The sequence below is a fragment of the Emys orbicularis genome, chromosome 2 (assembly GCF_028017835.1).
Source record: "Emys orbicularis isolate rEmyOrb1 chromosome 2, rEmyOrb1.hap1, whole genome shotgun sequence".
NCBI lineage: Eukaryota > Metazoa > Chordata > Testudines > Emydidae > Emys > Emys orbicularis.
The window spans coordinates 295,790,218-295,902,016 of NC_088684.1; the positions used below are offsets into that span (position 1 = coordinate 295,790,218).

Here is a 111,799-nt window from a genome sequence, read left to right on the forward strand (position 1 = left end):
TAGGCCCCGCCCGCAGCCTCCTCCCCAGCTGTAGCAGGAGTTCCCCTGTCTACCGTCACAGCCCCATGGGCACTGGGCCCCCATGCTCCCCAAGCCCACGGCATTGCACGGCCCAGGCTCTGTTAAGCCCCATCCCACTGACTGTTCCTCGGTCTTCTGGCCACCTGCTGTGCAGCCCAGCCAGGGATGTGCCGGGGCCGCTGGTAGCTTCCCCAGGGCATCCCCCAGCTGGTGACAGCACCGGCTTCCTGCCCCACGGTCCCATCCCCACTGAGCTCAGCTGCAGTCCCAAGGGAGGAACTGACCTGCGGAGCAAGAGCAGGGCGGGGGGATGCCTGGGGTGGGGGAGCCACAGGCAGAGCAGGGCTCAGCCCCACCCAAGCAGCTGCAGGGGGAGCGCCTGGGATCCAAGGAGCTGGGGAAGGGGAGGAAGGGAGGGAGAAGCAGGCTCTCTCCTGGGAACCCCCCTGGAGCTCCTGCCCTGTCCTCCCACCCCAGGCGCTGTCCAATCAGAACTCAGATACGGTGGCCCGCAGGGCCCAGCTCCGCCCCCTCAGTCCAGTTTCTCCAGCACCGAGGGCACGTAGACCAGGCTGAGCTCGCTGCCGAAGTTGCAGACGATGGCGGCGTTCTCCAGCACCAGGATCTGCCGGGCCGGCTGCGACTCGTTGCTCTTCCCCAAGTAGACGGTCTGCAGCAGGTCGCCGTAGCCGATGTCCCAGAAGGAGACGCAGCCCTGGCCTCCCGTCACCAGCAGGTTATCGGAGATCACCCCCAGGCTGGCCCCGCACCCCAGGTCCTGCGCCAGGAACAGAGAGGAGAGCATCAGAGATGGCGCCTGCCAGTCAGGCACCTCGCGGCCCTGCAATATGGCCCCCAGCAGTGTCACAGCAGGCAGGGAAAGGTGCTGGACTGAGCCCTGGGGCCATGGCTACAGGACAGGCCCAGCCGTCCCCATCAGTGCATCTCCCTGCACCGGAGGGGCCACTTTGTCAGGCCCAGGGCAGAGACCAGCTGTCCCGTCCTGCAGGCTCAGCGCAGGAGCAGCAGGGGGCGCTGCAGGCAGTGGGGGAGCTGGGGGAGCCTGGTCTGGGATCCAGCGACTGGCCTGAGACCCGGGCTCAGCTTTCTGCTCTGCCGGCCTCCCCGGGGGGCCTCGAGCAAGTCCCTCGGTCCATCTCCACAAGGTTGATCCTAGTCTGCGCTCAGCTCCCCTCTGCCCGATGGGGGGAACTGCCCGGCCCTGCCTCAGGGGGAGGGGCTCCGACATGACAGTAATGGGGGCCCAGGGAGGTGTCTGGGATCAGGGGCCCCCAAACCTTTCCATGCCGGGCCCCCTTTGGGCGCAGCCTTGGGGCAGCGACACCAACTCAGATCGTTCTTGGGGGGAGAGATTCTTCAGCCCTGCCCCCCCATCCCACATCTGGCCCTGCTTCTCCCCTGTCCACATCCATCCCTGCCCCCCCCATCCCACATCCGGCCCTGCTTCTCCCCTGTCCACATCCATCCCTGTCCCCCCCATCCCACATCCGGCCCTGCTTCTCCCCTGTCCACATCCATCCCTGCCCCCCGCATCCCACATCTGGCCCTGCTTCTCCCCGTCAACATCCATCCCTGCCCCCCCACCCCACATCTGGCCCTGCTTCCCATCCCCCCGTCCCACATCTGGCCCTGCTCCACCCCCATCCCTGCTCCCCGCCCTGTCCACATCCAGCCCTGCTCCCCTCCTCCTCCTCCCTTCCCCCCATCCAGCCTTGCTCCCCTCCTCCTCCTCCCTTCCCTGCCCCCCATCCCACATCCAGCCCTGCTCCCCTCCTCCTCCTCCCCCCTTCCCTGCCCCCATCCCACATCCGGCCCTGCTCCCCTCCTCCCCCTCCCTTCCCTGCCCCCCCATCCCACATCCGGCCCTGCTCCCCTCCCCCTCCCTTCCCTGCCCCCCCATCCCACATCCGGCCCTGCACCCCCATCCCCCGTCCCATATCCCCCTGCATTCCTGCTCCCCACCCAGTCCCACATCTGGCCCTGCTTCCCATCCCCCCGTCCCACATCCGGCCCTGCTCCACCCGCATCCCTGCTCCCCGCCCTGTCCACATCCAGCCCTGCTCCCCTCCTCCTCCTCCCTTCCCTGCCCCCCATCCCACATCCAGCCCTGCTCCCCTCTTCCCCCTCCCCCTCCCTTCCCTGCCCCCCATCCAGCCCTGCTCCCCTCCACCCCCTCCCTTCCCTGCCCCCCCATCCCACATCCAGCCCTGCTCCCCCATATCCCCCCGCATTCCTGCTCCCCACCCAGTCCCACATCCGGCCCTGCTCCCCCATCTCCCATATCCCCCCGCATTCCTGCTCCCCACCCAGTCCCACATCCGGCCCTGCTCCACCCCCCCCCCCCCCAGGGGTCCCTGCAAGGAGTTGCTGTGGCAGCCCAGAGCTCACAGATGCTCCGACAGTGGTGCAGACTCCATGCCCCCGCACCGCAGCTCCTTGCCAGGCGGGGAGCGGGGGGGGGAGAGAGAGACACACACAACTCATTTCAGCACCACGAGCCCTGGGATTCTGCTGCCAGCGGCAGGGTCCAGGCTCTCCGCAGCCGACTCCATGCAGCTCCACTCCCCGCCTCGGGGCAGGTCCATAAACAGCCTCCTGCCCATCCCACACGGCTCCCCGCCTCCCCCCCCCACCTCCCGGCTGGCAAACGCGGTCTGAGCTGGGGCAGTGAGGGGCCTGAGCTGAGCTAGGCAGGCGCGGCTGGCCTGGACAGAGCTTGCGCAGCATCTGCCCTTGGAACAAGGAAGCCCCCCCAGCGATCTGACCACGGAACTAACCCCCCCCCCCCCCCAGCAGACACACGCCCCACAAAGCTCCCCACGGATCAGGGGCGTCGGCAGCTCCCGGCCCCCCACCTGGGCCCTGCACCTGCCTGCTGGATGGAATAGAGTTTGATCCCGGAGCTTCGGTCCCAGATGCTGATCACGTCATCCAAGCCACTGCTGATCACGCAGGAGGTGGTGCAGGTCAGCGAGGTGACGTCCCCGCGGTGGGCGTACATGTGACTGACCCTGCTTCCTGTCAGCACGTCCCAAAGGCAGATGGCGCCATCCTGGCCCCCGCTCGCTAGCCCCATCGTCTGCAAGGACACGGGCCAAGAGTCTGAGCAGTGACCCCTGGGGCGGACCTCCCCGGCGTCCGTCCCCTGGCACTGCAGGGGGCGCTGCAGCACGGCTCACTCACTCCTACCCGGGACAATGGGGCGTCTCCCAGTGCTCAGAGCAACACCCCCCCCGTAGGCTTTAAAGAGCCATGGTCTCTGTGGCTAGGCCTGTAACCGGCAAGGCTGGCGTCTGGCACATTCCCCTTACTGCCTACGGTCAGAGAGGAGGCCCAGGCCAGCAGAGGGGGGCAGAGGGCCCCAGGTTGTTACTGGGGGGTTGCAAAGCACACCGTCTGTTGTTAAACAAAGCCAGGTTTGCAGCAAGTCACAGTGCCAGGCCTCCAGCAGACAGCTCCTGCCCAGACGGGCTGCAGAGGGCCTGGTGCGGTGCCCAGCCTGTGCCCATCCCCACACACGGCAGCCCGGGGGGTGCTCCCAGGGAGATGAGCCCAGCTAAGGCCAGCTCCCGTCGGGGCAGTGCTTCTCACAGCGGGGTAGAAAAGACACCACTGGGCCAAGCTCTTCCCTGATGTGACTCTGCTGATATCAGAGCTGCTGCCTTCGTTAGCGTCATGCCAGGGATTCGGTCCCCCGGCCAGGACCCCCTCAGAGCTGCGCCTCCATCACACCTGCCAGCCTGGGCACTCGGGGCCACGCCAGCTCCCAACCCAGAAAGTGCCACCTGTAGGAACAGGGATCCCCTGCCTGAAGCAAGCAGTGCTCTGGCTGGGAGGGTGAGCCCGACCCTCCTCATCTCCTAGCGGACCGGCTGGCTGCCTGCCGTAACGTAGCCCACTGAGGGGAGGCCCCGAACCCCGCCCATGCCCCGAGCTCTCCGGCTAGGCACACAGCACTGGTCTCCGCGTTCAGGGCCGTACCTGGTCTATGTACACAGCTGTGATTGCTCCTGAGTGACCCTGCAGTGTAAACAAGCAGCACGAATCTTCCAGCCGATATACCTGCAGGGGAGCGAGAACACAGCCTGAGGCAGCGAGCTCTGAACCGCCCACCCCGCTAGAGCAGCAGGGCTCTCGTCTGTAACCCCCATGGGACCCCTTCCTCACCACCGGGTCCCTGCCCCACCTCCCCGTTTGCACCGGCAGCTTGGCATTAACACGCCGGTTTGGCTTACTCCCTTGGTGCACTAGTGTCTTCATGGAGATGGCCCAGCAGAGGGCGCTCCAGAGCCCAGGGCCTGGCAGTGATGTCATCCCGGAGTCCCCCCCTCACCCTCAGTGACCCCCCAGGGCAGAGCGTTCTGCAGGCAGCACCTGGGCGCCCGGGGAGGCCAGAGGCAGTGCCGCGGCTGGCAGCTCTCATGGCCCAGGCCACATTTCTAGATAGATGCAGCAGGAGCCGTGACCCAGGGGCTCAGCGAGGCGCTCTGGCTTGCAAACCCCCAACGGACTGGGGCCATGTGCAGAAGGGCAACGCCAGCATCCACCCGCAGAATCTGGAGGGCAATGGATTGACCTCATTCTGCCAAGCCAACCTCATCGGTGCCCTGCCCGCACCCGGACACGCCCCGTACACGAGTACTCCGCTCTGCACCCGGACATGCCCCGTACACGGGTACTCCTCTCCGCACACGGACATGCTCCGTACACGAGTACTCCGCTCCGCACACGGACACGCCCCATACACGAGTACTCCGCTCCGCACATGGACACGCCCTGAACACGAGTACTCCTCTCTGCACACGGACACGCCCCGTACACGTGTACTCCGCTCCGCACACGGACACGCCCCGTACACATGTACTCTGCTCCGCACACGGACACGCCCCGAACACGAGTACCCCGCTATGCACATGGACACGCCCCATACATGAGTACTCCGCTCCGCACACGGGCACGCCCCATACACGGGTACTCCGCTCCGCACACGGACACGCCCCGTACACAGGTACTCCGCTCCGCACACGGACACGCCCCGTACACGAGTACTCTGCTCCACACACAGACATGCCCCATACACGTGTACTCCGCTCCGCACACGGACACGCCCCGTACACGAGTACTCTGCTCCACACACAGACATGCCCCATACACGTGTACTCTGCTCCGCACACGGACACGCCCCAAACACGAGTACCCCGCTATGCACATGGACATGCCCCATACACAAGTACTCCTCTCCGCACACGGACACGCCCCGTACACGAGTACTCTGCTATGCACATGGACACGCCCCATACACGAGTACTCCTCTCCGCACACGGACACGCCCCGTACACGAGTACTCCACTCCGCACACGGACACGCCCCATACACGAGTACTCCGCTCCGCACATGGACACGCCCTGAACACGAGTACTCCTCTCTGCACACGGACACGCCCCGTACACGTGTACTCCGCTCCGCACACGGACACGCCCCGTACACGAGTACTCTGCTCTGCACACGGACACGCCCCGTACACGAGTACTCTGCTATGCACACTGACACACCCCCACGTGTACTCCTCTTCACACACGCGTGCCTACCAACCCATCAGCCCCATGACAGATGCTCATGTGCTAAGAGCCCCGCCCCGTACTAACAGCCTGCCCACACCCGCCCCGCCAGCCCATGGCCCTACTGGGGAGACTCATGGCAGGGGAGCACTTACTTTCAGAGTGTGGTCCTGGCTGCCTGTCACCAGCCGCCCAGCCGCAGCCTTCAGTGCCGTGATTGGCTTCTGATGGGCGCAGGGCACCGTGTGGGTCAGCTGGCACATGATGAGGTCATTGCTGCTGCACATGGGGGAGGATGGGATGCTGCTCCTGCTAGGGGTTCCTGGGGGAGCACACACATAGCGGGGGTGGTGGGCACTGCAGCCTTCCACACATGGGCCAGCACGCCCAAGAGTGGCCGCGGAGGGTGGGTGCCCCAGTTTTGGAGGCCCAGCCTGAGTCGCCTGGGGTCTGATTTTCAGCACAGCTGGGCACCCATTGTTCCAGCGGAGGCCATCGGAAGCTGCAGTGCTCAGCACCTCGGAAAAGTAGGCCTGGGGGTCTCCAGGTGGCCCCCAAATCGGTGGCCACTTCTGAGTAAATCTGCTGCTGGAGACCAGTGCCCTGGCATTACCCAGCAGGCAGGCCCAGTGCAGGCAGCACCGCCAGCTTCTCTGCCCCTGCCCCTGCGGGAAGGAAGGGCTGTGCCCACGGCCCGTTCAGATCTTCACCTCTCTGCTTGGGCTGTGCTACAGGTCAGAGTCCATCCCCCCCCCCCCCCCCACAGCTCCCCTCCCCACCAGCCCACTCCCAAGTGGAGGGAACCATCGTGCACTGGCAAGGAGCTGGGCTGGCTCATCATCCCAGAGCAGTGGCACCTCCAGGCTCCAGCTGAGATCAGGGCCCCTGAACAAACTCCCAGGGACAGACAGGCCCTGGCCCGAAAAGCTCACAGTCTAACTGGACAAGACAGACAAAGGGGTCGGAAGGGAAACAGAGGCACACAGCGGAGCTGGGAACAGAACTCAGGTCTCCCGAATCCCGCTCCAGTGCTCTGTCTGTTGGATCAGTGCCACAGACCCAGATCCTCAAAGGTACTGAGGTATCTCAGTGCTATTGAAATCAATAGGAGTCTGGCACCTGAACTGGTTTACAGATCTGGGCCGTTTTCCCTCCCAGGCGCTCGCTTACCTCGGAACTGCAGGTGGTTGTAGGATGAGTGGGTTTCTAAAGAGAAGAAATCCAAGGAGCCGTTCAGCCTGGCAGCCACAATCCTGGGAGAGAGAAATAGACAAAGGTGAGGAGAGGCCTCTTCTCCATCCCCACAAGAGCCCTGGAGGCTGGACGACTCCAGCTGCAGAATAAGGACAACACCCAGATTTCCCTGGCTCCTGGCGCCCATGTGACCCAGCCACCACCTGGAGAGGGGCAGTGGGAGGGTCAGTCTCCAGGCCCCAGTCTGCCAGCAAGGGGACACAGTCCTGGGGGGTGGCTTTTGTGATGAGGTTTCCCTTGGAAACCAGACTGAGACCAGGCCACCGAACAGCTGACAAATGGGAACAGCTCGACTGGCACCCAGCTGGGCTGGATGGGAGCTGGGGACCTAGGGAAAGGCCCTGTATACCAGTCTCCTGAACCACCCAGCACCCGGTGGAGAGGTTAAATACGCGGAGGAGAAGAGGCTACTGGGCACATGGGTACCAAGAACTCCAGGACTGCCAACCCTGCATTTCAAAAAGAAGGGAGTGTTTTCTTAGCACCCCACCCCACCCCTCCTCCCGCTATTGTTAACAACACTAAGCAGGACTCAGCTGCATTCGCCAGGGGTATTTCTTGCTGCTTTTTGTAGCACTCAGCTGCTCCCGATCTTGTTGTACGGAGATGAAGAAATAAGGGACGCCCCTTGTAATGAGAGACTGTTGGCAACCCACTGCTCTCAGCCAGAGCCCCAGGGCTGCGGGCGAGAAAGGGGAGCTCACAGCTCTGTCTGCCACAACCCGGAGCTGCCTGCATCACCTCCCCTGGACCCAGACAGCTGGGCTCCTGCCTTCACAGCCTCCTCCCTGGCGAGATCCCTGGGGAAGGGCGCGTCAGAGGCTCTGTCCGTTACCTGTTGTTCAGGAAGACGAGTGCTGTGATTCCGGACTGACCCTCCTCGTTACAGCACCGTAAGGTCCCCTCGATGGCATCCCACACCTGGAAGAGAGGCGGAGTTACAGGGAGCCGGGGGAGGAGTCCCTGCCTCGCAGAGCGGCTGGCCAGGGGGAATTCAAGTGGTTTGGAATTTAAAATGATTGTAACAATAATGCTGGCTGTGGCCAGGTCCCCTGAGAGCTGGGCCCTTGAAATAACTATATATGGATCCCCCAATCCATCTCAGTCCTGCCCTGCAGCACCCCCCGCTAGCCCAGTCCTGGGGCCCCCCACTGCTGTTCCTGTTCGCAGTAGAGACGGATTTGCACCAGATTTTGAAGCAATCTTGTGATGCCTGGAGACAAGGTTTAGAAGCGAGTTCAGGGCATGGCTACGCTACGCAGACTACACCAGCACAACTACAGAGCCGCAGCCGTGCCGCCGTCACGCCGGAGTGTAGTTGCAGCCACGCCGATGAAGGGGTTCTTCCATTGCTGCGGGAACACCACCTCCCTGAGCATCGGCAACTGCATGGATGGACGCGTTCTGGCGACCGAGCTGCGGCTCCACGGGGGCCAGGGCAGCGCAGCTCTGTCAGTCCACGGTGGGGATTTTTCACACCCCGAGCGATGTAGCTTTTCGACCTAACTTTTAAGGGGAGCCCCGGCCGCAGTCAGTCCTTCCCGGCTCCAGCGTGGCAGAGCAGGACGGCAAATGGAAACTCATGTAATGAGCTGTCTAGTGTGTCTGTCACCAGCCCCGCCCTGCTGCCCTCGGCTGCCAGGGTGTGTCCTAGGCCCTGTGCGGGTGACAGCAGTCCCTTCAGGAGCTCCGTAGCTGGGGCCCCAGCATTGGGGGCAGGAGGAGTTGGGCCATGGCGTGCAGGTGGCGTACCTGGCTGCAGATCTGTTACCACCTGGCTCTGCAGGAGTTCTGGAAACACCCTAGTACAGCTGCCTTGTGCCCTCACTCACAGGGGCGCCACAGAGGGACCAGTGCTCCGGGACCATGGATGGGTGAGTGTGGAGTGCAGCCTGTTATGACTTTCTCAGTGCCCATTCAGGGGCAGGGAGCCCCTCCACCCTTACCTCCAGCTTCCCGTTGCTCCGGCCAGCCACAATGAGGTTGCCCCGCAGGTCCAGGCTCCAGACAGAGCTTTCCAAGTCACCGGCCCACGCAGCGACGGGGGAGGACTTTTCAAATCCGGCCAAAGGCTCGTCCCCTAGGCTCTTCCTGCGAGCACTGCACCCTCCTTCCCCCGTCCCGCAGCTCAGGGCCCTCGTGCTGCCCGTCCTCGCGCAGGAAACGGCCTGCCCGTGCGTGGCCGGGAAGCCGGCGAAGTTCATGCAGTTCGAAGCGCTCTGCTCCTCGTAGACCTTCTCTACCAGTCTGCCGAAGTTGTAGCCAGTGTCCTTGTGCCGGCTGCAGACTGCGCGGTGCCTGGGCTCCGGCTCCACCGCCTTGGCCTGCTCCGAGAAGTTGGTGTCGATGAGAGAGGTGAGGTCCGGCTGGTCGCAGAACAGAGGGGGCTGCGGGGGGCTCAGCATCCTCTTGAGCGGATGGCTGTTGTCGAAGGGATCCTCCAGCCCGTTCTTGAGGTCTGGGCTCTGATCCCAGCTCTCCTGGTAATCAAAGATGCCGCTGCTGTCTCTGCGCAACCTGAAATGCAGCAGCTGCAGGTTAGCGCTCCCTTCCGTACAGGCTGGGAGAGGGTGAGGGACTGGCTGGGAACGACAGGCAACAGGTGAACTGTGACTCTATGGAGGGGTGAAAATCACCCCTTTCCTAACAGCTGGGGCAGTGGGGTGTCCTACCAAAAACCGTGAGTTAATTTCTTCCAGCATGCGTTTACGTGGGTTAGTGAGCAGTGATCGTGTAAGGATGGGGGAGTGTTTACATGAGTTAATGAGCACTGATTGTGTAAATAAGGTGTGTTTTTCCACAGGTTAGTGAACACTGATCTGTAAGTACAGGGGTATGTTTGCACAGGTTAGTGAGCAGTGACTGTGTAAGGACAGGGGTGTGCTTGCATGGGTTAGTGAGCAGCGACTGTGTAAGACAGGGGTGTTTGCACAGGTTAGTGAGCAGTGCCTGTATAAGGACAGGGATATGCTTGCACGGGTTAGTGAGCAGTGACTATAAAGGATAGGGGTGTTTGCACAGGTTAGCGAGCAGCGATTGTATAAGGACAGGGGTGTGTTTGCACGGGTTAGCAAGCAGTGACTGTATAAGGACAGGGGCATGTTTGCACGGGTTAGCGAGCAGCGATTGTATAAGGACAGGGGCGTGTTTGCACGGGTTAGCAAGCAGCAATTGTATAAGGACAGGGGCGTGTTTGCACGGGTTAGCGAGCAGCGATTGTATAAGGACAGGGACGTGTTTGCACGGGTTAGCAAGCAGGAATTGTATAAAGACGGGGCATGTTTGCACGGGTTAGCGAGCAGCGATTGTATAAGGACGGGCGTGTTTGCACGGGTTAGCGAGCAGTGATTGTATAAGGACGGGCGTGTTTGCACGGGTTAGCGAGCAGTGATTGTATAAGGACAGGGGCGTGTTTGCACGGGTTAGCAAGCAGGAATTGTATAAAGACGGGGCATGTTTGCACGGGTTAGCGAGCAGCGATTGTATAAGGACGGGCGTGTTTGCACGGGTTAGCGAGCAGCGATTGTATAAGGACGGGCGTGTTTGCACGGGTTAGCGAGCAGTGATTGTATAAGGACAGGGGCGTGTTTGCACGGGTTAGCAAGCAGCAATTTTATAAAGATAGGGGTGTTCGCACTGGTTAGCGAGCAGCGATTGTATAAGGACAGGGCGTGTTTGCGCTATTCACACAGTACTGAACGTACCCTTGTTTGGGGATGACAGTGAGGCAGTCTCCAGTCTGAGCATCCCACACTCGGATCTGACCCACCAGACAGCAGCTGACGAGCAGCATCCCGTCACTGGCCAGGCACTCGATATCCTGAGGGGGAAGAGCAGCCTAGGCTGAGTCCGTGGAACCAGCAAACCCCACCATTCCTGGGAGTGCCCTGCACTCTCCCCCCGCCTGGCAGAAGCCCCTAGCCAGTGAAGCTCAGGTAGAAACGATTCGCTGGCTCGGGATCACCAGAGCAATGGGCTCAGAGCCCAAGGACTGCATACACTGGCACCAGCGGGCAGACTCCAGCTGCCTTCACTTTCAATGCAGAGGTGTGGCCTGAGGGGAGACAACAGGCCCCAGCATGCAATGCGGGCTGGCTGCTTGGCTCAAGACAGAGCACTGCATGCTGGGACTTGTAGTCTCAGCTCCATACTCAAGATGAAGGCGGCTGCAGGCTGCAGTGTAAAACTAGAGTTACCATATTTTGAGTGTCCAAAAAGAGGACACTCCATGGGGCCCCGGCCCCGCCCCCAGCCCCGCCCACGCCCCCGCCCCAACTCCACCCCTTCCCCAAAGTCCCCGCCCCAACTCCGCCCCCTCCCCTGCTTCCCGCGAACATCTGATTCGCGGGAAGCCTGAAGCAGGAAGCAGGCAGCAGGTAAGCTGGGGGGGTGGGGGGAGGAGGCGCGGCCCAGTCTGGCCTCCTCCGGCGGCCAGCCCCGGCCCCAGCCTGGCTCGGCTAGGGCCCTGGGGTGCCGGCCCCGGGCCAGCCCCCGGCCGAGCACCCCCGGGCCAGCACCGCCAGCCCCCAGCACAGCACTGCCGGCCCCGGCCGCCCGGCACCGCCGGCCCCGGCCCCAGCCCGGCCCGGCCCCTGGATGCCCGACACCGCCGGCCCCCGGCTGCCCGGCACCGCCGGCCCCGGCCCCGGCCCCGGCCCGGCCCCCCGGCACCGCCGGCCCTGGCCCAGCCCCCGGCCCCGCCCCCGGCCGCCCGGCACCGCCGGCCCCGGCCCGCCCGGCACCGCCGGCCCCGGCCCCGCCCCCGGCCGCCCGACACCGCCGGCCCCGGCCCCGGCCCGGCCCCCAGCCGCCTGGCACCGCCGGCCCCGGCCCCTGGCCGCCCAGCACCGCCGGCCCCCGGCCCAGCACCCAGCGGTGCCGGATTTTCCCGGACATGTTCGGCTTTTTGGGATTTCCCCCCGGACGGGGATTTGAGTCCCAAAAAGCCGGACATGTCCGGGAAAATCCGGACGTATGGTAACCCTAGTAAAACTCTCGAGTCTGCGTGTAGAGTGGGGTGCTGTAGTCTCCATGGGCCCCATCTGGCACCCAAGCCACATGCTGGCTGGCTGCGCTCTACGGGGCATGACTTCCCGCGGGAAAGGTATGGAGGAAGGAGCCCTGCAGGGCCGTCCCGGCATGGTAGTCAGTGTGCTGGGAATCTAGCACATTTCTATGAAGCCCATCTGGAACATACCCCTCATACTACTGAGAACAAACCAGGACGCACTCTGCAAGCTACTGCCAGGGGAGAGGGGCTGAACAGCCCGGCTAGTGAAGGGCGCCAGCTGGGCCAGCAGCCGAGGGCCCAGAGCACATCACAGACTGTGAGGGCCAAAGACATGGGGGCACGTCCTGCTCCATCACCCCATGGGCTGCCTGCGCAGTGCCCCTGGCCCCCGCTAGCCCCAGTGAGTCACATGGCTCTGTGCTACATTACATGCCCACCAGTTCTGATGTCTGCGACTTCAAGGTGGCAAAGGGGGTAAGAGGTGGGTTGTGTGGGCCCCCTGCAGTGAGGCGCACTGGACACTGCGTATGCCCCAGGCCAACCTACCATGAGGTGACCCCTGAGGACCAGGGGGGTGATCTCGGTCTCGGGTGGGGAATAGCCGTAGTCGTCGCAGGGCAGGTCCCCTCTCTTCCTCCGGCTGTGCGAGAGCCCGTTCTGCCCATAGTTTTTGGGGCAGAACACTCTGTACAGGCAGAAGAGCAGAAGAACCAGGAGGATGCCAGAGGCCAGGCCCAGAGCAGCTACCCTGATGGGAGAGAAGGATGTTAGCTGTGCCACGCCACCACCTCTGGCACACAATGCTCCCAACACAGCGCTTCCGAGGAAGCAGCTGCTCTGATCTGGACTGTTGCTTACACAGGGGGCTGGTTTAGGGCTCCCAATTTAGCTTCTTCACAAAGAGGAGAACTTCAGAGAGTCCAACCGCCTGCAGGTAGTCAGCTGGGACAGCCGAGGGCAAAAAGCACGTGCAGGTTTTAGGAGCCGCTGCACATGCAGCCTGGGAGGCATTTAAAACACCGGTTTACAATGTTAAAAAGGCAGAGGGAATGGGGGGTTAAAAAAACCTTTCTCCATTGATCAAATTGTTTTAAATCCCATCAAGTGACATCACTGAGCCTGAAAGCGTCATGCAAATGGCTGGTATCAGTTTGTGGACTGAAATTTCCCCAAGACAAAACACCAGGTTTGGCTGAAATTGACATTTTTCCTGGGGAAAAAGTCAGTGTTGGCAGCATTTTCCAGTAGGAAAATTCAGAGTGAAAAGTTTCAATTGAACACATTAAAAAACACGTCCTTTCAACATTTCTGAATGGAAATTTTCCAGAAACATTCCACAAAAATGTTTGCTATTCTGACCTTTTCTCTCATTTTGGAATGAAAACAAATGTCGACGTGTAAGAATTTCCTGCAGGATGGAAATTCCGATTTCCAAACAGACACGTTCTGGCCCGGCCGCCCGAGAGGCTGCACCGTATTGGTCCTTGTTGCTCCATCATTCTGACAGCTATTAGTTACCTTATGGGAGAGCCCTAAGGACCCCAGACTAGGATCGGGGCCCTGTCGGTCAAGGCTCTGAACAGAAAAACAACACAAAGCTTGTCCCTGCCCTAGAGATTTGATTCCTCCAGGCCGACCTCTTTGCTTGCAGCAGGATTTGAGAGTGTGCTCAGAACCAGGCAGAGCTGATGGTAGTGGATGTGAATGCTGAAAAGGATTTGGATCCAGATTTTCAGTAGTGACTAGTGACTTTGGGTTCCTCCAGTTCGGACTGCCCAGCCAGAGACGCCTTAAAGAGGCCTGATTTTCAGACAGCAGGTGTTCAGCACTTTCTGGAAATGACACCCCTGTAAGGGCGTCTCATGTTGGACACCCAAAAATTGAGGTCCCCAAAATCACTAGTCAATTTAGAAAATCCAGACCTAGTTCTCTGCCAGTTTTTCACAAGGAGAGAGCTAAAATCATGCAGGAATGCAAGGTGGGGAATAAAAGGCAAGATGGGAATCAGCATGACGTGATTTCCAGGTATTTCACGCATGCCCTGCTGATTAAGAACGCTGACGCTAGTGGAAAGCGGGCTCTCCACCTTCTCAACGGTACAGTGGTTTCCTTTCTAGCCTTGAGAGTGTTGTCTGACAACTCATGAAGGGTCACCCACCCCAAAGTTGCTTAACTCCCTTCCCCCCCCCCCCCATTGGCCTCACCTCCTGACACCTCTCTCTTTTTGTTGCTGCGCTGCACATCATGACCGGCTGGATACTGCGGTCTGGTAAAACAGCAGCAAGGCTGCCCCGCTAGCCATAGGTCTGAACGAGCAAAGCTGGCTCTTCAAAGTGCCTGGCTAACTGTGCGTGATTATCCCACGCACATGCAATGAACACTTACGCACACATGGAGTTTTACCATCAGCCCCCTCGTGTCCAGTACATTGTGACAAGCAGCCCCACTTTTTCTGGGGCTCAGCGCACTGGCTAACAGCTTAGGCTGCTCACTGACTCGCCCGCTAGGAAGCGCTCAGCCTCTGAAGACCACAATAAGGGGAAAGATTAATGTAACACTGCCCTAGCAGAACGGAAGCACCCGGGACTTGGCAGGGCTCCTTTCAGCCCTGACCGTATTCTCTCCCCAAGGAGACTCTGAGCCGCCAGGCAACCAAGCTGCCCATTCCGGGTGACAGAGGCAGGGCCAAAGGGGTGGATCACGGGGGACAGTCGGCTCTCTTACTTGTAGAGCGTGACGTCCCGGTGCCCCTGCAGTTTGGGCAAGGCCTCACCAGGCCGATCCACCGCCTCCAATTTCCCGAGGCTCGAAGGGAAGAAAGAGTGGTAGCGATTAGCCTCCTGAGGGTGGCGCACTTCTAAGGCTTCTCGTGGATTCAGGTACAAGGTGACAGGGATGGCTGGGAGGATGCTGATGTACCTGGGGAGAGGAAGGAAAGACGAGGGACCGGCTTAGGAACGGCAGGATGCAGAGATGGCAAAATCCCATAAGATCATCTAGCTCATCCCTCCCTTGGGGCCACGCCAGGGCAGGGCCACTCCGGGGATTCTCTAGGGCTTCGTCCAGGCCAGGTTTAGCTATCCCAACCCCTGGGGCTTCGCTACGTGCCTGGAAGAGCATTCCGAAGTCTACTGGGGCTCAGCTTCCTCCCTGAGCTCCCCGAACAGCCAGCACTGGAGCAGCTCACCGGGGGGCCGTCTGGATTTCAGGGATTTGAAGGCCAGAAGGGACCAATGTGATGATCTAGTGACTGTCTGTATGGCTCAGGTCAGAGAACCTCGCCCCGGGAGCCCTGCATTGAGCTGGCTGCACTGCACCATGTCTGTCACTCACCCTTAGTTTTATATTGGCCTTTAATTCCAGGTGGCCACTAGCGCTCTCCGAACGTGTGCATATGGCCCCACTGCAGTGCAGCCACCTCTGGGGTGGAGGGAAGTCACCAGGCACACAACACGCCAAACACCAGTGGGAAGGGAAGGGCATGTTTTGGCCCAAGACAAAGCCCCACGCCACGTGCTCAGTGATGTACAGTGTCCATGCAAGGCAGACTTGGCCTGTTTGAAAGGGCTGCCCAGAAGACCCACCCGCAGTGAGCTGCATGGAATTCAGTTTATCTGCTCCAAGGCTGAAGGGCTGAGCCAAACCTGATGGGATTCAATTCTGTGCGGACTCCAAGGGCTCTGGGCACCTGGTCTGCGACCCACTTGCCTTTTGGCCAGGGTGATGTTGTAGTAGCTGAAGAGGGATGGCCAGTGTCGGAAGGAGAGCTTCCTCCAGATCTCCTCATCCTCCACGCCCCACGTGACCTCTGCCTTGGTGCCAGGCTCCGGCTGCCCACTGCCGTGGCTCTCCGGTCCCTGGGCCCACGGCTGCTGATTTGCCTCCAGCCCATTCCGGGACTCTAGCCCTTCCTTCTGCTCGCGCTGCTGCTGCTGCGTCTGGTTCTCTGACAGCTGCACGGGCTCCGAGGGGAAGACCGAGAGGGCGAGCTTGACATCCCCAGCCGGAAGGACACCTCCAGGAACTGGCATGGGAGGCAGTCCCGCTTCTCCCAGCGGGCTCTGCTCTGTGACCTGCGACGTGAGGTAGGTGCGGAGGCCAGCGGGATCTGTGTACACCAGGATTCCAATCCAAATCACCGTTCCAGCCTGCACCGTACAAGTGAAGAGACAAGGCTGTTTAGTACACGGCACCCTCACCTCAGCACCATAACTGCACAGACACCAGAGCGTCGGTGTAGCCAAACCTCAGCCACAGCCCCCAGAAGGTGCACCCCGCCCCGACATACAGCCCTGCTTCCGGGGACTGCGGCCGGTTTTGTTCAATATCTTCATTAATGGTCTGCAGGACGGCGTGGACTGCACTCTCAGCAAGTTTGCAGATGACACTAAACTGGGAGGAGTGGTAGATACGCTGGAGGGTAGGGATCGGATACAGAGGGACCTAGACAAATTAGAGGATTGGGCCAAAAGAAACCTGATGAGGTTCAACAAGGACAAGTGCAGAGTCCTGCACTTAGGACGGAAGAATCCCATGCACAGCTACAGACTAGGGACCGAATGGCTAGGTAGCAGTTCTGCAGAAAAGGACCTAGGGGTCACAGTGGACGAGAAGCTGGATATGAGTCAACAGTGTGCCCTTGTTGCCAAGAAGGCTAACGGCATTTGGGGCTGTATAAGTAGGGGCATTGCCAGCAGATCGAGGGACGTGATCGTTCCCCTCTATTCAACATTGGTGAGGCCTTATCTGGAGTACTGTGTCCAGTTTTGGGCCCCACACTACAAGAAGGATGTGGAAAAATTGGAAAGAGTCCAGCGGAGGGCAACAAAAATGATTAGGGGGCTGGAGCACATGACTTATGAGGAGAGGCTGAGGGAACTGGGATTATTTAGTCTGCAGAAGAGAAGAATGAGGGGGGATTTGATAGCTGCTTTTAACTACCTGAAAGGGGGTTCCAAAGAGGATGAATCTAGACTGTTCTCAGTGGTACCAGATGATAGAACAAGAAGTAATGGTCTCAAGTTGCAGTGGGGGAGGTTTAAGTTGGGTATTAGGAAAAACTTTTTCACTAGGAGGGTGGTGAAGCACTGGAATGGGTTACCTAGGGAGGTGGTGGAATCTCCTTCCTTAGAGGTTTTTAAGGTCAGGCTTGACAAAGCCCTGGCTGGGATGATTTAGTTGGGGATTGGTCCTGCTTTGAGCAGGGGGTTGGACTAGATGACCTCCTGAGGTCCCTTCCAACACTGATGTTCTATGATTCGTGACTGACGCCCACAGACCTGGGCAGAGACTCACCCTTCAAAGAGGAACTGCAAATATCTGCAAACCACCCACAAAAACGCGACACTTGGGCTCCACCTGACACCCCCGCTCTTCACGTGCACAAGTGCATCCTGGGAAACTGGCTCTATGTTGACAGGGCCCCCACGACGTGCTGCAGAAAATGCTTTAACTGCTTATGTAGTAAAATGCTGCTGTGCCTGCTTCCCCGCTGCCCCCAGGACCTGAACTCTCCTTGGTCGGTCTGCAAGGGTCTCCACCCTCCCCTCGCCCAACCACGCCTGAAGAGCCACCTCTGCAGAGCGCCCTTCATGTTGCAGGGTAAGTGGGAATTGTTAATCACTATCCATGTGCGATATAGACAAAAAGCGACCACACGGCAGCACTGTCTGCTGGTCTGCAGCGCCCTGGAGCAGACACGTGCAGGTAGAACATTTTCCTGGAGAATCAATTCTCCGACAGCAGCCGCGCCTCTCAGGGGAGTGCCAGGACTGCTGAGAAACGAGGAGGCATAAGCATCTTTTGGGTGTCTGCTCCGTGGACGTACAGCCAGGGCAGGGGCGCGTATGGCCAGAGGGGAGGTGAATCAGACAACAAACAGCACAGGGTGTACCATGATGAGCCGCTGGGCCAGCCGGGTCCTGGCAAAAAAGTAGATGACCCGCAGCCTCTTGGGCAGGCGCAGATTCCTGAAGGATGACGGCTGCAGGGTGATGGTGTGCGGGGTGGCTGGCCGCATGGCTGGCTGGCGCTCGTACCTCTGGGAGCGGCTCACTGGCTTTGCCGGGGGCATGCAGGCTTCTGACGGCAGACGTTTGTTCAGGTCAGCGAGCTGCCAACAGGAGAGCACGTGGGTTAGAGCAGCAGAGACTAGGTCCTTCCTCGAGAGAAACTAACACACAATTAGCCGCGCACACATCCGAGCCCAGGCACCGGCTGTTCTCACACACAGCAGTGCGGTCCTACATCTGAGCGCACAGTCTCACAGATACACTCATGACCACGCCTGTCCTCGGTCTCTGGAGCTGCTCACTTTCACGCCCAACCGCCCTTGCTCCTATTCCCCTGCCCTCCCCACTCACCCCCACATCCGGACGCCTGGCACGCACTCCTGTCCATCCAAACCAGCCTGCTCACGCTCAGTCACGCAATGAAAAGAACAGGTGTAAGCTGTCCTGGTCTCACTGCATGGCACAGCCGCTGAAAGGTCAAGCGTGAAAACCTGCCTCCCCTGCCCGTCCCTTACCTCCATCCGGCGAATGTCAATGGACAGCACGGTGGTGAAGAAAAACATCTGTAGGAAGAAGTCGGACACCAGGCCAACCACAGCAAAGAGGCAAAACTCCTGCAGGACACAACACGTCCACGGGTCAGCAAAGGGCTCTCTGAGCTCACGGCAAGTCTTCTAACCCCAGAGTAAGCAGCACAGCAAAGGCCTGTCTATGGCACGGCCATGAGTGTAGTCTACTGGCAATCCCTGTTATCAGTACTCTGGTTACCTTTGTGTGTGTGATGTTCGTTCTGGCGGAAGGTGCCTAGCTGATAACTCTGGAGACTGTTTAGTCATAGGACAGGCCTAACATTCTTTGCACTGCTCATCCAAAAGTCTCAAAATACTTTGGGGAAACTGAGGCAGAATTAGTTGAGTCCACAGAGCAAGGCAGTGGCAGAGCTGGGACCTAAACTCATGACCCCCGATTCCCAATCAGGTGAGCTAGCCACTAGATCACACTGCCCCCAATCAGCAGCTGTGCCAGCTTTCTTGGCACCGCTCCATCAATTAGACTCATGCCTGACCTGAAGGGACCTCCTAGAGCAGTGATACTGAGACCTCAGTGCTTCAGGAGCCAAATTAGCAATCAACATTACCCCAAAGAGCCACCAGAGTGTGACGCCATTGTTTCATTTACTCTAGCGCTCTGTATTCAGTCACACCGCGTTTTCATCTCACGTGCTGCAAAGAGCTGCAGGAGACACATTAAAGAGCCGCTTTGCAGCTCCCGAGCCTCAGGCTGCAGATTGCTGACCTACAGGGATGCAGGGAGTTCAGGCTCTGAGGCTAGTAAATTACTGCTACAACCAGGCCAGTTTATGCCAGCTGTGCTGGTGGTTTTGTGATGTGATCTGGCCTTAGACCCCCAACATTCATTTCACACTGTTCACCAAACAGACAATTTGCAGTCCCCAGACCCTTTCCATGGAGGTGGATGGATTCCATGAACTAACAAGTCTTTTCAATTTCTAACCACTAGGAACCTGGAATAGTGATGAGGCTGGTTTCTCAGCCTCCGTGCAATGCTCAGCTCTCACCAGCAGGTGTCCCTGCAGGAACAAGGATTACACAAAAATTCCAACCTCTCTGGGAAATTAACTGAGCTCTAAACCACAACAAAAACAAATGTAACTACAGTCACCCCAGACCCAGCACCAAGTGTCCTGCAAAGGGCTCCAAGCCAAACTTTCTCTTGGGTTGTAGCCCACGAAAGCTTATGCTCTAATAAATTTGTTAGTCTCTAAGGTGCCACAAGTACTCCTGTTCTTTTTCCCCAGGGGAAGGCATTTCAGAGGGTGACTCTTCTACCATCTGAGGACCAGATTCCTGTCAGCGTTTTCTACCACTGACAAGGGCCAGGGGACAAGGCGAGAGCATGAGTGATAGATAAAAGCCCCTGGAGTTACAGCAGATTCAGGACTCTGGAAATCCCTTGTAGAGCCTGCTGGCTGGAGCCCCTGGGAACTGCAATCTCACCCTTTTTGAAGCCAGCCAGGCTGCAGTCACTCAAATGGGGGTCACTAGGGTTACCATATTTCAACAATCAAAAAAGAGGACAGTGGGAGCCCCGCCCTAGCCCCGCCCCTCCCACTTCCCATCCCCTGACTGCCCCCCTCAGAACCCCCAACCCCCCCCTGCTCCTTGTCCCCTGACTGCCCCCTCCTGAGACCCCCCCCATCCTAACTGTCCCCCTAGGACCCTACCCCCTACCTGTCCCCTGACTGCCCAAAACCTTATCCACACCCCCGCCCCCTGACAGAACCCCGGGACTCCCACACCCTATCCAACCACTCCCCGCCCCCTGACAACCCTCCCCAGAACTCCTGACCCATCCAACCCTCCCCCTGCTCCCTGTCTCTTGACTGCCCCCTCCAGAACCCCCCTGCCCCTTCTCCGACCCCCTGGCCTCCTTACCGTGCCGCTCAGAACAGCGTGTCGGGCTCCACGCGGAGCCCGACACGCTGCCGCGCTCCCCCACGGAGCGCATAGCCCGGTTCCCGCCCTCGCAGAGTGCTGCTGAGCGGCGCGCTGGGCAGCAGGGGAGGGGGAGCAGGGGGAGGAGCTCCAGACTGCTGGAGGCCCGATGCGAATGGCCGGCGATCTGCGAATGCAGGGAGGGGGAGTGGGGGAGAGAGAGGAGGGGAGTAATCTGAAGCTGCAGGGGAGAGGAGGGGGGAAGCGGAGGAGGGGCTCTGGCTGCTGGAGTCACGTGCGAGTGGCTCGATCCGGCTGGCTGCCCTGTCAGCCGTGCCGCGCTCTGCATGGAGGGGGGGCGGGGGGCGGAATCCGGACATTTACAAATTCCCCCCGGATGCTATTTTTAAACTCAAAAAGCCAGACATGTCCGGGAGAATCCGGACGAATGGTAACCCTAGGGGTCACCATAGAATATCAAGTTTGGAAGGGACCTCAGGAGGTCATCTAGTCCAACCCCCTGCTCAAAGCGGGAACAATCCCCAGACAGATTTTTGCCCCAGATTCCTAAACAGCCCCCTCAAGGATTGAACTTTTAACCCTGGGTTTAGCAGGCCAATGCTCAAACCACTGAGCTATCCCTCCCACACCAAGAGCCACTTGTTTTGAGTCCTCGGCCTGCTTGGCCAGCCTCCCTGCCTCCCATGCAGTGCTGGTCCCAATCCAGGCACACTGGGACAGAAAGCGCCTGGCGGTAACAGGGAGAGACCGGCTCCTCCAGGCCTTCCAATCTAACTGAGAGGCTTCCCCAGCCTGCCAGGGCTGTTCTCAAACCCAAGCAACATAAACAATGGCTTGGAGCCGCAGGTGGAATTGGCAATTTACAGGCCTAGCAGGCCAGGTGGGGGGGATAATTCATCACTGGATCAGCTGTCCCCTCTGACAAGGCCACAAGGAAAGGCAGCTCCTGGCTAGATATTCCCTCCTGCGCCTTCCCCAGCAGCTGGGCTGATTTTGGGAGGGGTGGGACATAGGAGCACAAGGCCAAAACCGCCCTCTAGACATAGGTCCAGAGGGGAACAAAAACCCACTGGACTTCATCTCTGCTCCCCGCAACCAGGGACTCCACAAAGACTGGGCCAGCTCTGCTCTCTACAGAATTCCGCATGGTGCTTGGGAGCCAAGACACACCTGATCCCAGGAATGACGGTAGTGAAAGGCTACGAACCAGGCAGACCCTGATCCTGTTCGGTCTGCAGCAAAGCTCTCATGGATTTCAGGGCCCTCAGTCTGTGACTGTCAGATGTTTCACATGAGCAAGGTAGGCAGGGCAATGGCACGAGCAGGAGGACATGGGGCTACTCCCCAAAGCACCAAGGTGCATGCAATGTCTCAGGGCCTGGGGTTTCTCCGCAAGGCTTTCATTGGGCCACCAGCCCCGGAGAATGGGGCGTCCTGCACGTCGGCAATTCCTGGGAAGAGTGTACCTTGTACCAGAGTGCTGCTGGCAAAATGGCTCCCATCAAACCAAACGCTGCTTTAGGCATGGGGGAGAGCAGCAGCTGGGGGGGCAAATTCTCCTCCCCCAACTCAGATGGGCTGTCTGGGCGTGACTGAGAGGAGGCGGCCGCCTGTCCAAATGCTTGGAGCTGATCCCAGGCCTTGGGCAGAGGGAATTCCTCTTCCCTCTGCTGCTCCTCTCTGTGCCATGCGGTGCCTAGATGACTTCAGCACTGCACTGCTCCCTTTGGCAACCACGAGCGAAGGTCCCTGCCAGATTTATGCAGCCCAGCTCCCTATCGCCAGGGGTCCTTGGACTCTGTGACGCGAGGGCAGCATGTTATCTTTGCTGTGTCCTTCGCTCCCAGAGACAAAGATAAGGGAGACACACACACCAGACTCCCGCAGAGCAGCCGCCACTCTTAAACAGACAGCATCGCTGTGGGGCTCTGCCTAGGGGAGCCAGAGCATACAAGTCTGCACCCAAGAAAGACGAATCCATGTACAAAGCACAGAATGGGTGTGACCACATACCTCGCGCCCCAACCTGGCACAAGCAAAAGCCATGCTTGCAACCTGCTGGCCAAGGACACACATGGGCGTGGGGCATAGTGGTACCTTCTTCCACAACCCCACTGACATGCCCTATCTCCCATTCTTCTCTTCTCTCCTTCTGTAAGAGGAGAGAAGAACGGGACGAGTGGGAGTCTAAGTGAGTCACTGGATGCTGCTAGATGGGCATGATGGGAAGAGATGACTTGGAATCTAGACATCATTCGCTCAAGCCAGAAATGTTGGAATTCGATTCACTGTCTCGCTGCAGCTCAGCAACCCCCAGCCCTAAGCGGACTACCTGTCACGTCAAACCAAGCAGACAGCGTCTGCTGACTGTGTCAAGGGCCCCAAATGAGAAGCAGGTCAGACAACAAGTCCATGACTAATGGCATCAGTTCTATCGGAGGAAGGCCACTCGGTAACACAGAGAGCCGTTCACAGCCACGGCATTAGACAAAATTCTGAGCGATACTAGGATTGGCATTGCTGCTGGCTATGACAACATATCGCCAGTTTCTGAAGCACCTCAGGACTTGTGCTCATCAGTGGCTAGCGCAGTTCTTCATGCAAGTAGTCAAAAAAGAGTGAGTTCAGAAGACTTGGCAAATGTCAAACGTCATTGCTCTACTGAAACTGGGGAAAGAGCCACATAATGTTGCAAGTATCAGAGGGGTAGCCGTGTTAGTCTGAATCTGTAAAAAGCAACAGAGGGTCCTGTGGCACTTTTAAGACTAACAGAAGTATTGGGAGCATAAGCTTTCGTGGGTAAGAACCTCACTTCTTCAGATGCATCTGAAGTGAGGTTCTTACCCACGAAAGCTTATGCTCCCAATACTTCTGTTAGTCTTAAAGGTGCCACAGGACCCTCTGTTGCTTTTTACATAATGTTGCAAGCTACCCACTGATATCCCTGTTGGTCTGTGCCTTTCAAGGTGCTGGGGCGTCTCGTTCTCCTGTGCATCTCCCCAGAAGTGGAGTCAATACTCAGCATCGAGCAAGCAGGCCTTTCAGAGAGGTCGAAGCACCTGTCATCAAGTGCTAGCTTTGAAAACATTAATCAAAGACAGTTTTCAGAAGAACCTGAAGACAGGAGCCATATTTCTGGATGTGACAGCAGCATATATTATATCATTTGGCACACGGGGCTCTTAGTGAATTTGTTGAGAGCTCTCCCAGCATGGATAATCAATGCCGTTGACCTCTTCCTCCACAACAAACATTTCCAAGTACACATGGGAGACGGCGTTAGCACGTGAAAAAGACAAACCAATGGTCTACCCCGAGGCTCTGTGCTGGCATTGACACTTTTCAATCTGTACACAAATGACCTCCTTCTTGCCCAGTTCCGATAATTCTCGTACGCAGATGACATTTGCCCAGGCGTCCAAGCATGGTCATTCCCAGTACTCGAAAGCACCCAAAACGCTGACTAAGATGGCTGAATACTGTAATCAGTGGCATTTACAACCATTTGTGACCAGGACAGTTAAAAGTGTGTTCAATCTTCACAACACCAGAGCACTCAAGAACTGAATATCTTTCTCAATGGTCATCACTTGAACTATGAATGTCACCCACTCTACCTGGAGTAAACCTGGATAGATCTCTCATGTTTCAACCACCTGAGGAAAACTGCAGCTACAGTGAGGGTACATAACAATCTTCTAAGCAAACTGGCTGGGACTTCGTGGAGAGCAAATGCTCAAACTCTGCGCTCATCCGGTCTAGCCCTCTGTTACTCTGCAGCAGAATACTGTGCTCCGGTCTGGCTCCATCTGTCTCATGTCAAGTTAGTAGACACACAACAACACTCAATCATGTGCATCGTCACTCGGACGATTCGATTCACACCAGCACTGTGCTCCCCGTGTTAAGCCACATCACTCCTCCACATGTCCATTGGGAGGAAGCTACAGCCAGACTGGGTTGAGAAGATCCAGGCAAACCTGAGCCTACCACGACACACAGACCTCTTCAACCACCCAAGAATGTGCTTGTTGTTGAGGTGCCTGTTGTGCACCCATATTTCTCTGCAACGTCAATATGGAGTGAAGAATCGTCTGTAGCTGATGTCAGAAACCAGTCTCATAACTGACCCCACCATGCGTGCACCCAGCTTTGCTTTGCCACACCACTCATGAGCCCTTCCGATTTCAAATGGGCCAGGGTCAATGAGCAACCAGCCTTCACAGCTGGGGCCAATGAGAGGATCCCACGTGCGGCTGGGGCCAAAGACCGCCAGCGCCACGCATCCCTGACGACTGCCTTCTGCCCAGACTGGATGGTGGTCAGAGGGCTCTGCATTTCACTGATGAGGCTGCTGCAAATTGGTTTGGCAAGCTCCATATCCAGTAATAACTAGAACACCAGAGAAACAAAGGCAGGATGAATGGAACTCCATTCGTCCCGCTGGGTTCTGTTTCCATCACTTAATCATAGTCATGTGATGTTTTCATACCCTGATCATGAGGGACCAGGTTCTGAGTACGGACATGTTGCCAGGCCTCACTGCTTATGCTGTGCTGCGATCTGGTCAGCTCTCTTTGAGATATGCTGGGTAAGACTCGCTCTGGGCTTGCATGACAGGGCTGGTGCATGGCCAGGACCCTGCAAGACCCCCTCCCTCTTGAAAAAGGTGATACGGGGACTTAAATGACTATGAATGCTCTACACCAGTGGTTCTCAAACTTAGTTCATCAGGCCCCCCTTTTTTGTGTCTGCAGTCATTTATGGCCCCTCCACCCCCACACAAGTACATATACAACTACCTAGATCTGAAGGCAGAGCGGAGAGCAGCGGCTGGTGGCCGGGCACCCAGCTCTGACGGCAGAGCGGAGAGCAGCGGCTGGTGGCCGGGCACCCAGCTCTGACGGCAGAGCGGAGAGCAGCGGCTGGTGGCCGGGCACCCAGCTCTGACGGCAGAGCGGAGAGCGGCGGCTGGTGGCCGGGCACCCAGCTCTGACGGCAGAGCGGAGAGCGGCGGCTGGTGGCCGGGCACCCAGCTCTGACGGCAGAGCGGACAGCGGCGGCTGGTGGCCGGGCACCCAGCTCTGACGGCAGAGCGGACAGCGGCGGCTGGTGGCCGGGCACCCAGCTCTGACGGCAGAGCGGACAGCGGCGGCTGGTGGCCGGGCACCCAGCTCTGACGGCAGAGCGGAGAGCGGCGGCTGGTGGCCGGGCACCCAGCTCTGACGGCAGAGCGGAGAGCAGCAGCTGGTGGCCGGGCACCCAGTTCTGACAGCGGAGCAGAGAGCAGTGGTTTCCGGCCAGGCACCCAGCTCTGACGGCAGAGCGGAGAGCAGCGGCTGGTGGCCGGGCACCCAGTTCTGACAGCGGAGCAGAGAGCAGTGGTTTCCGGCCAGGCACCCAGCTCTGACGGCAGAGCGGAGAGCAGCGGCTGGTGGCCGGGCACCCAGCTCTGACGGCAGAGCGGAGAGCAGCGGCTGGTGGCCGGGCACCCAGTTCTGACGGCAGAGCGGAGAGCAGCGGCTGCTGGCCAGGCACCTAGTGCTGAAGACAGCACCGTGCCAGCAGCAGCACAGAAGTAAGGGTGGCAATGTGAAAAGTGGTATTTGTCAGTATCTCTCTTCTCAGCAGACTTAGTGCCCCACTGCCACCCTTACTTCCGTACTGCTGCCTCCCGGGGCTGACAGCTGCCTCCGGTGAGGGACTGAGGGCAGGGGAAGGAGAGCCCATGCCCAGGCTGCCTCCCAGTGAGGGACTGTGGAGGGGGAGAAGAGCCTGAGCCCGGGTTGCCTCCTGGTGAGAGATTGGGTGGGGGGAGGAGAGCCCGAGCCCGGGTTGCCTCCCGGTGAGAGATTTGGGGGGGGGGGGGGGAGAAGAAGACAGCCCGAGCCCGGGTGGCAGGATTCCAGCTGTCCCCTTTATCCCTCCCTCCTGGGTGGGCACGGTCTTCTGCATGAGCCCCAGCCACCCAGGGCTGACAGCCAGAGCTCTTAAATAAAAGAACAAAACCACACAGCTTGCGCCTCCCTTGACACATTCCTGTGCCTCCCTTGTGAGGCCCACCTCATAGTCTGAGAACTGCTGCTCTAGATCTTTGTTTGACATCTCATCTGAAAGACAGCTCCATCCACCAGTGCAGAGCCCCCTACCATCGTACTGCGGCACTGGTTCAATACTGATTTCAATATCCTAGGGAAGAGTCTTACTGCTTCACTCTGGTAATACAATTCTGCCTCCTCAAAAGGGAGGCAGTACTACCTAGGGGTTAGAACAAACAACCTGCGTTCTATGCCTAGTGCTGTCACTACATTGTTGTGTGACATCAGGCATGTCACGCCGCCATTCCCTGCCTCAGTTTTCCCAACAGTTAAATTAGGAGGTTACACACCCCAAAGTGGCACTGTGAGATTTGATGTTTGTAAAGTGCTTTGAGAAGGCACTGGAGAAGGGCAAAACACTATAAATTCTCCTGTAGTTCCAATTGGAGACAGGACTCTTCACTTCCTGTCCTAAAGTGTGGTGTGGTGCAGCTGTATACTGTAAAGCTGCGGTTGGGTTTTACCCCAGAGGTGGCTGCATTTCAATGTGGAGTGCAGTGATCCTTGTGTATAGAATGCATAAAGCCCCTTGAGATTCTCTGGGAGGTGCCAAGCCTGTTACTGCAAATCAGCTACTGGCATTGTGCTTGTAGCTGAGGTTACACACCTCTTCTCCACAAAATCCTTAACCGTTCATATTGACCAACCACACACACCTGGATGGCCGGGACGAGCGTGAAATAACCAATCAGGATGATCCCAAGCTCTGTGGCCATGTTCTTCATAATAGACCAGCTCTCATTGCTCAAGCCTAGAAAACAAAACATGCTAGTGATTAGAACAGGGGACTGGTGCTCAGGCCTCCTGAGTTCTAGTCCTGCCTCTCTGTGTGTGACCGTAGAAAAGGCTTTGTCCCTCAGCTTCCCTACCTGTAAAAGGGGGATAACACTCTGAGATCCAGAGAGAAGGTACAGAGCCTCATTATGTATTATTATTACTGGAGACAGGAAGTTTCTGAGGTTAGAAAAAATTAATTTCCTTTACTTAGCTACCCAGAGAGACCAACCCTTGTAGACTAGGGAGCTCTGGGCCACAGCCAATCCACCAAAATATGGGCGAGCCCCTCATTTTTGTCCATCCCTCTATAAAGGGAGCACAACGCTTTGAATAATGTGCAAGGGATCAAGCTAAATTCTTCACATGGTTTTTGGCTGATAACGTGCTCAAGTGCGAGCCATTCTGACTGCTTGCCAGGAGCCCCAGCAACCTGCCCTCGCTTTCCTACTTAATACAGAGCACCAGTCGGCACAGACTATCTCAGCATGCAATGCTCCACCTTGAGCTAAGCAGCCTGAGTGCATTGCATGCTGAGCTCTGTAGCCCCCACGGGGCGTAGTGCCATAGTAAAGACATGAACCTGTCGTAGAATCCCATGGGGCTGCATGCGGCCTGCAGGCAGCACTTTGGCCATTCATGCTCTGAGAAGACGTGGCACGGCCATCCCGTGCCAGTGATTCTTTCACAGCAGCTTACGTAGCACGGAGGAACCATGTCTGTGTTCCAGGCTCCCAGTGACTAGGGCACCCCTGGATGGGCTTACAGGAACTCCTGGGCTTGACAAGCAACAAGCTGAAGTGGCCATTAGACCCAGAGTGCAGAACACACAGCTCCCACATAACAGCATCTCAGTCCAGGGCTGCTTCACGCCCTCTTGCGGGCTAAGAATTACAATCACTCCCCTTTGGGGCCAGAGCGAATGGGAATTTCCCCCCTTGCCAGAGCCAGACGGGTACCTTGTGCGATCCTCAGTTTCACTTCCAGGTCGACGGGCGTGGAGACGACCGATTTGGTAAGAACCAGCACATTCTCTAGGCCAATCACCACCACCAGGTACGGAAAAATCTCCCTAGGAAAACAAAGCCAAGTGTGAGAAACAAGGGAGCGCCCAGGCGCCCTTCAGCCTAGGGCAGGGCAGGGCAGGTTCCGGGCTCTCATTCGATACACCAGCGAGCTGCAGTAAGGGGCCCTCTCACACCCTGCTCTTCTGGGACCAGGCGAGAGGTTGTGCAGTGTCTGGTTCAGACAGACGGTAACGTTTCGGCAGTGCTGACTGTGTTGCTACAGACTGGCCATTACGTGCCATTCTAACGTTAGATTTAAGCTCACCGGGGCAGGGACAGCGCCCTTCTGGGTGTCTGTACGGCGCTAGCACAGGGGGCCCTCAGCCAGGGTCAGAGCTTTGAGCACTATGGCAAGTAAACGAAAACGAGCAAGTTGGGGAGGAGTCAGACCCAGCCGCCAACACAAACCCCACTGACGAACCTCAGGCAATCCTTGCACTAATCAAACCAAACCACTGCAGAGAGAGTCAGGGGATGGAAGGGAGGGCAGATGCCCATGGGGAGCAGGTTCCTCACCCTACAGCTGCTACTACACAGATTCAGCTCTGCTCACTGTGGGGGAACTCCCTGGAGCGAGCCTGTGCTGAGAGCGCAGGGGGAAGCTGTGCAGGACAGCGCAAGGCAGATGGAGGCCGACAGAAGAGGACAGCCTGGCCTATCCTACAGGAGGGGGGGGTCAAAGGAGGGGAGTGCCAGCTGGACGGGCACTGAAGGCCCAGCAGTGGGGTTTCCTAACACCGACCTTCCCGCCGCTGAACGAAATCCCTTCAGCCTGTCTGATGTCACTCTGCAGTGATCAGCGAGTGCTGCTGAGCTCCTGTGGCCCTGGAGACTGAAGCCCTCTGATCACAGACCAGCTGGAGCCCGCGCTGCACCGACTCGCTCTGCCCTGCCCGAGTCTCCCGGCTGCACTGGAGGGGTCATGTCATACCCGGGCCTCCCTGCTCAGCCTATCAGCTAGCCCTCTGGGGGGATAGGTGTGCAGCGACATGGACCTCCAGAACTCACCACTCCTTTCCCACAGTGAGTGCTGGCCTTTGGTCACCGGCCAGGCGTGGAACTAGTGACCTAGAATGAAAGGCTCCGTGGCCCATGAGCCCACCGGTCCCCCTTGCGGCCTTTCTAAAGGCCGGTAACATCATGAAACTCCAGTGCCCTGACCCAGCTCCAGCATGAGCAATTACAATCTGCCTGTCTAGTGAGGAAAGAGATCAGCTTCTGGGAAGATTTCTCTCTTCCCCTCCGCACTAGGGTGCCTAGACAGCTACCACGGTGGGCTGGGAACAGGTGGGGCAGCGCAAGGAACCAATGACACAATACTGATCACCACGAGTGTCGCTGCACGACAGCAGGCAGTAGCATCCTGGCAGAGGAGCGTTTTGAGGCCGGGTTTGAGGGAGGACAATGAGTTCATTTTTCCAACACAACAAGACTTTCCCTGGCCCCTGCTGGGGCTCCCATCGCCCCTCCCTCCTACCGCCACTATTCTCTGGGCTCCTCACAGCGGCCGGGCTGGCTCTGTTCAGGGGAAGCAAACAGCTGCTCCAAGCATAGGGCCAGTACCCAGGATTTGCTGAGCATGGCAGGTTCCAGGTACCTCTCCGCCATCACCAGCCAGACTCATTTACAGACATCGATCTCTCTCGTGGGGGCTCAGAAGTCCGTGCCCCAGAGGCGACCGCTGCATTACGAACACTGGGCTTGTGTGGCACGGAAAGGGGTGGGCAGGACGGCGAAGCAGCAGCAGGCAGGATGGCTAAGCGACGGGGCTGGAGGCAAAGCAATCTGGGGAGGAATAGCTCAGTGGTTTGAGCATTGGCCTGCTAAACCCAGGGTTGTGAGTTCAATCCTTGAGGGGGCCATTTAGGGATCTGGGGCAAAAATCTGTCAGGGGATTGGTCCTGCTTTGAGCAGGGGGTTGGACTAGATGACCTCCTGAGGTCCCTTACAACTCTGATATTCTATGTGTGGAGCCCAAAGGACCAAGTGCTGCCCTCAGTTACCCATAAGAAGCTGCCACTGGCTTCAGCGGGAGCCACACACGTGTAACTGAGGGCAGAACAGCTTCCTCCTGTCGTCCTCCTCCCCCCTGCAAGGTCAAACGCTGCATTTAGGGAACCGAGGAGTCTGGCACGGACGGCAGCTCTGCTATCTCACTCAAACTGATCCATTAAACAAACACGGCAAGAGGAAGCCGCACCGGCTCCTTTTCCAAACAAGAGCAAAGCCACAACCTCTCCCTGGGCTGCCCGGCGGCGCTGGCTGCTCTCACCCAAGCTGCCAGCGAATGGAAGTGAGGCAAGCGTGGCGACTGAGCTCCCAAGTAGCAGTGGCGTGATCCAAAGGGCCCCGGCCCACTGACCAATGAGTTGTGCCAGGAGAGGAGGACGCTGCACTCATACCAGATCAGCTGAGCGAGCCGCAGGGGCGCGTCCGTAGCGTGAAGGTCACGGTGCGGGAATCACACAGGCACTGGCTAATGCCCTCTCAATGGTTGCATAAGAAAGTGATGCAAGTATTAAACGGGGGGGGGGGGGAGAGGGAGAAAGGTGCAGGGTCTCCATAACCCTCTATCTATCATGACATAGCTACCCAGTGCGTGGGGGGAGGGAGTTGTATAACACATTTCCTCTAGTGCATTCTCCCCTCCCCCTTTGTCCACACCCCCAATGCAGAACCACAGCTCCCACTACAAGCTGCACCTCCATTCTGCAGCCAGGCCCCCTGGATTCTGTGGCACCCCAGACTGGAAATTGGGGGGCAGCTCCATTGTAAAGTGCAGGTTTTATTGCATTCGTTAGGAAAGCGGAGGAGGCACTCAGCTCCTGCGTTATTGAGCTCCCCAGTGAATCCCATTTACTCTATGCTGGCCCCACTTTCACCGTTTCTCAACGTGCTGCCGAGTTTTGCATCAACACCACATAACTCCGTCACAGAAGCTGCCAAGGGGAAGCAGAAGGTTGTAGCAGTTGAGTAGGGATAGCTGGGACTTCGCCCATCTGGAAAGCCTTGGGAAGCAGTGTAGGACGATGGGAGAAGCACATGAGCTGTGTTTCTGCTAGAAGGATCAGCAGTTAAACAGCAAACACTGGCAATTTTAACAGTTACCATCTTCAGCACGTCAGAGTCAACAACAAATTGAAATGAACTGGGCACTTCACAGCTCTCAGAGCCTTGTTCCAGGTTGCCTGCAGATTTCCCTGCTCAGTTCAATTCAGGTCACGCTTTTCTGGTTATCTTCACACCATAAGGGCTAGAACTATCTTTTGTTTAATTAAAGCTCTGATTCTAGAGCAGACACTGTGGCTGGAGGTGGATTCTGTGGCAAATTCCATGTCTGAAGAATCACAAACTACAAGCAGCCTTGCAGATAATGGAGAGGGAAAAGGGCTGGAAAACAGCTGTGTTATCACTTTCTCTCTTAACGTTTGTAACATGACCAGGGGAAAAGTTAATCTGAATTGTCACAGATCCCTAAAACATCCCCTCAAGCCTGCCTTATAGCCTCCTCTGGATGCCCTACGCGGCTAGAGACGGCTGTCTCTTTAGAAGTCTGCAGTCACACCACCTCGGGCTGTGGTCTTGACAGATCTCACAAGCTAAGCTGGGCCAGTACTGGGACAGGAGACTTCCCAGGAGGAAACCTACCGGAAACGCTATTGGGGATTCAGTCGGAGGCGCTCATTCCTCGGACTCTGGACTAGACAGTTACCCCAGCATGTTGTTACAGATGCTGTCTTCAGAGAAGTCCCAGACCCTAGCCATTCATGGTTTGTCTTAAAGATCTCACAGCATTTTTTTCACCAACAAAGGTGTTAGCCCTGGTATCCTGGCCTAATTCAAACTCAAACAATTATATTTTGCCTGCCTACAGTCCCTTTGTAGTTTCAGCTGGATATAGTACTCTCTTCACTTCCTGGCCAAAGCTGCCATGTAGGAACTGCATTTCACTGGTGAAACAAATACACATACCCAGAGATCACTTCTGGGCAACTTCCTGTCGAAAGAGACCACCTCAAGAATCCTCCAGTCCAGCAAGTACAGCTCGGCTCATCTTTATTAGAAGACCCTGCCATTAACCAGCCAAATTCTGACAGTCCCCTGAGTGGTCATTTAAGACCCAGGGCCGTGGGTGAAAAAAGCACTATGGGATGGAAAGTGCTGGAGAAAGACAGAGAGAGTGACAGACAAGAGACGTCTGCTGTGCGGCAGCCCTGCACAGAATGTAACTAGCGAATGTTTGTTGTGTGGATTCTACGATAAACCTTCAAGGTCATTGGTAGGTAGTGGAGACAAGAGACAAAACTCAAACCCTCTCATCAGCCATGTCCTTGTTAGCCAGCCGCCCCCACTGCTTCAGAAGGTACAAACTGATCACCACGCTGCAGGCTCGCAGATGAAACAGATCACTGAGCTATAGAGCTGTCAGGACGTTTAATACTGTACATGAGTAAGAATTTCAAATCCAAGGAGATACCAGCTTCTCTTGAAACGAGGGCTGGGCGTGTGCTGCACAAACACAAGCTGTTTGCCTCCTACAACCAAACCATACAAATACAAGTTCAACAGTCCCCAGCCATGCTGAGACACTGCGAAGGATACTGCTGTTACTGTCTGCCACAATGAGGCAATCACCGAGAAAGGGAGTGAAACAGGAACAGGGCTGGGGGGGGGGGGGGGGGGGGGGGGAAGGGGTGCCATGATTATGCATCTATCGAGGCATTTATCCTGAGCTCAGCACCTTGATGTCAGAAGGTGTTGCATTAGGGTCTGCTCCATCACCCAAAGAAGCCAACGGAAACACTCCCATTGCTTCCTGGTTTCTGGAAAACATTCAGGGAGATGCCCAGTGATTAGAGCAAGGGGGCTGCCAGACTCTCCTCCCGGCTTTGCCAGTGACTCTTTCGGACCCCTGGGGCATGTCAGTTCACTCCCTGTGCTTTGGTTTTCTGATCTGTAAAGCAGGGATTATGCCTCCCTCCTATTATTATTCTAGCTCATTAATATTTGCACAATGTGCCTTGAGATCCTCAGATGAAAGCTGCCCTAGCAGGGCAAAGAGTGCTGATAATCTATGGCTGGTATATAGAATGGCTATTAGCCAGGGTGGCCAGGGATGGTGTCCTTAGCCTCTGTTTGCCAGAAGCTAGGAACGGGCAACAGGGGATGGATCACTTGATGATTACCTGTTCTGTTCGTTCCCTCTAGGGCACCTGGCATTGGCCACTGTCGGCAGACAGGATACTGGGCTAGATGGACCTTTGGTCTGACCCAGTGTGGCCATTCTTATGTAATCCTAGGATCTGTGTACTGCCCTCCAAACAGCATGCTTCATGATAGTACTGTACAAAACCAAAGCGCTAGAGACCTGAAATAAGTAAAGGCTCTACTAAAACTCTCCCCTCCAGTAACCCTGCTGCAGAAACAGGTCAAGTGAAAGCTTGACCAAACAAACAGGGCTGACATGGCATCCTGAAGCTGGCCAAACACAAGCTCCAGCACACTGCCAGAGGGTGCAGGTTCCCCCGAGGACACCTCGCCACCAGGCCTGGAAAGCTACCCCTCATGATCAGCAGGAAGAGAACCCCAGCAGATGGTAAGAGTCCAAAGGGACACAGGGAGAGAGGTGATCTCTCAGGTAGCTGGCTCTCAACCCACCCCTGCCTATCCGCACCACTTCCATCTCATCCAGACCAAGCCAGCTGGCTCCCATCACGTCCCCACCTCTGACAGGTGCTGGGAAAGGAGAGACCAGAGCATCAGCGCTTGATGAAAGGAAGAGAGATCCTACTGCCTTTCAAATACTGAAGGGTCCAAGTGCCTCCCTATCTCCCCTTGCAGCCCTATGCACATGGGAGACAAGATGGATCCCTGTGGGACCCCTCCCTGTGAGAGCCCTTGCAGAGAGAGGAGTCTATGCCCATAACCTCCATCTGGCATCTGTCCAAGGAGGAGTTAACCTGTGGAAGGACCTCACCTAGCCACTCCCACAAGAGGCCAACAAAACCACCCTGCTCAGAGAGATCGGGGGCTGCCACCAGACCTAACAAAATGGGTTACATGTGTCCCCCGCAGGAGGACCCCATCCTCCGTCCCTCACAGTCAGGTCTCTGTGGTAAGCCTACCTTTGAAACCAGACTGTGGGGGTCAGGAGTAGGCAGGGAGTCAAGAGGTGCCGGCGGCTGCTCCAGCATGAAGAGCGGGTTCGAGAATGGACCACAACGTACCAGGCTGTTATCATCATGAGCGAAGCAGAAGAAATGAGTTCTGAGTGCAGTGAGGCCCGTGAGCCTTCTTAGCTCTTGTGGGAGGAAGTTCCTCAGGCGAGAGCTGGCTCCTGAGAGTTCTGTCTCCTGCGCTCCCCAGCCTCCCCCGTTGGCTGGCAGCGTCACTGGCCCAGGGGAACGCAGCTGGCAAGGGGGGTGGCTGTGCTGGAGGGAGAGGCAATCTCTCAAGTGGCCTTCGACAGAGATCTTGACCTGGGTGCTGTGTTCAGTGGGAAGCCTACGGCGAGCGAGCACCTGGGTGATGCGCTCACAGGGCCCTGTGTTACTTAGCAGGAAGGCTGCTGAGCTTTGTGCCTGGTGGAACCTTTCCAGAGCATGCAGCTTCCCACCTCGGTACAGCCAAGTGCAGTACCCCAACCTGGAGGTCACCCAACGCCTGGAGCGAAACACACATGGACACCTCCCCACCCAAGGGAAGAGTCAATAATCCCCACCAGTAACGGCCCCAAAGCCTCCCTGCTAGTCCCCATCAGCCACGAGTGCCGGGTTCCTCCAACCTCACTGAGCAAAACGCAGAGAACCTCGGCCAGGGAAGGCAAAGACACACAACCTCCTGCCCTGGGCATCGGTCTGATTCAGAGCAGGCTTCCTCCCATCGGCATGCCAGCCATGGTGACTGGAGCAGGAAGGGGCTGCCTAGGTGCCAAGCTGCTGATGTTTAGGGAGAAAAGACGGCTACTAATTCATCAGCAGTGAGGTGTGACGGATGTGCAGCAAAATGTCCCCAGGAGGCCAGGAGCCATCCGGTCCATCAGTGTCCTGGGGAAGCAGGGCCAAGCAATGTGGAAAGTGATCAGTCAACGAAAGTGGGCATGGTTAGAAAATCCTCGATCCTGGACACAAAGGGCTAAGTAGCTGGCATCAGACAGGTTAGCACCCACCCTCCCTTTGCCCCTTCTTTTAGCAGGAGGCTCTTATTTCTGGATACCTACCCTCCGTTGAGAGTAGGCGTCAGGCCAAACAGCGTGCACAGACCCACCGACATGAGCAGAGAACTGAGCACCGTCACAACCGCGGCCAGGGCCAAGCCCCATTTCGACTTCACCATGTCAATCTTCCCTGCGAGAGAGAACACGAGGCTCACATCACTGGGGGAAAGCCAATGCCAACCCACCCGTCATGGGGAGCGGATCCGCGGGCTCATTCACTTCAACAAGCAGCACGCTAGCCAGGGATGGTAGTGGTGGGTTCAAGGCCTTGGGCGCCTGGCTGGTGCTGATCTAGCAACACAGAACTAGAGAGGCACGCTCCAGCCAAAGGACACAGCAGAGAGCAACGCAGTGGTGGGCCACAGACTCTCATTCCAGCTACAGGACGGCCCAGGGATGTGTGAAAGGAGCAAACGTAACCTCACATCAGTGGCAGGTCCTGACGGCACAACCGCAGACTGTATGTGGGATCTTTCTAGCCGTGGGCTGGTCCCCCAGGAGAAGCGGGACATGTGCCATCACATGGGGCATTTAGAACTGAACAGGTCAGAGCCCTGTAGGATACGCCACAGGGAACAACCCTGCACTGGCTCAGGGAATGGAATAGCTGAAACCTAATAGGGCCTCGTCCCTCCACGTCCTAGTTCTATGTCCCAGTGGGATTTCAGCTTCACCTGGCTGCAGGAGTGATAGGAGACTGCAGCACTGAAGATAGGTGCTTTGCCCTCCCTACACGTGGGGCAGGGTGTACTGTGCCATCGGGGCCCCCTCTGCTGTGAAGCCCATGGACGGGGCGCTCGCTCTCCCTGCTCCCCACAAACCTACGTGTGGAGAAGTAGATGTAAGCGAAGAGGATGATGTAGGTGGTGACAAGGGGGATCAGCTCAGCGATGCCGATCTCCTCTTTGAAGTGGACGTGGACAACGTGCTCCTCCCGCAGGGTGCAGTTGGGGCTAGGGTGCAGCAGCTTCAGCCGGGAGCGGAGGCTGGTGAGGAACCTGGCACGGGAGAAAGGCAGAAGGACGTGACCCTGGTGCTGTGCTGTGCACCTAACACACCCCTCAGAGGAGGGCCCGGGGGCTGCAGCCAGCTGGGAACATGGCTCTATAGATTTATGCAATGCTCGGCAACCAAGAGCAAGGCCAGCTCTGCCTGTCTAGGTTTTGCACCTCATTCCTCGCCGGTGTATCACCAAGTTCCCCTGAGATCTACAGCGTTCCTGCGGAGGATTCAGAGAGGGGAGCTGCAAGACCTCATTCGCTCTCTAGTCCCATTCAGTCCGTGCCTTCTCTGATGAGACGGCCAACAAGGGAGCCAGTTACTGCCAACCAGGATGGTGCTCACTGGGATGCAGAAGCCCATCCATCAGGAGCTGGACTGAAGCAAACTCCCCAGGCCAACCAGCTGCCACCAGGAAGGCAACGACTCCACTTACTACAAATATGTGTTGAAAAGACGACTGTGATTGTGGGCAGGGGCAGCCATCAGCAGAGGAATGCTGGGGTGTACTGGGTTTTTTTAAAGCGACAGTGCTGTGTGTCTAGTGGAGACAGACAGCTTTATACTGATGATGATAATACTCTGTGCTTCTATAGTGCCTTCCCTCTGAGGATCTGACCCTGCTCTGCACAGCTCTATACAGAACAGTGAAAGGACAAATAAGGAGAACCAACCAGCTTCCCAGGAGATGAAGACGGGAGCCCAACAGGCAGGTGACCTGACATGGGAGTAGCAGAGGCAAAGCGCCTTACCTGGAATCATATCGCTGGAGAGCTAGAGTGACAGTGTAGGACACCACCCGCTTCCTGTTGTACAGGTTCACGCCGCTGTACTTCCCCGGGACTCCGAACAAGAGATCTGCAAACGCAATGGGAGCAAAACACCATGAGCCTGGACAAAGGTCACTGAGGGACGATGCATGAGTGTTCATCACCAGATAGGCAAGGATGCTGGAGAACCACGGCCCACATTATTACAGGGGCTGCCAGGTCCCCACAGAGCAGGCAGGGCCTTTGCCTTCCAGGGCTCCCCCAACCCCATGTCCCTACCACCACACACAGTAAAATGGAACTTCAGTCACCTGCCTTGGGAGAGAGCAAAGACTGAGTGAGGTTTGCAGCTGTGGTGTTTTGAAGTTGTGCTCAGACTGTTAAGCCTGGCCTCCTCTACTCAATCTAACTAGTACAATGCTGACCCCATGCCATTGCTGTGCACACTTACACATCCACGCGCTACAGCAGCACATTCTCTGGGAGTGTGTGTTTGTGTGTATGTTCGTTTTCTGCTTGGGAGAAGGTAAGGTCCCTGGGGACGGAGTCCTGTCTTCCTTTGGGGTGTTATAGTGCTGAACACATTCTGGGTACTGAACTGGGAAATCAACAAGTCTTAAGGCTCCAATGCTCCTCGTTAGGCAGGAGGATCCTGACCTCAACTGAATCCCCTTATACAGAAAGGAGTGAACAATCCTCTAACTCTGTGGAACCAGGGAGCAGCATGACTTCAGACATGGCCAGATTCCTTATTCTAATTAAAGCAAGAGACTTTCATTGGCACCAGATGCCCACTTGAGGATGAGCCCCGTGGGTCACTCCAGGCAACGACCAATGAAAGGACAAGAGGGAGCACTATGAACATTCACTCCTCACCTATGACAATCCCCCCACCCCCCGCCTTTAGGCAGCGCAGCCAGTGCTGTTCTCAGAGCAACCAGAAAGAGACAGGGTGGGAGAAAGCAGCATGGTTAGATCAAAGGGTGTGGGGGGGTTGTTGGCTATACACAGATGTTCTCTCTCTACCCACAGGCAGCAGGCTGATGGGGTTAGAACACCCACTTTTCACCTCTGGAGGGCTGGGTCCAAATCCAACTTAAAACCCTGGGTGGAATGAGTCCGGTGGCCTCATCCCAGACTCTGTGTGAGGTAAAAACCACTGCTCGATTTGGCATTGCTGGCAATCGGCTCAGGAGAGACCTGGGACTGGAACAGCAGAGCAGGGATAAGGCACTTCTCCCAGCATCTGCACCACTCAGCCGCCTACCTTTGAGGGTAGCTGATGTCTGCAGTGTCTTTGGTTCGTGCTGGTGGATAGTTTTGATGATATCAGGGTCGGAGTTAAAGCGCTCTCGGTCATTCTGCCAGAAGTTCCCTGGAGACAGCAGGAGGCAGCCATGTTCAGGTAGCAGGTCTCGCAGCTTCTTTAAGCTGGGCAGGAGGTCTGTCACCTGAAGGCAGACTTCCTCCAAACTTCTGATCCCAGAACTGAAAGACAGGTAGAGACCAGAAGCTGCAGCGTGTGTTATGATATTCACAGGCAGCTCATCTCAGAAAGGCAACGCACCCATGCACTCCTGAGCTCTAATTCTCACTCACTACGCGGCTTGTGAACGCACGATTTCAAAAGCCTTCACTGATTCTGGGGGCCTCAGTTCTCAGCACCCAACTTAAGACTCTCAGGGCCTCAGTGTCAGAAGTGCTGGGCACCTGCAGGTAACTAGCTTTAGCTGGAGGTATGCATGTTCAGCGCTTCTAAAATCAAACCCAAGGAGTGGAAACTCTTGAAAACTTGGGCCTCAACCTCTCTGCCTCCTTCTTTCCCCATTTGCTAATGGGGGATGATAATACAAACCTCCCTCAGTATTTCCCGCATGGATTAGTTAGGGGTCACACAGGCTCTGAAGTGTGTGAAGGACACAGCAGGAGTAAAACTGTTCAGCACAAACAACTCAGCAAAATCTTCTCCGAGCTCCTCTGCGGTGCACAGCGAAGGGAATGCCCCCAGCCGTGTGAACTTGTGGGGCAGCAGCGCCGCCCTGCAAGTGATACATGGCTTGGATGGGTTGGCGTTTCCAAACTGCAGGCACAAGCCTGCAGCCCTTGCTTACGGGACTCTCCTCACAGGAGTACAGGCTGCAAGACCAGGCCTCAATTTCAGAGCACCTGTCCCAGCATTGCAAAGTGCTGCTCTCCCCGTGGGTAAAGCTGTGTGAACTCATGTTAACGTCCGGCTTACACTAACATTCACAATAAAGTGATGCTTGTTATAGAAGTTCAAGCCTTGCTTTCTATGCTTACACAATCCTTTGATACCCACTAACAAATCAGATACGCATCCGACTTGACCCAGCCTGGGCCTCACTGGCACTTGTCCGAGTGTGCAAGGCCCAGTGGCAGACTGGCTGCCAGGGCCAGGGTTGGCTAGCATTGCCCAAAAAGAGAGCACTACTTCCTTGTGAGTGAGCACAGACAAGGCAACTGGCAGGATCTAGCATAAAATCCATGTCCAGCCGCAGAGCCACACAGCAAAATCGAGGCTTTCACTTCAGAAAAAATGACATTTCTAGTCCTCCTGGAGGCAAAGACAACCTTCTGCATGGGCACTGACGTAGTGAGGCCTGCCTGAGTCTGCAGAGAGTTTGGAACAGCTTTGGAAGATGTCAGAACTCTGCTCTGTCCCCTCAGTCAGGCATTGACTCTGAAACCTAATGGTGACAAAGTTCTTGTCAACAGTATTCACTATGTCATCCCGGATCAGTTTAGCAGGTATATATGGCTCACATGCTTCTCTCTAATGCCGGATGCAGTGATAGAGATTGGGACAGGGAGCAATGGAATGGCTAGCTGCCCTCAAAGCTGCTGGAGTCTGGAATTAGGTGTTCAAACCACTACAAAAATTTCAAGTCATCCCCGTCCCTGCCCAGAAGGGACAACTGCCCAAAGCCTTAACTGTCTCCAGGGCAAAAAATGCAAACTGCCTCCTATATCTTCTGGATGGAAAAAGCCCTGGCTGTCCCATACCGAGATGCCCAACCCTCCACTGACAACTTCAACATGCAGATACGCTTTTTCCTATACCGTTTTTTTGCAGCACTTTAACAATTGTGGAGCAGACTAAAATAAACGGATTTTGATGTCAAAATGAGCCACGAGCCCCAGGAATATGGCACTGACTGTGTTATTAATTTCAGATTTAATTCAAGAACATCCGGTTTGGAAAATATTTCTCTGCCACAGAAATGGGGGGCTTGTCCCAGAGCTGAGGTCTAGCTGGGCACGGAGCACATGGAGCCTTGTTTCATTTCCATGCAGTGTGGCTACCCATCAAGGACGTTGTCACAGTAATCAGAGATACCGTGCACACCAGGAGGAGACGGTTTATAACTTGCCACTGACAAATGTGCGGCATCACCAGATAGTGATCCACACATATGTGATAAAAGGGCAGCTGAACTGAAGACAAACACTGTGTAGCAAGGACATCAGCCCAAGGTTGTGACTGGAAGGCTATCGAAAGCTCTTTCTGAACACAGCACAGGCAGCTTCTCTGGCACATAAAAATGTAAGAATATAAGAACGGCCAGACTGGGTCAGATCAAAGATCCATCTAGCCCAGTATCCTGTCTTCTGACAGTAGCTAATGCCTGATGCCCCAGAGGGAATAAACAGAACAGGTAATCATCAAGTGATCCATCCCCTGTCGCCCATTCCCAGCTTCTGGCAAACAGAGGCTAGGGACACCATCCCTGCCCATCCCAGCTAATAGCCATTGATGGACCTATCCTCCATGAACGTATCTAGTTCTTTTTTGAACCCTGTTTTAGTCTTGGCCGTCACAACATCCTCTGGCAAGGAGTTCCACAGGCTGACTGTGCGTTGTATGAAGAAATACTTCCTTTTGTTTGTTTTAAACCTGCTGCTTATTAATTTCATTTGGTGGCCCCTAGTTCATGTGTTATGAGAAGGAGTAAATAACACTCCTTATTTACTTTCTCCACACCAGTCATGATTTTATAGACCTCTATCATATCTCCCCTTAGTCGTCTCTTTTCCAAGCTGGAAAGTCCTAGTCTTCTTAATCTCTCCTCGTATGGATGCTGTTCCATACCCCTAATCATTTTTGTTGCCCTTTTCCAATTCCAATATATCTTTTTTGAGATGGGGTGACCACATCTGCACACAGTATTCAAGATGTGGGCATACCGTGGATTTATATAAAAGCAATATGATATTTTATGTCTAATTATTTATCCCTTTCTTAATGATTCCCAACATTTTGTTTGCTTTTTTGACTGCTGCTTCACATTGAGTGGATGTTTTCAGAGAACTATCCACAATGACTCCAAGAGCTCTTTCTTGAGTGGTAACTGCTAATTTAGACCCTGTCATTTTATGTGTATAGTTGGGATTATGTTTTCCAATGTACATTACTTTGCATTTATCAACACTGAATTTCATCTGCCATTGTGTTGCCCAGTCACCCAGTTTTGTGAGATCCCTTTGTAACTCTTTGCAGTCTGCTTTGGAATTAACTATCTTGAGTAGTTTCCTATTGTCTGCAAATTTTGCCACCTCACTGTTTATCCCTTTTTCCAGATCACTTATGAATATGTTGAACAGCACTGGTCCCAGCACAGACTCCTGGGGGACACCTCTCTCCATTCTGGAAACTGACCATTTATTCCTATCATTTGTTTTCTGTCATTTAACCAGTTACTGATCCATGAGAGCATTGTTCCCTCCTATCCCATGACTGCTTGCTTTGCTTAAAAGCCTTTGGTGAGGGACCTTGTCAAAGGCGTTCTGAACATCCAAGTACACTATATCCACTGGATCACTCATGTCCACATGTTTGTTGACCCCCCTCAAAGAATTCCAATACATTGGTGAAAACAACAAGGAGTCCGGTGGCACCTTAAAGACTAACAGATTTATTTGGGCATAAGCTTTCATGGGTAAAAAACCTCACTTCTTCATATGCCGATACATTGGTGAGGCATGATTTCCCTTTACAAAGAACATGTTGACTCTTCCCCAACAAATCAAGTTCATCTATGTGTCTGATAATTCTGTTCTTTACTATAGTTTCAACCAGTTTGCCTGGTACTGAAATTAGGCTTACCAGCCTGTAATTGCCAGGATTGCCTCTGGAGCCTTTTTAAAAACTTGGCATTACATTAGCTACCCTCCAGTCATCTGGTACAGAAGCGGATTTAAATGATAGGTTACATAGCACAGTTAGTAGTTCTGCAATTTCACATTTGAGTTCCTTTAGAACTCTTGGGTAAGTACCATTTGGTTCTGGTGACTTATTAGTGTTTAGTGTATCAACTTGTTCCAAAACCTTCTCTAATGACACCTCAATCTGGGACAGTCCTCAGATTTGTCACCTAAAAAGAATGGCTCAGGTTTTGGAGTCTCCCTCCCATCCTCAGCTGTGAGGACCAATGTAAAAAATTCATTTAGCTTCCCTGCAATGGCCTTATTGTCTTTGAGTGCTCCTTTAGCATCTCGATCGTCCAATGGCCCCACTGGTTGTTTAGCAGGCTTCCTGCTTCTGATGTACTTAAACATTTTTTTGCTATTACTTTTTGGGTAATATGAGCTTGTCTACACCAGGGTGTGGAAAGGATGTGACATCATTTGCCATGAAGCCCACCTAGTTTCTTGCTTTCCTTATTTCCAGGAGTCTAAGGATTTCAATCCTGATGGCTAGACGCACAGAGCACTAGGTCAGAAGGGGGGTCAGTGTGACACTGGCAGGCCCAGTTCGGTATCCAGACTCTCTAGAGACTCTAATCAATGGGCGTTTACCTGTCTCTCAGGGCGTGGTTTCTGATCTCCTCCACTAGCTGGAAGACGCGGGAGAGCGGCGAGCGGAACACGTCCACAGCGAGGAAGTTCTTGTGCCATGGCGAGACCGTGGCTTTCACCAAGATCTGCTGGATGTAGGCCACGGGAGGGCCCAGGTACTGTGGGGAAAGCGGGGTAGAGAGAGAGGTGACCTTCTGGAGACAGCAGAGTCTGCAAGCCTGCGGAATGAGCGGGGATCTCTCCTGCAAACCCTACCGCATCAATCCCTAAGCCTTCCTTCTTGCAGTCCCCTCTTTTGTGATGGATGGAGGACGGGTGCCCCACACATGTCCTCTTGTGCTACACCCAACCATGGCCTGTTTTCCTCCTCTCATTTTCTGGTTTCTTTCTAGCTTCATATTTTTTATTCCCTCGCGTTCCCCCCTCACCTGGTAGCGTTCCCATTCCTTCCCGGCAGGCTGCATGCCGTTTTGGAGTGGGTGTGGCCTCTGGTGGCCACACCCTTTGTGCTCTAGCAGCTGACCTGAGTGCCATGGCTGAGGAGAAGCTTTCCTCAGCCAGCTGCAGCCTGTGCCTATAGCCCTGTACACGCGAGCTGCTTCTGGGGCTGGCTGCACTGGAGCCACTGCAGGAGCCTGGAGGAAGGCAGGTGGCTTCAGCCACAGCCAGAAGAGCGGGGAGACCTTGATCTACCAAAAATGTTCATGCACTTGGCAGCCTCTGCTGCAGAGAGGCCTTGGAGTGTAAAAGCAGGGTCTGCAGGTCAGGCTTGAGATGCCCTGACAGAGCTGTGATGCGCCAAGGACTAGGATACCCAGGGGTCCTGCAGGTCAGGAGGGAAGGGCATTGCAGAGCTATGCTGAGCGGGGGGAGGTTTTAGAACTGTCCCCAGCCTCCAAGAGAAGGGCTGTGGATACAGGCTGCTCATGCCAAAGAAAAGTCAAACTCTTACCCGGTACATTCGGACACCAGTAGCATTGATTTGCACGATCCTGGCCGATACAAGAAACCCTTGGCTTCTACCCAAGTCAGTGTTAACCCTTTGTTCATGCCTCCACTGCCAGAGCACAATGGGCTCATCACGCTGGGACAGTCACCCAGCTCCGAGTGTGGCTGCTTAACCTCAAATGGAAAACACTTGGTTTTGCCCTTAAGAAGTAGGCGTAAATGTTGGAGATGAGACCCGAACTGGCAGCAAATGGCTCCTAGTTACCGCGGACACTCCAGGCAGCTAGCCGAGCCAAAGGAGGGAACACACAGGATGTACTGAAGCGCTCAAGGCACAGGAACCGGGATCCACAGCCTTTCACCTCCAGGCCAGCAGTCTGATCCCAGCTCAGCTTGGCAGTGATGGGCCAGTCATTCCGTTATGGTGGCTGGTCAGTGGAGTAGGAGTTGTGAACTGGTTGGTAGGTCAGAGACCAAATCCCCACAGACAGGGGTACAGCAGTAAGTGACCCCGATTGGTAGCATCTCCATGGATGACAGCAGCAATATGGACTGGCTGAGCTCTATTCTCATCCTTATGGGGGTGGGGGGGTCCCATGGCAGAGTTGAGGCATGCTAGCAGAGTGGGGGGGGGAGAGCTTGCCCTGTCACTGCCCGCGTTGTCCCTGTTGGAGGGGAAGAACTGAGACCTTTTGTCTCCTGGGCTGTCAATCCAGCCCCGGGGGCAAGGATCAGCGTTCATGTCGCGCTCCCCGTCAGTCCCTGGCCCAGGCTGGGGAAGCTAAGGATGCAACCAGTGAACCAAATTCGGTGCTGAATCCTGGTCACGTGCCACCGGCGACACATTGCACATACGCTACGAAGAATCCAGCACCTACCACTAGCACTAAATTGACTTAAAACAACTGAATAATAGTTGTGAAAAAATGCAGCAAACAAAATGCAACACTTGACTCAGGATACAGTTCTCTGTCTCCCCTTGGACAGCAGGCTCCCGCTGAACAGCGTTTGAAAGCTTTTACCCACCCCCTCTGAAGGCCCAGAATTGGGTTTCCTGACAGCACTCGAGTCTAACAACAGGAGCACATTAGCCCTGAATTTAACAGCCAGGCGAGGTGCAGAAATTACAAGGCACTTCTTCAGTTCACTATATTAAGGTGCAAATAACACCAGAGTGAACTCCCCACTGCCCCCCTGCTCTCTCTCTCTCAGGTGCGCGCGCGCGCGCACACACGCAAAAGACCTACCCAATCCGGTCTCTCACTAGGATCTCCTTGCTGGTGGCCTGGCTCTGAAGAAGGTGGCGAGTAATCCTTCACCGGAGTGCTGTACTCCACAGGTCCTGTTCCAGGTAAGGGGAGCTTAAGCAGCGGGTAGCTAAGATTAAGACACAAGCAGGAAGAATTATACATTTAAGCAAGCCCCCATTTTACTGCATGTCACACACTGAAATGCACTGGACCCATCAGCCAACCTTGCCAAGGACAAGGAGATGCATGGGGAACTTTTTCCAGGTTACCAGTCTGAATCTGACCCAGCACAGTAATATCCAAAAGCTGATGCCCTCTGCTGGCCTCTCTCTCTGTGTCTACACGGGGATAACAAATGTGCAGCTGGCTCACAGGTCTTGGACTCCGGGGCTGAAAAATTACTGTGTAGACACTTGGGCAAGGTCCCAGAGGTTGGGCTCCAGCCCAAGCCTGAACAGCCATTTTTAGCCCCACAAGCCTGAGGCAGCTGACATGGGTCGGCCATGCCGTGGGGCTTTTATCCCCATGTAGACATACCCTCTGAGTTGGTGGCTTCAGTACAGTTCCTGTTAGATGGATTTGTGCATCCCTGCCAGCCCTTTAGTTGGCAGTCTTGGGGAGAACTCAAAGAATGAATGGGCCATGCAGCTGAACCACCCTCTGAACCATCAAGCCATCTCCCCTGGGCGGGTGGGACAGCTGAAACATAGTGAGGATGTGGAGCTAGTGGAAGCAGATTTGTGTTTTTCCTTGAGGGGGGAGTTACAGTCACGAGTGCTGTAGTTTTGCAGTTAGTGAGAGGACAGTTGAGCAGCTCGGCAGAGAGACAGCAGAAAAACTGAACTGCTTTTAAAGTCCTGAAAGTTAGCAGTGTCAGAGACAGATTAAGGTGCTCAGGCAGCCAGCTCTGGCTGGCTACTCCACAGTCTGTGAACCCTGAAAGCAGACACCTCTCACAGAGTAAGGATCCACCAAATGCACTTTGCATGGGCCACACTCCTGAATAACCAAGAGATGGTAACTACTTTTGATCACTCCTGATCCAAGCTGGATTCAAAAGGCCCCAGGTCTTTCCAAATAATTGACATCCAGCACCATCCCTGTAATTTTCCAGGGCTGGCACTCAAAGGCCTGTCTCCAGTGTGGTTGGAACCATATCTGACACTTGCCACAAACGTCACTGGTCTCGAAGGCACTGTTAATGGTGGATTCTGAGACACCAGACCATGAAGTCATGTCATTCTTATTACCTTCTTGCCCCCTTGAAGCTGCAATTTTGGTGTGATTGTAGCAGCTGGTAACCTATTAACCCTTCATATTCGAGATGAATGCTTTAGAACACTTGAAAGCTGAGAGGCCCAGCTTTCAGCCAGTAGAGACCATTTTCTTTTTAGCTCTAGATGTTCTTTAGGTTCTAAAATAATGTTAGAATCGAACTGGGGGGAAACACTTGAGCCAAAGGGTTGGGCCCCACCAATGCTAGAAGCTATTAAGACAGGATTCCTGGTTTTCCAGTGGCATACAGCCTGGCTCTGTAGCCTTGTTGGTTCACAATATATCAGATCTTGAATTTGTCACTGGTCCTTCAAACTAGCAAAGCGTTTTATGGCAGTGATCCCAAGCGAACTATAAAGGTCCTGGACCAATGCCATTTTCAATCCCTGTAACGATTAGTGACACAGTAATCAATGCAATACCCACTTGGTTTATCCGTGGGTCTGTTAAGAGTCTGGCAACACTGGAGGTTACTAAGGCTCGAAGTTTCAGAGGGCAGGGCGAAGACAAGTGACAGATAGAAGATGAGGTTTGAAAAAAACCAGCAAATTGAAAGAGGACAAAGAGTGATGTGACTGGTTAAAGTGGGTCAGCTTTTCTGTTTTAATATTCCATACATTGTTAATCACTTGACAAAACACAATGGCAAGGACACAAAAAGGTCTGACCCAGACTATGACAAGTGGATCAGGGGAGGAAGAAGTAAATACATGCTACAATGCATCGGGATGAGAACCTACAGTACAGGCCACAATTTTGGAGACATAGTTGCAGCAACTCTTTTTTTCTGGGATGTGATTACCTGCTTTTGTCCCTTTTCTACATAAGTCAGTGGTCCCCGAACTTTACCTCGCACCTCCCTTACCAGAACCTCCCATCGCCCCCCACCCGAGCCGGGGTCGGGAGCAAGACCGCGACTCCGGGAGTGGGGGACGCGCGCAGGGTAAGGGGGCTGAGGCTGGGGCCACAGCTGAAGGTGGGGGTGGAGCTGGAAGCGGAGCCCTGGGCGTGGGGCCGGCAGCCAAGCTGAGTGGCACTCCCTCCTCACCTCCTGTGGGGCTGGCCTGGGCCCCAGCAACGCCCCCCCCCCAACGTTCCTCTGCACCCCCCAAGGGGGCACGCCCCACAGTTTGGGGTCCTCTGACATAACGTCTAATAACTTGGAACATTCAAGCACCTGCACAGAACACGAGATCTAGTGAGATCACGGCCAAGGGGGTATGGTTTCATTTCACAGAGTAAACTGGTTGGCTCTGAGATGGGCATTACTCAAAGGAAGGCAAGGGGCTGACTGACAAAGCAGGATGGGCCAAGAGGAGGACTGTTCTATTAAGAAGTGATTACTGATGCCTGAATAGCATCTACGAGTCCAGAGGTCTGACGATGATCCAGCGTAGCCACAAACGCTTCTGATTCACACCAGTAGCCCACCTACAGGGGCACCTCCCCACGTAGCCACCTGGGAGATTTAAAAGCCCAATATATGTTCATTCATGTATCTTAGCTCATTTAAAATTAGGTGCACTGAACGCAGAAAGCGAGCGTGTTAATGAGAAGGACGTTGCTTATGACTAATGAACAGCTGTTCAGCAGTGCACACTTTGAAGCCCGTCTCATCCCTTCCCAGGTTAAAACTCTACTGCTCAGGACTGTGATCTTAACAGATAAAACTTCGCAAGGTCCAGACTGGCCAGTGCTTGGATGGGAGACACAAGTGCTGCAGGAAATGACAATGGTGATTCACGGGGTGACCTTCCTAAAGAGTCCATAGCACTATGCCCCGACTCAGGGTGTTTTCCCCTGCTGTCTCGGACAAACGCCTGGTTGGGGCATTATATTCCATAGATAAATCTTAACCCCCTGCTGCTTCCGCTGGTCAGAGAATTCTTCCTCACTTCCTGTCCTACAGCACTGTGGGCAGTTCCCTGGGCAGCGAGAGAAGTTCCTGCATTCCAAGTTGTGGGGTGAATCCTATACAGTGTGTAAAGCACTTTGGGAGCTGTAGGCCATGAGAAGTAGCGCTATCATTATAAATATACAAATAAGGACATGTACCGTCCACACAGGCTGATTGGTCTCATCCTCTCCCCTCCAGTACCGCAAGATGCAGCTACTCCTCCACCCCCTGCACGTGACCCCATCTCCCAGATTCCTTTGAGCTACTGCTTCTAGTCCTTCCAGGGATTCCTAGTGGAGCTCTTGATCCCGGCATATGTGGAGGGGTGCTCCATTCTCCCTGCTTCCTTAGGGCCTGTTCGGAAGGAGACCTTCTCCTTCCCTCATTGCTGGGGAGGGGCAGGCTCCGCTCTTTCTCACCAGAGGAGAGTTTTGCTCTGTCTCTCCCTCTTGCCCCTGTGAGGAGGGCGCTAGCGTTGTTCAGTGCCTGCCCGATACTGGATGTTTTGCTTCCTTGTGTTCTGGGAGAGCACCGGTGTGACAGGTATTCCAGGCACCTTGCATATGGTGTGGGAAGAGCATGGACAGTGCTGACCAGAAGCACCCGGCAATGGAATGGCTGCTAACAGGGACCAGTTTATGACCTACAGAAACCCACCGGGGGGCTATGCCCCAGCCTTTGAGAACTACCGACTGAGGCAATGAATTAAATTCTGCACTATAATCCATATGGCAGCCAAGATAACAATGTTAAAGGAACATTACGGCTGCCAAGTAACTACTCAGAAATTAGGAAATTACCAAATTAAGGTTGCCGTTGCAACCTGAAGTCAACTCCCTGGTGCACATACATCATCGTACAGACTTCAAATGGCGGAGGGATGTGAGGCTCTACGCTCAACTTAACAGCATTCCTCTGCTCTCTCTGCTCCTTGGGAACGCAAGGTGATAACTTCTGAACATGGGATCAGTCTGTAGGTCTAAGAGCTGGTTGATGGCCACCATTAACACCTTCCAGCAGAACTACCACCCCCATCTCCACTCTGCCCAGAATCCCAAGGGAGTTTAACATGCTGACATATGAGGGACTTCTCTCTGCTTGGCCTTATGTTGTTCAGGGAGGTGGTGTGACTGTGTCCATGTCACAGCATGGCAGAGGTGGCAGGAGACAAATTTGCCATGGACGCATGCAAAACTACTACGAAACAAGTTGACATTGGTCAACATAATTTTGCAGTGTAGCCCAGGCCACAAAGAAATCATTTAACAAGTTACCAGTTATACAAACTGACCTATTTACATCTCTTCCTGAACTAGCGGGGGCCAGGAGGGTGGCACACAGGGAGCTTATGGGGACGGGGGGGGGAGGGGAATAGAAGGATGCAAGGAGCCCCTGGTGTGTGCAGTGAGCTTGGCCTTCAAAAGCTACGAAGTGTGTCCCCCTCTAGACACAGGTAGGCTAAGACAGGCGTAGTCACAAGGGAAACGGGCACAGAGAGCCCCTGGCATAGGGCAGAGAAGTGGAAGAGGGGGGCACACAGAGCTCCTGACATGGGGCAGAGAAAAGGAATGGGGGGGGGTCACAGAGCCCCTGGAATAGGGAGGAAAATAGGGGACCCTAGAATGGAGGACATGAGGGAGCGCATGTGGGGGATAGGGGTTGTGGGAAGACCTTGAACTAGAGGGGGATGGGAGGGTGGCACACAGGGAGCTTGTGGGGGGAATGGAGGGATGCAAGGAGCCCCGTTGCGTGCAGTGAGCTCGGCCTACAGAAGTTTTGAACTGTGACCCCCTCTAGTTACATGACCGCAACCTAGTTTTTTCCATAGGCCCCCTGCCTCCTTCACTGAATGCAGAGTTATTCAACTTCTTTTTATCCCCCTCATTCAGTGTGTAACCCCAGCCTTTATTTAACACTCAGCACAGACCTCAACCACTTAAGCTAACAAAGTAACTGGCAGCAGTAGTGGGTTGTTACCCTCTAAGGGAACCAGCCCCTAGAAGGTGGTAATACACGCACTGACACACTCATTATGTCACCTTGGTCAAGTCACTTCGTTTCTCTCTGTCTTATTTTCCCCAACTGTAGAAAAGGGATCCTGGTAAATAAAACCGTGGGGAACATCCATTGCTGTCTCCAGGTACATTAGCACAGTGATTGTAATCTGGAAAGGTTGAATGCGCCCCTTTCAGGAGTCTGATTTGTCTTGTGTACGCCCAAGTTTCACCTCACTTAAAAACTACTTGCTTACAAAATCAGACATAAAAGTACAAAAGTGTCACAGCCACACTATTACTGAAAAATTGCTGACTTTCTCATTTTTACCATATAATTATAAAATCAATCAACTGGAATATAAATATTGTGCTTACATTTCAGTGTATAGTGTATAGAGTAGTATATACAAGTCACTGTCTGTATGAAATTTTTGTTTGTGCTGACTTTGCTAGTGCTTTTTATGTAGCCTGTTGTAAAACTAGGCAAATATCTAGATGAGTTGATGTACCCCCTGAAAAACCTCTGCGTACCCCCAGATGTACGTGCCCCATGTTGAGAACCACTGCACTAGCACAAAGTCCTTTTTCCATGTATGATCAGAATGCAGCTATAATTTCAGAACAGTGTTATAAAACAACCAAGAGCTGGGGATTGGCACTGGAGCCTGCCTCTTGTATCACTAAGGTGGGTCTGATCTGGGAGATACCTGTCCCTTAGCAACACTTCCTTGGGCTGTGTAAATTATGCCAGAGGGTGAGCATGAAGCTGAAACAATAGATGTGGCAAGGTGGGGTTAACGCAACAGAGCTCTGAAGAAGAGTGGCTAAGGACCAATAATATTACAAGACATACCAAAGAAATGGGCTGGGCTTGCTGTAGACAAGTGGGACGTTGCTTACCACCTGTAAATGATGCCTAGGACAGGACACCTGAATTTAGTTTCAATTAAAAATTAAACAGCCAACAGGGGAGCATGAGGGTTTTTATGGCAGTGATGCTGGAGCTCGTGATAGGATTTGAACGCTCCTCCTAAGTCAACAGGACACTAGAGAAGGGTAGCTAGGCCAAAAGCGTGTCACCCATGGGAGAGGCAAGCGTGCACATGGATTGCCACATCTATTGTTTCAGACCCACCTTAGTGATACAAGAGGCAGGCTCCAGTGCCAATCCCCAGCTCTTGGTTGTTTTATAACACTGTTCTGAAATGATAGCTGCATTCTGATCATACATGGAAAAAGGACTTATTAGGCTAATAAATATGGATACACTTTTAACACGAAGGTGGCCAACTCAGACGAGCTTCTAGGTGGTGGGAAAAGGCAGGTACTAATGCCAGCCCCAAAGCCCAACTGAGTAGGCAGGCAGACCATGCACCAGATTGCAAATCAGATAAATGGTGTTTAAACTGCCTTCAGCCATGACTAGTGCTGGTGTTACCCCAGAATCTGACATTCCTGCGTGTGCCCAAGAATTTGACAATATTGCAGCCAACAATTTTGTATGTTCAGCCACTGCCAGCTGAAAACCAAACATCACATAGCTAGGAAAATCTTAGGCCTTTGTGAAGGAAGGTCAGACAACTCCAGGCTTGCAGTTTCTTAATCAGAATGGGAAGATGGGACAGAAAGTTAACAAGTGGTTTGAGCATTGGCCTGCTAAACCCAGCGTTGTGAGTTCAATCCTTGAGGGGGCCATTTAGGGATCTGGGGCAAAAATCTGTCTGGGGATTGGTCCTGCTTTGAGCAGGGGGTTGGACTAGATGACCTCCTGAGGTCCCTTCTAACCCTGATATTCTATGAAAGAGAGTGAGTCAATAGTGACCTTGGTTTTAAATGTCCCTAATACATTATTGGTATAACTAGAAATGTTTTAATAAAAAGTAATAAGTAGTTTTATTGAAATTAGGAAAACTAGTGACCCACGAGGAGTCACAATAGGTTATGTTTTGTTTAAAGTTAGCTATAAAAAATTAGGCGAAAGAATATGCTTTGGAACAGTCCGATTGGGCAAGGATCTGGCATCTAAGCTCTCCAGCAGTCAGACAGAAGGCAGGGCCCACTGAAACCTGGCTGCTGATTGCTCAAAACCATTTCTTGACCTTAGGTAAATAGACACTGAAAGTAAGTACAATATTTATATTGCAATTGATTTATAATTAATTATATGATAAGCAATCTTTCAGTAATGTGCTGGGACTCTCTTGTATTTTTATGTCTGATTTTGTAAGCAAATAGTTTTTAAGTGAGGTGAAACTTGGGGGTACGCAAGACAAATCAGACTCCTGAAAGGGGTACTGTAATCTGGAAAGGTTGAGAGCCACCGAGTTAAGTTACCATTGCTAGGGGTTCTGAGAAACCCCGGTAACACCCAAGCACAAGTCAACAATAGCAACAGCGGAGAACGTAACGGTCTTTAGTGTATAGGATTGTAAGAGTAGTTGTCATGCTAGAGCAGTTCAAAAAACAAGTCAAGAATTTCTTTGGGGGTGGGGGGGTATTTTATTTTTCAGTCTTCTCTCACTCAGTGGTTGAGCTGATTTTACTCAAACTTACACACATATGATCTCCTTGACAGAGACCAAGCACGGAAAATTTCAGCATGAAAAAGTAAAGCTTTTAAACAGCTATGAGCAACTGGGGGGAAAAAGGGGGGGGAAAGGGGTTAGAAGTGAAATAGTTCTGGATCCTTAACAAGAGACGGAGCTAGTGTCTTTGCTCTCCTATAACACTTTGTCCTGTCACGGCATATAGGAGATGATCTCAAAGCACTTTATGAATGAAGCTTCATGCTAGTCATATCAGGGTGCGTAAAACTGAGGTATAGAGAAATTAAGGCCAACATCTTTAAGATTAGTCACTACTTGTGTACCTCAATTGCTAGATGCCTACTTTGACACAATGTGCCTGATTTTCACAGGTAATACACACCCATAAGACCATAGGAGCTGTCATACCAGGTCAGACCACGGGCCATCTTGCCCAGTAGCCTGTCTACAACAGTGGCCAGTACCAGAGCTTCAGGTGGAGTGTACAGAACAGAACAATTATGGAGCGATCCACCCGCCTTCCACTCCCAGCAGTCACAGGTTTAGGGTCACTTCAAGCATGGGATGGTGTCCCTGACATCATGGTTAATAGGACTTATCCCCCATAAACTTATCCCGTCCTTTTTTTAACCCAGTTATATTTTTGGCCTTCACAACATCTCATGACAATGAGTTCCAGAGGCTGTGTGTTGTGTGAAAAAGTACCTCCTCTAGGTTGAATTAAACCTGCTGCCTATTAATTTCATTGGGTGACTCCTGGTTTTTGTATTGTGGGAAAGAGTAAATAACACTTTTCTATTCACTTTCTCCACACCACTCATGATTTAATAGATCTCTATCACATCCCCTCTTAGTTGTCTCTTTTCTAAGCTGAACATCCCTGATTATTTTACTCTGTCCTGGATCAGAAGCTATTTGATACCCTTATCATAGAACTGGAAGGGACTTTGTTAGGTCATCTAGTCCAGTCCCCTGCACTCAAGGCCGGACTAAGTATTAGCTCTAGATCATCCCTGTTTGTCTAACATAATTGTTAAAATCTCCAATGACAGAGATCCCACAACCTCCCCAGGAAATTTATTCCAGTGCTTAATTACCCTGACAGTTAGGAAGTTTTTCCTAATATCCAACCTAACCCTCCACCCCACCCCTTCCTGCAATTTAAGCCCATTGCTTCTTGTCCTATCCTCAGAGGTTAACAAGGACAATTTTTCTCCCTCCTCCTTGTAACAACTCTTTATGTACTTGAAAACTATTATCATGTCCCCCCAGTCTTTTCTTCTCCAGACTAAACAAACCCCGTTTTTTCAATCTTCCCTCGTAGGTCATGTTTTCTAGACCTTTAATCATTTTTGTTGCTCTTCTCTGGACTTTCTCCAATTTATCCACATCTTTCTTGAAATGTGGCATCCAGAACTGGACACAATACTCCAGTTGAGGCCTTATCAGCTTATGTCTTGCTTACAACACTCCTGTTAATACATCCCAGAAGGAGGTTTGCTTTTCTTGCAAGTGTTGCACTGTTGACTCATATTTAGCTTGTGGTCCATTATGACCCCAGGATCCCTTTCTACAGTATTCTTTCCTAGGCAGTCATTTCCCATTTTGTATGTGTGCAACTGACTGTTCCTTCCTAAGTAGATCATCGTTGTTGTCCTTCTCTGAAACTTTGACATGGAGGAACCAGAATTGGACACAATATTCAAGGTGTGGGTGCACCATGGAATTATATAGTAGTAGTAGATTTTCTGTCTTATGTTCTATCCCTTTCCTAATAGCTCCTAAAATACTGTTAGCCTTTTTGACTGCTGCTGAAGCCTACGTGGAAATTTTCAGAGAACTATCCCCTGTGATTCCAAGCTCTCTTTCTTGGGGCGTAACAGCTAATTTAACCTATCACTGTATATGTATAGTTAGGATTCCCCCCTCCTCCCCAAATATACATTATTGTACTTAACACCAAATTTCATTTGCCATTTTTCTGCCCAGTCACCCAGTTTTGTGAGATCCCTTTGTAAATCCTCACAGTCTGCTTTAGACTTAACTATCTTGAATATTTTTGTATCTGCAATCTTTGCCTCTTCGCTATTCACCCCCTCTTCCAGCTCATTAATGATTATATTTGAACAGCACTGGTCCCAGTACATATCCCTGAAGGACCCTGTTGTTGACTTCTCTCCACTGTTAAAACTGACTGTTTAGTCCTACCCTTTGTTTCCATCTTTCAGCCAGTTACTGACCCATGGCTACTTAGTTTGCTTAAGAGCCTTTGGTAAGGGACCTTGTCAAAGCTTTTTTTGAAAATCCAACTACACTATCAATTGGATCATCCTTACCCCCCTCAAAGAATTCTTGTAGATTGGTGACGCGTGATTTCCCTTTACAAAAGCTATGTTGACTCTTCCCTACTAAATCACATTTATCTAGATATCTGAGTCTATTCTTTACTATCATTCCTCCAAAGTTGCCAGGTACCGAAGTTAGCCATGCTGGTCTGTAACTGCCAGGATCTTCTCCAGAACCCCTTTAAAAATTGGCACTATATTAGTTATCTTCCAGTCATCTGCTACAGAGGCTGATTTCTGAGATAAATTACATACTCCAGTTAGCAGGTCTGTATCTTCATATCGGAGTTCCTGCAGAACTCCTAGGTGGATGCCAGCTGGTCCTATTGACTTATTACTGTTTAGTTTAAATCAGGTAGCTCAACACCTGTGAGGAGTTAAAACCCTTTGGTTAGGTGCTTAAATATGGAATTGGGGTGCTTCGTGTAAGCACTTTTGAAAGTGTTGGCTTCAGATTTTATTTTAAAAACAGAAAGGAAGATAGGCATAGTTTAAGTCTAGAAGAAAGAAACAGGAGAGCAGATATAGCATTACAATGTGCAGTGATATTAAAACTAGGTTTCCTGTGCATTTTATCCATTTGACAGCATGTCATTAGAAAGCAACAGAGGGTCCTGGGGCACCTTTAAGACTAACAGAAGTATTGGGAGCATAAGCTTTCGCGGGTAAGAACCTCACTTCTACCCACGAAAGCTTATGCTCCCAATACTTCTGTTAGTCTTAAAGGTGTCACAGGACCCTCTGTTGCTTTTTACAGATTCAGACTAACACGGCTACCCCTCTGATACATGTAATTAGAGAAGCAGTTACAGGCCCTACTCAGGATCAGGGTTTATGATGTTAGGTGCCGTACAAACACAGTACCCATCTCAAAGAGCTTACCCGCTAAGTAGACAAGACAGGTAAGCAACAGGGCACAGATACAACATGCAAGCTGTAACTAGGCACAGGGAACCCTTCTCCAGAGAGCAGTGTGAAGTGCAACCAACCTCATCACTAGCCAATATTAGCCATCCCTCAGGCAGCTGCTCAGGGTTGCAGGTTGTGGTTCTCCTGAGAGGGACCTGCAATTCCAGCTGAGGGCCTCCAGGTGACTGAGCAGTTCCTTTCATAACAGTTGACTTCTGGGCTGATTTAGATTAGCCGGTTTCTCCACCTCTCCCCACCAATAAATTCCACAAATTCCTCACTGCTGTAGAATACCCACCCACAAGTAGCACAGGGTTGAAACATAAAATGCAGGAACAGGGCAGCAAAGGGCTCCAAATAATCCAAGCAAGTCTTGTGCAATATTATCCATCTCCAGCTAGAGATCTTCAGATAAAACAGGCCAGTACATTTTACAGTAGCTTTTTGCCACTGATTGACAGTAGGTGCCAAGAGTACACCAAAGGCTTTCTCCTCCTGGTAGTGATCCACTCGCTCTGGCTAGCACTGCCCTCCAAGTACATGGGCAGAGAGGACATGCAGGGGACAGAGGACAAAATGTAACACAGCAAATGCAGACTGTCTGATCTAGGCCAAGAGAAATACCCACGGAAGTTAGATGTCTGTGTTTGCACTACACTCCGAGTGCCTTCACACGGAGACACTGCCTAGGAAAGGAAAGGTGCTGCTTTACTACATGTGTAAGCAGAGTGCTCCCCATCTTACAGGACACCCAGAGAAAATTAGAACAGAGGCAATCCCAAGGAACAGAGGCCCAGATTCTCAAAGGTATTTAGGCTCCTAACTTGCATTGAAATCACTAGGCACTAGGAGCCTAAATCCATTTGAGGATCTGGGCCCTACATCTAATAGTTTGAGCCCGCACGTACTGCGGAACCTAAAGTCTCTGCTGGATCTTTATGAGACTGTCTGCTCAACTGCTGCACATTTAGAGAAACAGACATGTTGGAGAAGTGACCTGAAAACAAAAGTTCAGCCCGATTAAATGAGGACACATCAGTCATCCCCACAACTTCCATACACACCCACCACGCAAACACAGCTGGGTTTTCAGGATTAGGTAGGGTGTGATAGCACCCTTCTCAAGCCTCTCCTGGAACGTAAGTCACAGCAATACCTTCACCTGCAATTCCACGTGCTTCATAGAGTATATGCCCAGTCACAGATTCTGACAGCCAACGGGGGAGAGAAAGGTAATGCAGCAATGAGAACAGGAAAATGGGAGTCAGGGACTCCTGGGGTCTATTCCCAGCTGTGACAGTAACTCACTCCACAGGGCATGTCCAGGGCCCAGCTTCTCCGCCTCCGTTTGTTTCTTCTGTACAGTGAGCTAATGTTGACCTACCTCCGAGAGATGCTATGAGAATCTGTGTTCACAATTTCAAGCACAGTGTAGTGCGCTAACATGAATACACAGCAGCATGAATCTTAAAATGCACAAGGAAGGAGAGATGCTCTCTCCTGCTGTTCTGCATGTCATACCAGGCTATCACCATTAACCCTTTCAGTGCTTCAGAGCTTGGGGGAGAGGACTTCACAGGGCAGGTAACATGCCAGAGATATATTGGAGGGGGGGGGGGGGAATCTATGAAAAACAAATCAACTCTTGGTATCTCTCAGCTTCCCCACAACTGCCCAGCCAGTGGCAGATTTACATCTGAAGACTGTTCGTGTTCCAGCTGCCAGATCGGGGGGGAGGGGGAGCAGCTTATTGCGGTTTAGTGACAAATTCCCTCTCCCGTTGATACCTGCATTTCAGGGAAGCACAGACTGTTGCTATGGAAGCGGCTGCAGTATGACAAGCCCTGCAATATGCAGTGGTGTTGTAGCCGGTGTCGGTCCCAGGATAGGAGAGAGACAAGATGGTTTTGGTAATAGCTTTTATTGGACCAACTTCTATATTACCACCTCACCCACCTTCTCTCTGAAGTCCTGCAATGTGACTTCGTTCCAGAGACAAGCGAGGAGGCAGCTGCTAAAAAGCACAAATATTTTTACCACTAGCGAAAGGGGAAGAGTGACATGGGAGAAGAGAGAGAAAGTGGATTTAAAATTTTAAGTGTAAAGAATGACAGAAGTGTTCCTTGCTGTGAGCGGATGCAGAAGTAAGCTGGCGCCACTCACGCTACCTACCTGTTAATAGTCATCGAGAACCTGTCTACATGGGAAGTTTAAACAGGATTAAATCGAGTTCGTCTGGTTTGAAAAATCTTGCATACACAATGCAATTCATTGTAGCACACTGACTGCATTCATCAGGAACTCTGCAGTCTCTTTCAAAGTGAACTAGCTTTGCTGGAAATTGAATTAGTCCAGTCTAGTGTTTGCATGCAGGCTATTGTCGGCTGCTATCCCAACACTGCTTTGCAGGTGACCGTTACTGACTCGTCTGTTTACCTGTGTACTTCTGCTGCTCGGAGGCCAAGATGACCGGCTAGCCCTAGCCCTGTTTATAGGCTGCTGCAGTGCCAGATTTTGCCCATTTGCTCCTAGAGACGAGCATATCCATATTGCTGCGATAATACTCCAGAAACCCCAAGTGCCTCAAACAACCGCTTGGAGCCATGCGGACACCCTGGATCTCACCGTCATCTGGGGAAAAGCTTTGGTGCAGGAAACTCTGGGCGGCCAGTCACCAAAATAAAGATCCAGTTGGGGACATTGCGAAGCAGATGCATGGGAGAGGCTACCACTAGAATATGATCAGTGCCATACAAAGAGCAAGCAGCTCACAAGGACCTATATTAAAATGAGGTATGACAGGGCGGAAAAATCTGGCAGGGGACATGTAACCTGTACACATTCGAGGAGCTGGACAGGATTTTCCAAGGTTTACACAACCACCCAACGGAGGAAAGCTGTGGAGCCTGCTGCATTTTTTCTTCTCCCCCATCTGCTGTGCCCCCCACCCTTTTATTAACAGCTGAGTGGCTGGCTAGCCTGAGGGCAGAAAGCTAATGCTGAAATGTTCAGACATTATTACAGAGTCATCCCCACGCCCACCCCCCACCCCACCCCCGTAACACCACCAAAAAAAAAAAAGTCAAGTCACAGAGAGATGGAGGCAATACTGGAGGACAGAGAGGGAAACAAAGAGCTCTCCAGGAGATCACTGCAGTGGCCAGGGACAGCATTGCCATGGCCAAAAACAATATGGAAAGAGACAGGAAGATGCAAAGGCAATTCAACACCAAAGGGCCCTGTTGCAGTATGTTACTTTTATGACAGCAAGCAACGCAGTACTGCAAACCACCACCCAGACACGTGAGGCAGCCCCTGGACAAGGATGTGATGGAGTGGGAATTTTCTGTAAATATTTTCTAGGAGTACTGTGTACACCTCAGTTTCCCCCATATGCTGCATTGTCACCTAGGGGGTGGAGGAGGGTTGCTGACGCTCTGTGGAGGCCTAGAGGTGCAGGTGTGAGGAATGCCTAGCTGTCTCGGGTTTGGCACCCAGGTCAGCGGAGAGTCCCTGAAGACAATAGCAAATCCAATCGCCGAGACATTTTGTTTTAACCCAGTCACATCTCTGGGGCTCTGACTTCCCTCCTGCACACTGGCAGGCCCTCCCTGGAATCATGTCCCAACCCCAGGGCTGTGCACACGCCAGGAACCCATCTCCCCTCAAGGGGTCAACCTACTACCCTCACCCCCAGGACAGAATCCTCTCTCAGCCCCCTCTCCTGGGGGCTGTGTTTTGCGCTCTCTTGGTTAAGAGAACCCACCATGGCCACCTTCTGAGCAGGTGTCTCTGTAACCAGCAGTGATCTTCCAGCTGCTTTCCCTCTCTCCCCCTTAAACAAGGCAAGCGTATTTTGGCAGTCATCCTTCCTTGCTGGCCTCCGCCCCCTGCTCAGCTCTGCCTTTGCTTTCCCAGGGATGGTGGGGTGAGAGCTTGCTGCCTTAGGCACAGCATCAGTGTGACTCACATCTCCCCTGTAGAGATAGGCAGGGACCATCCTTCTGCCCACTCAGCTACACGTGTCTAGTTACAGACAGAAAGATACCTTGTGCTGTTCACTGACACCTTCACTCCCTCTTGGCGGGATTCAAATCTTTGGCTATTACAAAAGCAGGGACTGGATCCTGAAGAAGAGCCCTGTGTGGCTAGAAAGCTTCTCTCTCTTACCAACAGAATTTTGCCCAATAGAAGATATCATCTCCCCCACCTGGTGTCTCTAACATCCTGGGACCAACACAGCTACATTACACCACATTAAAGCGATACAGTCACTTCCCAAAAGGACATCAAAGCTGATATTCTGGAGAACCCCAACCACCCCAATCCTTCCTGTGACTACACAGGGATCAGAGCCACAGGTAGGGGAAATGACTTCACATGTGGCACTTTCACCCAAGTTATGCAGCCTTTCAGCATTTGATGGGGTTGTACAGGCTACTGGGAACAACAGCAAGTCCTTCCCACTGTACCCCGGCAGCCATTCCCTTCACGGACCCAAGCTCAGGGCTCTGAGCACAGCGGCCCCCGGGAACCCAGTGCTTTTGAGCCCTCTGTCACGCCTGGGAACTTGGAGTCTTGGCACTGCACACCAACAGGCCGAGGAACAAAAGGCAGAGCCAAGACAAATGCTTGCCTGTGACTTTAAGCCCCCCCAGCCGGTGTTGTGCCCTGCACTGTACTCTTGCCCTGTGCGGTTTTGTTTCACTCCTGTGTTAATGAAAGGATTCTTTGTAGCTACTGTTTCTGAATAATCCATTTTTTCATTTCATTCATTTTTCATAATTAAGCAGAGTTACATTAAGGTTCATTTCTGTTTGTAACAGACTGTTTAATAATCAAAACCTTGAAAGCTTCATTCATAAGGACTTACCAGCTCATTTTTCACAGAAAATCATGATGTTTGCACTAATTCATAAGGTTGTAAAAAAAAAAAAAAAAAAAAAATGTAGGCAAAGACAAGGTCAAATAGCGATTGCTACAATGGTGCACTTCCACCCCCCCATCAGCAACACTAACCTACTCAAAAAATCCCCAGCACCCCTCCCCGGGTTAACAGCTGGATGTATGGCTGCAGAGTTTCAGAGTTTCAATAGGCATGCGTGACAATATTGCTCCGGTTGTTTGCATTTTGCACTTTGGCTTCTCAAACTGCCGAGCAAATCTCTGCACCTCAGCCTCGAGCCCATGGCTGAGTCCTTCTCCTTTCCTCTCTCAAATACTGTGCAAAATACAACAGGCTGCAATCATCTTTTGGACTTCTTTCCTGCTGCTTCCAACCTGTTCCACAACCAGCACCACCTTCCTTTCAAACGGCCAAATGCACCGTCCACTGCCGTTCTGCAACGACTGAGGCAACGGTCCCATAGTTCCTTCCTTCTGCCCAAGCGGCCTGGGAATAGCTTCCTTAGGCAGGAAAGCAGAGGATAAGCAATGTCCGCACCATTACTGTCCTTCATGTTCCTGGGGGCAGAGTCCTTTCTCCACTAAGGTACATACAGCAGAGTTCCAAATGACCCTACCACCGTGGATGCTTTCAGCCTTTGTCTGTAAACCTGCCATGGAGGGGGGAGGCGGGTCAATGAGCCCTTGGAGCACCCTGAGGAAACACCCCTTGTGTTCACAAATTCTGAGCTTTGCTGGGGGGCGCAAACAATAGGCACATAGATCCCATCAATTACCCCAATTATATTTGGGAACCCCCTGCATGCAAAGTCATCACTAACCTCCGGAGCACTACCTAGCTTTAGAACCTGGTGCAACAGTACCTTTTCCAGGGCATCACACACCTGCATGACAATGGTCTCAATGGCTGATCTCCCCACACCAAAACAGGTCACTACAGACCTGCAGCATTCAGAGGCAGCCAGCTTCCAGATGGCAATGGTGACCCTCTTCTCCACGGGTATAGGTCGCCACATGTCGGCACACTGCAGCTCTGGAGTTAGTTCAGCATGTATCGCCAAAAAGTTTGCATTCTCCATCCTGAAATTCTCTTACCATTGCTTGTCTCTCCATGTCTGCAGAATGATCCTTTCCCACCAATCTGAGCTGGTTTCCCAAGCTTAGAGTGGCACTGCATGCTATGAAGCTGCTCCAAGAATCAGTCCTGTACTATCACTTGGCTCAGTGTCTTCCTCATCCTGGTTCCACCACTGCTGAAGACCCTCCTGCTGCCACCGCCACATTGTCTGCTCAGTGGTACGGCGGGCAAAGTCCAAAGCTGAACTCATCCGGCTTTGAGTGCTAAAATACAGCCCAAGCGGCCTCTGCATATTTGAGGCTGCCAACACAGTAGCACAGAACTTCGTTGGGGCCGTGCTGGCTGATAGCAACTTGCAAATGGTGCTCACCCACCCAGAAAGGAAGTATGGGGCGTGGACAGATGAACCATGTGATTTAAAAAAAAAAAAAAAAAAAAAAAAAATGAACTCTGTCTGCTATGCATCCCACCATGTACAACGAGAAAAATCCCAGAATGCAAACTGCTCAGCAGCAAAGGACCATGGGACACTATCCAAGAATGCCACACCCTCAAACCACAGCCTACTACCGCTGAGCGTATACGATGCACATTGCCAGAGGGCACAGCATTCCACGTGCACGCTATTAGCACAGCTTCCATACTGCGTGTTACCTGATGCGCATCAAAAAGCTGTGACTAAACCCCTGTGCAGACAAGCCCCAAGACTTCACCATTGTCACAACCTGAATATTACAGCCTCTTGGAACTCAGAGAGGCAGCAGGGACAGAACTCAGATGACCCTGCTCCAAAAGCACAAGCCCTTACAACGAGAGCTTTTAGAGTTTAGTTTTATCTTGCTCCTTCTCTGGACGTGCATCCGAGTCCTACTAATATTGCCTCAAACTGGGTCAGTGCTGCATATTGCCTTGGAGAAACGAGCAAGAAGAAAGAAGCCAAGGCATTCAGGTGGCTCTCTCTCACTGATTTCAATGGGAGGTAGAGACCTAAATACCTCGGAGGATCTGGCCCCAGGTTACTTTGGTGTGGGCACAGGTAATTTGTCTGGAAACAGGTACTGTTTTCTACCTTACAGCAAGACCAGCCTGAGTTTGATTTTCTATTGGGGGTGGGGGAAGGGAAGAGAAGGAACCACCACCCTAAAAAGGGAGGACAAACGTAAGTGAAACATTAACTGTCTCCCAAGACATTACTGAACATTCTAGCATCCTGAAGTTTGGTTCCCTCATTTTATGGTCAATGGTTTTTGCCTAGTGTTTTAAATACAAATGTATGTTAAAAATCCATTTACAAAATATTTACAAAATGGCACCTGGGTGGAGCAATGGAAGGTAACAGGATCGGGGACCAGGTGCAGGAGAGAAAAATCCAAGATTCCGTGCACAGGTTTGCCAAAGGTGATACGATAGCCACAGCAGGAATGTAACCAAGGCAACAAGGAGTCCCCTACGCCCCACTATCCTCCTCACCTTTGCACTAACTCTCCACACATCAAAATCTACACCACAGTTTCAAGTTCCTTTCCAATCCTATTGCTAGGTCATAAATATGGAAGAGGTAGGTGCAGCATGATAGATCCTATGTCCCCCAGCCACACTCAAAGCTCTCACTGTGTTAGATGAGGAAGAGGAGCTGTGCCATCTACAGGCACATGGTCGTTAGATGACCTGCCTCTCTCTTCTGCAGGGTTGTGCAAACTCATTGTTAGTTGTAGGCAGGAAAACAAAATCTTTCTGGATGCTATCAGATGGTTGGGTCCCTTCAATCTGCTCCATGCTTCCAAGGCTACTAATTCAGCAACTGCAATCATGCCAAGCACATTTGTGAGTTTCTCTGATTTTCCCGATTAATCTTTCTTTATTTTTAAGTGTAACACTGAAGACCCCGGTCATGTTTTCTGACAATGTCGTCAGATGATGAACGGTGTTAGATTTCAATCTCCGAGGTTGTCAATCTTGTTCATAAAGCCAGTGAAGCAGTACAAGCATCCCCCAAACGGCCCTACCCACACAGCTCTTTGTTGACCTGAGTGAGACAAGTCCAGGCTCTGGACCCATTCACTTTTTGGCCTTTGCAGAGATTGCAAACATTTGTACTACCACAGAGCCTAGAAGTCCTAGTGGTAGACCAGGATCTGAATGCGCTAGGCGCTGTACAAACAGAACAAAAAGACGACCCTTACTCCAAAGAGCTTATAATCAAAGTATGAGACAGCAGATCGATACAAACAGATGGGAGAAGTATAAGGAAACAATGACAGTATTGATCACCATGACAAGCGCACCAGCAGCCCGACAATTGTCAGTTTTTTGTAGGCATCCCAGCCAAGGAGAGCTTTGAGGAGGGTTTGGAAGGAGGATAATGCGGTAGTTTTGCAGATGTTCATGAAGAGTTCCTCCCAGGCGTGAGGGGCAGCACGGGAGAAAGCGTGAAGAAGGTGCACGTTAGAAAATCAGGGGAAAGGTCAGTAACTGGTGGTGGATTTTATTATGTTGATATTTGCCCACTGGGAACAGAGCCAAGACCCAGGTATTTTAGATATTTAGGTATTTTAGAACCTTTAGATGGTGACCACTTTTGGTTACTACAAACCGGTTCAGAGGTCACCAGCAGCCTGCAGGTGACAGACTCCATATCCCACCACCACCCCATGCAGGACATCATCTTTTACAGACCATGCTCTGCAACAGTTTGTGGGCAGACTTCCGTTTTTAAAGCAAACGGCATGCGATCCCCTCACCTAGGTGCAACACTGCACCAACACAACATGTGCTATTCCTCCCTAACTCAAACTGGCTTTTTACTGTAGCCATTCACTTCATGGCTGTCTGTTCATTATCTGCTTAGACTGTAAGCCCGGCTAGGCAGGGACCTTGGCTCACTTCCCTAGAGAGTGCCCTGCACGTCTATATACATTTCGTAGTAGCAGACAGCCCCAGTGACAGCGTTCCAAACACAGCTCGGCTGGGAAAGGAAGGTTCGTTTTCAGAGAGCAAGGCTACTCATGTTTCCAATGAGCATGAACTACACTATGGGCTCTGTCCTGAGCAGGAGAAAGGGAGCACACCAAGGCTATGCCTGCACAGCTGTGTCAGTACAGCCCCCCCGCGTAGATGCAGCGTACGCCAACAAAAGGAGGTTTTCTGCCACTGTAGGGACACCACCTCCCCAGAAGAAGTTAGCTACGCCAACACAAGCACTCTTGTAGATGCAGCTACGCTGATACACCAGGGGTTTGGTAAGCATAGCCATGTGGAGGGGGAGGAGAAGAGAGATTTCCCTGCATCATCCCCTAGCGGCTTCCAGCTTAGAACCAGCTTTGCCTCCCAGCCAGGCTCTCTCAGGCAGAAGCAGCTCCCCACCCAGCTGCCAGGGAGAGCGGCTGGATGTGCCAGGGGAGAGGTGCAGAGAGAGATGGACAGAGCTCCTCTCCCTCCCTGCCCCAGGTAGGCCAATCGGAGGGGGGGGGAGCACTTGACCCTCCATGGCCCACCCCCATGCGTCACCTCTACTTGAGCTACTGCCCAGTAAGCTAACAAGGTGAAAACAGGCACCTGGAGCTAGGGCGGCCCCCTCACAACACCCCTGCAGATTGCGAGCTGTTCAGCTACTACGGTGACGGGGACCACTTAAGTACTGTGACAGACCCAGACCAGTGGGGTACAGGAGTCTGGTAGAGGGCAAATATACTGGTCACTGGATGAGTAGTTTTCTGTTCCCTGAGTGACCAGAGCAGGGGCTGCACTAGAGTAATCAGGAACCTGCTAGAACCAGTTAAGGCAGACAGGCTAATTAGGACTCCTGGAGCCAATTAAGAAGAAGCTGCTAGAATCAATTAAGGCAGGCTAATCAGGGCACCTGGGTTTTAAAAAGGAGCTCACTTCAGTTTGTGGTGCGAGTGTGAGGAGCTGAGAGCAAGAGGCGCAAGGAGCTGAGAGTGAGAGGGTGTGCTGCTGGAGGACTGAGGAGCACAAGCATTATCAGACACCAGGAGGAAGTTCCTGTGGTGAGAATAAGGAAGGTGTTTGGAGGAGGCCATGGGGAAGTAGCCCAGGGAGTTGTAGTTGTCATGCAGCTGTTACAGGAGGCACTATAGACAGCTGCAGTCCACAGGGCCCTGGGCTGGAACCCGGAGTAGAGGGCGGGCCCGGGTTCCCCCCAAACCTCCCAATTGACCTGGACTGTGGGTTCTTCCAGAGGGGAAGGTCTCTGGGCTGTTCCCCAACCCACACGGTGAATCTCTGAGGCAAGAAAATCCGCCAATAAGCGCAGGACCCACCAAGATAGAGGAGGAACTTTGTCACAGTACTGAGACGTGTTCCTGCTGTGCTGATGTGGCTGAAGTTGCCAGGTGAACTTTGTTCCTCTGCAGGTGCTGACGCTGGCAGAGAACACGGAAAAAAGAAAAGCGGATGAGACGTCCAGATGCCAAGGCAGCCTCCAAAGCACAGCAGTGGTGGTGCCAATGCAGGCACTAGACACAGTGCCACTGTCTTTTTCCTGATACACCCAGGCAAGCATCAACATGCGTGGACACAGCTGTAGTATTCAAGTTCTGGCACAGAAGAAGTCTCAAAAGCACCAAAATCACTGGTGGCCAAGCACAACAGATAGGCACCAAAGCCCAGACCCAGGTGACAAGGCAAAGTACCTCATGCTTCCAATATTGGTTTTAGTGGTCCCAACAGCTTCAAAGTGATGCAGAAGAAGAGATGGAGCAGCCACTGATAGGGATGCAGCTACTCCGGGGAGTTGTTCTGCTAACAGACTGGAAGGCTCCAAAGGCTGCAGTTAAGCTGTGCATGTGGCTCACAACAGCCAGTAGAGATCTGGGGGGAGGGATAGCTCAGTGGTTTGAGCATTGGCCTGCTAAACCCAGGGTTGTGAGTTCAATCCTTGAGGGGGCCACTTAGGGATCTGGGGCAAAATCAGTACTTGGTCCTGCTAGTGAAGGCAGGGGGCTGGACTCAATGACCTTTCAAGGTCCCTTCCAGTTCTAGGAGATGGAATATCTCCATTAATTATTATTGGGGGGAGGAGATTGGTCCTGCTTCGAGCAGGAGGTTAGACTAGATGACCTTCTGAGGTCCCTTCCAACCTGGATGTTGTCAGATGCTACCAGTGTGGTGCTCTGCTTTCTCCTGTTGCTATCACTCGGCTGCGTGCGTGTGTTCCCTCTGTGTGCTGCCCCAGCTCTGCGCAGATAGTGACCCAGCAGACCCGAAGAGAACCCCCAATAACTACAGAGTCTAGTAAGATGCAAAGTCACGTCGACTAGGTTTATTGCGACCTTGGACACAATGGCAGTTCCCCGTAGATTACTTAGTCTACCGGGCATACTACGAGAAAGTGCCTCTTGGCAATGGACCTGGCTCAGTCAGTGGCGGGACTTTCCACTGCCCCCATGGCCAGACAAAGACACCACCCCAGGGATACATTCTTATACACAGGTACAAACAAGTTACACATCACTCCTGACGTATTGAGGTGCAACCCCTCTACGTAGCAAGGTGCCGCCTCTCACCTTGTACAGATTGGTTCGATCAAAACAACTCTATCCATCATTTTACCCTTTTGCCCCTGTCATTGGGATGGGTCGGCCTGTTCCATGTTATCTGTGGAATGTTCCAGTATAGTGTGTTTTGGTACCATGTTTATACTTTAACTTTGCTAGGTGAATATAGTTATGCAACATCAGCCCTTTCCTTGCCAGCTTCTGTGAGCAGGGGCTGCCTCTGGCTCACAGCTTAACTTTGCTTTATGTTAGCAAAGTCTTGACCATTACTTTAGTTCAGGCCTTAGACCTCATACCGGGCCTCTGATACCAAGGTTTATATCTCAGGGCCTCCTCTGACTACACCTGATATTCTATGATTCTATGATCCTGGCTCTTGCTCCACCAGTCCCTAAGGAGTTCTGACAGTCTCATGCTAGGGGACTGACACCCAGAAGATGATGGTATCTTTAAGGAGAAAATGCACAGTAAAATGCAACCAGATAATGGCTAGGCAGGTGGAGAGCTGTGATGGTTACAAATTTGCACATCCTATTATATATTTATTATCCTGTCTCTTCCATCCCACCCAGGACAGCTTGTCTATCTCACCCATCTGTTGGGTCTTACCTTTTCGTTGTGAAACTTGGGGGGAGGGGGGAGGAGGAGAGATTATCGCTTATTATGTATCTGCCCAGCATCTAGCACAATGGGAGGGACGACAACTGCAGCACCAACAAACCAAACCATTACAGTGAGTCAGATGCAGAGCAGGGATTAGAATCCAGGAATGGCTCCTCTTCTAGTGCTTAGTCCACTAGACCACATTACCCCCTGCCTATCTAGAGGACACATCTAAAACCATACGCAGAGAGGTATAGCTGGATAATTGCCTAGGCAGATTATGGCCCTGCAGTTATCTGAACTGAATATTCACACATTCAATTCAAATAGCCACAGCTATTTAAATTTTAACATGTAACCATAACAATCGCCGCATTTGCTCAAGCCTTGCCTAGAGGAACAAGCTTGTACCTTATTGGTACCTTGTGTGCGTTCGGAAACTGCCTTGGAGAATGAACTGCTGCAAAAAAACCCTTCAGGTTTAGACTAACTTAGAGTGTAAGTGTAAGGCAAGAAAGGAAAAGAGCATTCTCTAGCAGGCAAAGCCGGGGAATGGGAATTAGGACTCCTGGATTCTATTCCCAGTCCTGCCTCAGACTCCTTTTGGGGTGGTTGCAACTTGCATCCATTTCCGGGGGAGAGAATACTTACCTATATCACAGGGGTATTGTGAGGATTATAGGCTCTGAGATCAGATCAAACCCATAGAATCTGAGTGCTATTTTATGGCCCTGTTCAAGGCTACCCCAATAACAGGCTTCAAAGAAGATGCTAACAAGGTTAGGTGGGTTTCAGCATTAATATGGACAGGCCTAATACAGCAACAGCTCTGGTGGCCACCGACAGAGGTAAGTTGGCAGTGGGAAGAGAATAAAGGAATTGGGAGACAGCAGTGCAGTGACACTGAGAAATTCACCAGAGCCACTACTTCAGAAGCAAACAACATAGCACCTATGGAAACAAAAGAGATGTTTAAAATAAACCAAGCGCTGCAGCTGAGCTGCCAGAGGGATTCCAGCTTTCCCCAAGTGGCCAGGCACTGTGACAACTCAGAAACCTGACAAGATTAGTTCATTGTTAAGATGGTGTGCACCACACGACTCCAAACTGCTCTAGAATGAGTTAGAAGAGATTGGAGGAAATGGAGCTCAGGTGAGAAGGAAAGACTGAGGAAAACAAAGCTGAAATTTAGAGAGCAATAAGGTTCCAGTGAGCATTCCTGAACACTAGCTGCCAGGCAGGAATGGAAAAGATGGAGGTGGGGAGGAAGAGAGTAGGGTTCTGAATCAATGACAACTCTAGAAAACAGGAAGCTCTAAGAAGCAGCCATGGTTCTGAGAAAGGTCCTTTCTAGAGACCGAGTGCCCAAAACACAGCTTACAGGCATTCTGTAACCGCAGCACAGAGACAAGAAGTGGTCATCTGCAGGTTTCGATTACTGCTGAACTCAAGTAATTAAGATACAGTATGATGCAGTCCAAGCAAATATATTTATGTCCCATTTGTTTTTACATCTTTTCAACACAGCATAGAGAGGCAGGCTGGAGAACTGCCAGTTGAGCTAAGAGCAGCCGAGGAGCAAGCAGAACTGCCAACCCTACAGTTGCAAGCCTTCTTCAAAACACTGAATCAGAAGAGCAGAAGTCCCCTCCGCCATCTACTCCTGAGGTTTCCCCAACTCAGCAGCACCACCTCCACATTATCCCAGAGGGACCCTCTGCTAATGAATAAGCCAAAGAAGGATGGAGACCTGCCAGCCCTTACAGGAGGGAACCTACTAGTTACCACCACCCTGTGCACACACAGGTATCGTGATAATATATGCCTTAGAAGAGCTCTGAGCCAATCCTCAGTCTGGCTGAGACAGGGAAAACAGCGCAACCTCACCACCTGGGTCCAGTGAGAGATTCCACTGGCTGAAGTGTTCTTGCTGCCTGTTGCCCAAGAGGAACAAGGCTGAGGGACCCTCTACACTTTAATTCATTCCCACTTGTGGTCCTAAAAGAGCTTGACAGGATTCAGGGAGCAGTGCAAGACGCACGTGATCTATATGGTTTTTGGTTAACCAGGTTTTCGTTTTCTAGGCCAGTAATTATCCGTGGGCAGGGGTGGCAATGGCAAGGGATGGTCTGGTTCACAACCAGCTGCTGGCAACAGTGGTTCACTGTTTAACTCTGGTAAATGCACAAACCTAGGCTAATAATGGTGAGATGCCAGTTTCTGAATGATGAATGAGTACTGTTTGCATTCCACTGAGGACTTCATGACCGTGCCCTGCTCTCAGGACCCCCAAAAAACAAATGTGCATCATGGGGGCAAATATTTTCATATTTTTATCTCTGTACCACCAGTTTGGTTTATTTTGGAAACAGACCAGGGTAGTCCCATTCCGCAGTGTATTTGCTTCTAATTTCATCAGTCACTCCCCCAGGAGACTGCAGTCCCTTTGGGTATTGGGAACATAAAGTAGCTTAGCTCCAAGAGTTAAAAACAGCTGAAGTTAGATTAGCAATTGAGTAAAATACAAAAATTTCTCAATTCACCTGAAAACGTCCTTTCTTCTCTAGCAGGAAAGTCCACAGATCCATTACAATGGGTCTTAACCTTGCTTCGAGTTCCGTGGAGGCAGAACCAGACCTATCAATCAAGTCAGGCTGAAACAGCCACAACCTACGAAGCCACAGCCAGTTCGAGCTAATTCCTTTAAACTTTAGTCCTTGTGCCAGGTGGGTTTGATTTGCAGACTTTCCTACTAGAAGAAAGGACATCTTCAGGCCAGTTAAGGAATTTTGCTATTCTTTGCAGGGATAGTCTCCAGATCCACCAGACTGGCATGTCCAACAGCAAGTGTCTCACCAGAGAGGGAAACAAAAGATGGATGAGAAGATTACAAATCCCCCAAAACTGCATCTAACTATATATCAGTTAATGGGTAAGCATAGTAGGCAGAGCCCTCCTCCACAGCAGGGGCTGATGAGGCGTGCAAGTTTAATTTGTAACATTTGGCGAAAGTGTGGAAGCATGTTTCCATGACTAGGTGACCACCCAACATCTCTTTATATGTTTCATATGGTCCTTCAGGACAGGAGGCTTCACGAACATGAGCGTTTGAGGAGAAAGATGGCTTCAACCTTGGAAAACTTCTTGAAAGCAACAATTTAGCCATCTAATAACTGAAGCCTTGGTAGCTTCATTTAGTTTATGATGGGTGTTCTAGACCAACAAAACTAGAGACTGATTGAATTTAGTACTGCATTCAATGGTGGTGGGGTTTTTTTTTGTTTGGTTGGTTTTTTTAAGAGCTGACAGACCATGCCAGAGATGTGCTCATTTCTGTTTGGTTGTTTAAATTTATTAAGTGTGTTTTGCATGTTAGTCAAGAAGGCTGGAAGAAAACACTTTATTGTAACCAGATTTATCTGGGGAATGAAGGCTATGTTAACTCTTAGCAAAATTTGCCTTCATGACATATGCAGGATTGCAACTCCCCATATGACCTTAAGTTCAAAAAAAAAACACACCATGCCCAATTGATTGAAGTCAGGATGACAACCTTTGAAGCTAGAAAATCTAATGGCACTTCTTATAAGGGATCAAAAGGTTCCCTAGTCAGGACATTTGAAACAAGATTTAGTTCTCAGCAGGGAGTTTTCCTCACTGGTGTAGAGTTGAGAAGTAAGGCAGCTCTAAGGAATTTTATGTCTGAGTGAGAGGACAATCCCATGCCCATTTGCAGTCTCTAGTGAGCTGGCAATGCCTACCAAATGGACTTCAGTCAAAGGTCTTAGGCCTTTATTAAAAAACTTTACTGTAAGAACTCCAAAAAGATATGCTTTGCCCTTGCCTTGAGTAGCTCGATCCAGTCTAATGACTTAGCACTATGCCTTCCCTACAGACCAGGCCCTTAAAGATGCCCTGTTTATGGCATACTTTCTCAAGGCTAAAGGTATAATAAAAGAGATTATTTGGATGTGTTTGTAACTGGTACCTCTTAAATATCCTGTAGCTACATTACTCTGGGCTTGGCTGTGGAATTTGGGTTTTGAGAATAGAGCCTTCTTGAAGAGAAGGAATATCTGAGCAGTGCTTGCCATCTGAATTGGAGGTGAGAACCTAGACACTCCTGGACAACATGGGGCCAACCCAGCTCACTTTTGTTAAACTGCCCTGGAGAATATTATGAACAGAAATTCACTCATGATTTTGCCCATAGAAAAAAGCACGTGATCATAGCTACAGCCTATTGATCGCCATCTGGAATAAGGGTCCAGGATCTTTGCTAGATCTGGACCTGGATGCACATGGGTCCATTGATGGGGATGCAACCCAGGGCCTCCACTCAAAAATCTTGGGATGTAGACTCCCCTCTCCTGGATTTAGCCTATTCCTGCTTAACCAGCTGCTTTGATGTTTATTGCCTGTTTATATGTAGTGCTTGAAAATGCAGAAGACTTTTTTCCCCTTCCCTGCCCCCTGCTGCTTCTTCCCTTCACCTAGAACAGAGACTATTAGCCACTCACACCAGGGCTGAGGATGTGTTACTCCTTTCCTGTCGATGAAATCCACTGCAAAAGTGTTGTACCAGTACATCTTGGCTGACTAGGACTGAGTTACAGCTCTTACAGCCTAAGTGCTCTAAGCTTGATCTAAGTGGTACCGTGAGGGAGGCCCGTTCTTTCATTAATCTTGGATGAAACTGCTGCCCAAAGGAGCGTCCCTGCTCTTGGAGCTGGTTGGTGGAAAAAATTAATTCCATCTCCAATTCTGACATACTGTGCCCTTCCGGGTACCCTTCGACAATGGGACAAGGGAAGGGGTGATGATGGCTCCTGTAGGCTGAAGAAGTTAATTTCTGGAGAGGACCCAGAGGGAATCTCACTCTCAATAGTACATTGGTGTAAGACATCATCGTTCTGATTCGAGACATCAGAGCCCTGACAGATGTGACTAGAAAACAAATATCCTTGTGCCTTGTCATACAGCTCTCAATGTTGACAAATCCGTGTTACTCCACAGTATAATCTTGGCTGTGTGATGGCTGCTCCATGGGCTGTTCCCAGGCTGGCTGCTCAGGTGAGCAGGTAGTTTTAAAATGGATATACAGGACCCCTTTTTACCCGAGGAAACTAAGATGTTTAGGGTGCTGTTCAAAGCACAAGTTAGAGAGGCAGGTAGGCCAAAAGGTGAAGCATTGTACTGGTAATGCCTATTGTGAAGTGGAGATATCCTGTATGGGACACTCAGATGGGCGTTCTTCAGATCAACTGACAACAGAGAAACAAATCCCTTCTGGAAATTGCTACTATGATGGAATGTAGTCATCTATATTCGGATCCACAAGATACCAGGCAACTTCCTCTTCTTCCAGAGCATGCCTCAGTGCTATTAAGAGTAATTCTGTGTTCTCAAATGGAGACCCAGACCTATTAGTAATGGATACATCAGTAATATCCATTAGGAGGTTTTTAATCCTAGGGCCAACATTCCCATGCCATGGGACATTGCCAAACATGGAGAAAGGCCCCTTTTATTTCACACTCTTCAGCAGCTGTCCAACACATTTTTGGAAATTTCTCTTTAAACAAGGTGGTGCCGGGAACTACAGAAATAGTAAATAATATCACTTCCTTGTAGTGTTATGCATATGGAGGAAGCTGCCCTACAGCAAGTAGAAGACCAGTGCTCAAGGGGCATTTCTTTATCATCTATTTTAACACAGTTTGGAGGCCTCCTAAAAGCAGGGATTTGGAGAGGAGAAGAGGCAGGTCATAACAGATCAACTTCCACCCTTTAGTTAATGTTGATCATTTTAGGCAGGTATTTAGGAGTATAAGCTCTTCAAAGCAGAAGCTATTAATGTGTCTTTGCACAGTGCTTAGCACAACAGGGTCCCCTGTCCCAACTGCCATAGTCCCCAAGACCCCAGTCTAAATAATAATGGCCTCTTACGAACCAGCCCAACATCCCCGATTATCCAATAATAGTAAGTGCACCCCACCTCCCCATCTGAGTCCCTATTTTCAGAGGAAGAGCCAAGCGATCAGGAGTTACAAGAACAAGAACTGGGCAGATGAGCTAGGGTTGGGCTGGATAAGGATAAGATGACGAAGTTCCAGGCACAGTAGTTTAGGTTGAATATTGTGTAGGTAGGAGGGGAAGACCACCATTTCCCCTTCCCGGCCTCCTATTTCTGGTTCCAGAGTTGACCATTAGTTGGTCTGCTTTTACACATCAAGGTATTTTGTCCCTGGCTTCCCATTTTGCTCCTCAGCATGACAATGACTGGAAGCTCCTACGTTAAACCAAACACTTCAGGGACAGCACATTCCACAGTGTGCATGCTCAGAGGAAGAACCTGAGCAATGACCTGTGCAGACAAGTATTCTGCAGCACTTACCAGCAGGCCAGGATACAGAGGCCAGTGAAGAGGATGATGGGAATGGGGTATGAAGCACACAGCAGCCCGTGGTTGTAGAACGCCCGCGATATCTTCTCGCGCAGCTTTTCAGTCAGGGTCATCCTCAGCTGTCGTCACCTAGCTGCCATCCCGGAATGCGTCCTGGGGGTTTCTCAGGTCCACCATGTGCAGCACTTCAGCAAAGGCACCGTATGCAGGATAGGAAGCTGGAAAGGGGAAAGAGAGAGTGCATAAGAGGAGCAACAGGAGCATCATCAGCTTGGCTTTACAGCCATCCAGCTGCACATCTCCTCGGGAGCAAGCTGGAAAAACATATTGCTCAGAAGCCCAGGACAAGAAGTTGTGCCATCAGGCTCCCTGACCACCAGACAAAGACAACAGGGGAGGATGAGAGCAGGTTGCGTGACATCAGTCCCAGCAAGTGAGCAGCCAGTCCGAGGGGCAGAGTGGGAATAGAACCAAGAGAACTTAGGTGCGTCAGGGGCAGAGAGAGACAGGGCTGAGCAGAGAACAGAATAAAGTTATCAGTTCGAAGAGGGAGAGCAGAGGGAGAGATGAGATACCAGCTAGAGGGGAAGGGCTGAGTGGGAATGGAACTGGGGTGCCTGTCGGATAGGGAGAAGAAGGGGCTGGGCAGAGCAACATAACAAAGCTACCACTCAAAAGAGGTGGCAGAATGCTGTCTGCTGGCATGCCAGTGAGAGGAAGGGTATGGGCCTAGTTGTTGGCAATACAAATACTGACCACAGAGAAGCACGCTGCTGAGCATGCTTGAGGTTGAGCCTCAGTATGAACATCCTGGCTGTTAGCGAGCCAATCATGGTGATGGGGGGAGGCGGAGGAAGAGATTGGATCTGAACTTTACAGCTACAGACAGACAGTTTCAAGGCAGTTATTTTTGCTGGGAAAAGCAAGCAATCGTTTAATTTGCCAACCAAGCCAGAGTAGACTGTGCAGGAACATAAAACACAGCTTGAGTGCTTGCTATTGGCAAAAGACATTTTGCCTTGATTGTAGGACAGGACCTAATGCTTTGTTACTGCCTCACAAATACAGACCTAGAAGCTGCTCCAGGACCAGGCAGTTCAAACTTTTCTATAAAAATCTACTAGTATACGCAGACATTCGGGAGAGTTTAAAAAAATATTTGAAAGTGACTCACAAGCCAACCTGTTGGAGAGAAATGGAGTTTTTAAAAAGACTTAGTTTGAATCAGCAGGGGATAATAATGAAGATGAGCCAACGAACGGAAACAGGAAACAGTGGATGTTAGAGAGGGAGTGGGAGAGGAAGAAACATCTAACAAACATTCTAAATTTAGTCCAATAATATCCCCATAACCTAACCAAACCCAATCCAACCAAACCCACCTACGCAAGAAAAAAACAACACAGGCAGAGTCCAGCAGCAGAGTGGGCGGTATACAGTTTATTGCACTGAATGCAGCATGTCCGGGTAACTGCCTTGTGAGTAGGTGGTGCATGTGTGCATTCAGTGCAAGCAACTCATGGTCCTCAGACACATAGTACAGGCTCTTGAGACCAGAGTGGCTGAACTGGAGGAGCTAAGGAAGACAGAGGTACATAGAGGAAACTTTCAGGGATACAGAAGAGCAGTTCCACCCTAGACTGACGGCCTCTGTGCTGTTAAGGAGAATGAGTGTCTTGGGGAAGGAGAGCATCAAGCTGGAACGGAGGGAAACAATCCCATAGTTGAGACCCTTCTTCCAGATGATGCCCTGGTATCCTCTCACACTGAAGATACCCCTCCATAGGAGGGGAACCCAGTTACTAGGTTGAGAAAGGTAACAGTAATGGGAGATTCAATTATTAGAAACAGAGTTGGGTCTGTGATGACAGGAAGAACCATATGGTGAACTGCCTGCTGGGGGCAAAGGTTGCAGATCTCACAAGACATCTAGACCGCCTTATGTGCTGTGCTGGGGAGAAGCCGGTGGTCGTGGTACATGTAGGTACCAATGACATAGGGAAAGATAGGAGAGAGGTCCTGGAAGCCAAATTTAGGCTGCTAGGTAAGAAATCAAAGACCAGGACCTTCATGGTAGCATTCTCTGAAATGCTTCCAGTTCCAGGTGTAGGGCCAGGAAGACAGGCAGAACTGCAGGGTCTCAATGCGTACATGAGGCAATGATGTAGGGAGGAGGGCTTTAGATTTATTAGGAACTGGGGCACCTTTTGAGAAAAGAGGAGCACATGCAGGAAGACCTATAAGACCACTCAGTCCTACTTCTTGTTCAGCCAATCACTAAGAGAAACAAGTTTGTAAACATTTATGGGAGATAACGCTGCCCACTTAATTACAATGTCACCTGGAAGTGAGAACAGGCATTCGCATGGCACTGTTGTAGCTGGCGTCGCAAGATGCACTAAAGATTCATATGCTTCTTCATGGTTCAGCCTTCGTTCCAGAGGACATGCTTCCATGCTGATGATGCTCGTTTAAAAAAATAATGTGTTAATTAAATTTGTGAGTGGACTCTTTGGGCGAAAATTGTATGTCTCCTGCTCTGTTTTACTTGCCATATATTTCATGTTATAGCAGTCTTGGAGGATGACCCAGCACATGTTGTTCGTTTTAAGAACGCTTTCACTGCAAATTTGACAAAATGCAAAGAAGGTACCAATGTGAAATTTCTGAAGATAGCTACAGCACTCGGCCCAAGGTTTAAGAATCTGAAGTGCCTTCAAAAATCTGAGAGGGACGAGGTGTGGAGCAGGCTTTCAGAAGTCTTAAAAGAGCAACACTGATGCAGAAACTACAGAACCCGAACCACCAAAAGAGAAAATCAACCTTCTGCTGGTGGCATCTGACTCAGATGATAAAAACGAACATGCGTCTGTCTGCACTGCTTTGGATCGTTATCGAACAGAAATTGTCATCAGCATGGACACGTCCTGTGGAATGATAGTTGAAGCATCAAGGGACATAAGACTCTTTAGCACATCTGTCATGTAAATATCTTGCGACGCTGGATACAACAGTGCCATGTAAATGCCCGTTTTTGCTTTCAGGTGACATTGTAAACAAGAAGCAGGCAGCATTATCTTCTGCAAATGTAAACAAACTTGGTTGTAGAAGTGATTGGCTGAACAAGGAGGAGGACTGAGTGGACTTGTAGGCTCTAAAGTTTTACATTGTTTTATTTTTGAATGCAGTGTATTTTTTGTACATAATTCTATATTTGTAAGTTCAACTTTCATGATAAAGAGATTGCACAACAGTACTTGTATGAGGTTAATTGAAAAATACCTTTTTTTTTTTTTTTTTTACACAGTGCAAATATTTGTAATAAAAAGAAATATAAAGTGAGCACTGTGCACTTTGTATTCTGTGTTGTAATTGAAATATATTTGAAAATGTAGAAAACGCCCAAAAATATTTAAATAAATGGTATTCTATTATTGTTTAAGAGGCAATTAATCGAACAATTAATTTTTTTAATCGCTTGACAACCCTATTTGGAATATACAAGACCAGAAAATGCCACCATGGCTAAAAAACAGAGTAAAAGAGGCAGTTAGAGGGAAAAGGGCATCCTTTAAAAATTGGAAGTCAAATCCTGAGGAAAATAGATAGGAGCATAAACTCTGGCAAGTCAAGTGTAAAAGTATAAGAAGGGTGAGCAAGAAAGTATTTGAAGAGCAGCTAGCTAAAGACACAAAAACTAACAGCAAAACAATGTAGTACTTCAGAAGCAGGAAGCCTGCCAAACAGGAGCACTCAAGGAAGATAAGTATCAGGGGGTAGCCATGTTAGTCTGTATCTACAAAAACAACAAGGAGTCTGGTGGCACCTTAAAGGTGCCACCAGACTCCTTGTTGTTAAGGAAGATAAGGTTGTTGCAGATAAGCTAACCTAATTCTCTGAAGCTGCCTTCACTGCAGAAGATCTAAGGGAGATTCCCTACACCCAAGCTATTCTTTTTAGGTGACAAATCTGAGGACCTGTCCCAGATTGAGGTGTCAGTATTGGAGGTTTCGGAACAAACTGATAAATTACTCAGGACCAGATATTCAGTGTTGATTAGTTCAAAGTAATGCACATTGGAAAAATAATCTCAACTACATTTACCAAATGATGGGACCTAAATTAGCTGTTACCATTCAAGAAAGATCTTGGAGTAGATAGTTCCCTGAAAACATTTGCTCAATGTCCAGCAGCAGTCAAAGAAGCTAACAGAACATAGGAACCACTAGCAAAGGGATAGATAAAACAGAAAATATCATAATGTCACTACATAAATCCATGGCACACCCACATCTTGAACACTGCATACAGTTCTGATCACTTCATCTCAAAGAAGATACATTAGAATAGGAAGGGGGGGGTAGAGAAGGCCAACAAAAATTAGGAGTATGGAACAGATTCCATAAGGAGAGATTAAAGATTGTACTCTTCAGCTTGGAAAAGAGACGATTAAGGGTGGATATGATAGAGATTTACAAGATCATGAATGGTACAGAGAAAATGAACAAGGAAGTGTTATGTACCCCTTTGCATAACAAAGAACCAAAGAAATGAATAGGCAGCAGGTTTAATACAAACAAAAGAAAGTATTCATACAATGCACATTCAAACTTTGGAAACAGGGGCTGTTGTGAAGGCCAAAAGTACAACTGGATTAAAAAAAATTAAGAGAAATGTGTGGAGGATCAATGGCTATTAGCCAAGATTGTCAGGGATGCAAGCCCGTGCTCTAGGTGTGTCTAAACCACTGACTACCAGAAGCTGAGACTGGATGACAAGGGATGGATCACTCAGTATTGCCCTGTTCTGTTCATTCCCTCTGAACGAGCATGTGGCACCACTGTGATAGATGGACCATTGGTCTGACTCAGTATGGCCATTCTTATCTTCTAAAACCCTGAGCGAAACCAGTCTAAAGCATATCGTATAGAACAGGGAGTGGGCAAACTACGGCCCACGGGCTGCATCCAGCCCACCAGCTGTTTTAATCCGGCCCTCAAGCTTCCACTGGGGAGCAAAGTCTGGGGCTTGCCCAGCTCCAGCGTTTCAGCCAGGGAGCAGGGTCAGGGGCCGCTCTGCACGGCTCCCGGAAGCAGTGGCATGCCCCCCCTCCAGCTCCTACGCACAGAGGCAGCCAGGGTGCTCCACTCCACACACTGCCTTCAACCCAAGCACTGACCTGCAGCTCCCATTGGCCAGGAACCGTGACCAGTGGGAACTGCAGGGGTAGTGCCTGTAGACAGGGCAGCGCACAGCAGAGCCACCTGGCTGCACCTCCGCACAGGAGGCGGAGGGGGTACATGCCACTGCTTCTGGGAGCCGCTTGAGGTAAGTGCCCCCCCCCCCCGAGCCTGCACCTCTCACCACCACCCCCATACAGCAAACCCCTGCCCCAGCCCTGATCCCCCTCCCACCCTCTGAATCCCTCAGTTCCAGCCCGGAGCACCCTCCTATACCCCAAACCCCTCATCCCCAGCCGCACCCCAGAGCTTGCATCCCCAGCTGGAGCCCTCACCCCCTTCCCCCGTGCACCAACCCCCTGCCCCAGCCTGGAGCCCCCTCCTGCACCCTGAACTCATTTCTGGCCCCACACTGGAGCCCGCACCCACAGCCAGAGCCCTCACCCCAACCCCAATTTCATGAGCATTTATGGCCCGACATACAATTTCTATATCCAGATGTGGCTCTCTGGCCAAAAAGTTTGCCCACCCCGGTATAGAATAATAAGCTACAAAATGAGACACTTGGATGTTAACACTTTCCACAATTCACGGAAAGCAAAGGTTATCCACAAGTTGTGTGTTGGAAAGATGAAATGTGTAATTTGCAGAAAGCATGAGATGTTTCCTTGATAAGGGCAACCTTCTTGTAAATGGGCGAAAAATCCTTTATTCAGGACCCTACCGCTGCTCATGTCAAATTCAGGGAAGCAGAAAGTGTGTCACTTTGTCCACAAGAAGCGCCCATTATTGGCTGCACCATAAAGTCCACCTGGAGGTGATCGAAAGTTGACCACCTTGTTTTAAACCAGTTACAGAGCTGTTAAACTGGATTTCAGCTTGAGATTTTGAAACACTCTGCAATCTGCAGGGCAAATATGGCCTTAATCTCAGATCAAGCTCTATTTAACACCCACAGAGGGAAACTTTACAGAGAATTGCAGAGTCAGGGAAGTTTCTCAAAAAATGCATATGAAATCTTGGTTTTATGAGTCTTTGTTAACAGATCCACAGCTCAGCCAAGAGATGAGTATGTGAAGATGTGAACCTTTCATTATCTTCGTTGACACAGTAGGGGGAATCTGGATGGTATTACACAGGGAATACGGAAAGAGTTAACAGTTGTGGGGGATTCTCTCAGAAGAGCTACTTTTCAAAACTGATTTGGCCTGAGTTTAGTGCAGCAATAAATATAGGCTGCTCAAATGTTGTGCAGGCCAAGTTTAAACGAGGTAAACTTCATGATACTCTGCACTGAAGCCAGCACAACCTTCAGCTTGCTATTTGGGATCTCAATAAAACCTCTAAAAGTCTGAACTGAGAATAGTGAATTTGAAAAGAAATCTTTCAAGGTCCCAAAAGGCAACAGCATCTTCAAGCCCTCATTAACACACTGAAGTGGACTGTGAGCTTATTCAGAAATAGCCACCATGTATGCTGAGTGTTTAGTCAGGCCAGATCACTGAAAACAATGAATAAAAAAAACCATCAGTTGGAACATAGGCCAGAAACTGAATCAAAACTGATGCAGCCTGAGTTAGGGAAATCGCGTAGGACATTAAGACAGGCAAGTTTGTGAACACTGTGGCAGAGCTCTGACCTTGTCCCCGTGGGTCCTGCGCTTCTAGGCGGTATATGCTAGCCTCAGTGGCTCTCTGTGACCCTCCACGTAGCCCTTCTCTCTCTAGGGCCAGGGTTACAGTCTACTGAGCCCTTTTCATCATAAGACAGCAAGGAGGTTGGTGAGAGAATTCCCACAGTCTCTGTTGTCCCTAGGGCTTGTTTTAGAACAGTTTAGCCTCCTGTCCTGACAGGGGCCTGACTTCCCCTCCCAGGAGGTGTTCCTGTAGTGGTGGGTTGGGGGGAACCCGGGCCCGCCCTCTACTCCGGGTTCCGGCCTAGGGACCCTAATGGCAGCAGCTGTTGGCAGCCAACCTTTCACTGCCAGAGTTGCTACATTTCCCTGGGCCACTTCCCCACAGCTCTCCTGCTTCTCCCTTACCAATAACTTGAGGATGTCTTCATTAACCAGTCCTTCAGCCGCACTTCCTCTCCTCTGGCTCCCTGGCTCTCCTCTGCCTGACTGGAGTGAGCCCTTTTTATAGTATCAGCGGGGCCTTAATTAGAGTCAGGTGGTCACATTAGCTTAATGGTCTCACCTGACTCTTTGCAGGTTAATTGGAGTCAGGTGTTCTCATTAGCCTGGAGCAGCCCCTGCTCTGGTCAGTCAGGGAACAGAAAACTGTTAATCCAGTGGCCAGTATATCTGCCTTCTGCTATTCTGCTGTACCCAACTGGCCTGGGTCTATCACAACACATATCCCACAATGGACTTAATCACAGTTGACACAATCACTTTTCAAGGAGAGGCTCTCTTGATGGTTGAGGATTTGCAAGAACTAGAAAGCACTATGCTGGAATTCACAAGAATGAAAGCTATCCCTTACTTAAACTTACATTTATGGATGACAACATTGAAAAGATAAATGTTTCTGGATCTTTAAAGGCAAAGCTGCAGAAAAGTTAAATCTATATGATTGAGGCTGCCAATGAACCTTCTGCAGCAAACATTTACCTGGTGTCAACAGTGACTCCACAAAATGATCTATTTTTAAAAAAATGTGACTGCATGACCCTGTCCTCTCCTGGGTTCAGGACAAACCACTACCCGAATCCTTGGTTGGGTGTACAGAAACAAAAAGGTGATTTTATTTGGCTGGCAGGTATTTGTTCCCAACCAAAGTCACCAGTAGCAAATCAAGAGAACAACAGTCCCGGCCTACCTTCCCCTCAGGGAGGCTCTGACAGGCTGCTGACACGGAGCTGTTCCTGCACCCAGCCAGGACTCTCAGGGTGAGGTCTGGAAGTCTGGTCTCCTTCCCTTGACCAAATGAGCTGTGCGCTTTCCTTTTAGCCCCTCCCTCCAAACCGGACACCTACTGCAAATGTGGGGGGGGGGGGGGGGCGCTGACTGAGCCCACAGTAGGTCATTAACCCTTTCCTGGCCAGTATGGGATATGCATACCCAATCGCAGACTCGGATCCATTATGGCAAGGTAGAAGTCACTCTGATAGGCCACTTAAGCAGATACAGCACGATGAGGAAGAGGAATATGCCCCATGTCAGTGATTGCCTTAACCAGATATAAATGCCATCAAATTCCTAACAAGAGACAGGGAACATGGATGTTTAACAAAGCTTTTTAACCACCATAAATAAATTCCATATTGCTTCGCTAAAAGGCTACTCAGGGGATAACTGCCTGCAAGTTTTTGAAAGGCAAACAGCAAAGAGGGAAAGTAGTTGTTTAGGCTCTTCCAAAGAGGTCTAACTAGGAGCAATGGGATAAAATCCAGCCCAGGACAGTATAGTCTGAACAGGAGGGACAAGCTTCCCGACAGCAAGACCCCAGGCTACCTCTGCCTGTCCGTTCTTAGACGCACACTGGATAAACCTGCCGTTTGTGATAGGAACAGGCATAGTTTGAACGGCTTTGAGAACCCAAGGCAGTACACCACCACAGCTGTGAGGGGTAAGCCAAGCACATATTACAGCAAACACTCATCAACTTACTCAGCACTGGAGCAGCCTGACTTTGGTAACTTCTTTTTTCTGACAAGGTGACAACGGAGAATCCACTGTCATTACAGAACTGACCCTGAGAAACCAAGCGCAGTCAAAGCAATATGGCAACCTGTTTAAGTTACTGTTCTGAGTTTAAAACTCAACTCCCAATACCAACCTTTCTACAAAAGAGACCAAACGTCATTGTCCCAAATAGGGAGTTCACTAGATCGTTTACCCACTATACCTGTATACCTGCTACTGCCTGTTTGATTTGGCAAATCAGTGAAAACAGAAAGCCAAGTTTACTGAAGAACAGTTGGAATCTCACCCTTTGAGAAGAGCTACTGCCACTTAAAAATTCCTCTTGGCTTCTCAGCCTGCTGCTTTCTGGGGACAGCTGGCATTTTAATCAGACATCTAGAACTAGTCTCCTGGTACTTGATGCAGGAAAAGAAAGTTTATTTCCCAAAGCTCAAGCACCTGCTGCTTGCCTTACATCCTATTAAGCCAGAGATGTAGAGTCAGTCATTGTATCTGATGGGCACTGAATGTCTAAGGCAACACTTGCTCATGGTATCACTGACCTGTTGAATCCCACATGGCTTAGAATAAACACCTCTATTTTTCAGCCAAGAAAGGAGCAATTTAGGAGTACTGAGTATATCCTACTTAATTTAGAGAACATCTTGCTCGCAGAAGTTAATTTTAGTAAAAAAAAAAAAAAAAAAGTAACTTCTATCAGTAACTTTTGTTACTAACATTACTAGTATTTTGTTGGGAGGGAGCATTTTCTAAACACTAGAACACTGGCTGGGGGTCAGAAGATCTGGGCTTTACTTTCACCTCCACCAGATTCACTTCATGACCTGGAGTAAGTTATGTAATTTCTCTGTGCCTCTACTTTCGCTGCTTGTTAAATTCAGGTAATACTATCCTCACAGAGAGAAACTTATATTTGTTAATTCTTGAAAATTTGAAGTCTTCAGACAGAAGGGGCTAGAGAAGTACTTTACAGTAAAAACCAGCCCATCAACCAGTAGTCTGGCTTGAAAAATTTACAGGACACTAGCTAAATTATAAAAGATTGCCGGGGGGGGGGGGGGGGGAGTGGGAGGAAGAGAGATTTGTCAGTTTCACTCTGCTCCAATTCTTAAAAGTGTTAGGAGCAGATGCATTAGAACCCTCAGTGTGTAGACCAGGGGTCGGCAATCTTTCAGAAGTGGTGTGCCAAGTCTTCCTTTATTCACTCTAATTTAAGGTTTGGCGTGCCAGTAATACATTTTAACGTTTTTAGAAGGTCTCTTTCTAGAAGTCTATAATATATAACTAAACTATTGTTGTATGTAAAGTAAATAAGGTTTTTAAAATGTTTAAGAAGCTTCATTTAAAATTAAATTAAAATGCAGAGCTCCCCGGACTGGTGGCCAGGACCCGGGCAGTGTGAGTGCCACTGAAAATCAGCTCGCGTGCCTCCTTCGGCACGCGTGCCATAGGTTGCCTACCCCTGGTGTAGACTCAAGATACTGCTGCATCAGTTCACATTCACAAAGCTGTCTTCACAACTATAATGGCTAGAATTCTTTAAAAGACCCCACAAACTTTGAGTCTGAAATTATTCTGAACTTACAACCCACTTATTCACAGAATGTTTCCTAGGATTTGTCAAGTCTTGCATAACCAACCCAACAAAAACAAAAGGTTGCATGCAAACAGAAATGCCATTAAAGCATTCTTTCATAAGCTCATAAAACAGTATTTTGCATTTTTAGAGCACCTTGCATCCAAGGATCTCACTGCACTTTCCACTCATGTAATGAAACTACCACCTCCCCCATGTGAGGTATTCCTTCCATTTTACTAACGGTAAAAATGGAGGTATGCTGAAGTTAGACAATGTGCCCTAGAATAGGGGATCCCAAACTGTGGTATGTGAACCATCATACATAAGCTTCATGCTCCATCCATTTACTTCACAGCAGTTTTTTGTTTTGTTTTTTTTAAATCAATGACGATTGGGACCCACAGTCCTAGCACACACAAAGCACGTAACAGAGCCAGGAACAGAAGCCAGGTTTGGGCTTTTTAAGCACCACAAGATCATCAGATAAAAAGGTGCTTAAACAATAATTCTGTACATCTTTTATCCATTCCTTTCTTAAGCACAGAGCATTATTACTGTTAGAAGAGTACAAAAATTCCAATACATGTGATTTAAATTAAGATACGTTTCTCTCGCTGCAATTCCAATGCTTTATTAACTACCAATCCTTACACCCAGCAAATAATAGTTAATGTAACAATGTAAGAGCCCTGAGGGTGGGACTAAGATTATCAGTACCTGTAAGCTGCCTAAAGACAGCCCCACATTATATTTTCCCACCCAGCTATTAAGAAATGATGGGGCAACACAACATTACTCCACTATTGCTTGAGAAACATTTCTCAAAGCAGTCTTGCTAAACAGTCTACCAAAGACATTGTGCTGCGTCCATGGCCTCACCACAAAGTGCCAATCCAGTGCTGCAACAGCTTCACAGAAAAGGAGAATTCAGGTTATAACCAGTTGATGCTACAAATAGGATGGAAGAAGATTCAAACAAGCTGGGGCCAGAAACTACATTGTCACCTCAGCCTGGTCTCCTCTCTCCCAGGTACAGTAAGAGAAGGCAATAGCACTTCTGAACCACTGCAGAGTAATACAGCACAGCAAGCCACATCACCTGAAGGGAAGCAAAGCTTGACTGTAAAAACGTAAGCAAGTTTTACACTGGTGAACTGCGCTCTTTGGACAGCCGTGGAGATAGTCTTCTATTCACCAACAAGCAGCAGCGAAGCTAGCTTCCCCACTAGTGTGCCTCACTCGTAAGGATGGACCTTCCCTAGGGAAGAGAGCTGAATTTCTGTGGGACATTCTGCTACTGGTTTCTCTAGGGAGAGCACCTTTCAATCAGCTCTGCCATCTAGTATGCTTACTGAAGTCTCCTGCTGTCAAGGGAGCACAGTTCACTAATGTAAGATTTACTTTACCACACGGAAGGTGATGGTCCCTATCCCAGGACTTTTCATCCCTTCCTTCCATATGCAGGAAGTGAAATATGACCAGAGCCAATAGGATGAGAGCTACTAGATAGTTTGTCTTGTGTGTGGGTTGCTGGGGACCCGATGCTATCATGATGCCTAAGCACAAAGTCATTACACATGATAAATGCTTACAAGATTATGGTATACTAAAAAGGAGCTTTCCCTCTGGCTGACAAGTAGTGTCTAACACAACAGAGGACCTCAGGAAAGACGATGTCACAGGAGTCTCATGTGGATGTAATGAAATTTCTTGCTGTTCTCCCATAATGTAATATGGGCAGAAAGAACAGCCAGCACTCACACTCCAGTCACCCCAGGCCCAACCTCTCTTCCAGCTGATCATAACCTGTTCTTACACTTCTGTGGTAAGGTAATCACCCCATTAAGTCACATTCTACTGTATACTGCTATTAGTAAGCAAAAGAACTTGTCAGTATACACAACTTATCTAAGGTTTCAGAGTAGCAGCCGTGTTAGTCTGTATCCGCAAAAAGAACAGGAGTACTTGTGGCACCTTAGAGACTAACAAATTTATTAGAGCATAAGCTTTCGTGGGCTACAACCCACTTCTTCGGATGCATATAGAGTGAAACATATATTGAGGAGATATATATACACACACATACAGAGAGCATGAACAGGTGGGAGTTGTCTTACCAACTCTGAGAGGCCAATTAAGTAAGAGAAAAAAAACTTTTGAAGTGATAATCAAGATGGCTCAGTACAGACAGTTTGATAAGAAGCAAGTGTGAAAATACTTACAAGGGGAGATAGATTCAATGTTTGTAATGGCTCAGCCATTCCCAGTCTTTATTTAATCCTGTGTTGATTGTGTCTAGTTTGCATATCAATTCCAGCTCAGCAGTCTCTCGTTGGAGTCTGTTTTTGAAGTTTTTCTGTTTTAAGATAGCCACCCGCAGGTCTGTCAAAGAATGGCCAGACAGGTTAAAGTGTTCTCCCACTGGTTTTTGAGTATTATGATTCCTGATGTCAGATTTGTGTCCATTAATTCTTTTGCGTAGAGACTGTCCGGTTTGGCCAATGTACATGGCAGAGGGGCATTGCTGGCACATGATGGCATATATCACATTGGTAGATGTGCAGGTGAACGAGCCCCTGATGGTATGGCTGATGTGATTAGGCCCTATGATGATGTCACTTGAATAGATATGTGGACAGAGTTGGCATCGGGCTTTGTTACAAGGATAGATTCCTGGGTCAGTGTTTTTGTTCAGTGATGTGTGGTTGCTGGTGAGTATTTGCTTTAGGTTGGGGGGTTGTCTGTAAGCGAGGACAGGTCTGTCTCCCAAGATCTGTGAGAGTAAAGGATCATCTTTCAGGATAGGTTGTAGATCTCTGATGATGCGCTGGAGAGGTTTTAGTTGGGGGCTGAAGGTGACAGCTAGTGGTGTTCTGTTATTTTCTTTGTTGGCCCTGTCTTGTAGGAGGTGACTTCTGGGTACTCGTCAGGCTCTGTCAATCTGTTTTTTCACTTCAGCAGGTGGGTATTGTAGTTTTAAGAATGCTTGATAGAGATCTTGTAGGTGCTTGTCTCTATCTGAGGGATTGGACCAAATGCAGTTATATCTTAGAGCTTGGCTGTAGACAATGGATCGTGTGGTGTGTCCTGGATGGAAGCTAGAGGCATGTAGGTAAGTGTAGCGGTCAGTAGGTTTCCGGTATAGGGTGGTATTTATGTGACCATCGCTTATTAGCACAGTAGTGTCCAGGAAATGGACCGCTTGTGTGGATTGATCTAGGCTGAGGTTGATGGTGGGATGGAAATTATTGAAATCATGGTGGAATTCCTCAAGGGCTTCTTTTCCATGGGTCCAGATGATGAAGATGTCATTAATGTAGCGCAAGTAGAGTAGGGGCGTTAGGGGACGAGAGCTAAGGAAGCGTTGTTCTAAGTCAGCCATCAAAATTTAAAGCCCTTTCTCAGGAGTTTAATTTGATATAAAGCATTTTGAAAAACAATGGGCCAAATTCAGTATACAATGGGATGGGAGCTGAACCTGGTCCATTTGACTGAAGACAACCTATCCAGATCAGATGTATGCTACCATACTGTGTGTGTTAGGGGATCTGGTAATGCCATTGTGAAATAATCGCTATAAGAGCATAATTGAGTTACACAAAAATATCTGTGGGAAATTGATGGCTTTCATCTCCAGCCAACTAATTCAAACTCAGACTAAGTCAGCAGTGGCCAAAATAGCTCCGACATGTGAAAGCATCTCTGTGCTGGTATGCAGTCTATGGAGAGAAGGCAGAGGGAGATCAGGGAACTGGTAATGGGACACTGACTCTCTAGGTCACCAGCGACAAATAGTTCATACTGTCCATTGGCTGTTCAGGGACCAATATGAAATGAATCTTGGGATTTCAGATCAATTCCTCGTAGATGGGTCCACACCACAAAAATCTACCATCAGAGCTGACACCTTCATTTTGGCAGTATCAGCAGAGGCGAAGCAGACTTATCACTAGAGGCTGGTCCGTCCGTGGCTGGGTTGAGACTTGGGGTGGGAAAGCTTGCACTGCCACTGCTTGCTTTGTACATGTTCTAAGGCACAGGATACAGCTTAGAGGGACATCACTTCGGCAATTTTCATCAGTGACAGACATGGAAATTCCCTGCAATATTCTTGGGAGATCTAACTGAATTCAGATTAAGTATCTTTGGGGTGAATTGTATTAAATGAATGGTTTATGTATTGTTGTGGGCTGGAATTGTATGTTCTCTCAATGGGGGGGAGATTTGACAAATACAAGACCTGGGGTTACAAGGACTATACTGAACAATCTGCCAGACAAGAATGGACTTTTGGAACAAAAAATGTTAAGTGGTTTTCCTGGGGAATAACTAGGGGGAGGTGAATGCAAATTCTCCACCTCCATTTATGCAAAAACACAGTCTTTTGAAGCTACGCTCTGAGGAGAGGGCCATTGTCTGCTGATGTTATGAGGCCAAGACCAAACTCAAGCTGTATAAAGGAAAGACTGAATTATTCATGGTTGGTCTGGTCCTGAATCTGAGACAGTAATGACCTCGTAGCCAAGTTCTGAAGGATCGACACCTACCAGAGCCTGAGGGGGAATTGGGGTGACCTCTGAGAAGCTTTTTAGCATGCATATGGGTTCTTTTCTTGATTCTAAGATGATATCTCTAACGCATTCACCTTAAGAATAATTGTGCTTGCTTAGAAAGAGGGGTATAGTAACTTGTAACTGCTGGCAATACACTGTTCATAACCTCTGGAGAGAAAGCAAAGTGCAGATGCTGGCCTTTTGGGCAGTCTGGCTTGCTGGACATATCACAGCATAGGCAGGGGAATTGTGCAGCCAGAACAAACCCCAGTCCGGAACATAACGGCCATACTGGGTCAGACCAAAGGTCCATCAACCCCAGTATCCTGTCACTGACAGTGGCCAATGCCAGGTGCCTCAGAGGGAATGAGCAGAACAGGTAATCATCAAATGATCCATCCCCTGTCACCCATTCCCAGCTTCAGGCAAACAGGCTAGGGACACCATCCTGCCCATCCTGGCTAACAGCCATTGATGGACCTATCCTCCACGAACTTATCTAGTTCTTTTTTGAACCCCGTTATAGTATTGGCCTTCACAACATCCTCTGGCAAGGAGTTCCACAGACTGAGGAGAGAGATGTGACAGCTGGGAGCCAGAAACCTTTAATTGGGTGCCCTTGGTGGACCACAAGGGGGGGAATACTGGTGCAGTTGCCCTGAACTGCAACAATCAACAATTAAAAATAACCCTAACTGAAGCTAGCTGTAGTGTAATGTACAAAGTTTATTGAAGAGTTTGTAACATTGACAGACCCTTCGGACTGAATAAGGCTCTGTCTATACTTAGACCGCTTAGCGACGCAGCTGCAGTGCTTCAGTTTGGACACTTACTACACTCCCGTCACTGCAGTTAATCCAACTCCCCAAGAGGCGGTAGCAAAGCTAATGGAGGAATTCTTCCATCAATCTAGTGTTGTCTACACTAGAGGTTTGGTCAGCTTAACTATGTCGCTGAACGACGTAACTGGGTCAACCTAACTTTTTAGTGTAAACCTGGCCTAAGTCTTGCACTGTAAAATACCTTTCTCCCATGTCCACATATTTTAAGTAAACCATCAGGCTTGCAACACTTCCCGAGCACAGAAGAGGAACAGGCTATTTCTTTTGGCCATAAACCCACCTGACTGAGAAAAGCCATGACTAGACAGACCAACACCAAAGCGTGGCTCAGCAGGCAAGGGAGTACACCCTGTTACTCTGCAGCATTTCAGATGCCTGATGTGACTTGTACACTCTGGTCTGGCTATCTTTACTCTTGGGATTATCAAGACAGTGGCTAAAAGTTTCCAAGTTCTTGCAATGTCTGATTGACCAGGTAGGGAAGCAAGAGAGTCCAAATTTACTCAAAGAATTTCTCCTTGTGGGAGGTAACAGTTGCTGGATGACTTCTGCAGACATATACCACCACTCCTCACTGAGCAGCAATATTATATATTCTACACTTCCTTTCACCCTGAAAATCACTTTATGGACTGCATATATAAAAGGCATCCCTTCACCACTGAAATGCAGCTGCCCTGGGCATGGATGGGTGCAGTTCGGTACAGTGACGCACCGCAAGCTCAGTAGTAGAGGCGGAGGGTATATTTTACTAAAGACACGAGGGGAAAAAAAAAACCACCCTGTGATTTATTTATTTTTTTAAACCAACGCGGTTTTAAGGTCCCACATGAAAGAGCCACACGCAGCAAACTTAACAGAACTCTGATTATCTATGTCTATAGGAAGACAAATTGAATCAACCCTGCTGGGATTTGATCCCAAGAATTCCAGACAGCCTACACATTTCAAACCTGATGCTTTGGTCACTAAACCTTCCCCTCTGGACAAATTCTTGTGAACACAAGGTTGAGCCAGCTTAGTAGGACACTGGCAGATTTAAAAAAAAAAAAAAAAAAGTTGAACCTAAATTCAGTTTTCAAAAAACTTCATTGTAACTACCTTTTCCATACTGTCACAAAAAAATTGAAGAATAATTTAAGTATTCCTCTGCAGTCTTAGCAACACATACCAGAGCACTGGGCTAGTAAGACAGTGAAAATAAGTACTCGATATTCATTGTTCAAGCTTAGAGAAAAGCAGTTAATAAGCAGCACTGTTTTTTTTAAAGAAGTAATTTCACTTAATCTTACTGTTTTTAGAAACATAGCTAAGGGATTCTGCTTTAAATATGATTTTTAAATTATCAACATCTATTTAAAGCACCGAGTATGGGGGATACCAGATTGGGGTTGGAGTGCATCCGACAGTGGTGAATAGCCATATCATGCTACACTGCTGACTATTAGAATCCCCACTGGAGTGTAAAATGTATCCTAAATATATTCAGTGTCTGCATGTACTGTAGAGCAGGTAGACAGAGACCTGACATCCCCCTTCTACTTTGCATGACAGAAACACATGCTTCCATTAGGACCAGAAGCAGAATATGCTGGGACCTCTGCTGGCATAGTTCCGTATGTACCAGTATGCTCTGGCTGCATACTATTTCAGAAAAAGGAGGGACTCACAAAAAAAATGCAGATCTGTACAGGTTCTTCCACTTCTCTGCCCCTTTGCCCAATATGAAGCAGAAAAAGCTGGCTAGCATTCCCTTACAATGCAGCTCTGAAGGTTAAACAGGGCACATGGACTATCCGAGGGAATTCACCTTCCTAATGCTACATTTGCTTGCAGTGTATTTAACCAGACTGATAACCTTCCCAGCAGCGTCCATCCCCAGAGATCAGCAGGGGACAGACTACAGAATAACTTCTACTTTCAGAGTCATTTCAAAACAAGAGGCGATAACAGGACTGATCCTGTTTGGGGCTGGATGAAACATCCTATTTCAAAACTTTGCTGTCACATGGGAATCACAGGTGCCGTAACAGGCGCCAAAAGCTCAGTCTCCAGGCAAAGGAGGCTAGGTAAACAGACAGCCATTACAGGACAGAGGGCATTCCTTACAGAATTTGACATGCATCTCTGCATACCGTACAGACACAAACTTGTTGTCATTGCATAGGAGGACACCACAGTCCTCCACTGTACCCCCAGAGAGACACAGCATCTGCAAGTGGCACCTCTAGCACCAGGGTCTATCATCTGAACTCTAGTCTTCACTGAGCAGCCAAGGGTCTCTGCAGAGGTGGCTGCTGTACAAGTTACCTGAAACTCAGAACATGCAAGAGTTCACAACGAAGATACAGATGAAAATGAATTCCACCACATTCTGCTACCAACTGCAAGAGACACAGGAGGTCTCTGGGCCCTAGATCAGATACACACCAGGGAGCAGGTGTCTCACACCCAAGGCCAGCATTTTATACAAGCGGCCACTACACAAATTGCTCAGCTGATCCGTAACCTGGAGCTGCTAGACATTATAGCCTCTCTTCCCCACTTACCAAAGCAGATCCATGGAGGAGCACTGGCAGCAGCTGCAGTAGGAGCTCTCCTCTCCCAGCCCGAAAGATGCTCCAATAGCAGCAACAAGAAGAAAGAGGGGAAATGAAAGAGGAACCCATGGGACCCAACCTTCCAATCACCCAATAAAAAAAAGTCTCCTGACTGAACTGACATTTTGACATCTGCTCCAACGGGGGCTGGTGGGTGGGAAGTGGAGCCATTTCTCGAAAGAGAGGTTCAGAGATGAAAAATCAAGTATGTGCTGAGGACATTAATCTCCCTTCATGAGCCTGCTAGACAGTCAGCTCCGTAACACCATGCTGCTGTTCTCTGCTTCTATTCCCATGGCGAGAACAGTGTGCTTTGTGCAGTGCAGAGACACAAAGGCCAAGTGAAACAGAACGTTTCCTGTGGGAAAATCACCACCCAACTGACCCTTTGGGGGCTGATGCCTTGTGTGGGTGAATACTGACTCAGCTCTTTGGACATTTTGGAGTCTTGCTTCTGAATCTGTCCTGTGCAGAGTATTCTGTGTAGTAGAGTGTTCCCTTTGACATCCCCTGCCACAGAGGTTCATCTCTAACAAATTCATTTCAGGTTCCATTCCCACCTACCCACAGAAAACAACATCACCCATGTGATCAACTCAGTACCTAGGTTTGAACTGGGCCCCTTCCCATGTTCTCATCACATGAGATGCACGTCACAAATACCGGAACCAGATCTCGCCTTTCCAATCCAAAACATATCACTATCTCTGAACACATCATCAACCAAGCCAGCTCCCTGGCCCCCTATCGCACTGCACATCAAATTAAGGCTTTAACTGTTAGAGTCGTGAAGATAAGAACAGCAAGCCGCCCCAACCTATATATCTGACCTGATCTTCTTTCATATGGTTCACCAATAAACAGCAACCACTTCCAACAAACATCAGCTACTTCTTGCTTATCCTTTTCCCAATGTGTCTCCACAGCTTTTCCCACCATGCCTCTTGGGCTTCGAATTGCTCCCCAAGCCATTTCCCTCAGCTCATTCAAATCCCTCTAAAAAAAAAATAAATAAATAAACTCACTTCTGCCATGAAGGTGTAAATAAGAAACAAAAAATTAAGGGAGCATACCATTAAGATGTATGCATGTCTCAGTGGGTAGTCACTCTTGTTGCCACCCTTTTCTAGCCTCTCCCCTCGTCTATAACGCTCAGTCAAGTCTTGGGATGGATTAGACTGCAAGCTATTTAACGTATGGGCCATGGCTTTGCTTGTTTTGCAAGGCACCTACCACATCTTGGGGTGCTGAGAAATAATGATCAGTATCAAAATAGCCAGGATTTGAGAACACAAGCAAGAAAAGTAAGCTGGCCTCATAAAGGCTTTATTAAAAGAAGAGAATGGAGCTGCTGAAACAAGCAACCCTCCATCTTACAAACAGGCTTAATTATCTCAGTAACAACCTAAAGTGCTGATTCCTTTGTGGTAGCACAAGACAAGCACCAGCCCTCATTTTTGGGACATCCCGTGGTCCTCTACTCCACAAGAGAAGAGAATTAAGTTGAAATTTGTCCAGGGCAAATGAGTTAAGTATAGTAATTACATTGGTTCTCATTTGCCAGAATGTCCCTCTGTACTTTGCTAGATGTTCTTTGCTTCTTGTCATAAAATGGCATACAACGCAGCTCTGACTGGTATGGATGACATGAACACACATTCGCGCATGCCCTGAAATCCAGCTATTCTGGATGAAAGACAGTAAAGAAATGGAAGGATCCGCTGAAAGAGACATCTACATTGCTTAGAAATTTACTCCCCATTTTGGATTTAGCCAAGGAGAGGTTAATAGAATCTCTATCCACATGATATGAAATAGAAGACTTACTTTTCCCAACATAGATCCCTTTTCTACAAAGCTACAACTTTGGACAAGAGTTTTCTCAGAAATGGTCTAGTTAGCAGCCCTCTGTTCTTCCTACAACCATATTTAACAGGAAGAAAAAAATGACTATGTAGAATGGTACCTTTCTTACTCAAGATATTTTTTTCCGGCATGTCTTACTGGAATCATAGCCATTTACAACACTGTCAAATTTTTATTACTGTATGTCCTATACAGCAAGTACAAATATGGGAGTGCAAGCTGGAATTTATCCTGCCTCATACATCAAAATATCAGCTAAATTCTAACTACAAAATCTTAGTTATGTAAAGCAAAAAACCCAGTCTGACTTAGAGAAATCTTGACTTTTAAGCAGGATTAAGCCAGGTGTTGAAATCACAGCAAGAGAGAAATGGGGAGCCCCAAAGCGTCACGCTTCAGAGGACAACAGCTGCCCAGAAAGCAAAGTGAACATGGAGAGACGTTCAATGGCTTGGTATAGAGAAGAGATGTAGACCACCACATTTTACTGAAGGACTCAACAGAAAGAGCTATGCATCAGTTTAGTGTAGAACCTGCCCTCTGCACAGTATCACTTCAATAAGTGTGTTAAGTGGTTCCAATGGCTTCAAGCCCTTCAGAAAACAGTCCCATTGCTCTGTTTGCCAAGAGATTTTTTTCATCAAACATGATTGCCACTGAGCCATTCTGTAGTAGTTTGCCAACATTAATTCTATCAGTCCACACCAGGTTGACAGTTTCTTCCATCATTCATGGCCTGAAGCTAGCCATGCTTGGTAGGATAGGCTAGGAAGAGGCAGTTTTAGCCAAGTCCATTTCTCTCCACTAACACCACCGCAGAAGCAGAACTTGCCTGGGACTGCCATAGCCAATAGCCTTACTCAGAAATTTAAGGCTTATTGACACAAATATCAGCTCTAGTTACTAGATCCCGACTGGCCTATCGCCGTTATCACATAACACTGGGACTCATGTCCTTCATTAGGGAGCACCATCTGCATGGGCAGACCTGGATATTACTTGAAGGGACTCTGTACTTAGACGCCATGCAGAAGGTAAAACATGGGGAAGTGGTTTTGTTCAAGGATTCTGCGGTTATGAAGTTATGGGGAGCTCTTCACCAACCACCTAACGGAAGCTGTATAATGTTTGATCATGTCACCACTCATGGAATAATCAGCCTACTCTTGTTTATCAATTTGGCTGCTTCACAACAAACGGCTAGGGAATGCACCTGCCCTATAAGAATCAAAAGGATGATGCAACAACCATATGCAATTACATCCTCTGCACTCTACACTGGAATGCAGCATACTGAGAACCTACAAGTGATAAGGAGCAAGACCTACCACTGCCCTCTGCAACTGATCATGGAGGGGAACAGGCCCACCTGATACTCAGCAGATACCTGCTCGGTTTTACAGAGGAAAGCATAAAAAAAAAACCCACAAGAATCTCATTAACATGCCCTTGTAGGCAGGGAGGGAAAGTTCTTTCCAAATTCCAGCTATGGTAGTCAAGTCAAGCAAAAACTGTATCCTGGATGCAAGAAAACATCACCACAGTTTAAGCATACAGCTCCAATTACACCCCAAAATGCCAGAGCAATACATACTGTCTTGCAAATGTATTTTTTCCAGTTTAAAAAGTTTAAAATATATCTCCATGAAAAATAATCTGTAGGGATTAGAAGTGCCAAGTATATTATTATTGCTATTTATCCTGTTGTAGGCCTTAACTAAACTCCATCCCCTCAATATACACCACCACTTTGTAGGTTTCTATCCCCCTCTTGGATATAGTTTCACCAAGTTATACCATTTTAGCTCTTTCCAGTGTCAATCAATCCCTCCAGTCCCCGGATCATTGGTTGCTCCTCTCAGTTATTTATAGTCTACAAATAATGTACACCTACCAAAGCTAATTTTCATCTTCTTGCTCATGTTCCCTCTCACCCCATGACTTCCAGTTTAACACTTCAGTTGTAAGCGTCTGAGCATATCTTTCTATTTGTACCGGGAAGCACCTAACATACTTTTGAGCATTATTAAATAAGACAGTAACTCTCTTCAGTTTGCCAAGACCTTTGATAAATGAGACCAATGAAGGAAGACCAACATGTATTTCTGACTGAGAAGTACTTTTAGGCTGGGGATGGATAGGTCAGGTAACATTTCCACCGTCATCTCTACTCCCTACATCCTGTTGACACATATACACAAATTCACTGAAGGCAGGAAATACAATTTAGCACATCCACCACAACAGATGTGAGAGAATTACAAACCCACCCAAAACCAATGCACATACTTTTGCACACCAATTATGATGCTGAAACAGAGCACAGCATCTTCTCCCTCTAGTTTTAAAAAGTGTCTTATGTCCCTTCCCCACACGGTCTTCAACAAACAGGAGAAATGATCGGCTGTAATAGAGCTGAGGCACCCATATAATTTATTGTCTGTATTGCACTAGTGCCCAGGGGCCCCAAACATGGACCAGGGCCCCATCATGTTAGGTGCTATGCAAACACACACACACAAAGACAGTCTTTGCCCTAAAGAGCTTACAACCTAAATACAACAGGTGGATAGAGAGACAAGGGAGCATAAGGAAACAATGAGACATCTCGGTTCTTGGAGGACCTGCGTGTTGCCCCACTAGCCAAAGCAGCATTGCAATCTAGTGGTTAAAGCACAAGACCTGAGCTTTTAGTCCCTGCTCTGACACTGCCTCACTCTGACCTTCAGCAAGTCATTTCCCCACCTGTATGCACAGGGATAATATTTACCTCCCCACTCTTTCTGAAATCTTTGGATAACACTGTCAGCATAAAGGCGGTTTTTATTGTAACTAATATAAATACACATCAGTTACATATTATATGCACAGTGGACCCAGAAGAGATTCACTTGGCTCTTAAATAAGCAATTCCCCAACTGCACTGTCATCTGTTTACTTCTACGTCCAGTTTCGGGTAAAAGTTTGGCACTGCCTCTGTATCTTTATCCTGAGCACATGGCTCCTTTCATTATGAAGGACGAATCCCTGATGCAGGAGGAAGCAAGATAAAATTGAACAAACTGTGGTCTTTATTGCCCTCTGGTTTCAAACCAAACCAAACAAAACAACAACAACAAAACGGAGGGGAGAATCTCTGGGCCAAGAATCATTTCTGCATGTCGTGCTCCTTCCTAGAAGTGGCCTTGGGTAAACTTTTGAACACAATATTTTCTATGGCTGCAGCCTTGCTAAGGGGGATTTCGCCATGACAGAAGAGAACAGCCATATTTCATTTGTTTTTTTCTATTTTCCAACGGCAATTTTTTTTTGGTGGAGAAAGGGAAAGAGGGTTTATGCAACACTCAAATATGTTCTACTGGAGGGGGAAGTGATGATGCAGGAAATTGCTATGGCACTTCTCATCTCTAGGTCAGTAGCTCAATCTTGGCGCTACATAGACACTGCAGTGAATTGTCAAAGCACTTCTCAGGTAAACTAGATCTGCACAGCAAAGTCCTTACCACACTTCTCAGTTTTCTCCCTCCCATCATAATAGGAGGCTCCTGTTGATTTTGCTTAGAAGTGGTGGGTTGGAGAGGTTTTCTGCATCCAGTGGTGGCTTTCTGAGGATCAGGTGGACTATTAGATTTTTAAAGGAAGCTGGCATGTTAATTTTTCGGGAGGAAATGGTAATTTCTGTTAGTGGCAAGCACAATTCTCCATGGGCTTTTACCAGCCAGGAGTGACACCTATTTCACAGGTACCAGCTCAAATATTTACAACAGCTATTACAGTGGGACAGGATCTAACCCTTTCAGGGGTGATCGAGCAATTCATTTGAGCTGGTCCATTTCTGAATTTTATGCCTTGACCAATTCCTCTTGTATTCAGAAGGGATTTCCTTCAGAGTAGGATGAAAGCTAGTCACAGCAGCCAGTGCTTGGATCCAATGACTGATTTAGGCCATCTGGATTAATTAATTGGTTCGCTATGCAGAACAACTCTGCTGGCCACTATTTTATGGTTTTGATGGAGGAGGGATAGACTATCTTCAGTTCTGTACCTGCAGCAGCAGAGCCCTACCGGAAGTCTGTGTGTGCTGGATCAGGTTTTGTGCCACCAACATTTTTCTTTTCCGCTTAAGCACACCATTTCCATTAATTCACTAGTCAACTTTGGTGATGTTCCGAGTTGGTACTGAGTGGAATATCCTAGGAGCTTATTCATACCTTAGCCTTTCAGTTGTGTGGTTTGCCTTGTAGAATATGCTGGAAACTTAAAATGATTCAAATTTTTTTGTGAGAAAGCCAGCCCAAGTTGGTGGTTGTTAGAACAAGAACATGCACACACTCAGACACCAGGTATTACTACTAATCCCACTTTCAGTTCCTCATAGGAAAGGTGCTGTAGAAGTGAACGCTTTCTCAACACTAACTAAGCCTCAACGTCACAGATGGGAACCTGGAAAGAGACTGTGATTTGCTCAAGGTCACACATCAAGCCCAGCAGAGTTAAAACCAAGACCCAATCCTCTGGCTCTAGCTATTAGAGTATATGACCCCTTCAACCAACTGTTCTCTATATTTCGCCTTATGGTTTTCAGGGCTGTGCAATATCATGGTTTTGAATCTGAAGAGCCTTTTCAAATTGATAGGAAAAGCACCTAGGGTTTCTAAAATCCCTGTATCACGCAATGCAGGAAAAAAAGCACCTTTTGCTGTCTTAAGTAACAGATTTCCATTAGCTGGACCCAGTACAACTCATGTACTTCAGCCTGGGGTACATTTAAAAGTTTTGGTAGCATAGCTATTTTGGTTAGAAGTGTGGAAAAATAAAGTCACCCCCATGACAGAGCCATACCAGCAAAAGCCCTAGTGTACAGATGCAGTTATATCAACAAGAAAGTCCTTTTGCTAGTATAACTTACTCTCTTCGGAGAACTGGCACGTAATAAGCTATATGAGCAAAAAGAACTCATTTGCCAGTATAAGTTGCATCTCCTCTAGGGGAGTTTACTGATAATAGCTCTACTGGTATAGCTATACTGACAAATCCTTTTAAGTGTAGGCAAGGCATTAGACTTGCAAAGTTATTTCAATCACATACATTTCTTCACTCTTGTAAGTTTCAGCTCTGACACACAACTAACAGGTGCTCTCCTCAGAGAAAGAGCAATGTGCTGTGTTAGAAGGAAAAGAGAAGCTGAGCATACTTCTGACCTCTTAGCCCACTAAGTAAAAAGTTAGCCTTCAACATTGATTTCCCTGTAATATTACCTCAAGCCACCTGGCATTCAAACACTAAAACTTTTTAAAAAACATATTATAACAATGAACTTTCATTTAAACAGCACTTTTCAACAAAATAGAATTTCAATGCACTCTACAAACTTACTAAGCAATTGTACAGACATACTGAGTTATTTCACACTCCACTGAAATGCAGGTATCTCTGTAAGGTGACTCACAATAGCAATGGATTACTTTCACACAGACTCTAGATTACAAAAATACCTTTTCACAGGCCTGAATACACAAGGCGCTAGAAGCTCAGAACTCCTGCTGAAGCCAGCACCTTGCAGGAGCAGATGATCCTCTATTTTAATTCTGAACGATACAGTAATCATATAAAAAGAATTACAGATTAGACATTTGATTTTTGAGAGCAGCAAGCCACTACTCAAGTCTCTCCATTCACTGGTGAAACACCTCCTAAAGCAACTTTGGCCTGGTTTACACTAACCCCCAAATTCGAACTAAGGTACGCAACTTCAGCTACGTGAATAACGTAGCTGAAGTCGACATACCTTAGTTCGAACTTACCGCGGTTCAGACGCGGTCCACACGCGGCAGGCAGGCTCCCCGTCGACTCCGCGGTACTCCTCTCGCCGAGCTGGAGTACCGCAGTCGACGGCGAGCGCTTCCGGGATCGATTTATCGCGTCCAGACCAGACGCGATAAATCGAACACAGAAGTTCGATTGCCAGCCGTCGAACTACCGCGGTAGTGTAGACCTGGCCTTTGTTACATAACTAGTCTGACTTTGAGACTGTTGCTGTTGAGAACAAGACACCTATTATTCCCCAGGCATCTTTGTCACAATGGTCCATGCAAGATTAATTTAACCACTGCCAAAGAAGAAATGCAACTCCTCTCCCCTTCCCACACCCAGAGGCTGCCCACTCCCTCACAATGAAGCCCACGGTCCCAGAAGCAGGACTCTTGTTGCTCCTTGTCAAGAGACACTGATTTTGCAAGACGAACACTGGCAAGAGTTATGTAAAGGGAGCAGCTGCCCCAACTTCAGGGCTGACATCAAAGAATCACTGAACACTCAACACAGTACACAGTCCCACTCTGTTGCTTTTTCTTCTTTGATTTGGACTCTTCAGATGAGCAGGAATCATTGCAGATTCTGAGCTAGAGGGGCTTCTACGGATCATAAGCCATAGAGCTGCATTACTGAAGAATCCCCCACAGCTGCCCCCTCAGACACCCTGCATCAGATCTAACTACTTATTTTCTTTGCTTTCAATGAGGAGATGAAAGGGTGGCTACTTGCATGGATTAGGTAGAATGAGAAGAGAGCAAGGTGGCAGATGGAAGACAAGTTGGGTAGGTAGTGGTTTAAAGACAAAGAAGGAGCTTGAATGCGAGACAGGTGGGAGGAAGACAGTGATGGCATTTGGAAAGGGGTTGGACACAGTGAAAGCAGCAGGCAAGGAATAGGATTTTCACAGCCATGTGTTGGTCAGGCTAGAAGAGTGAAAAGGCAGGAAGGCCAGGGATTTCACTGTAAAAAGGTTTCTGAATATTCAGCCTATGTTTTCCTTTGGTCACCCTATTCACAATTTCTTTGAGCTGCATCCCCTTATGCTGTAATTAATCTGCATGTCTATAATATGCAGACATTTAATGCAACACACTAAATAGATCAAAAACTGGCTAACTGATAGATCTCAACATGCAATTGTAAATGGGGAATCATCACTGAGCAGATGTGTTTTCCAGTGGGGTCCCACAAGGATCAGCTGTTGGCGCTGTGCTATTTACTATTTTTATCAATGACCTGAAGCAGACAAAGTCATCACTGATAACATTTGCAGATAACACAAAAATTGGGGGAGTGGTACATAATGAAGAGGACAGGTCACTGGTTCAGAGTGATCTGGATCACTTGGTAAACTGGGTGTAAGCAACCAATACATGTTTTTAATATGGCTAAATGTAAATGTGTATATCAAGGGTCAGCAACCTTTCAGAAGTGGTGTGCCGAGTCTTCATTTAATCACTCTAATTTAAGGTTTAACATGCCAGTAATACATTTTACTGTTTTTAGAAGGTCTCTTTCTAGAAGTCTATAATATATAACTAAACTATTGTTGTATGTAAAATAAATAAGGTTTTTAAAATGTTTAAGAAGCTTCATTTAAAATTAAATTAAAATGCAGAGCCCCCCGGACCGGTAGCCAGGACCCGGGCAGTGTGAGCGCCACTGAAAATCAGCTTGCGTGCCGCCTTCGGCACGCGTGCCATAGGTTGCCTACCCCAGTGTATATCTACAAACAAAGAATGCTGGCCATCCTTACAGGATGGAGGACACTATCCTGCAAAGCAGTGACTCTGGAAAAAGATTTGGGGGTCGTGGTGGATAATCAGCTGAACATGAGCTCCCAACATGACGCTGATGCCAAAAGAGTTCATGCAATTCTGGTATGCTTAAACAGGGACCAGCGTAGGAGCAGAGAGCTTATTTTACCTCTGTATTTGGCGCTGGTGCCACCGCTGCAGGAGTACTGAGTCCAGTTCCGGTGTCCACAATTCAAGAGGGGTTCTCTTGTCACGGTAGCCAATCCATCTCCCTGACAGGCAGTAGCTGGCTCGACAGAATTCTTCCGTTGACCTAGCATTGTCAACACTGAGCGTCAGGTCGGCATACCCATCTCTCTCAGGGGTGTGGATTTTTCCCACTCTGAGACAGACCTATGCCAATAGTTTTCAGTGTACCCCACCCCTTAGACAAGCTACACATCTTTAGCTCATAACGAAGACTGTCACTCTTCTCTAGCCTTTTGATCAAGTCATTTATTTTTCTCTGCAGTTTCATGAAAAGTTTGACACTGGGCATGTCCAGTTCAACAAAAGGAACACTTAAAAATTCTTCCAATAATTGTTTACAGTAAAGATTTAAGTTGACCAGATGCATTGACTATGAATATCAGGACACACTTTCACCTTTCTAAAGCCAACCTGATTGTATTTTGCCCTTCTATAATTTTAGTGCATCAGATTATTGAAGCCACATATTTGGAAAGGTAAAAAATAAGCATCCTGCTAGACTGAAATGTTGTAGTTCAAGATATGGAGCAGAGTTAATCTCAGCCATTCCAATTAACCACTGAAAGCTAAATATTCTTGTGAAGGGAGTCAGAGACTAACAGAACGGGACTTTCAGCATGGTTTATATCTAACAAGACAAATAAACCCTAACAGTGTTCCCTTTTTAAAAGAATACACCAACTGACCCACCTGCTGCATCACACAATAGTAACACTAATCTAATTGTATTCGTGTGTTGCTATGGAAGTCATTGGTTTCTCAAAAGGACTTATAATAAAGAGGCAAGATAAGTGCAAAGAGGAAGCTCCTTTGCATTTTAAAACCTTCTAGAAATAAATGGAAGTTGCATCCAGAGATTTTGGGAAAAGGCATCAAGTGGTGCAGCTTCTCCTCCCAAAGTTCAACTCCCAGCAAAGGCCCAACTATTTCTACTCACTATGCACAGACACACACAACCACATCACCTCAGGGCTTTTTGTCACATACAGCACTGCAGCTGTGTCACTGTAGCATTTCAGTGAAGACACTACTACGACAGGAGAGCTTCTCCTATTGGCATAGTTAATCCACCTCCCCAAGAGGCTGTGGGTACGCTGACATAGCATTGTCCACACAGGGGGTTAGGTCTGTATAAGTACATCGGTCAGGGGGTGTGGATTTCACACACCCCCGGTGACATAGTTATACCGCGATAGGTCTGTAGTGCAGACCTGGCCACAGTCTTCAAACAGCTTCTCTGCCTCCCCATTCCTTCCAGAAGCCACCCTCCTCCTCTTTTGCAGAGCTTGAAACCGTTTCTCTAACCCAGTGGTTTTCAACCTTTTTTCATTTGGAGACCCCTAAAAATTTTCAAATGGAGGTGCAGACCCTTTTGGAAATCATAGTTTGTGGACCCCCAGTGGTCCACAGACCACCTGTTGAAAATCACTAATCTAGCACTTACAAGCTGAAAGGCTAGAGCTACTAGCCAGAGTGAACTAGCCCTGTGCCACCACACCACCTCACCCTAAAGCAATGGAGTATAAAGTTTTGCTCTCTTAATGTGATAATCAAATACTTCTCACTTGTCAATCAAGTCTACTTAACTGAGTAACTTACTTCATGTCTGACTTTATTAGACCTTCTTTCCCTTCCTAACTGCATGTTACTTTCTCTCTTTTCTTTCCTTTCATTGATCAGATTGCATCTATTTCTTGGTTTTCAGTGTCTGTAATTAATTGCTTCTCTCTCCCCCTCCATCCTCCTATTTCCACTCCCAGACCACCATGTGGTCTCTTCCTACCTTCTCTGCGTTTTCTCTCTCACATGTCCTCGCTTAGAGTCTATTTATCCCCCATGCCTTCCCCACCCACGCTTCCTGCGAAAGGAGGAATGGCTCAGAGTCACCACTCCCCGCTCACTAGAGGAACGAACAGCGGGATGCTCAGTTTCCCATGCTCCCTTCCCATCCCCTCTTCCTGCAGGCAGGCAGAGCAGTGGCTCCTCAACATACCTAACTTCCATTTGACTCAGGTGAAGGAGGTTTTTCCCCAAGCTTTACTTTTTAGAAACTGCTATAAACTAACCCAGGTGACTGAACGTCTTCACTCGCCCCATACCTAGTACTTGCCTCTTCTCTCTTCAAAATCCGGCTACTGTGGGCAAGTGAGCCTTTTCCTCGGCCATTCTTAAGGTCCAGGGAAGCCTTCTGATCTCTCTCCACCACAGGGCAGGTTAGCAGGATGCTTCTCTGTTCTCTCTTCCCTGGGCTGCTTCATGCCCCCTCCCCTCTTTGCTTATGATTTAACTCCTTCACGGGACAGGCCTTTTAGCTACGGTTTGTACAACTCTCCAGGCGGTTGCTCCTCTCCTGAGGTGGGAGACTTTGGCCCCAGGACCAGAAACAGGGGCAACCTGAAGCAAGAGTCCGACTCAAAACATCTCCCCGGCACCAGCCTCCTGCATCTGAGCCGAAGGCTCCTGGGCGCAGGGACAGAGGGAGGGGGCGAGATCTGTCTCCTCCCACTGGTTACAGGGCATCCCAAACAAACACACCCTCCTCGGGGGGGTGGGCATGGCTGGCCCGGCCTGTGGGAAGCGGGGGTCTCCCTACGATCCCCGTGTGTTTTACCCGGCGCCCGCCCCCGGCTCCCCGCGGGAGGCGGTTACCCACGGCAGCGCCACCCACCTTGGCCGGGAACGGGGGACTCGGGGGCGCGGCCCGACCTGCCCCTCCCCCGCTAGCGGTGCCCCCGTTTTAACGGTCCCCCTACGGCTAGGGGGCGGGGGCTCCCCCCGCTCCTCCGGGCCCCACGTGTCAAAGCCCGGGGGTCGGTGGGCGGGCGCCGGCCCCGCAAAGTGCTCGCGCCTCGCGCCGCGGCCTGAAAAAGTGGGGGGGGGGGTGAAGCGCGCGCGCGTCTCTCACCTTACGGGGGGGCGGGGGCGGGTCTCGCGCCGCTCGGCTCCCAGCCCGGGCCAGCGCCTCACCTCTGACCTTTCCCCTCTCACCCTGACGCCGAGCCGCGCCCACGCGCGCAGGGATGGTGGCTGGGCCCCTCCTCCTGTCACGGCCACGCCCCCTCCGGCCATAACCACGCCCCTCCCTCCAGGCGCGGCGCTTCGTTGAGGCTACTCGCGTCCCTGCGTGGGATGCCTCGAGCGGCGCCGCCCTCTGCCCGCTGACGGGGAAAGGGGGCGGCGGGGACTCGGCGCCCCAGTCAGTGCCCGGCGGGCAGGGTGGCGGCTATGGGCCAAGACAGGGCCAGGCCATGGGGGTGGCAGACGGGGAGCTACGAGCCCAGACAGAGGCCCCCCGTCTGCCCCCCCACCTGGGCACGGCCAAGACAGGGCCTGGCTCCCCCCCGCCCCCCAGGCTGGGCACTGCCTAGCAGGGGGATGTGTGGAGGCAATAGGGCCAGGCTGGAACCCCAGCTGGGGCCTGGATGCTGCTGTAGCCAGGTTAGGAACAGGCAAGGGACAACCTCTGACTGCAAACAGAGACAGGATGGCACAGGGGTCACCCAGGGGCCAGATGCCACTCCACACCAGGCTCAGAGGATACCAGGCAGTATGGAGGACAGGACACCACACGGCTCCAGGGATAGAATGGCACATGGCAGCAGGGGCAGGTGGCAGATGGCACTGGGGTCAGCTACAGGTTGGGAGGCAGGGTGGCACCAGGAACAGGGATGGGCTGAGATGGCACTGCAGTCAGGGATGGGATACCATGTGGCACTGAGAGCTGGAAACTATGCAGTGACAGGACCAGGAAGGTAAGCCGTGCAGCACCAGGGCTGAGTTACTTGCATTGCCATAATATGAAGGCTACCACATGGTGCTGTGCGAATCTGATGTCACAAATCAGGTGAGGATGTGGTGCAGTACCCTATCATGACAGGTACGGAGACCAGGTCAGGACACTCATCATGCCATGCTGCACCAGCTGGTTGAGTTGGGCCATAGTCTAAGGATCCATGCCAGGCCACCTTAGGTCAACACATAGCAATACCCCATATGCTGTCAGGGACTAGGTCAATGCCTAATCTCAAGCTGTTCTAAATCTCACAGGATGGCCTCCAGGCTTTCAGTCCGTGCAAGTAGTGTTGCAGCCACAGGTGCTATGGGCGTGGGCACTAAGGGGAGGCTAAATACAATCTAGGAGGAACAGAAGCATTCCCACTAGCAGCAATGATAAATAATGTCACGTATATTATTTAGGGGAATATTATTTTCCTAATTTTAAATATATATATATATATACACACACACACATTTCAGTGTTTCTCCTACTGCTGTCAGAGAAATCAGAAAGGGGACCAGGTCAGCACCAAGAGAAATATGAGGGTTTTCAATTTGCCATTATTGTCAGCTATGGGCAGGTAAGGTAGAGTCTGGGCAAGGGGGGAACATTGTGATGCTACAGTGTCTATGTTAGTTGCTGCAGAATTTAAACTATCATAAAAAAAGAGAAAACGTTTCCAGAGCCTCATGGTTGTAAAGACAGACTTCCCACTATGACTTGCTATGGAGCTGTCTGCCTAAGGATAGCTCCAGGAAATGCCCCATCCAGCTCCAGAGGATGTCAGCCCTGACACCTACTGCTACTCCATGGAGGGAAGCTAGTTTCATGCAGGGAAGGCAGCAAGATGGAATGAAGGGACTTTCTCAGACCCCTGATCTTGTGTGTGTGTAAATGTATGCAGGAGTAGGGCCTTAGCTGGAACTCATCTAATGGAGGTAGGGTCTGACTATTCCTCTCACACTGCGGAGGTCATTCTGAGAGATGAGGTTACAGTTGTGAGAGACAAGCTGAACTAATAAGAGATTAGAACATTTCAGTAGGTCAGACTCGCACATGGTGCCTGCAAGTAACCAGCTCATAGTTCAGGTCTGCTGTAGCACAATGCAACTATGTCAGTGTGACTGGGTCATCATGACCTCCCAGGACTCTGTGCAGGAGGTCAGTGCAAAGTGCAGCTGCCCAATGATCTGTCAGGAAATAGGAAACATTGCCAGTTTCTTGCAATTTAACTAACTGTCTTTGGACCTGTTTTTAAAAGTACATATTTTCTGTACAAATTTGGTGCCACTGGAGTGAGCGGAGGGTTGGAGTTCAGCCAATAGCAGATAACTTAGGTCATGCAAGTCCCATAAGAACATCTCGCAGAAGCAGCAGCAGAAGCCCTCTATAAGCCACACATGGAAAACAAAGGAATTCCTGTGCCCTACCTGCCCAAGACAATGAACAGAGACAATGAAAGGATGGTGTTAGTCACAGGGAAGAAAAGGAAGGCCAAGGAATGGTGGAGGAGAGAGAAGCAGAGGAAAGAAGATTGAAGCAAAGAAGGACAAATCGGAGGAAAAAGATGGAATCGAAAAGGTACCATGTACCTCTCCAATTCTCTACTTTTGAGGCACATTTTTTCCCATCTCCTCAGCTGAGGCTAAAAAAGTCCACATTATACACAGCACTAACCTCTGTATCCTGCAGTTTTCTATCGCTTACATTATTTTATGCCTTCGCTCAGGGAGTTCCCCTAATCTGGGGAGGTAGCATCTTTTATAACATTGCTCCATGTTTGCCACTGCTAGCAAGTTCTTTAAATAGTGTCTTGTTTTAAATACTTCTCATTTTTGTAGACATACTTCAAATGTCATTATCCAATTGAAATTCCAGGGGGAATGCAATTACCCTTACCCAAGTTAACCTGTGGTCAAGACTGGGGTTAATTAATACTCCTATTGTTGCAAAAAGATACATGGGATCTTTAACCACCACATGTGATCAGGAGTTGAAAGACAACACTTCCAGCAGCACACACAGGACCCCAGTGGTGTGACTAGGCAGGCTATTTGTCCAGTTTTTAAATGATTTCCCCCTCTCCAGTACTGAGGCAAAACTGGATGTGCTTTTGTCCGGTATCGTGGACAGGGGACACCACTGTGAAGAGCATGACACCCCATCCCCACCAGGGTGACCCTGCACACACCATGCATGTGAGGTCACACTGATGGAGTTGGGGTCACACAAGAGGGGGCAGGCCCATGCTGCTCCCAGAAGTACTGGAGTGTCCAATGCTCTGGGGATGTGTGAGTGGCCACCCAAGCTGCAACACTGGTTTAGGGCTGATTCGGAAGAGTGCCACCTACTGACTCAACACGATCTGCATTTCCCTAGAGGTTTCCCATCCAAATACTGACCTAGCCCAGCCTTTCAAAATAAAGGGTAGGTCTATACTTACCTCCGGGTCCGGCGGTAAGCAATCGATCTTCTGGGATCGATTTATCGCATCTTGTCTAGACGCGATAAATCGATCCCGGAAGTGCTCGCCGTCGACACCGGTACTCCAGCTCAGCGAGAGGAGTACGCGGCATCGACGGGGGAGCCTGCCTGCCGCGTGTGGACCCGCGGTAAGTTCGAACTAAGGTACTTCGACTTCAGCTACGTTATTAATGTAGCTGAAGTTGCGTACCTTAGTTCGAAGTGGGGGGTTAGTGTGGACCAGGCCCAAGGCTTGAGGAGGCCTGGCTGCAAGTACTATGGCTTCCAGTTAATGGGAACATTTCCAGTGAAAATGGACATGGCTCCTTTAAGGACCTGGGAACTCACTGTTCTGGGGGGTTCATGGTCCGACCCACTGAGATCTAGAACATTCCCTGACCATTTGGAATTGATTGGATACAGTGTTCAAAAGGTTATCATGTTACATCCAAACAGAAAACCTAGAAATACCATCAAGCTGAGTGCAGGGCCTCGCAAACTCAGCCAATTAAGGAGGCTGGAGATAAAGGTCAAACTGAACAGCAAAATATCATCATTTAGTATTCAAAGGAGAACATTCCCATTATCTTGATGGGCCCACCAAGACAAGAATTCCTACGCCCCTGCTCAGGTACAAGTCATACTTTGGGTTTTTTACATGCCTGCTGGATGGCTTTTAAACTCATATCCTAGCCCTATAATTTACTTATGTTGGGTGTGATATAATTTTGACCATGGACTGCATTGATGCATGGCCCATATTGAGATGGTACAGTATACTGTGGCATGCTATACCAGCACATCTCTGGTGACCACATCCATTCTTGTAGGTTTCAAGATTTTATTTAAAAAACAAATTCCAATTCTAGCCCATCTGGCTGCAAAGAAAATCTTCCGACTGTGACCCATTGCAGTGCTCTACCTAAGACAGCAGAGAGAGACTGAGGGCTTGTCCACACAGCCCCACAATGCAGACTGCAGGGGCGTGCACTGCAGTACACACTAAAGCGCTGCACTGTAACTGCCCACGTAGATCCTGCTAGTGCGAATTAAAAGGTACCTAATTCGCACCTTCATTAACGTGAACTAAGTTGAGAGATTTAGCCAGAAGTGTGACCTTCGCCCCTCCCTCCTTTCATCTCAGTGCAATAGTAACTTTGAAGCCCAATGAAGAAGATTTAAACTACCACAAAGTTAACCCTTTCACTTCTGGTCATTTAGCAGAAACATCCAGGTCATCTGAAGAAATTTGGCCAGAGCCTGATGAGAGTGCCAACTTTTCTCCCTCTCACCCTGAAGCTTCTTATTTAAGCTCCTTCCCATCGCCGCAAAGATGGAAGTCTCCAGAAAAAGCTCAGCGGAGTAACAATACTTGTCACTTAATGCATGTAATTTTTTTTTAAATTAAACTCTGATTCTGATCTCCCAATAGGGTTTTCTCAGACACACAGATTAGAAGCTGCTAGTATATCACAATTGTCAGTAATGGATTGTATTCCATGCACCAACTGGGACTGAGCATGCATTGTGCTAGGCTCTGTGCATAATACACAGCAAGAGAGATGCCCTCTAGAGGTTGCACTCTAAATAGACAAGACAAACAAAGGGTGGGATCTGTATTTCTAGAATAAAGAAGAAAAAAAAAATCATAAAGCCCTTTCAGGCCTTCTACAGACACAGAGTCAGAAGAGGAGGCACCGGGCTATTTTTTCCCTGTGCAGATCACCTGTAGCTGCTGTCTCATTTGGTATGTTTCAATGATTAAACCAAATCTTAACCCAGTTTAAAATAAGTTCTAGAATTTTGAAACTTTCATTGCCAGGCTTTTCCAGTGCCAGCACTGACTCCTTCACTCCTACCTTCTGTCTTGTCTAATTGGAATAAATTAAGAAAGGGACAGATAATAGAGAAAATATATTGCTGCTATATAAATCCGTGGTGTGATCATATCTTGAATACTGCGTGCAGATGTGGTTGCCCCATCTCAAAAAAGATATAGGAATCTGAAAAGGTTAAAAAAGGGCAACAAAAATGATTCGGGGTATGGAACGGCTTCTGTATGAGGAGAGATTAATAAGACTGGGACTTTTCAGCTTGGAAAAGAGACGACTAAGGGGGGATATGATAGAGGTCTACAAAATCATGACTGGTATGGAGAAATAAATAAGGAAGGGTTATTTACTCCTCCTCATAACACAAGAACTAAGGGTCACTAAATGAAATTAATAGGCAGCAGGCTTAAAACAAACAAAAGGAACTATTTCTTCACACAACGCACAATTAATCTGTGGAACTCTTTGCCAGAGGATGTTGTGAAGGCTAAGACTATAACAGGGTTCAAGAAAGAACTAGATAAATTCACGGAGGATAGGTCCGTTAATGGCTATTAGCCAGGATGGTGTCCCTAGCCTCTGTTTGCCAGAAGCTGGGAATGGACAACAGGGGATGGATCACCTGATGATTATCTGTTCTGTTCATTCCTCCTGGGGCACCTGGCATTGGCCACTGTTGGTAGGCAGGATACTGGGCTAGATGGACCTTTTGTCTGACCCAGTATGGCCGTTCTTAAGCATTTCAGGGCAGGTACTGTCTCACTATTTGTACAGTGCCTAGCACAACGGAACTGCAATCTTGATGGACTAGGCCTACTTTCTTTCAAATAAATGAACAATAATAAGCTATATCAGACTATCAAGATGG

At 50.1% G+C, this 111,799-nt stretch overlaps 1 protein-coding gene across 1 annotated transcript; it reads right to left on the minus strand.

Annotated features, from left to right (window-relative positions):
- Positions 1-553: 553 nt before the first annotated feature.
- On the minus strand, positions 554-102,867 carry SCAP (SREBF chaperone). Its single transcript, XM_065398493.1, has 24 exons — positions 102,779-102,867; positions 74,761-74,987; positions 45,290-45,419; positions 43,095-43,252; positions 38,545-38,765; positions 37,260-37,365; positions 36,334-36,506; positions 35,512-35,638; positions 28,185-28,297; positions 27,108-27,202; positions 18,392-18,490; positions 17,759-17,977; positions 15,797-16,013; positions 15,574-15,745; positions 14,590-14,784; positions 12,412-12,613; positions 10,559-10,674; positions 8,801-9,371; positions 7,690-7,775; positions 6,771-6,853; positions 5,756-5,922; positions 4,024-4,104; positions 2,915-3,121; positions 554-799 (listed from the first exon to the last, which is right to left on the minus strand). Exons 2-24 carry the CDS (start codon positions 74,880-74,882, stop codon positions 554-556), a joined length of 3,906 nt encoding a protein of 1,301 aa, XP_065254565.1. The 5' UTR covers positions 74,883-74,987; positions 102,779-102,867.
- Positions 102,868-111,799: the final 8,932 nt, after the last annotated feature.

Bases quoted from the DNA above. Each gene is read 5' to 3' on its own strand.
- SCAP (XM_065398493.1), bottom strand. From the start codon at position 74,882: ATGACCCTGACTGAAAAGCTGCGCGAGAAGATATCGCGGGCGTTCTAC. The intron at 28,298-35,511 runs GTAGGTATCCAG...TTGTTTTCCTAG, and splicing joins ACGCCTACTCTCAACGGAGG to GGAGATTTTTCCGTACCTGG. The intron at 12,614-14,589 runs GTAAGAGAGCCG...CTCTCCCATCAG, and splicing joins CGGGACGTCACGCTCTACAA to GGTAGCTGCTCTGGGCCTGG.